General features: G+C 35.5%; 2 protein-coding genes and 1 long non-coding RNA gene across 3 annotated transcripts; all 3 read left to right on the top strand.

Annotated features, from left to right (window-relative positions):
* Positions 1-23,533: 23,533 nt before the first annotated feature.
* On the top strand, positions 23,534-126,473 carry LOC116165843 (metabotropic glutamate receptor 8-like). The gene is made up of 4 exons (XM_031480537.1): positions 23,534-23,639; positions 78,603-78,734; positions 99,934-100,113; positions 126,300-126,473. Exons 2-4 carry the CDS (start codon positions 78,606-78,608, stop codon positions 126,471-126,473), a joined length of 483 nt encoding a protein of 160 aa, XP_031336397.1. The 5' UTR covers positions 23,534-23,639; positions 78,603-78,605.
* LOC116165844 lies at positions 38,779-40,727 on the top strand. Its single transcript, XM_031480538.1, has 8 exons — positions 38,779-38,835; positions 38,885-38,986; positions 39,038-39,491; positions 39,742-39,918; positions 39,968-40,078; positions 40,128-40,418; positions 40,468-40,572; positions 40,622-40,727. Exons 1-8 carry the CDS (start codon positions 38,779-38,781, stop codon positions 40,723-40,725), a joined length of 1,401 nt encoding a protein of 466 aa, XP_031336398.1. The 3' UTR covers positions 40,726-40,727.
* Positions 110,163-110,861, top strand: LOC116166079. The gene is made up of 3 exons (XR_004144257.1): positions 110,163-110,384; positions 110,440-110,526; positions 110,583-110,861. It is a non-coding gene; the product is annotated as an uncharacterized LOC116166079 (long non-coding RNA).
* Positions 126,474-144,179: the final 17,706 nt, after the last annotated feature.

The raw sequence follows: 144,179 nt of genomic DNA, 5'->3' as shown, positions 1-144,179 counted from the left end.
ATTGGCGATAACTATCGAATTATTCTTAAGGCATTGGTCGATAAGTTTGATGATAAACGTTTAATCGCAAATTCATACATAGAGCAGTTACTTAATTTTAAACAGGCTCAAGGAGAAACTTTCGCGTCGCTGAACTTGTTTATAGAAACTTTTCATTCAGCAGTAACGGCATTGCGCAAATTAGAAATTGAGGACTTGGCTGATTACCTTTTGTCTTATCTCGCCTTTTCAAAATTAAATCCAGACACGCAAAGGTTATTTGAAAATACTCGCCGAAAATCTGAAATTCCGTCGTATGACGATATTGTAACATTCGTTAAAGAACAAGCAAAGATATGCGCCCGTACTAATGCTCCTTCAAAAATACCTTCCATGGCTGCTAGTTTTAAACATGCTTCTAGTCGAGATTGTAGTAGTATCAATAAAGCAAAAGCGCCTCATTCGTTCGTAGTTCAAGACAACACCACTGTAAAATGTGGAATTTGTAAATCTGCTGCACATGTAGCTTGCATGTGTCCCACCTTTTTAGAAGTTAGTCCGCAAGAGCGTTATCAATTAACCAAAACTAACAACTTGTGCCTGAATTGTTTGGCATTTCATAAGATCGCAAATTGTAAAAGTACGCAATCTTGTAAAGTGTGCAGATCACGACACCATACTTTGCTGCATTTTAGGTCTCCTGGTAAGAATGTATCCGATTCTGTACTGGAAAAAACGGCAGGCAAACCCGTCGAGAATCATAATCCTGCCGAAGCGAACACTAGTATTAGTACCACTTTAAATTATTGTATTGCAGACAATAGGCCTCTTCCACAAGCCATTGTGTTAGCCACCGCAAGGGTTTACGTTTTTAACGGAGACGATACTTATAGGGAGGTACGTGTTCTTATAGATAGTTGCAGCCAAGGGAATTTTTTGACCTTAGAAATGTGTCGCAAACTAAAATTAAAAATGTCTAAATATATTGGATTAGTACGTGGCATAGGATCTGTAAATAGCAACATCATTGGTTTAGCACAAGTGGTAATTGGATCTAGGTTTGATGCAACAAAACGTTATTCATTGGAGGTATTCATTGTAGATAATATTGCTAACACGTTGCCAAATTCGGAGATTAATATTGATTGTTTAGGATATTTAAAGTCATTACCATTAGCGGACGATAAGCTTCACATACCCGCCAAAGTTGACGGAATAATTGGAGCAGGACTATTTCCTTATTTGTTGACAGACACCCGAATTATAGGTCCACCTAATTTACCCATTGCCGTCGGAACCACTCTTGGATTTGTTGTGATGGGCACTGCCCCAGTCACCGCCCCAGCATTATCGCCGTCTAATTTTTGTGCTGTAGTTGAACATTCCCTTGATAATTTAGTTGAACGGTTTTGGGAATTTGAAGATATTCCAACGATATCGGTGGCTAAACCCGATGATTTAGCTTGCGAAAATATTTATCAATCTACTTATAGCCGTGATAGTAATGGTCGATTCACAGTGGCATTACCTTTTAAATATAACAGTAGTAATTTGGGCGAGTCACGTGCAACTGCGCTTCGCAGATTCCTCACATTAGAAAATAAAATGATAAGGAATGAAGAGTTTAGAAATAAATATTCGGACATTATACGAGACTATATAGCGCAAGGCCACATGTCAAAAGTTTCTCATAGCAATGGCGATAGTAACTACTTTATTCCTCATCACGCAGTACTGAAATCTTGCTCTACTAGTACACCCATTAGGATAGTATTCGATGCTAGTTGTAAAACAGAAAGCAATTATTCTCTTAATGATTTGTTATATACTGGAGAAAAATTACAATCGGATATACTGACAACCCTTTTAAATTTTCGTTTATTTCATGTAGCTTTTACAGCAGATTTGAAACAGATGTATAGGCAAATTATGGTACAAGAATCTGATAGAAATTTTCAAAAAATATTATGGCGATTTTCCCCAAATTCACCCATAGACGTTTACCAACTAAACACGGTTACTTTTGGAATTAAATCTTCCCCATTTTTAGCTCTTAGATGTATTCGACAACTAATTCATGATGAAAAGGAATCGCTGCCTATCGCTGCGGAGATTGTCCAGCGAGACATGTAGGTACGTGGATGACTTGGTATCCAATATTGATTCCGCTGAATTAGCTATACCCGTTTATCACCAATTAGTAGAGTTTTTTCGTAGAGGTGGTTTCCAGTTAACGAAGTGGGCCACCAATTCCCGTGACTTATTATCTGAAATTCCAACAGAACATTGCTCAACGCAAACAGTCGATTTCGATACAGAATTTTTAAAAGTTTTAGGACTGCAATGGCAACCTATTACAGATACGTTTTGTTTTTCATTTCAGTTAATAAATTCTACATGCACAAAGAGAAATATTTTATCAATGGTTGCTCGTTGTTACGACCCAATAGGTTTTCTCGCCCCAGTGACCCTTTTTGCAAAATTACTTATCAAGGAGCTGTGGATTCTTCAATTAGATTGGGATGAGACGCCTCCACCTACAATTGTAAATCGTTGGATACTATTTAAAAATACGTTACCATGTTTATCCCAGTTTAGCATCCCTCGTCACATCGGCACAAAGTTGAATGATAGTGTTGGATTAATTGGATTTTCAGACGCATGTGAAACTTCTTTTGGAGCGGTTATTTATATACGCATCGTAAATTCCGATGGAGTTGTACAAGTTAATCTTCTATGCGCCAAGAGTAAAGTTTCACCCCTCAAATTTGTATCGATTCCCCGCATAGAACTTTGCGCTGCGCATCTTTTAGCAAAACTCTTTAGTTACGTTCGTAATTGCTATCAATCTCGTTTGAAAATAACTCACTTATATGCTCTTTCGGACTCAACTGTAACTCTTAGTTGGATTAACACGCATCCCTCCAAATTAAAGACCTTCGTTAGTAACCGCGTGACGCAGATTCAAGCATTAGTCGGTTCAACTTGCTGGTTTCATGTCAGTGGAAAAGAAAATATTAGCGATGGATTGTCTAGGGGCATGACCCCGCCGCAGTTTATAGAACATAATATATGGAGAACGGGACCCAATTGGTTAAAATTGAATCCAGAGCAATGGCCAATTACAACCCCTTCTTTGGTTACAAATTCTCTAGAAACCCAAAATTTTTCCACGATTGTCGCTCCCATAGACGAAAATCCATTGTATCTTTTAATCAAGCGATTCTCTTCGTGGACTAAATTGTTACGTACCACTGCTATTGTTCTACGCTTCTTAAAACGCTTGCCGGGCAGAGGTCAACTAACCGCTGTAGACTTGGAAACCGCAGAAAATGTTTTATTACAAATAGTCCAAAAGAGACATTTTATAAACGACATTCGTTTACTAGAAAATACAGGCACTTGTTCAGCAGTACTTGTTAAATATAGACCGTTCCTAAGAGATGGCTTACTGAGAGTTGGCGGGCGATTGAAAATTCACAATTAAGTTTTGACAGTCAACATCCCATTCTGCTTCCCAAACGAGACCATTTGGTGAATTTGTTAATTGAATATTATCATCGTAAGCATTTTCATACGGGACCTAACTTATTGCTGTCCTTGCTACGCCAACATTACTGGATTTTAGCAGCTCGTGGCGTGGTTCGTAACATTATTAATAAATGTAATGTGTGTTTCAAGTTTAGACCAAAACCAGAATATCCTTTAATGGGGAATCTGCCTTTTTTGAAAACAGGTATAGATTACGCTGGACCATTTCGTATTGTTTTAAATCGGCATAGAGGTGTTCGTAGTCAAAAGGCATATATCTGTTTATTTGTATGCCTTGCAGTGAAAGCGATTCACATAGAATTGGTCTCCGATCTTTCCACATCTAATTTCATTCAAGCATTTAAAAGATTTTTAGCTCGACGCGGGTTATGTACCATGTTATACTCAGATAGAGGAAGTAATTTTGTGGGCGCTAAATCTCAATTAAAAGATTTATTTGAATTAATTAGGTCAGAAAACTTTAAAACTCAAATTGAAGCCGAGCTTACTATAAAGGGGATACAGTGGAATTTTATAGCTCCTGGAGCTCCACATATGGGTGGATTATGGGAGTCGAATATAAAAAGCGTCAAGTCGCATTTACTTAAAATTGTTGGTGATCAATTATTGACGTACGAAGAATTGAACACTCTCTTAATTCAAATTGAATGTCTCCTTAACTCCCGACCATTGTGCGTTCTCTCTTCAGATCCAGCTGAGCCCATTGCACTTACACCGGCTCATTTTCTGACTCTTACTCCTTTAGACAGATTGCCAGCAATTAATGTAATGGATGTTAACCTTAGTAGATTAAGTAGGTATCAACTAATTGATCACATGGTGCAACACTTTTGGCAACGCTGGCGCATTGAGTACTTACATACCATGCAAACACGTGAAAAGTGGAATACATTGAATAACCCGATCAAAATTGGTACAATTGTTCTCCTTCAGCAACCCAATCTTCCACCCTTACAATGGCCTTTAGGTCGTATCATGGAAGTCTTTCCAGGCAATTATGGAATTGTGCGAGTAATTGGGGTGAAAACAAAGAATGGAACTTATAGACGCCCTGTCACAAAGGTATGCCCTTTGCCGACTCAATAATCCAATAGTTTTGTTATTTAGAATTTTTTTTTGTTCTTAATATTATTTGATGGAAGTTTTTTTTTTTTTTTTCTCTCCTTTCTTTATATTACTCTATTAAATTTCATAGTAATTACATAATTAGTTCATTATATAGAATTTTACTGACGTTGTGTTTACTGTAGATTCTGAAGTATTCTTCAGGGTGGTGGGAAATGTTTGGTTTTAAAAGCATAATTCAATTTATTTTCCGGAGTTTCCCATACAATTCTAATCTGCCAGGGTTGAGTAGATAACTCAACTGGACACTCGCATTAAGTCCGTCGCGAGAGTTAGTTGATACAATTACTAAAAGATACAATTACTAAAAGCAATTAAAATTCGCTCTGTGAAATAAATAAAGGCCGATCAACGAACTAATAGTTTCGTGAAAATTCATCCTTGCATTTACCCTTTCCATTCCGTAATCTTGTCACTTGTCCTTATCCCTTGTGCGATATCTAATCAAGTTACATCTAAAGGGTAAGTGCAAAATTTTTGGAATACAGTCCATTTCATTATAAAACATTTTTATTTTAAATATCTTCTTTTTCTGTGTATAACCTACAAGAATTGGGCTTTTAATAAAAAAACTGAGAAAAAAATATCAAAAAGAACTTAAAAAATTCGCAAAAACGCGGTATCGGTAATGTTGCGCGCGTTGCGTTGTCGTCGTGCTTGAAGGTCCTTAGGTAATTACGCGCGTTGTTTTAAACACTGTGTAACCAATATTTGGCGTTCTATTTGTAAAATTATAAATTATTAATACTTATCTGCACTCAAAAAATTTGTCATAAAAATACCGGCATTTGGGGAAATATTTTTTTAGTTTTTTTCGCAATTTATTATTACTAACAATGGTGAGTAGACAAACTCACTTTAATCTATTTGTATGTACCACCCCCATACAAAAAAATACAAATTTTCTCTTTGCAATTAAAGAAATTAGTTAACCCAAGGTTCTACCGCCATTTTGACTGCCATCTTGATTTTTTTGGATATACACATTTTTTTATAAGATAGTAATAAATAGTAAAACGTATGTACAATGATAATACTTTTGTTGACAACAAGATCGGGAGTTTTAGTCGCCATTTTACTATATATTATGTGACTTTCCCAAAGCATATGTAATTACGGCAAATTATTAAATTTCGAAATTAACAGTGATTTGTCCTAAATTGTAGTTGATGCAAAAAATTCTAATATACCATGTATACGATATTGGGAAATTCTTTTCAATAGAAATGTGGGGATTTTCGCTTTAATTTATGCAAGGGCTTCGATTCTGGAATAATCTTTACGCGATTTTTTCAAGTTCGTTCGCGTAAATCTGATTGGGATAAATCTTATAGACCTTCACACAGCGCCTGAGGCAGATAAATGGCTTAGGTATATTAAATTTTCAATAAAGATCAGAAGCTTTTATTTTCATTAAAGTGCGTATGAGGCGTATTTAAAAGCATTACGTTTGAATTGGCGGTAACGTTACGAGTATAGCTGAGGCGGCCATACGGTAAAATTGGAATGACGGTAACGTGTAATTAGCGCATATGTAGAAGGTACTTCAGCGGTCATAACGAGCATAACTCTAGAAACACACCTTTAGAAAACGAAGAAAAACTAGCTGTATACCTACCTATGTCCACCCTGCGCATAAAAACACGACTAATTAAAACTCTTATTGTCTCTAGAAGATCCATTGATGCGGTAAACGAAATTAATTTCCAACATGATGCTGAGTTCATGTTTTCCATTGAAATTTTTCAGGTGCTTGGCTAATAATAGGCATCGATCGAGTTAGCTAATTTTTGGCGTGCCCGAGCGAGTTATAAATTTCACACCACTTTGAATTGTTCTAACGACGCAAATAGTAATTACGAGAAAGGCGCAAGAAAAGGTTTTTGTTACATTGTACTTCCAAGATAAGTAATTAGGCTCGTAATTAATGAAAATTTCTCGAAGACTGCACACCACGACGCGGCTTAAAAGAATTCGATGTGTTTATTGCACTTGCCAGCACATTTGTTTTAACAAAAATGTTTTACTCGCATTCGGAACCACTAAATTTGGTGAGACTTGACTGTGAAGTTAAAAAAAGGGGTGATTTGTTTAAGCTATAAGTATGTAGGTAGTAAGTATGTGACATATTAACACAAAAATATAACATCCACTCTGAGGTAAAGTAAATTACAGGTGATCGCTGATGTCAACGCGAATTTTCCACAGAATTAAAAACCACAATCGTAGGAAAAGTTCGTTCGTACTCTGAGAATTTTTGACAGAGTCGATCCATCAGAAAGAAAAAATTCTATTTAAAGCAGCAAAAAAATCGCAGCGCATGATCCATAATTTTTTAAGAACGGTCTAATAGAAAGGTCTACACCAGAAAAATGTTTGCAACCTTTGTAGCTACCTACGCCTTTTCCGAATCGATTGACGGAAATGGTTTTCTTTATATTTTGCTACACGAGGACGAAACTAGTTTTGATCTTGTTATAATAAATATATGAATCTCGTTCGGTAAAGAGTTGTTAATTTTTTTTATCTTTGCTAAAAGGAAACCAAAGCACAAGGAACATATTCACTTTATATATTCCAAGAAGGAAATTAATAGTTAGTTCGAATATGACATTCCGTATTTCCTTATGAAAACTTATTGCAGCTTTCATAAGAGATTAGTTTTACAAGAGAATAAATAAAAGTGAAGTGTAGATTGAAATATTCTGCATGCATTGGTGGGTTTTGTAATACTCTTTTTGTTGCCGATGGGGCTTTTGATTGTACGCGTACCTACATTATACATGAATAAGAAAACAGTCGATAATTGGATTACGTTGACAATTTACAATTAATGTACGTCTGTTACCCGTAAATTTTCTTGGGTTTACACGATTTTACTTTTATCGGCGAGGTTAAATGAAAGGAGACAACTTAATTAGAAAGTATTAATTAGAATTAGTTGTGGCGTGGTGTAAACAAGTATGCAAGCTACGACGTCGGTTTTTCCTGCTCATTTTCTCTTGAAACGGCCAACCAGAGTCAAGCTATTTCAAGAGAGCGATTCTAGGTAGCACAAAACTGCCATCGAAAGGGATACGAGCTGTCTCCAAGAATTTGCAACCTGTAGAGATGAAACCGCTTTTGCAATGACTAATTTAATGTCAGAATTAGCATACCTACGTCATAGGGGAATGGGATGAAGGCCAACAACATGGGTTTCTGTTTTTTGTGAATTATTGAGATTTGACTCTAAACAATGGATTTTCTGAATTAATTCACGAAAAATTGAATTGCCAACTCCTCTCCCATGGACCATCGGCATGGAAAGTCAAGGCATAGGGATACATTTTTACAGTCCATTTTTACTACTCCAACTTTTACCACAATGATGCTTTTTACTGCTATTCTGTTTTATCGCTAATAAATTTTATCACGTGTTGTTAGGTGAGGTTATGTTAGGTAGGTCAGGCTCGGTTGTTTGGTTTCCAATTCCCCTTTAGCATAAGACGAATAATTTTAATAATTTCACCTGATGGTAAAAAGAACTAGTGGTAAACATTTGGTATCTGGGTATGTACATTTTTTTATTTTAAAATGCATGTTATTTGCCAAATGTAAGTACCCCTTGAACACTAAGATGATGCGCTTTAAAGCAGCAAAATGTCGAAATCTATACATGACCTAGTGACTTAGTAATATCTCACTCAAAAATGGCAACTTTTCTGCTGATCTACACGAATCCCCGTATATTTTATCCCTGTTGAGCTAAGAACCTAAGTGGTAAACACTCCTTTTTAATCTATAAAAAGCTTCCAAATTTTTATATCACAAATGGATAACAATCCAAAACTGTAACGGATCTGAAGATAGGAAATAATGTGTTGGTGTTCCCGTGCTCTTAGTATCAAGCCCAGTTATCCTGATCTAATTATCGACTACTTGGAAACCCAAATTGACGATTATCCAGTACTTCCAAAAAAGAAATATTTATTTCAAAATGTGAAACAAAAAAGGGACATTACACTTGAATTTACAAGATTAATTGTTATTCATATTTATGTTATTGGTCATTTTCGATGAAATTCTCGTAATAGAAATCTTCATCTATTTTGGAATAATCTTCTTCGCGTGAAAATTGTGAAGGTTGATTCATTACTGCAACATTCCCAATGACTTACGAGGATTGGAAACAAGCGCTACTTACTGTCGGAAGCGGTTTTTGGCCAATCGATACCATCCCCTATAATTTGATTTGCAGGAATACGTAAATTAGTGATATTATCCACAACTTCTTCGGTATCATTGCGGTCAACTAAAATAAAATCACTTAAATAAGTTGTAGTGAAAAAGAATTCACTTACTTGTATCTGTTATTGGAGGGAGGGTTGTATATCCAACCTCAACTTGTTCATCTGATTGAGAAATTATAGACAAAGCAGGTGGTGTGATTTGTTCCGATTCCTTCTTATCTGGTAAACAATCGGCTGCTTGTGGGACGACTTTATCCATATATTTAACGTCATCTTCTGAAGTTATTGACAACTCATCATCGGATAAATAATGCGTTTCCACATTAAGGACACTAACCAGTGAACCAGAATCGCTTTCGGAATAATCTTCCTCGCTTGATAGTTGTGAAAGTTCATTAATCATTACTACAAAATTCCAAATTACTAATGACTTAATTAAACAAGGGTTACTTACCGTCGCAGCTGAAGTCGGAAGTTGTTTTTGGAAAATCGAGACCATCATCCATAACTTGATTTGCAGGAATACCTAATTCAGTGTCATTATCCACAACTTCTTCGATATTAACTAAAACAAAACCATTTAAATAAATTATAAAGAAAAAGAATGTACTTACCTGTGTCTGTTATTGGAGGGAGAGCTGTATCTCCAACCTCAACTTGTTCATCAGTTTGAGAAATTTTAGACAAAGTCGGTGCGAGTTGTTCCGATCCCTTAGTATCGGGTAAACAATTTGTCATTTGTGGTACAGCTTTGTCATCTTCATCTTCAGAAACTACTGATACAGTGGGGGAGATATATGAACACTCCCCAGTATTAGATAAGTCAAAGACCTGCATTCTCGCATCAAGGAGACTCGGCTGTGAACAAGAATCAGAAGGTTGTCGATGTTTACTTTCGCTGCGGCGTCTAGAGGGCAGGTCGGTTGGATTATAAAAGCGTGGAGGTCGATGTGTTAATTTCATAAGGTTCAAAAGGCAAGGTGCCCGATAATTAGGGAGTTTTGAAAAATCTATCGGAATACGTATACCTTGATGAGGTAGTTGGGTCTCTGCAAGTTGTAATTTAATTGCCAGAAAAATAGTGAAAAGGACTTACCAAAGGTTCTCCCTTTCTTTAAAATTGATTTTAGCGTAGTCTCTGTCAATTTGGGTGAGGAAGGTGGAGGAGATGCTGACCCTAAGGGATCCTTAAAGGAAACTCTTTTACGCGCAACATCTCCTGAGCATTTTCCAGTTCGGTCGTCTACCGCATTCGTTACCCTTCGGGTTCTCCTATCTTCCAGATTTGACATACTTCGGAATAAAACTTTATTCGCTGGTAATTTATTGCTTGGTGTGGGTTTTGCAGAAGGAACTCTGATTTTCTTTGTTAGCCCTTTATCGATAGCTTCACTTCGGATTTCTTTGGCTTGGTTGTCATGTGAGGTAGTTGGTTCACTGAATGTCACAGTTTCTGATTCATTGGCCGTACTTTCTGTAGTGCAACCATTTCCAACTGGCAGTACTTTTTTTGATTTCAAGATGGGATGTTTCTGCGGTGCTTTCAACTGGAAAATTAAAACTCAAGAAAGTTTTTCTTGCAGTAGCAGAATGCTTACCTCACAGTTTTCAATATTATCATGCAAAATCGTTTGAAGTTTTACCAATTCGGTAAACATCAATTTACAAGTGTTACAAATTGTGTCGGTGTACACGGTTTTCTGCAGTTTGTGATTGTAGACATTGTAAAGATCTAATTACTCTACTTACAAATTGGTGCTGACGTTTGAAACGTCTCAAAACCTTCTCCTCCAGTTCTTTATTCATTGTTTTAAACACTCGAGTATTGCGATCAACACCACAGAAGAAACATCCTCGTTTATGGGTCATACTATACAATCTTCTTGACTGACAGACCTCCATGATTTTCTCAGAACAACTACATGTTAAGTTCTTGCAAGATTCGCAGAGAAAGAAACCTTGCCTGGTGCAAAGTACCTAAATAAATGTAATTTTTATACATACATCGTCTTAAGCTATATAGGTACCTCATAAAGCATACACATCCTGGCGTCTTTGTATTCAGATCCATCAGGTGTAATGTAAAACAGGCCAGCAGACTCCTCTCCGCAGATTCCACACACTTTCGTTTTCACATCTAAAGATATTTCGAAAAATCGTTAGAAATCTTATTACAAATGAAGATATATACTAACTACGAGTGAAACTCAAGAAGATACTCACCACACACTTCAAGTTTCTCCATATTAAAAGGCTTTTCTTGGGACGATGTATAAAACGTGTATAAATTGATTACTGTCAAATATGACATTTGTCATAGATTGTTTCGCCTACTACTGGCGATGTGAAATTTGAGTGCCGGCAGGAAAGTACCCTAATATGGGATGTAACAATTTGCTCCTAACCAACGTCTAAAAAGAAAAAGGTCCCAGGCAATAGCGGCGCGACCTTGTATCTCAGAATGGGCGATTGCGCTCCTCCGGTACTGTCAAGAAACGTTGACAAATACTTTCGTTCTTCGGAAGCGTATTCAACGATGTGACCCCAAAACTCTAGAAGAGCCATCGCATGATCCCTATGACATCACCTTCCAAAGAAATCTTTGAAACATCTTCGCAACAAATCGTCTTGTAGGTGTATTGCCAGCTTCATCCATACTCCCTAACCAGCCTGATATTTTTTTAGGTTCTATTTCTCATACCCCAAATAGCATGGGGTGGGCACAATGTCAATACCCATCCCAAGGTCTGAAGTGGCAAGCAATGCATATGATTAGACCTCGAGGAAAAAAATAATCCCGCTCATTACAAAATCATTCTTTCTCTTTTTTCAAATTAATATCGAATCTATACGAAAGCTCTGAATTATATTCTCCCACTGTCTTGCTTGTTGCTTGGTCTTTGGTGTAGTCGAATAAACACACAATTAATTGATTGACAATGACACATTTTATTCGGAAACACATGAAAAGAGAATTACACAAAATTCTTGAAATATAGGGAAGCTTGCAAAGCTTGTATTTATATAGTACCCCGTAGCAGACGTTTAATAGTCAAAATTTATAAAAAAACTTTAAAATTTACTTACATTTTTCTATGTTTATACAAATAACCTGGTCATAACAAGGTTTGCGATAAAACAGGAGCACTTAAACTCCACACCCAAACGTTACCAACTTCGTTCTTAATTTGCACCTACTTGTTTGAAACTTAATATATACATATCGACCCTCAAATATCATCCATAAAGTTGATAAACTTGGTGGTCTTTCTAGAGGTGGCCGTTAAATCTTGTATTTATCAGTTGAACCTTAACCTACACCTGTCATCCCTTAAATATCGTCAATAAAATGATGGTTTTAATTTGTCATAATTAATTTAATTATTCCCCTTTTGTAAACAGTTAAAAAGCACTACTTCTAAGTTCTTTAAACGTATTTTCACACGAAAAGTAGTTCTCATTTTTAATGGATAGTGCTTTCGCACAGTAAATTATTCAATCAATGAAAAAAGAATTTAGGTACGTTTATTGCTAAATTTTACAAGGAATATTGTTGCACATTTTTAGAAACCAATTGTATTAGAAAATAAGCACGGTAAATTTAAAAAATAATAATAATCTGAAAATGTTCATTATCTCCACGTTGCGTTTAGATACATAATTTGCAGTGGAAGAACTTGCTCGTCAATTAACATTTGTAAGGGTGGGTCTAGGAAAGGTGAAACCAGGCATAGAAATGCAACCGCCGCTGCAAGAGAAGTGTTATTTTACATTATACATTAAACTAATTACCTACCCTTAAATATGTTTTGCGGATCTTCAAATAGCCATAGTATAAATAAACCAATTATCATCGTCCAGAAACTATCCATCCTTCAATAATTTAACCAATATGCAATTGTAATTGTACTAAAATAAATAACTTCTTTTAGAGCACAATATTTTGTGTGATGTTGACGTTAAATAGACATTTGTTACAGTGACAACTTCGATCCTTTTTTTGTTGTCTTTTGGCAGATATTCTCCTTCGGATTTGTCAAGGGACGTCCTGATAACACGTGGCCGTTTTCTTTTAGGTTGTACGCCTCTTTCGTAATTCTTGGTGCATGTCACAGTGAATGAAGGCCACACCAACTATACATATGGGATGGTCCTTGTATCTTCACATTGTATACTTCAATATTTGATGGTTGGTGGTAGTCACCGCTTCCTTCCGAACGCTTGCCTAGTGTCTACCACTTCTGCTCGTTATCTTCTCGGTTAATTAATAAATCAGTGGAGTCCACTCCATTGTCGGAAACGCAGAGTCTCTACTCCTCTGGTTCACAGCCGTCGAGAAGAGTTTTTCGCTCTCTGCTAGCAGTGGGTTACCAATTTGATCACCTCTTCAGTAGGAGGTGGATCCTGTTGGTCGGAGGGTAAGTGTGCGAATCTTCCTTCTCTCATCCTTCTTTTGCTATCACCAAGTTCTCCTCAAACCTATAAATTTTACTTAGGCAAAAGCTTCCTCTGCACATATCACCCCCTGCCTTCGCAAGTCCCTCAAAATAGGCGTTTGTTTCAGTGATGACCTCTTCATTCTACCCAAATTTCTTATCGGCCAGCCATTTCTTCAGGTTTAAAAATAAGAAATAGTCGGACAGGGCTAAGTATGGAAATACTTACTTCTGTATATCTTCATTCGAGTGTGTTTTCAAATCCTTCATTCCCGAGATATTGGCATTTGGATTTTATCATACTAAAACTTCTCTGATTCTTAAACGGAGAGGTATTGGTGCGGCCCAAGGAAAAAAAACACTTGTAATATCTGTGAATAATTAATTTTAAATAGGTATGGTTAAAGCATGGCGGTTTGGATAATCTTGTCCTACCTCAAAGGCAAAGTTCAAAGAGAAGTGCTGTTCCCCGCTCACTTATAATCTATCGAGAGTTATAAATTGAAAATCTTTTCGGTGTTCTCTTGAAATCAGTTTTCAATTCGAAACGAGGCACATTCGTTCATTTTCGAACCGAGCTTCTTGGGAATGAGGGTCGGTGAGATTAGCAACAGTGCTCTGAAATGTTTTCGTAATGGAAGAGATCTTTTAGGATGATTTTTGTGCTTCCACTACTGAAATTTGTACTAAGGAGAAGAAAGGAAAATGACATTCAGAAGGGTATGATGGTGGACGGCATACTTTTAATAATACATTTCTTCGGGCGAAGTTGTTAAAAGTACGTAGTTTTGATACTTGGAAATTCAAATTAATCTCCAAAGAATAACCACATTCTGTTATAATGAGGCCGAGATCGCGTTGTGCCGCAGGTTAGAATGTTATACCTTAAGCTTCTCAAGTTAGAAGTTTTAAAACATTTTACAGCTCAGCAGAATATGTTCATTTACACGTCCTGTCTGTAGATCCGAGCGTCGCTCCTAATAACGGATCCTGCTTACACTTGCTATCATTCTCCTAATCAAAAATGAATAACTACATCACCAGAAATGTAATGTTTAATCTTTTCGTAAGTTAACCTACACGCTCATTAGCATACTAGAAAAGTTAATTATTGTTGGCAGTAGGTATCTTTCCACAAAGGATTTCATCCTCCCGAAGTTCGTGTAAATGCCTACTTCACGTTCGCCACAATTATTTTGTAAGATCCGAAATCCTTTGAGAATGTCTTGTTGATACAAAGATATATTAAACCAAATTATTTTCCACCTTCAAAGAACCTTGTTGATCGAAAATAAGAAAATCATTATAGCTCTATTTGAAAATAATAAGCCAAAGTGGTCAATTATCGTATTTTTCATATTTATGTGGTTGAATAAGTTCTAATATGCGAAACACTATACGTCGTAAGTAATATAGGTATATGGTATAATGCGACATTGACGAAAACAAGTGATCCATTAAAATTAGTCGCGACGTGAAATCTATACGAATTACTTAAGTGCTTCATATTTGTGTTTTTATTCACTTCTTAACAGTAGAGGGCGATTGTAATTTGTGTTTGTATCTGTTTTTGAACAAAAATCTAGGAAAAAACTAAATTGGAATCTGTTCACGACGCAGACGATGATTACCACGTGCTAAATTTGTTACAAAACAAGAAGACAATCAAACGGTTTTTTAACGACTGTCGAGTCATAAGCGAAATTACTTTTGATGGAGCAAGAGTTTCTATAGCGAATTAGTCCAAATATCTATAAAAAATTACCTCTTTTGGTAGATTTTTCCTACCTGAAATTTTACTACAAATCTTTGATTTCTTTACTGCATGCTAGCAAAAGAAAACACTAAATATGCACTGTCCTTGTACATGACATTTTACGAATAGACTTGCTTGAACCAAAAACTAGATTTGATATCCAATCCAAATTTAATAGCTTTTGAAATTTACGATAACATTTTATGTCAAAAATATCAATTTAAGTTCTACTTTTCTAGGAAAAGCGTATGATCCAGTCAGTAAATTTGGCAGATTAAAAAAACAGATAAAAACAAACCGCGTAAGACGAATGTTCAAATCAACATTTCTGGTTTTGCTGTAATTGGAAAAATAGGTTGCTTTAAGGCTGGACAGTACACCCGTTCCGTTGCCCGAAAACGCGTGATTTCGTTCCACGATATCTTAATTCTGAGTGAAGTTGAAGAAGGGGTCGAATATTCCTGTGAAAGGTGAATGCTTTAGCTAGACAATAACGCCGGGGTTTACTAAAATGTTTTAAAATAATCTTTTTTTTATCTTTATCTTTATCTTTATTTTGGAAAAGAAAAAAGGAAATAAATTTTCCTGGCGTTATTGCCTAGATATTAAGTTTACGAACGTATCTTAATTTTGGAAATTGTTCCAACTTCATTTATAGATAAGTTATCTTGGAAAAACAACTTAAAAGTTTTTCTAAAAAGCGCGAAAAGATCGCTTCCGCCGCGGGGCTGGTTTTATACAGATAGAAAATGTGCATTATAATTGGACTAAGTTTATGTTTTTACCATCGAAGTCGAACACAAATTAATATTATAAATAACCAAATTTGGGGATTGAGAATAGGCAACTTTACATACTCCGTTCTGTATGTACTGTCCAGCCTTAAGGGTACGGATATCTACAAATCTTTAACTTGTACGATTTATAATACATAAACTTCGGGAATATTTGCATTGAAGTTGTAGTGTACTTAACTCCCAGGCATTGAATTTATAACTATCAGAAGCGCAGATCCCATATAACAGTTTGTGACCATGTGTCAACTGGCCGCCGCTAGGAGCAGTTCGATCGTTTGAAAGTCCGTGGGCGATCGAAAGNTCAATTTCGTTTAAAATTCTTCCATAAATAAAAAAGTTGGCACTGCGCATGCGCAAAACCAAATTTTGAAATTGGCGTTGATTTTCCTTTATTCGAAGTGCTTATGTATCAAATTTCGTTTAAATTCTTCCATAAATAAAAAAGTTGGCACTGCGCATGCGCAAAACCAAATTTTGAAATTGGTGTTTGATTTTCCTTTATTTCAAGTGCCTATGTATCAAATTTCATTCAAATACTTTTATAAGTAAAAAAGTTTGCAATTCGGTTTATAAATGGTCGAGATTCGAAAAGGGCACTGTGAATTTTGAATCGATTCGATCCAACTTTTGGCATTGCGTATTATATGGCTAAATCTATGCCCATATTGAATTTCATGCAATTCAATTCATAACTAACGGAGATGTAAAAGCGATCGAACATTTCTAAACAAAGTTATCGTTCACACGGACAGATAGATGGACAGACAGACAAAGGAACAGACGGACAGACCAACCAGCAGGCGACAGATAGCAATGCAAAATTATAAACGATCTCTAGGATCGTTAATAAACGGCAAAAGTGTAAAATTATGGAACATGTAAAAACGGTTTTTTGTTTTTTTTTTCAATAACTTTTTTTTAAGCGGTACAGAAAAATTCCTTCCTTGGTACAAGACTCGACACCATAACGAACCAATAGCGAAAAAAGTAGAACAATAGCTCTTAAGATAAAGAACTAGTAGCGTCGCAAAACGAGCGGACGGACGGACGGACGGACAGCCGGACGGACAGCCGGACGGACGGACGGACGGACGGACAAAGTGGCCACAATAGCGCATTTTTTTTTATTTTTGTGGAAATGCGCTAAAAATCAAGTTATACTTTGTATGGGGTTAGCTCTTTTTATATTTCTATTGTTATATACAAATTTAAGGGGAGTAGAAGCGTATTATTATTATACTATTATCATTGTATTTATACCTTATATAAATACAATGCTATTATATAGGAGGTACCTACCAGGACCTTTCTTATACCAGTTGTATCCTTAAGAATACGTGTACCAGTTTTCAAAGCGTCGTGCACATGATACGTACGCCTTTCTGAAATTAATCCTAGCGATTTTGGAACAGATTCATTTTTGACCATCCGTTTGTCCGTGTGCATGATAGTTTGTTGACAATGGAAACTTTCCCTAAACATTTCTAAATTGTTCTCAAATATTTGAATAATATGTCTGAGATCGACCGGCATTTTCTTATAGAATGTGGCCTGTAGAATCCATAATTTCAAACAGTTTAAAGCTTGGGCTACTACTTCAAAAGTGACAGCCCTTTGAATTTTCTTTCGAAATTGGTTTCTTGTCTATAACCTTTGATTGAGAAGTCTGATTGAAAAAGTACGAATTGTTTTGGATTCTACGCACCAAAATTAATAAGAAAAAGTGTTTTCCCGAGAAATTTTGGTGTAGTCGATTTTTGGTGAAAAAGGAAGGTTATACACTGCCTTTTTTTGAGCCCCGAAAAAAAAATTGTCTCAGATCGACCCGGAAAAAAAATTTTCTTATAGAATGTGGCCTGTAGAATCCATAATTACAAACAGTTCCAAGATTGGGCTACTAGTTCAAAAGTTACAGCCCTTTGAATTTTCTTTCGAAATTGGTTTCTAGTCTATAACTTTTGATTGAGAGTCTGATCGAAAAAGTACGAATTGTTTTGGATTCTACGCACCAAAATTAATAAGAAAAAGTGTTTTCCCGAGAAATTTTGGTGCAGTCGATTTTTGGAAAAAAGGAAGGTTATACACTGCCTTTTTTTTGCCCTGAAAAAAAATTGTCTCAGATCGTCCCGGAAAAAAGTTTTCTTATAGAACGTGGCCTGTAAAATCCATAATTTCAAACAGTTCCAAGATTGGGCTACTAGTTGAAAAGTTACAGCCCTTTGAATTTTCTTTCGAAATTGGTTTCTAGTCTATAACTTTTGATTGAGAAGTCTGATCGAAAAAGTACGAATTGGTTTGGATTCTACGCACCAAAATTAATAAGAAAAAGTGTTTTCCCGAGAAATTTTGGTGTAGTCGATTTTTGGTAAAAAAGGAAGGTTAATCACTGCCTTTTTTTGAGCCACGAAAAAAAAATTGTCTCAGATCGACCCGAAAAAAAATTTTCTTATAGAATGTGGCCTGTAGAATCCATAATTTCAAACAGTTCCAAGATTGGGCTACTAGTTCAAAAGTTACAGCCCGTTGAATTTTCTTTCGAAATTGGTTTCTAGTCTATAACTTTTGATTGAGANCTGCTCATGAGTGAGCAGTTTTTCGCGATTTTCTCAAGATTATTCCGATGCAAGGGTATTAATATTTTACATGGTTGAAAAGGGAAAGAAACACTTTAATTTGTCCTTAAAAAATGTTTATTTCTGTTACGCTTTTGTTTTAAAAAAATAAAAAAATTCCATGTGATGGAATACAATACAAAATAAGTTTTACTGGAAACATTTTTTGATATTCCATACTTTTTGGACACCCTGTAACAGAGATCATTATCAAAGAGTACTAATGTCTGTGGCCGCATACTGGCTATAAAACAAGCATAATCAGCTGCATATGCATAGTCGATTTTTGGTAAAAAAGGAAGGTTATAGCCTGCCTTTTTTTTCGGGCCTCAAAAAAAATTGTCTCAGATCGACTAGTGCAAAAGTTACAGCCCTTTGAATTTTCTTTCGAAATTGGTTTGTTGTCTATAACTTTTGATTGAGAAGTCTGATCGAGAAAGTACGAATTGTTTTGGATTCTACGCACCAAAATTAATTAGAAAAAGTGTTTTCCCAAGAAATTTTGGTGCTGTCGATTTTTGGTAAAAAAGGAAGCCTTTATTTCGGGCCTCAAAAAAAATTGTCTCAGATCGACCCGGAAAAAAATTTTCTTATAGAACGTGGCCTGTAAAATCCATAATTTCAAACAGTTCCAAGATTGGGCTACTAGTTCAAAAGTTACAGCCCTTTGAATTTTCTTTCGAAATTGGTTTCCAGTCTATAACTTTTGATTGAGAAGTCTGATCGAAAAAGTACGAATTGTTTTGGATTCTACGCACCAAAATTAATAAGAAAAAGTGTTTTCCCGAGAAATTTTGGTGCAGTCGATTTTTGGAAAAAAGGAAGGTTATACACTGCCTTTTTTTTGCCCCGAAAAAAAAATTGTCAGATCGTCCCGGAAAAAAATTTTTCTTATAGAACGTGGCCTGTAGAAACCATCATTTCAAGCAGTTCCAAGATTGGGCTACTAGTTCAAAAGTTACAGCCCTTTGAATTTTCTTTCGAAATTGGTTTCTAGTCTATAACTTTTGATTGAGAAGCCTGATCGAAAAAGTACGAATTGTTTTGGATTCTACGCACCAAAATTAATAAGAAAAAGTGTTTTCCCGAGAAATTTTGGTGCAGTCGATTTTTGGTAAAAAAAGAAGGTTATACACTGCCTTTTTTTGAGCCCCGAAAAAAAAAATGGTCTCAGATCGACCCGGAAAAAAAATTTTCTTATAGAATGTGGCCTGTAGAATCCATAATTTCAAACAGTTCCAAGATTGGGCTACTACTTCAAAAGTTACAGCCCGTTGAATTTTCCGTCGAAATTGTTTTCTAGTCCATAACTTTTGATTGAGAGTCCAATCGAAAAAGTATGAATTGTTTTGGATTCTACGCACCAAAATTAATAAGAAAATGTGTTAAATTTTCTTATAGAATGTGGCTTGTAGAATCCATAATTTGAAACAGTTCCAAGATTGGGCTACTAGTTCAAAAGCTACAGCCCTTTGAATTTTCTTTCGAAATTGGTTTCTAGTCTATAACTTTTGATGGAGAAGTCTGATCGAAAAAGTACGAATTGTTTTGGATTCTACGCACCAAAATTAATAAGAAAAAGTGTTTCCCCAGAAATTTTTGTGCAGTCGATTTTTGGTAAAAAAGGAAGGTTATACACTGACTTTTTATGAGGCCCGAATAAAAAATTGTCTCAGATCGACCCGGAAAAAAATTTTTCTTATAGAATGTGGCCTGTAGAATCCATAATTTCAAACAGTTTAAAGATTGGGATACTACTTCAAAAGTTACAGCCCGTTGAATTTTCCTTCGAAATTGTTTTCTAGTCCATAACTTTTAATTGAGAGGTCCAATCGAAAAAGTACGAATTGTTTTGAGTTCTAGGCACCAAAATTAATAGGAAAAAGTGTTTTCCTGAGAAATTTTGGTGCAGTCGATTTTTGGTAAAAACAAGTACTTTGCGAAGTATTCGAATACTAAATATTTGTGAAAGTATTTGAGTTACAAATACAAATACTTCTTCCATAAAAGTATTTAATTACAAAGTATTTGAATACTTTAAAGGATTTGAATACTAAAAACTATTTACAAAATCGAATACTGCCCAGCTCTGCTTGTTGGTTGTAATAATTAAAATGTATAGACCATGAACTGAACGTTGAAACTTTATAGCATCGTGCATTTTTTAGAGCCAAAGTCGAGTCAAGTAATATTAAAAATTACGAAGCGTTTGATGGAGGACTGATGATGACGCCATTTCAATGTAATTAAGGGTGCAGATGAAGTAATATTATATTCAGTGGCTGTCTATATCGATCGTTATAAAAATGGTGTCAGTGTACAATACTAAAAGAGCACCAAAATCCCTCTGGTCAAATACAACGTCAAATTTTCTGACATTCATTCACAAGTACTATACAGGCTGATTCAAATTCGAGGGCAGTAGTTGGAATGTATGTTATAGGCTATCTATTAGAAAAAACTTCTAGGATTCTAGGACAATTTGGACTGCTGATTTTAGTGCTACTGCGAGAAAGGTTTTGGAAACGGGTGCGTTTTTTCGTTTACAGCTACTGCAGCGGAAAGTTCACATTACATGGTAATTTTACTGGTGGGAATGTCAACAAACATGACGTCTCCGAAACTACCGCCTTCTCCTGCTAGAAATTTAGATTAAGTCATTAAGTCCTTAAGTGTGGACCAGCAATCTCTCAATTCGCCCTACGACGTAAAAACCATCTCCCTCCATTATTTAGGCTCGTGAACATATTCTCACGAGGCAGCTGACAATAACATCCAGTCCCCATTGCAGCCGGGCTGGTATTATGCCGTCCAATCCTGGTGATTTGTATGCTGAGAACCATTGATCAACCTCGCAACATCCACATCTGGATATCTGTGGGAACGAAGGGTGCTACCTCAGGACAGTTGGGCTATGGCGCGGTGGTGACTCCGAGAAAGTGAGCGTCTCTCAGTGTCTCGTCTGCCGCCGAAAGGTTGTTCGTGTAAGAACCATCCTTTCATCTCAGGCTAGCTGGGCTATAAAATAAACTTTTCGTTTAGATTGTATTTAGACGGGATGCAGAGGAGGTGGAGCTACTCTTCCATGCCCCCCCCCCTCTGACTCCAGGATCTTGTCTAAAAGTTTCGATACAATGAGCCTCGCGTTGCAATATCGCCGTTTAATGCCTGCCCTGTTGTCTCGTAATTTTGGTTGGAGATACTGGATTAATCTGGCCGCCTCCCCTTCCACGTGGCTCTTCAGGTAGTGCATCCTTTCCGTATTCGACAGCGACATTCGAGTGGATCAATTTGAGAAACAAATCGTGGAATAGCGTCCAATTTTCATACACCGTTCTAAAAATGGGAATTTGTATTGTTGGTAATTTTACCTTTTTCGGGCTGGCGTGTGCTTCCACATCGATCAGTCCCCGAATCCTCTCATAGCGTTCTTGGAACTCCCCGTGTTTCCAGTCCGTGAAATACGCGTAGGAGAATTTTCCTTCATATGCCTGGAATTCTATCTTCTCTTTACGTCCTACTTTCTTTCGGCTCGGCCAATCATCCTTACGGCTTTCTTCATATTTTGGGGTGACACCAATTGTTCTTCTATCTGTGTTAAAAGCGTATCAAATTGTTTCTTAATCCGAATAAGCTGTTCGGAACCTTTTTCATCAACCTTCTCCTCCATGCCCAGATCGCGTTCCCAGTTGTCAAGGAGCTCGACAGCCTGATTGTACACCTGGTAGATTTGCTCCATGTAGTTATCCTGGTGGTATTGGTGGTCTTTAATATTTAATTCGCTTTTCTTGTGCGTCTGCTGGACTTTTTTTGGTATATACGTCCAGCTGCTCCCGTTTTGATGTGATATATCTTGTGATCTTCCTGTTTGTGGGGTCCTTTTTTCATCACCGCATTACACGAGCCCACACGGGGAGACTTGATGGCGCCAAATCTAAAATATTGTGTTAAGGTGCCTAGAAGTTGTGCGCAAAGTGGTATATACTAATCATTAAGTGCAAGGTTCTGACATTTGAAATAGTAACTTTCGTTTTAAATGTTTCTGTGTTTAGAAATAAACTTACTTACAAAAATTGTTTTTTTAAACACTTCTCATCCTTACTATTTTTACTAACTGTAAAAAAAGCAAAAAATAATAATTATAATTTTGTTTAATAATTTCAGTGTGCCGCCAGACAAAAAAGTTTGAGAAACACTGGCCTAAGGCAACAGCAGCCGCCCTACAGTGTTCCTGGCACAACTTTTGGCAGCCAAAACACCTCAAAATGTTCGGACTTTTTTCAGTTTTTCGCTTAAAACTCGAAAACGGTCCATATTTTATGAATCGGACGTCTTTAGTAAATTAAAGAAAACACAATCCTGCGTCGATCAAAAGATTAACAAACAAAATCGGTTCAATAGAAAAATGTTTACAAGCGATCAAAGAAATCCCGTAAGCTCCCCGTCAATTCCTGGAGATCCACGGAAATGCCTGAAATCGGAGAAAATTCCTTATAAATCCCCAGAAATCCTTTCGAAATCTTCTTAAATTCCTCCCCATACTTGCTTTTGACACTCCATTCAAATACTTTACTACCGCCGCTTTCATATAGAAAAACCTACGCTTCGTCACGCACCTTCTCAAAGGTATTATAAATTAATAACAATATTTGCGATTGTTAATTTCAAATACTGCGTGGCAATATTGAGTAAAACAAATAGAAGCTAAAGTTTATTTTTGAAAGATCAAAAGAAAGCTATTTCAGTGACAAAATGCAATTGGAAGGTAGACAAGGAAAGTCAGATTTTGACTTTTTCCATGTGAGAATGAAAATTAATTTAGAACACAATCTCATTGTTCACATGTCATATTTATCAGGAACGACTTCATTCGGTACCGAAAAACAATATTATTGAAAGGTAAAAGTGACCGCACGTGCAGATAAGCGCATCAGGCGATTAATCTCTACCTACTTACGTTACCGCCCCTCCATATCAAAAATATACCTTATGACCAAATCATTCGATCGTGTTAACGCGAAGTGCAGTGCATATTGTGCGGAATGGTTTCCAAAATTTTCAAATGGTTCGAAGGAGAGTTCCTAGTACCGAAAACAAGAAAGCTAAGGGTGAATTTTAACAAGCACAGATTAGGTACCGCGTAAAATGCAGTAAGTAATTTGTATTTTTACATTTAAACATTGGGCATACAATGCAAAATGATTTTGGACAATAGGTAAAGTGTGACTAAATATTGTGTATGGAAATTTATCTCCACACATGTAACTGCCGTTAGTTTTAATCAATCATTCTCCTAATTAAAATTTATACACGACAAATACAATCATCTTATCTATTCAAGTTAATTAGAAACACATGTGTAGTCCATTGCGTCGGCCGCGTCGGTATTTTAAACAGGTGTTTAGAAATCTGTTGATAATTTCATTCTTAACAAAAACCACATTACCTTTAATAGCTTTAATAATAATTATTGTCGCAGAGTTTACTAATTTTGAATTAATTTGATATGAGTGAACTAGATATCTTTCCAAAATGAAATCTTGAAATCGAAACACATGCGAATCAAGATTGTTGTGTCACCTCATGCCTAAAACTGTACGAAAAGGGTGAGTAGGAATTTCATTCTTTTTCTCTGTATTAATCTTAAAATCCGGGTCCTTAATAGAGGCATTTAATTGGTCCAAAAATTCATTCAATATATCAACGTATTCACAAACTTCTTTAGGGTTCAAGAATCGAAAAGTGGATTTCCATTTTTCGCATTTTCAGATCAGATAATTTTGTCTTGAACTTGTATTATTACCTCTTGCATGAGTGTTTAATGGTATTTGCAACCATGACAAATGGAACGATTGAACTTACGGCTATACCCAGGTTTCGGGCATGCCTTTCTGATCTGTAAAACTCCTACCTCAAATGACGTCCCAGGGATGTGGTAAAACTCGTTAGAAATTCTGTAGAAAATTCAAATTCTTTAGCCCATTGCGTAAAAACGTGGTTTGGGTAAGTGTAACGGTTTTAGAGATGTTTTAAATTTCGGGTACTATTTATCCAACCAAGTTCATTAAATTTGATATGAAAATTAACTAAAAATACTGTAGTTGAAGCGTGTTAGTTAAGGAAATTATTATGGTGGCAACGCAACCACAAACGATGTCATTTGGGAATACAAGTTTTGGTGTGTTTTTTTAAAGATAGAAATAACTTGAAATAATGTAGAAGGTCGAAAATGTCCAAAATCATTAGTAACTTGAACAAAAGACGCGGTTTTGGTAAGCATTACACCCAAAACAATGTTCTTAGGGACTTTACAAGTTTGGGGTTGCTGTTACAATTTATATGAAAATGAAATACACTTTCGCTTGCCAATTATTAGATGAGGGGCAAGGCGAACTGGCCTTTACGGCTTAAACGTCACAAATGCCGCTGCTTAGTAGCATGAGGGCATCAGTTGCAGTGAAAGGGTGGTGTTGGGAGCGCCATTCAAGCAATTTGAATGAGTCTTGTTCATTCCGGCTCATTCAATAATTTCCAACAAATTTCAAAAATTGATCCAATTTTAAATTTTTAGTAGTTTTTGAGCTCGGATGTCCTACAATCTTTAGGAAAGGGGTAGTGAATTTTATCGTTCCTTTAGGAGCCACAACGCATTAAAAAAAAGGTTAACTCAGTTTTTTAGAAAAGTTTTTAACAATTATTTATTGGACCGATGTTGTTTGTTCATCCTTTGATCGACGCAGGATTTTGTTTTCTTTTTTATTAAAGAAGTGTTATTCATACCGTTTTCGGGTTTTAAGCGAAAAACTGAAAAAAGTCCAAACATTTTCAGGTTTTTTGGCTGCCAAAAGTTGTGCCGGGAAAAAATTGGTGTGCTCTGTTCAAATTCAGTTATTTGAACCCAACTGGACCATTTAAAATAATAAAATCTTTCACACCACCTTTTGCAGGTCAAAATTATCTGCATACTGAACTATATCTCAATCTTGAATGAAAGTGACCGTTAAAATGATGCTAGTTCATTTTATTTTTGGGGTAGTTTATTATTTATTAACGTGCGAAAGCGAAACATTGTTTTCCAATCAAATCAAAAAAGTAATACCCTTTTACGCTAATCCATTGCCGAGGAAAGTACGTAGATAAGCTTCCCCTTTATATATTATGGCTTTATATAGACAATCCTGCTGCTCAGGGTAGAAATTGATACGTCTCCAAATGGTAGTAGCGGAATTTTTCAACCTAAAAATATGAAAACAGTTCGGAAATAATAACACTTTCAATTATATGTGTAATTGTCTTGCTTATTAATACATCCGGATCGTAATGTAGAGGATATAATTAAGTTTCGGTGGAGAAGGTATCGATTTTGTGCCTTTTCAATATTCTCTTTGAAAGTCTTCTTCCTTTATATTAGTTGACGTACCTATATAATCAAGCCATACACTTAGATTGATAGAATTTTCATGTTAAAAATGTTCATAGTCTGGTAATAGAGAACAACATTATAATGTCGCCGAGCAACGTTCCTACTCTTAGAAATAGCTCTTTATTGGCGGCTCAAATGGTAATTGTACTTCATTACGAATGCAAATTATATATTACAGTACAGCTTCAGATACAATGAGCGGTTACACAACAACATGACAAAGGGTAGATTCCAAACAATTAATTAAACTTTTCTCAACTAGAGTTAGAAATATGTAAATTAAATCAGTTTTTGATTCCTCCACGGTTTCTGCACAGTAGGCTGATATTTTTGAAGTCAAATTATATCATAAATTTTCGTATTCAAAAAATTCTTAAAATTACAAAAAATTATCGGAAGTAGGTACTGATGATTGTACTTCACAATGTTGGAACAAATGACATAATTTTTTAGAAATGTCTCTCCTATTTTTCCCCACTTTTCCTGGATTGTAACTTTTGTGGTCATCATCAAATACTTTTTTTTTGAAGAAAAACCGACCAAGCAGAACTTCTACTGTTCGGGTGACAAAGACCTAATTTTGTTTGAAATATTATTTACGCAATTTTTTTAAAGAGAACCGACCATTAAATGCTTTATAGAAATCAAGAAAATTGTTACATTAGCTCATAAATAGCATTGTTTGGAAACGATGATTTTCGTTTTTGGAGAAAAACGTGCGCTCAAGAGTTGTATCGGTGGTATCTCACACGGTCTGAACAGGTCCAGAAACGGCAGTTCGTATGTTAAGTCATTGGGGAGCAAGAAGGGCTATAGTTTTCGTTGTTTTACCCATGAGGTAGATAAGAAATCTTTTCAATTTTATACTGTGGCATCATGAAAACGTACACGCACTCTGAAAACAGCAAAAATGGTGAATATGATCCAGTTTTATTTATAATATTGATACCCTTATCATTTATTTATGTTACATAAATATTTAAACCGCTTCCAAAGGTATCGGATCTCAGATATTTTTAATGCGCTCTATTTTTGGTGAGCTTTAAATACGAATTGCCGTCAGAGTGACCCTTCATCTTCAATTTCGATCAGGAATCGAAATGTTGCCTGCTCTAATTGTTCTTACAGGTAGGGTATGATACTGCACTCGGTAAATGTGTCCCTTTTTACTAAAATGTTGGGAGACTATGTAAATAAATGAAGGGGCTCGGGTGTACACTCAGGGGGAACATCGCGAGATTCCACTGTGATTTCATTTTCTAATTTGTCTCTGCGCTTACCATTGCAGCAGTTAATCAATACTGCCAATGGGAATCGTTCCTCTGTGACAGGTGTGCTTATTAATTAGACGTAATATAATAACATTAATTCCAGAAAATGTGGGAATTTCCGTCGCAAGTTTTTCATTAAAAATCGTTAAAATAGCCAAGATTAGCAGAACCGGTAATTTATAGATCGAACCTTAAGAAAATGGAAATGTAATAGGCAATATGCAGTGGCGGGTTTAAATTTTTTGCGCCCCTAGGCACACCGAAACATGTGCGCCCCAAAATAATCTTTAAATTGTAATAAATTTTGAGATGCTAATAAAAATCATATTGTAACTTGAAACTTTTAAAACTAATATGAAAAGAAATACAGTATACCTAAGATTCAGTTTTCACACACGTCAAAACTTGCATTGTCGATTATTATTCTTACAGTTACAGTTTGTATAAACTATCTACCAATTCCAATTTATTTCATAATTTTAATTAAAAATTTTTGTCATTTGTAACTTGTTAGGGGACTTATTTTAAAACTTAATATGTTACCTATAGGGCAAAAAATGCCGCCTCTAGGGACGTGCCTAGTGTGTCTACATGTAAATCCACCACTGGCAATATGAATAAAGGTACGTAAACTGAAAAAAAAGTTTTTACCAAAACAGTTGCTTGGGGAAATAACAATTTCACTCTCCCGTTTGAAGCGTTTTAGCTCTTATGGTAAATTTGATCAGTGCCACATCGTGTCTTCTACAATACTGCAACTACAACTTATTATTCCTTGAAGAATACCGTCATACAAAGGCTATTTGTTAAGTTGATGATTTATACTTCTTTTGTATGTAGTTTTGATGTGACTTCCGCTCTAATGTAAAGGATATCAAACTTTCGATATATCTTTTACGCTATTTATAACAATTCAGGTTCTTGAACCGGATTTTTTGAAATGACAGGTTCTAATTTAAGCGAAAGAATTGGAAAATTCCAGAGTCATCACGCTTAAATTGTTTAAATTATTTATCTAAGCGTCTTTACATGATAGGGCATGGTTGTATCGTTTTGAGGTAAATTTATTTTCATACGTTTCTTTTTATGTTACGCCATACGTTGTAATTTAATTACTTATCTTTCTTTTACCTATATTGCAAACCGAAATCCATTTATTAATGGGTTACGTAAGTTTGCATTAATTGGAATTTGGTGTTCTTGAGGTTCGCAGATATCACTATAGGAAATTTTATACGTGTACCGCTTCATACTGAAAGAGAACGAAATTAAAATGCTATAGAATGAAAAGAGCGTGCAAGCAGAAAGACTCAGAACGCCGGTTCTAAAGATCGTCCAGCTCGAGTCCGTTTCGGTTTTTTGACTCGATGACTATATTAAAAAAGACTGTGTTAGGAGAGATTCTTCGCTGAACCTTCAAGGCGATCCTAGGCTTTTCTTTTTTTAAAGTCTTCATGAAACCTGACCGTAGTACCATAGGCAATTTAAACAAAAAACCTAGCTTGGTATCCTCCTGAAAAATGTCAAGTTCCAGTAACTTTAAAAATTCTGATACCCTTTTTATACAATATTTACTCCGCCCCTGGTAGCGACAATGATCGTGTGCGCTCAAATCTAAATTTTCCGCTTGCGTACGTGAACCGATTTTGTCTTTTATTTCGACGTTTGCAGAGAGTTAATTGGAGCACCCCGTTGGGCGCCACTTGTAACGGGCTAGTTACATTTACAGGGGCTAGAACCGCGTCTTGTTGAAAATGAATTTTATTCTTTACGGCACTGGTACAAATTTTACTGTTTTTATAGTGCAATAATAAATACCACGGCTAGCTCAGCAATGAGTAAAAGTTCAATGACCTTTGCCATGCTGAATGTTGGCTCTTTATTTCCGCTTATAATCTGTAAATTAAAACCTAATGGTCTGGTTTGATCATTCTCAAATAAGTAATCAAGTAAATTGAATTGATTCAATATATTGTTCAAAATAATCTCGTATTTTCTTTACACTTGTAATTTACAAGATGAATCTACTTAATGTAATTAATGCAAAATAAAGTCTAAATCCGGTCGCGATCACGTACAAATTGAAATAATCACCTAGATCTTTATAATATTCGTAAATAATTAAATACCTGGTACAAAATTCTACGCAAGTAAGTTTACACGCCTCTGGAGGCCAAAATTAACCCACACGAAGAAATGGTACTATTGACCTTAAGATCCACTCTCACAATTAATATCTTTGGTTTGGGTTGCCTATCATTAACAAAGAAATACAGAAATTCATTCACGGGATAAATCCCCGTAAATCGACCTCTTCAGGAATGTTAGAATGTCTTCTTTTAAGTGCAAATTTCTTATGCAAAATCCTCAAAAACGGTTGATTCCTACTTGGATACATTAAAAAATATTCAATTAACATAAATTATCGATGAGTTAAAATATTCATCCATTGACAACTGATCTCCTTTGGAAGCCAGCCGTTATTTTAAAAATTTACTGATGGAACGCCTTCAACTGGTTACCTGTAGAATGTAAATATTGCAAAATTATTGACGAATTTGAAATCGGCCCAGGTTCCTCACAGTTTATTAGTTCTAATTTGGTTTATTTATGGAAAAAGATGTTCAAAATTATCTTGACTGCTTAGGGTTTTGAGAACCAACGAAGCACGAATTAACTGCCTTTAACTTTTTTTTACCGGTTGCCGTTCTTTTTATAATGTTATGACTTATGAGCATCGTATAATTAAATTGAATGTACAACATTGATTAATAAACTGGTTTTTCAACTCCACATAATAACCCGACGCAATATACTCGTATTTGAATACGAATACCTAGCTTGATCCAATAATTTACCGAAACGAAAAATATTGACTCACGTATTAATACTTTATATATTTAATCGAAAATATTTATAACGGCTCCGGTCCGGTTTCGGGCTTCGGTTCTAATAAATAACGGTTCGGTACTGCGCATTTTTTTCGGTCTATAACGGTTTTTTTCGGTTCTAGTCTTTTAGAAAGTATGTCATTCAAAAAATTCATTATAACAACTTGATTTTTTAATTAATAACTGTGAAAAGGAAGTTAATTGTCATGAATACCACAACGTAACATATCGTCAGTGTATCTAATTTACAACGCCAAGGGGAGGCAGAGGGAAATATGTATTTAAACTTAATTTATTAGTAAAAGACCCTCGCCCCTACTTTATTTACATTTATAGTAGTGGCTAAACAGTTAAAACTATGGAGGGAAATTTTGGCAATGAAATGTGCCTGCTAGGAGTTGGGCTCGTGTCCCTACATAGGTACTTGACAGGAAGACTATAAATACATCTCACTGATCGAGAAAACAGCTAAGCATCTCACTGAAAATACGAATAAGCGCTTCAAATAGAAATAGAAATCAGAATCTAACTTAAAGAGATTGTTGCTTCTAAGATACCTATTATTCAATTTATCGCACCAGCTTAGAAAAGAAACGCTGGACCTTCCATCCGCAATTCTGTTTTCAAAGGAATCCAACACATTTACGCAACCTAATTTTTGCCTCTCGATAAATCTTATCTCCCATATCAAGGAGTTTGCCACACATGCATTTCATGGCAGCCTCTAAGTATTCCTAGATAACTGGAACACGGTTCCTTTTCAAAGCCCCAACAAAAGTGTAATCTTTCTACATTTGTTCACCGAACGTGGTCATTTCGCGTTCTTTGTCGTCATTGATAAGAGGATCGAAACCTTTTGAAGTTTACGTGCATGGCTCCAAATTAAGAATTGAAAAAAAACTGCACAACCGCATTCCCTTAAATTTTCATCCAGCCAGAGTGCAGTGGGGAATAGAATAATATGATACGCATATTACTTAAGCGCGAGCTTTTTCTGAAAACTGAATTCCTTCCGCCTTTGAGACGATTTTTTATGAATTAACGTTTACGTTACTAAATGGTAGCGTTATACAAGAAATTAACTCTTTACCTTCATTATCGCGTTAGAATTTCAGTAATTGGAATAAACCAAACTTTGTTAAGTGTTGTATCGTGTTTCCGAGCTTTTTACACGGTTTGTTGTAGACACCATCGATCAAATTTTGTTAATGTTGTCATTAACTTACTAATAAGGCTACTCATGTCAAATATAGGTAGATATTTTGACGCTATAAAATGGATGACGTTACACTTTTACTTTGCGGCATATTTTTTGAAAGCAAATTTGCATACAAATAAGTTGCGATAATAAAATAAAGGGCTTCAATCGATACTGAAAAGGGTTGCTTACCGTAAAGAGATTGTGGGGAATGGTTGATCCGGGGCTGCCTGGAAATTAATGGACATGCTTACAAAGTATAACTCGAGGATCGTGTGCGACAAAAATAATGAAGTCATCATAGATAACGATGAAAAATTGAATTTATGGCAGATTATTCAATATAAGTGTGGAAGATGAGGATTGAAATTGCATTTTATTGGAAGATTTCCCTCATATAATAATAAATCGGTTAAGGAGACTTGTTTTCAATGCTAGTTGAGAACTGCCAAACTTTGCATAACGCAGTAAATTTATTTTCAGTTCATATCGTGACCACGCATTTTATGCTAGAAAGTTCCAGTAAATCGTTAGTGCACCATCCACCTTTAATTAATGTTCAGATTTTAAGTGTCGCAACCGTATTCAATTGAAGTATACCTATTTAAGAACATTCTTTACACCTTAATGAAGATCATACTTGAAAGAAACTTTTTCAATTTACTTAAAAAGCGTTATGCCAGAACTGGATGGGCATTAAAAACGAAATGCGCCAAGAGGGTTGATCTCCATAAGTTGAAGCTTTGAAGTGATCATAAACTCAAACGTTTATCAACGAGTATAAACTAGTCTCATACGTTTCTTCGCGAACCTTTCAATTCCGTTATACGTTACATTTTAACGCGTAATAGATTCTTTCAACAAAGTTTCCTTTTCAATTTTGTCGTTTCCCTTACGGTGACCCTAATGGGAAACCTTCCTAATTAGTTTGAGACAAAAGTATATTATCTAAGATACTGATGCTATGTGCAATGACAGTAAATCACCCACGAAAACCTCTCCAGGTAGCTCAACACAGGTACTCACAAAATCTTTTATAAGACATCATTATAAATTTTATAGGGCACGGTCAGCATTCTACGAAAAATCTCGATAAGACTTTAATTTTATTAAATTTGAGAAAACTCGGCATCCTTTACAATTCCAAGGAGTTATATTAAACATTTTTAATTAAACACCTAGAATAATTCTGGCTCGATTAAACACAACATAAAACATTTACAGATGAAACAAATAAAATTAGCTGAAAGAAAAGTAGGCAGTCGAGGCCAGAATACACATACCAAGCCACAAGTTATCGATTGAAACAATTTAATTACCTTAAAGTGTTAATTATCCAAAATATCCGGTTGTAAATGCAATTTTCTGGGTTCGTTGTAACTACTGATGTACAATTGGCTCTATGATGATAGAAAACTCCCTTTAATGGGTGCTGAGAAAGGATAAGCGGTAAACTTACAAAATCGCTTTTATCGCAATGACCGTAGATAAGATGAGACAAATATTACATAATATTTTATATTACATAATCAAATTTAAGAGAAAACTCAAATGAAGGACAGTGGTTGTGTCAATTAGTTATTGTTTAGTTATGTGAAAGCAATTTATTGTATCAAATATCATTAAACAAATTGAAGCCAATCTATGGTATTCCCGTGCTCACAGTAACATGCCCAGTTATCCGGATCCAATTTTCGGGTACTTGGAAACCTAAAGGCTCACATTGATGATTATCAAGTATTTCCAAAAAAGTAATATTTATTTCAAAATGTGATACAAAAAAATCACAAATTGGGACAATACAGTTGAATTTACAAGATTAATTGTTATTCAAATTCTTGTTGTTCGATGAAATTCTCGTAATACAAATCTTCATCTATTTTAGAATAATCTTCCTCGGTTGATATTTGTGAAGGTTGATTAATCATTACTACAACATTCAAAATTACTAATGTCGTATGGAAACAAGCGTTGCTTACTGTCACAGTCGGAAGCGGTTTTTGGCAAATCGATACCATTGTCCATAACTTGATTTGCCGGAATAAGTAAATCAGCAACATTATCCACAACTTCATTGCTGTCAACTAAAACAAAATCACTTAAATAAGTTATAAAGAAAAAGAATTCACTTACTTGTATCTGTTAGTGGAGTTGTATATCCAACCTCAACTTGCTCATCTGATTGAGAAATTATAGACAAAGCAGGTGGTGTGATTTGTTCCGATTCCTTATTATCTGGTAAACAATCTGCTGCTTGTGGGACGACTTTGTCCATATATTTAACATCTTCAGAAGTTACTGACAACTCATCATCGGATAAATAATGCGTTCCCATATTAAGGACACTAATCAGTGAACCAGAATAGCTTTCGGAATAAGCTTCCTCGCTTGATAGTTCTGAAAGTTCATTAATTATTACTACAAAATTCCAAATTACTAATGACGTAATTAAACAAGGGTTACTTACCGTCGCAGCTGAAGTCGGAAGTTGTTTTTGGAAAATCGAGACCATCGTCCATAACTTGATTTGCAGGAATACCTAAATCAGTGACATTATCCACAACTTCTTCGATATTACCTAAAACAAAATCATTTACCTAAATAAATTATAAAGGAAAAGAATTTACTTACATGGGTGTGTCATTAGCGGGAGAGTTGTGCCTTCAACTTGTTCATCTTCAGAAGATACTGATAGAGTGGGGGATATATTCGAACACTCCCCAGTATCAGATAAGTCAAAGATCTGCGTTCCCGCATGAAGGAGACTCGGCTGTGAACTAGAATCATTTTCACATACATTCATACGAACTGTAAATAATCGGTCAGTTATTAAGGCAAGGTTTTCGACGTTTACTTTCGCTGCTGCATCTAGGGGGCAGGTCGATTGGAGTATAGAAGCGTGGAGGTCGATGTGTTGTTTTCATAAGGTTCAAGAGGCAAGGTGCCCGATAATTAGGGAGTTTTGAAAAATCTATCGGAATACGTACACCTTGACAAGAGAGGCGGGTCTCTGCAAGTCTTTGTAATTTAATTCGGCGAAATGGTGCAAGGTACTTACCAAAGGTACTTCCTTTTTTCAAAATCGACTTTAGCGTAGTCTCTGTCAGTTTGAGGGAGGAAGGTGGAGGAGATGCTAACACTAAGGGATCATTAAAGGAAACTCTTTTACGCGCAACATCTCCTGAGCATTTTCCAGTTCGGTCATCTACAGTATTGGATATCCTTCGGGTTCTCCCATCTTCCAGATTTGATATGCTTCGGAATAAAACTTTACTTGCTGGTAATTTAGAACTTGGTGTCGATTTCGCAGAAGGAACTCTGATTTTCTTTGTTATCCCCTTATCGATAGCTTCACCTTGAATTTCTTTGACTTGGTTGTCGTCATGTGACGTAGTTTGTTCACTGAATGTCACAGTTTCTGTTTCGGTGGCCGTACTTTCTGTAGTGCAACCATTTCCAGCTGGCCGTACTTTTTTTGATTTCAAGATTGGATGTTTCTTCGGTGCTTTCAACTGGAAAATTAAAACTCAAGCAAGTTTTTCTTGCAGTAGCAGAATGCTTACCTCACAGTTTTCAATATATTCATGCAAAATCGTTTGAAGCTTTATCAATTCGGTAAACATCAATTTACAATTGTTACAAATTGTGTCGGTGTACACGGTTTTCTGCAGTTTGAGATTTTAGACATTGTAAAGATATAATTACTCTACTTACAAATTGATGCTGACGTTTGAAACGTTTCAAAACCTTCTCTTCCAATTCCTTATTCATTGTTTTAAACACTCGAGTATTACGATCAACACCACAGAAGAAACAGCCTCGTTTATGGGTCACATTATATAATCTTCTTGACTGACAGACCTCCATGATTTTCTTAGAACAGCTCGATGTTAAGTTCTTGCAAGATTCGCAGAGAAAGAATCCTTGTCTGGTGCAAAGTACCTGGAATGCAATTTTTTATACATGCATAGTCTTAAACTAGATCGGTACCTCATAGAGCATACACGTTTTCGTGTCTTTGTATTCAGAGCCATCGGGTGTAATGTAAAACAGGCCAGCAGACTCCTCTCCGCAGATTCCACACACTTTCGTTTTCACATCTAAAGATATTTCGAAAAATCGTTAGAAATCTTATTACAAATGAAGATATACTAACTACGAGTGAAACTCAACAAGATACTCACCACACACTTCAAGTTTCTCCATATTAAAAGCCTTTTCTTGGGACGATGTATAAAACGTGTATAAATTGATTACTGTCAAACATGACATTTGTCATAAATTGTTTCGCCTACTGCTGCTGATTTGAAATTTGATTAAAACCCGCTAGAAGCGATCAAATTATAATCCTTTGACGCACTCAATCGTGCGTTGAAATTGTTGCCTATAGTGTGATATTAAGAAACGTTACGCGTGGGAGTGACGCCATCCAAGACACCCACGAAGACATCATGGTAATCAGCGAAGTACCTGTTACGTTAGCGACCCAATACGAAGTAGCAAGAGATGCAGTTCAGTAAATCGTGGCGGAGCTCTGCGAGAAGCACTCACGAGAAGAAGTGGCTACGAAACTCTTCGTCTCCAGCGAATATAGAGTCCGCAATTACTACGAGGCATGGACCGGCTTCCATGACCTGTTCCACAAAGTGGTGCACTCCAACAAGAGGTTATCCCACGTGGAAAAAATGCAACATTTGAAAACAAATCTAAAAGGCGAGGCCAGCAAACTACTACAGCACCTGCCGGTATGTAGCCATCTACAACGACGCGTGGATGCTGCTAACGCACCGCTACCAGAATAAGCGTCTACTGCTATCCAAGCAACTCAACAACATCTTCAACCTACCAAAAATGAGCCCACACGCGCCAGAGGGACATCCATGACACAATTGCCGATAGCCTCTGCGCAATTACAACATGGGTGTACTAACGGAGTCCTGGGGACCCATGGTGATGCACATCGTATTCGACAAGGTGGATGCGGCAACATTGGCCGCTTTTGAGAACACCCTACAAGCACCAAAAGAGGTATCTTCATTCAAAAACTTCTTGAACTTCCTAAAAGCACGGTTCCAATCTTTGGAACTTACCAAGGGCAATAAAGGCGCAAAAAGATAGACTCTTGTAGAAATTTCAACCGGCAACACCACAGGATGTCGGAAGCCCTACTGAAAACCGCCAATGAATGGAGGTAGCTGGTATCTTCTCCACTAGCATAGAGGATGCAACTGAAATATTGCTGGCCACAGCCCTCATTACAGTCAAGAATCAACAAGGTGAATGGGAGTGTCTTAGAGCACTGCTGGACAGGGGATCCTAGATGTCCTTCGTCACCGAAGAGGCCGCTGAACGCTTGGGTCTTCGCAGAAAAGGGGTTTTCGTGGAGGTCTCCGGCGTAGGCCTAACGGGCGCAGGCACCGTACGAGGAAAGGTCGAGGTCGAAATCAAACCAAGATTCCCCAGTAACTTCAAAGTCAAAAGCCATCTACTGATTATGAAGCAACCCACTGCATCGTTACCAGTTCTTCCAGCCCGAGACGTCGCATCCTAGCTTCGTCAAAAGGGACTTCTAGCCGACCCGCACTACAACGTTCCGATGATAATTGGGTCTGATGTACTTCCGTATCTGGTTTGAGCCCTTGCTTGACCAGATACGGAAGTACATCTGACCCAATTATCATCGGAATGTTGTAGTGCGGGTCAGCTAGGAGTCCCCTTTTGACGTAACTGGATGCGACGTCTCGGGATGGATGAACTGGTAACGATCAGTGGGTTGCTTCATAATCAGTAGATGGCTTTTGACTTTGAAGTTACTGGGGAATCTTGGTTTGATTTCGACCTCGATCTTTCCTCATACAGTGCCTGCGCCCGTTAGGCCTACGCCGGAGACCTCCCCGGAAACCCATTTTCTGCGAAGACCCAAGCGTTCAGCGGCCTCTTCGGTGACGAAGGACATCTAGGATCCCCTGTCCAGCAGTGCTCTAAGACACTCCCATTCACCTTGTTGATTCTTGACTGTAATGAGGGCTGTGGCCAGCAATATTTCAGTTGCATCCTCTATGCTAGTGGAGAAGATACCAGCTACCTCCATTCATTGGCGGTTTTCAGTAGGGCTTCCGACATCCTGTGGTGTTGCCGGTTGAAATTTCTACAAGAGTCTATCTTTTTGCGCCTTTATTGCCCTTGGTAAGTTCCAAAGATTGGAACCGTGCTTTTAGGAAGTTCAAGAAGTTTTTGAATGAAGATACCTCTTTTGGTGCTTGTAGGGTGTTCTCAAAAGCGGCCAATGTTGCCGCATCCACCTTGTCGAATACGATGTGCATCACCATGGGTCCCCAGGACTCCGTTAGTACACCCATGTTGTAATTGCGCAGAGGCTATCGGCAATTGTGTCATGGATGTCCCTCTGGCGCGTTGGGCTCATTTTTGGTAGGTTGAAGATGTTGTTGAGTTGCTTGGATAGCAGTAGACGCTTATTCTGGTAGCGGTGCGTTAGCAGCATCCACGCGTCGTTGTAGATGGCTACATACCGGCAGGTGCTGTAGTAGTTTGCTGGCCTCGCCTTTTAGATTTGTTTTCAAATGTTGCATTTTTTCCACGTGGGATAACCTCTTGTTGGAGTGCACCACTTTGTGGAACAGGTCATGGAAGCCGGTCCATGCCTCGTAGTAATTGCGGACTCTATATTCGCTGGAGACGAAGAGTTTCGTAGCCCCTTCTTCTCGTGAGTGCTTCTCGCAGAGCTCCGCCACGATTTACTGAACTGCATCTCTTGCTACTTCGTATTGGGTCGCTAACGTAACAGGTACTTCGCTGATTACCATGATGTTTTCGTGGGTGTCTTGGATGGCGTCACTCCCACGCGTAACGCTTCTTAATATCACACTATAGGCAACAATTTCAACGCACGATTGAGTGCGTCAAAGGATTATAATTTGATCGCTTCTAGCGGGTTTTAATCAAATTTCAAATCAGCAGCAGTAGGCGAAACAATTTATGACAAATGTCATGTTTGACAGTAATCACTTTATACACGTTTTATACATCGTCCCAAAAAAAGGCTTTTAATATGGAGAAACTTGAAGTGTGTGGTGAGTATCTTCTTGAGTTTCACTCGTAGTTAGTATATCTTCATTTGTAATAAGATTTCTAACGATTTTTCGAAATATCTTTAGATGTGAAAACGAAAGTGTGTGGAATCTGCGGAGAGGAGTCTGCTGGCCTGTTTTACATTACACCTGATGGATCTGAATACAAAGACGCCAGAATGTGTATGCTTTATGAGGTACCTATATAATTTAAGACGATGTCTGCAAAAAAATTACGTTTATTTAGGTACTTTGCACCAGACAAGGCTTCTTTCTCTGCGAATCTTGCAAGAACTTAATATCAAGCTGTTCTCAGAAAATCACGGAGGTCTCTCAGTGAAGAAGATTATATAATGTGACCCATAAACGAGGCTGTTTCTTCTGTGGTGTTGATCGTAATACTCGAGTGTTTAAAACAATGAATAAGGAATTGGAAGAGAAGGTTTTGAAACGTTTCAAACGTCAGCATCAATTTGTAAGTAGAGTAATTAGATCTTTACAATGTCTACAATCACAAACTGCAGAAAACCGTGTACACCGACACAATTTGTAACAATTGTAAATTGATGTTTACCGAATTGGTAAAGCTTCAAACGATTTTGCATGATAATATTGAAAACTGTGAGGTAAGCATTCTGCTACTGCAAGAAAAACTTGCTTGAGTTTTAATTTTCCAGTTGAAAGCACCGAAGAAACATCCCATCTTGAAATCAAAAAAAGTACAGCCAGCTGGAAATGGTTGCAATACAGAAAGTACGGCCACCAAAACAGAAACTGTGACATTCAGTGAACAAACTACGTCACATGACGACAACCAAGCCAAAGAAATTCAAGGTGAAGCTATCGATAAGGGGCTAACAAAGAAAATCAGAGTTCCTTCTGCAAAATCGACACCAAGTCCTAAATTACCAGCAAGTAAAGTTTTATTTCGAAGTATATCAAATCTGGAAGATGGGAGAACCCGAAGGATATCCAATACGGTAGACGACCGAACTGGAAAATGCTCAGGAGATGTTGCGCGTAAAAGAGTTTCCTTTAATGATCCCTTAATGTTAGCATCTCCTCCACCTTCCTCCCCCAAACTGACAGAGACTACGCTAAAGTCGATTTTGAAAAAAGGAAGTACCTTTGGTAAGTACTTTGCACCATTTCGCGGAATTAAATTACAAAAACTTGCAGAGACCCACCTCCCTTGTAAAGGTGTACGTATTCCGATAGATTTTTCAAAACTCCCTAATTATCGGGCACCTTGCCTCTTGAACCTTATGAAAATAACACGTCGACCTCCACGCTTCTATACTCCAATCGACCTGCCCCCTAGATGCAGCAGCGAAAGTAAATGTCGAAAACCTTGCCTTAATAACTGACCGATTATTTACAGTTCGTATGAATGTATGTGAAAATGATTCTAGTTCACAGCCGAGTCTCCTTCATGCGGGAACGCAGGTCTTTGACTTATCTGATACTGGGGAGTGTTCGTATATCTCCCCCACTCTATCAGTATCTTCCGAAGATGAACAAGTTGAAGGCACAACTCTCCCGCTAATGACAAACCCATGTAAGTAAATTCCTTTCCTTTACAATTTATTTAAATGATTTTGTTTTAGTTAATATCGAAGAAGTTGTGGATAATGTCACTGATTTAGGTATTCCTGCAAATCAAGTTATGGAAGATGGTCTCGATTTTCCAAAAACAACTTCCGACTTCAGCTGCGACGGTAAGTAACCCTTGTTTAATTACGTCATTAGTAATTTGGAATTTTGTAGTAATAATTAATGAACTTTCACAACTATCAAGCGAGGAAGATTATTCCGAAAGCGATTCTGGTTCACTGGTTAGTGTCCTTAATATGGGAACGCATTATTTATCCGATGATGAGTTGTCAGTAACTTCTGAAGATGTTAAATATATGGACAAAGTCGTCCCACAAGCAGCAGATTGTTTACCAGATAATAAGGAATCGGAACAAATCACACCACCTGCTTTGTCTCTACGTTCTCAATCAGATGGTCAAGTTGAGGTTGGATATACAACCCTTCCTCCACTAACAGATACAAGTAAGTGAATTCTTTTTCTTTACAACTTATTTAAATGATTATGTTTTAGTTGACAGCAATGAAGTTATGGATAATGTCGCTGATTTGCTTAATCCTGCAAATCAAGTTATAGACGATGGTATCGATTTGCCAAAAACCGCTTCCGACTGTGACAGTAAGTAACGCTTGTTTCCATACCTCATTAGTAATTTTGAATGTTGCAGTAATGATTAATCAACCTTCACAAATATCAACCGAGGAAGATTATTCTAAAATAGATGAAGATTTGTATTACGAGAATTTGATCGAACAACAAGAATTTGAATAACAATTAATCTTGTAAATTCAACTGTAATGTCCCAATTTGTGATTTTTTTGTATCACATTTTGAAATAAATATTACTTTTTTGGAAATACTTGATAATGATCAATGTGAGCCTTTAGGTTTCCAAGTACCCGAAAATTGGATCCGGATAACTGGGCATGCTACTGTGAGCACGGGAATACCATAGATTGGCTTCAATTTGTTTAATGATATTTGATACAATAAATTGCCTTCACATAATAACTAATTGACACAACCACTGCCCTTCATTTGAGTTTTCTCTTAAATTTGATTATGTAATATAAAATATTATGTAATATTTGTCTCATCTTATCTACGGTCATTGCGATAAAAGCGATTTTGTAAGTTTACCGCTTATCCTTTCTCAGCACCCATTAAAGAGAGTTTTCCATCATCATAGAACCAATTGTACATCAGTAATTACAACGAACCCAGTGTCGTCTAAAGTGAGAGTCAAATGCAGTCAAAAAAGTTGCAGAAGCAATATCAATTGGTTTTTTATGTTTGTGTGTGCATTTTGTTTATTGAAAATTGCATTTGCGACCGCCAATGAATGGAGGTAGCTGGTATCTTCTCCACTAGCATAGAGGATGCAACTGAAATATTGCTGGACACAGCCCTTATTACAGTCAAGAATCAACAAGGTGAATGGGAGTGTCTTAGAGCACTGCTGGACAGGGGATCCCAGATGTCCTTCGTCACCGAAGAGGCCGCTGAACGCTTGGGTCTTCGCAGAAAATGGGTTTCCGGGGAGGTCTCCGGCGTAGGCCTAACGGGCGCAGGTACCGTACGAGGAAAGATCGAGGTCGAAATCAAACCAAGGTTCCCCAGTAACTTCAAAGTCATAAGCCATCTGCTGATTATGAAGCAACTCACTGCATCGTTACCAGTTCGTCCATCCCGAGACGTCGCATCCAGTTACGTCAAAAGGGGACTGCTAGCTGACCCGCACTACAACGTTCCGATGATAATTGGGTCAGGTGTACTTCCGTATCTGGTCAAGCAAGGGCTTAAACCACGAGAGTAGGTTGGATTGTTTCGGGGAAGACAAAGATCACCAGAGAAGAAAGCGTACCTGTACAAAACATGACGAGGCCGCGTTAATCAAATTCTGGGAAATTGAAGAAGTCCAACCCCAAGGGTAGTAATATCGCAAGAAGATGAACAATGCGAGGAAGGTATTAAGAGACAACAACGCGGAGTGTAGACAAAAGCTATATCGTAAGCGTGCCGCTGAAATAAGAAACTGATGGGGCGGGAGACACAAAAACGAAAGCAACCGCCCGCTTGTTACAAATGGAGAAGAGGTTTTCTTACGATCGAGACTTCGAAGCCAAGTACAAGGCCTTCAAGCGAGAATGTGAAAGTCTGGGACCTATGGTAGTGCGACAGGCGAGGTGGTGTTTGACGCCTCAGCCACCTCCAGTTCGGGGAAAAGCCTGAACGAGATGATGCTCCCAGACTACAAGAAGACTTATCACAATTGCTATTCAGATAGAGAAAATATGCTGTAGTAATCCAATTCCGCCGATATCGAGAAAATGTACAGACAAATCAGAGTACGAGAAGAAGATCAACTGTACCAGACTATTTTTGCAAATTATGCTGGTGGTTTAAAATTTAGCAGAATACATAGCCCAGTATGTATACATTCCTCTCTCTATACTTTATTTTTGCCACTTTAAAAATCTGCTATTTTTATAGTTTTAAGTAAATATGCTGCGTCGTTGAAGTACAGCATTGCAAATTAGAAAATTAGATACAACGCGTGATGGTAAAAATAAAAATAAAACAAAAATGAGCGTAACTTAAACGTAAGTATAAACACAGAATCTAAATATACGTGGTATAAATAGCTCGGTCTAAATGTAAATCGAAGAGAATATTGTGAATCGGTTTTTATTGTAGCAGGAAATACCAGTTGATTTATATAATGCATTAGGTCTACTATTCTGCTGCGACGAGCCTATCGTCTATTTTGTTCTGTATCGATTTCAGCGACGCATTCCACATGAAAGGCTGTAAGTCATAATGCATTGAAAAGACGTCACAAAAGAAGGTCTTTCGTTCAGTTCTACTTGAATATCACCACAATATCAAATAAGAAAAACTGACTTAGCTGTCACAATTCCACGAATGATGTTTAATTAATCACTGCTGAAATTTATGGAAATATGGAAAATCTGTGCATAGATTAACCTGATTTCGTGTTAATTTCAGGCTGTTTATGACATAATTAATAATTAGCTATTAAACTTGTGGATTTGCTATCTGCTTTTAACGGTGGAGGTTTAATTTTCGAGTTTAACAAGAATTAAAATTTAAAATTGAACACATAAATTTCCCCCTAATACCTAGGAGTTTAGTTTGGATTGCACTAAGCCCGATATTGTATTGTTTGCATGGAAATTATTGGGCTGTTTTTTTGCTCTATAAGTTAGAAATTTGAAATGGAGTTAAAAGATTTACACATATTTTATGGTCCCCAATTTAATTACTGTAAAGCTCAACGTTTATAGTGATAAACCTAATGTTTCCTTTCCAAAGGGATAAAATTCATTTCCCAAAATTGTTCGCTTCTATTTCATTATACATGTCTTATCTGCGCATTGTGTTAACATTACACGGTTAAATTTACATTCAAGCTTGTTTGTCGAAATTTGTGTGGCGTAGACTGGAAGTTGACTATGAACCAATTATATTCTGATAAGGAAACGCACATTCGCAAATGTGGGGCCGGACAGATTTAGCGAAAATTCTACAAATGACACCCTCCCAATCATCTTTTAACGCTTCCAGACGAATCCGCTTCGACCAAAGCAATTTCTCCCTCTAATCATTCGAATAGAGAAAATGAAATACCTTTTCAAAGTCCGTGCAGCAGTGAGACAAAATGGGACAAGTTTCGAGCATTAAAATTAAACAGCTGAGCATTACACACTACTGCATACTGGCCACGATTTTCTAATCAACGCTGGAAAAAGGGTTACTTACATTTTAAGAGTTCGCACTTGCCAGGTCCTTGGAAGATTTTAAGCTCGGGACATTTTTCCAAAGCAAATTGCGTTCTTGCAAAATTCGTTGGAAAATTAAGATTCGGAAGAACCGACACACGAGCCGAAAGCTCGCCGACCTCGATCTCTGAGTGCGCCGGAAGCAATCACGCTGCCTCTTCGAGGTCGATACTGCGGGGTTGAGCCCTCTCCGTCGCAGCGGAACCAGGTCCCGCTGCCTCGGTGGAGCTCTATTCCTTACCTGGCGCAGCCGAAGCACCCGCTTTCGTCAGACCCCCCCGTGCGCCTGAAAGTTCTGCCGGTGGAGTGCCTGATAGGACGTCTCATCGACACCAAATGCGAGGAGAATCCCACCAGGCTCCTCCCTGCGGAAGAACGTCCTCCATAGACTCGTCCTGAAAACAGGATTTTGCCTCTGGAGGCGCTTCAAAACGGTGGCCGTGTCATCCGGGAGCCCGTACAACACATCCATCACCTTGGTTACCCTCCGGACGTGCCTCTGAATTTTCAGCGACGCGCCATCCCAGAGCCTAATAAAAGAACCCTCGTTCTTATATAGCCTTAGGTTTACCTTATAGGTCTTCCAATCGTTTATAGCTTTCCTCTTCTTTGCCTTATTGAACAGTTTACCCAACTGATTTTTGTGCTTTTCGAGCGCCCTGTACCACCAAGGATGGTCATAGGGCGTCTTGGCAGTCCTCAGAAGACATGCCTGTTCAAATGACTTCACAATAGGGTTGGTAAGAAGATCTACTGTGCCCTGTATTTCGTCAGGACCCGAGAGGCGTTCCCCGAAAGGGTGCTTTCTAAGTTTTTCTCAAAGGAGATGTTTGTAAAAGGGAATGTCCGGTACCTTGGGGTAGCGATAACCCTTTTGGACGGCTCCTTTGCAGTAATTAAAAAAAAATGATCTGATATAATCGCTTCTGGGGTGACTTTCCAGTTCGTTATGTAGTCAGAGATACTCGATGATCCACACTAGTATACAACGCGTTGCTCAAAATTGAGTTGGGGGAGACAGCGGAATAAAAGGTGGAGGGGGAGGGAGAGGAATCCAATTCCCTCGTCCATGGTAGTTTGATAAAAGGTCTCTCGTCAAGGTGAAAACCGGTCAAATCTTTGAGAGAAACTGAATCACAAAGTAAGTGCACACCTGGCACGCGCAACTCCGTTTTTTAATATCTGCACTCAATTTGCTTCTACAATAATACTACTAAAGGTTTTACCCTTATAGGGAGTAACTTTAGCGTTTTTTCCATGACTTGATCTACTGATTCCCGATTGTACAAATTATAAACATTCTTATAAATAAGAAACTTGGCATTGTGAACACTTGATGTTTAAAATATGCGATATGTTTACCTTTACTAGAAGAATCTTTGCTTAAAATTATGAGAAATGCTTATCATTAGACAGGTGGTTCGTCTATGATTATTTAAATTAAATCCAAGTCATTATTACATAAAAATGCGAAATTATGGCTTCTATTAACACTGATAAAATTAGCAGATTTTTTTCTTTGTGCACAATTTCGTTATCTTATTTGTTAGGCATTATTGTAACTGATCTCAGTTTCTTGAAATCTTTGAGTAGATACTGCAGACAGACAAAGAAAAATCTTCGCTATCACCAACCCGATATTTTAGTGTAGCAATTTTTTTCACTCCAGCTCACGTTAAATCACGGTGACTTGCCATTTATGACATTCAATTTTCATGTTTACATTCATATTACCGCTTAAGAATAATGAGCAACGTTTAAGCACTGTTTTGCTGTTGAACAAATGTTTATTGTACCATTTGGGTGAATTTACTCTCATAATTAATTTAGGATATTTATGCATGTGTAACTAAACGCTAACCTCATTAATAACATACATACCGCGACACTGGTTCTGCTATAAATGCATTAGCATAACACACCTCGCTGAACTTAAAATTTTCTTCAGCCGATCTGGTTAATAATATTACAATAATTAACACCACTATTTAAATGATTCAATTTGTGGTGGATTATGCACCGCGCATTTATGACGAGGGTGGAATCATAATGCATCGTTTAATTACCGCATTTATTACGTTGCGTACAAATGACAAGTATGCAAGTCAATCAACCCTTAGTATTATAAACCTATTTGACTTTTTAGGATGTCCAATTAGATATCTACCTTAAATTTTTATTAATAATAATAAACGCACAGACCATCTGCATGGCAGAAAATTATAGAAAACGCATAGGTACCATTAATGGTAATGGAAATATAACGATAATATAATCGTATTAGCACACACTTCGCTTAACTTGAAATTTCTTTCGGTCCATCTGGTTAATAATATTACAATAATTAACAGCACTATGCTCAAATAATTCCATTGTGGTGGATTATGCACCGCGTATTGATGCCGAGGGTGGAATAATGCATTATTCAATTACCGTACGATACGTAGTTTGATCTACCGACCCATTTTTTAGAAAAATTTGCTGATACTAATATATTACAAAGTAGAAAAGTCATTATAAGCCCTCGTGACTTTTAGGATGTCCTGTAATGTTCTCCCTGGTGGAGAGGACATTTAGGGAAAATAACCACTCTTGAAGATGACTTAAAAACTTTATTCACCTACCTATATCTACTACATTTCGATTAATACTGACTGCACGCAACGCTTTACTTAATCAGTCAATTATTTAATATTCTTATTCCATTACACCTCCTCATTTTCCAAAAAAAACCTTTTTGTTTTCTAATTAAATGAAAAAATTTTGTTGGCTATTAAAATAAACGCATATTTATTCCTAATAATAATACAATTTACCTTATCGTTAACCTAATTACCTACATTACAAAAGTCATGAACTTATTACATTACATAATTCTATTTGTGCTCTTACTGACATTACTTTTATTTCCGTACCGCTATTACACTTACGTTTTCCCGAATGCATTCGATTGTCACGCTAATTTAATCACTAAAAAATGGTTTCATTTGGTTTTTGTCAGGGTTTTTGTGCACTTTAACTAGCTTTTTATTTATTTTTAATGTCACATTTGGCGCATCCTCTTCGATCACCTTATATGGACCGCCGTAAATTGCGTCGAGTTTGCTACCAGTTTTATTCTTTACCAACACCTTGTTATTAAATTTGTACTTAAGACCCTATCGTTTCTCTTAACATTAGATTCAAGCAGATTACTCCTTGCATCGTTGTAAGCGGATTGCAAACGAAATTTAAGCTCGTGTGCGTAATTGTCAAAATTGTATAATGGCTATACACCTCCTAGCAAATCATGAGGAAGATTACACGCTTTCCCAAAAACTAATTCATAAGGATTATATTTTGTTTCCGTGTGTACGGTGGTATTGAAAGCAATGCTCCAAAAATCAATCGACTTGTCCAAGTATTCCGAAATTTTGCTATTTGAATACGTAAATAATTATTTAAACTTTGGTGTGTTTTTCTAAGCACCGACAAATTTAAGCGTCTCAATAATCGTTGCCATGGATGTTAAGCTACGCTTAAGCTAAGCTCCACTTAAATTTGTCGGTGCAAACGACCACTAATGTCTCATGGTGATACGCTGTTGAAGTAATTTGTTTTATACCCAAAATGTTGCTGACATGTTTGAATATTTTAGCCAAAAATTCCGTTCCTTCATCGGTCACGATTTCGCGCGGAATTTCACACCTCAAAATAAAATTATTTGCGAATTCTTTAGCCACTGCTTCTGCCTCTTTGTTTTCAATCGGGTACCCCTCGACAAATTTAGTTAGTTCGCACTGTATTGTTAGAATGTACCTGATATTTTCGTTATCTTGGTTTAAGCGGGCCTACTAAATCCAAATATACCTTTTGAAAAGCTTGAGACGCGGTTGTGGTAATATATTTAATGGTTCTCTATGGGGATTTGAATGTTTATACCGCTGACACATACTACATTTTTGTATAAATTTGGCATTTTGGCATACATACGGTTAATTCCCGCGTGACCTCCCGTCGGAAGTACATGGTAATTGTTAATTGTCGTGTTTCTTTACAATCTCAATTCGCTGTGCTTTGGTTATGACACATATTTTCAACTTAAATTGTGCAAGTAACTTAACATTTTTTCTTAAATGACTCAGAAGCGCTTCATTTTCTATATATTTAAAAATACAAATTGTGGAATTCCATATTATTTACATAATTGTTGCAAATGTCTCCACTCTGCGTGTAGAGCATGAGCTGATAGACAACGTTGCTGTATATACCTACCTACACTATTTGTGTTTTTGTGTCATAAAATAAATTTCCTACTTGCCTTACACATTTTGTTAAAATTATATTTTCATCTTTGGTATTTAATGCTCTTAATTCTACCGAATTCTGGGGTCGTTTTAATAATTCAACAATGTCCGCTTGATCAATCCGTTCATTAGTTTCGTTATTAAAATTCGCCCACGACTCCGATTTTGTTAACAGATTTCTGGCTTGGGACCTAGTCACTGCAAAAATATCATGTGATAGACTTTTTAGATCTATGGACCTAATTTAATCATTGATAAGGCATCTTATGAGGTATTTTCGCTACCTTTTCCATAATTAATAGTGCAATCGTATTCTTCAACTGTTAGAGGAAACTTAGTTAATCTATAGAGGAAGGATTCTTGCTTCCAAATATACGAGTGGCCTGTGATCTGTAAAAATTTGAAATTTCCAACCAAATAAGTATGGTCTAAAATGATTCCTTCCCGGACAATTGCCCGAAACAGTTGCCCGAATGGACAATTTCCCGAAACACAATTGATCGAATGGACAATTGCCCGACGAATAATTGCCCAAAAGGAGAATTGACCGAAAATTGTATTTTATCACAACATTATAAATGTAATAAGCACATCCCATTAGTCTCAATTAGCGTTAATACGTAAAAAATCTAAAAAAAATGACAAATTGGATGTTTTATTCTAGTTCTAAACATGCCAGCGGTACGCTGCCAGTTCTAAGCCTGGGTAAAATGTGTGTCCATCATCTATCGAATATATACTAATAGTATACCTACAGGCTGTTTCACGCAAACCGTTACCTAAAAGTATTCAGACTGTCATTGATCTTGACCTCAACCAAAAGGAAGTGACACAAAATTTACACCCTACTCGAGAAATAAAATTGTTTGGTCCCATTTCTTTCAAAATTTGTGAATAAAGAAAGATCTTGCTTTACCAACTTAATCTTGACTTCAACCAAAAATGGATGGCATAAAATTCAGACACCTACTTGGAGACGTTCACTAATTAGGACACTATTAAGACTAATGGCATATACCTACTTATTAAATTTATTAAGTTGTGATAAAATACAATTTTCGATTAATTCTCCTTTCGAGCAATTGTCCATTCGATCAATTGTGTTTCGGGAAATTGTCCATTCGGGCAACTGTTTTCGGTGAATTGTCTTTCGGGAAATTGATTTCGGGCAATTGTCTTAGACCTAGGCTCTAATTCTACCTGATACAACCCTTGCGTGAGATCTACATGTGAAGTAGCACCTCCTAGTGCATGTCTGTAATATTCGGAACTTGTCATCTTCAATATTTTTGTTTAATTGACGTTAATATACGGCTATCCGATATTTTTGCACTTCATTATTACCTGAATTTTTGGGAACTATTAGAGTGGGTGATGACCAAGCCGATTTATTTTCTTCAATGATCCCATCCTTAAGCAATTGGTCGTTTTGTTTGTTAACTTCGTATTTTTGAGAGTTTGGTAATCGGTAGGGAATGCAATACCGGGATCGTGGGATCCCGGGACCCCGCAGCATTTTTGCGGGATTAATCCCGCACATAAATGGAGCGGGATTTGCGGGACTGTCGACCAAATGGACGACTCTGTTTACTTTGTTAATGAAACGCATAACGGAGAAGTTATTTTTTATATAATTGTTAAACTTTTTTCGTTAAAAGTTCACGTTTTTGTGCTTTACAGGTGAGGTTTTTTTGAGTTCTAAGTTAGGCCGAAGGTACTTTTTTTTGTTAAATATTGTGATAATTAGCGACTTATTTTAATGCATAAGTTAACCGCACGAATTGCTTAGTTGCCAATTTATTTAAAGTTTTGCGGGATCCCGCAAATGCCGGGGTCCCGCGGGATTAACATCTAGCAATCCCGTAAATACCGGGATTGAGATTTTGCTGCGGGATTGCATTCCCTAGTAATCGGTATGGTTTAAGTTTAATGTAAATTGGACGTGCCTAAGTTTTTAAGTTAATTTCAGCTTTAGCCACATTAAAATAAACACGTCGGCGTATTTCGGGCATATTTTCTGAATTGAATCGGATTCTTCCCTATTTAATTTGTCAAAAATAATTAATCCTAATAATTTGTCGACTCGATCAACGCATATATCGTTAGTGTCAAAGTTATATAAGTTAAACTTTGATAATTTAATCACATCTGGAATTTTTACCTCCCTATCGCTTGTATTTAAAAATCGTACGGGTACCATATGATTATTTGGTTTAACTATTATTCCGGCAGTGAAAATATCTTTGGAAATTTCCTTTGGAAGTATAACGCACCCTTTTCAGTTTCAAACTTTCAACCCATCAAAAATGTTTAATAATTTCGCACCTCGCTGGAATGTAACTGATTGTATTATAATTCGATTCTAAGGGTAGGTATTGTGATTGCATGAGTTTTATTAGAAAGGGATATTGTAAAATTTTCATAATTAATTATAGCGTTGTAGGCAGTAAGAAAATCTACCCCTAAAATACCATCAAAGTTTTTTACTTTCGTTAAGAATAAAGTTTTTCTATTTCGGTGTCACAATGATGATTTTGTACAACTGTTTTCGGCCGAAAACAGTTGTACAAAGACAGTGATTATAGTCGTTTTTTTTTAGTAACTCATCTGCATCTCTTAAGTTGGCAGTTACTAGTTAGTACAAGTAGGTACAATACTTCCATGTTTGAACTTCAAAATGTCCGTCTTACTACGCTGCCAACCTAAAACTTAACGGCATAAAAAGTGTTCCCAACATAAAACATGTTAGTTCTAATGTTCCCTATAGTTTCTGATAATGATTTTTTTTATTAAATTAAAGCACCGAAATAGAAAAAATAGTATGAAAAACGCGTGTTACAATGCTTTATTGTAATACTCCTATCTTGCGGACACTCGTGGCTACGCTTCGCGTCGCCACTCGTGCCACAAGATAGTCGTATTACAATAGGTCGCATTGTAACACTTGTCTTTCAATATACTATTGTAAGCGATATTGAAATTCTCCACTTGTAATGGAAGATAAACTGATCCATCTGTTTTGATGTAACCGGCAATTCCGTTGACTTGGACATTATCATTTACTGGTACAAGTTCATCTTTATTTTAGGATTTTGAAAAAAATATTAAATTTCTGTGACCATAGGGAATTTGTAAATAATTTAAAGGAATGTTACTAGTGTCTATGTGAACTAATTGTTCTTTATAGGAACCAAAAAATGTTTTCCTATTTGGCTTAGGTACTATTTTCTGTTGATTCAGTACTGAAGGCATTGACTTTTTCGCTATTTCCTGCAGAAGTATTATTTGTGGAATTATTGTTGGACAGTATTGAAATTTCTATAATGAGGGTTATTAGCACGCGTGTAATTTTTATGCGTATATTCCTCTGATTGCATTGTACCTTTTGTCATCTGTTCTATTTTGTGCAAATTGCGATGTTTGATTGGACCACCTATTTTGATAGTGATTTTGACCGGATTTGTTACCTTTCCAATTATTTCTGCTAAAATGGAAAACGTTTGAATTTGACGGTTTATTTACCTCCTCATCCTTCGCAACTGTTATTGCATCTTTTAGTTTCACACAATTTCGCGCTTTGACAATAGTTCGTAACTCGTGATTTCCTAATCCGTTACAAAATGAATTGATTGCAATTTTTTCGATAACGGTAATTAATGACTTTAAAAGATCGTCGTCGGTTCCAGCCCGGGCTAAAATTTTCACTAATGTCGGCAACAAAGGACTCTAAGTCTCCGTAAGGCCTATTCAGCCTAACTTTCGCCTGCTCAGATAAACGTGTTAAGAATGTATTCTATTAAAATTTTTTGATCTTCCGCTTTCAACAATTTGGCATATAATTTGCTCGAATCTATGAGTTGTCGAGTGGTACTCTCTTTCCCGTCCATACAGGGCAAGAGAATGGAAGCAGTTTTCAAACAAAATGCCTCGTCCATTTTGGATTTTTTTGCTAATTGTAACCTGTGTCGTCCACTAATAGTTGCGATTCGTTTAAGATATCACCTATTAACCCTATACCTTTCGACCTCAACTTTTGAAACGTTTTTCTGTTCCTCATAAATGTTAAATTCTAATACAAGTACTGCTAGCTCTTCTAATTTCCTATTATTAAACCCTAAATCTTGTCGCTTCTCATTATTGTTTTTTTCCCTATTACTTCTAAAAGCACTAACTTTTTCCAAAAATTTTGAACTTAGCATAACTATTAAACGGCATTGATTTTACCTAATGTTCAGGGCTGATTCGGACCTTAAATTTCCTGACTGGAACGTATTTCCCTTCGGATGCGATTTTCCAAACTTCTTTGCACGCAACGCTTTACTTAATCAGTCAATTAATTGTTAACGTCATGCGCAAATCAAGCATTTAATATTCTTATTCCATTACAGTCCAATTAGATACTTCAAAATTCAAATTTATTGCACAGGAACAGAGAAAAAAGATGCAAACAAAGCCATTTCATATTGTATCGATTAGCGATGCAAATTCGAATGTATAGCTAGGTACATAGTATCGCATTTTTAGACTTGGGGTGTGAACCGTCATATGCCTTCAACGATGTGTACTTGTATGATAAATCTTTTCCTTGAAAGTGACTGGTCCTTTTAAGCGCTATTTTGAAAGCTAAAAGTTTGCTTTACAGTACATTAGTTGCTTACTCTACTAAAAAGATTACCTATTATGGTGAATAGCCAATTAAATGTCATGTTTACAACTGCGAATTACTGCAACAGAGCGCCGTCTCACTTTTAATACATGCTTCCGGGGTTAATCAGATTTTTGCTATTGCGATTACAGCAATTAGGTACTAAATTAGGGGGTATTTTTAGTAAATATAATTAACAATCATTTATACTCCTGTGTCTTCAAATAGGCAACTTGTTACCATAACAAGCAGGCATTTATTTAGTAAATAAAGTTTCTCTCTTTAAACAGCGACCTCTTACCAAACTTAGTTTCAGAAACGCTGGGTTCAATTGGAGAATCTATTAATTGATTTTACAATATAATCTGTCGCAAAATAAAATGTTATACCACCGAATTTAGACCTCTACATATCTTAAATTCATTGGTCAAACTGCACTCCCATTCCACAAAACAGCAATGTCCCGTATCTACAATATTGCGAAAAGTATACGACGATTTGCAGAGTAAATTTAAAGAGTGCCCGTTTGACCTACACAATTTCTTAATCAATATCTAAACCTGTTATCACTTCGTTCTCATTTTAACTTTTTAATATTATTCTCGTCACCGCACATTCTACTTTATTTATACCTTCATAGATAATAATGTACTCTCGATGCAATTACTGGAGAGAAACCTGTATGGAAAACTATAAAAGCTCAACTTCAAGCCAAGTATGGGCCTCGTTTGATAGTTTCTGAAGGTTCGATGTTCCAGTGCTGTCTTTTATGGATACCGACAAAGAAATCCTAAACGATGCTTTGAAGAAAAAAAGAACAAGAAAGGTGACGAAAGGCTCAGGATTATGCCAAGAGCCGCTGAAATCATTCTGTATGATATCCAGAGTAAAGGACAAGGACAAGAATCACCCAAACCCCAACCGATGACTTCTTTAAAGATGCAGAAGATCTCCAAAAATCCTTGCTCACTTTTCTCGAAAACTCGATGATGAACAAAACGAAGAGAATCCAAGAAACCAAGAGGAAATGCGGTTCACGATTATTAATTGATCTTGTATCAAACATGGAGTTTTGGCAAGGCTTGCAAAACCTACATTGCTTTAACATTTGAAGAAAAATAGATCGGCATTTATTTTTTGGGTGCATCGTTAAAGAGTTATCCGGTTAAAAAGAGCAAAAAATTAGAGGCAAAAATGTTTTTTTTACAAAACACGGATATCTTGAAAACTATACACGATATCGAAAACTTGTGCGAATAAAACTTGCAGCAAATTTAATCAACTTTCATTTTGTATAGAATGGCCATTGCTCTAGGACGCATAGTTTCCGAGATATTCGTTGAAAGAAAGTTGTTCTAAGCGGAATAAATAAATCAAAACGTAGCAGATGATTCCAAAGTGAAATGACTCCTCTTACTTTCTCTCTTTAAAAACTAGAATTAGGGTGCAATTTGAGCCAAAAAAAACGCCCTGTCGATTGTTACTTTACAGTAAAAATCCCGAAAACCAAAAAATGGCAAGCACTTGTAAGCCCTTATGAGAGTCGGAAAAATCCGAGTGAACGCGAGAATCAAAGAAATTGAATCTGAGTAATTGGAAAGAATGTAAAATGTCTGAAGAATCTTAAGTTGAGGAATTAAAGGAGACGAATTCGAAGAAAAGGAAGGATCAGGAAGATTAGGGTAAGGTGAGGAATCTGGTGTTTTCCAAAATATCAAATTTTTTGTTGGGACATTGGGAAATTTGGTTTCGTTTTGTAATTAATTAGAGCATTAACCTAAAGCATCCTGGACTAGTAAGTACGTAACACATTCACACCAAATCGTAAAAAGAAAGTCCTTAATAGAACTAAATAAATAAATAAACCCGTTTGAAGCGATGTTGGCCTTTTATCTTTAAAATGTATTTTTTAAATAGATTAATTAATTAATCAAATTAATTAATGCAGGAGTTGTCACGGGAGACATCGAACAATCAATTTTAATTACTTATTTTTTATTTTTTCAGGTTCTCATTTAGAAAATGGCGATATCCCATAATATAACAACCTATACACATTGACTTTTAGAAAGTTTATAAACCAATTCATTTACCCCACAATATTAATTACAGAATTTCAATATCCGATTCGATTGCCCAAAAAGCATACTCTAAGTAGCCCAGTTGTAACATCACAGAATTTTGCATTGTAAAGCGGAATTCCTGTATTTCTAAATAAAACACAAACAAATTGTAAACCCTTTTTCGCCCCCAAAGATAGGTCTGATAATATCGCTCTCGCTATAATATATTGCAGGCGAGATTGTAAAGAGGGGTTATGTGTTTTTCGTGTGAGAAAAAGTTTGGCGTTGTAATAAAACGAATTATAGTTATTTTGGTCAGGGGATGAAAACACAGTGAAATTATGAAGTGAAATTAGACAGTAAGCCTCACGTTCCCTACATTGCGGGCGAAATTAACTATATCTTGGCTTTTGCCTTATTTAATTGGCGCAGCTAGTTTCAGTAGGGGAATTGTGTGTTCTGTCCTGAAATTTGATGCAATGCAGATTGCCACACACACGCATAAGTAATTTGAGTAATTGGTTAAGCTAGCATGTTGAATATTTGGAGGGTAGAGAGCGTTTAAATAGTTCTATGATACGTTGTTTTTTCTATAATACAGTTAGGGGTTAATGGGTTATTACATAAGAAAGGGTTCCTTTCGTTTTGAACATCTGAACTGAAACTATAACCGTTTATACAAAAAAAAATGAACTATTTTCCGTCGGCTAACCCTAATCTACCCTACATTTTTACCTTTTTATAGTTTTTCTCACTGCAGATATCTCCCCTTTGCTTTCCTAAATTACTACAAAATTATCCAACTCTTTTCCACCAGCAAAAAGAGCAATATTAAATGGCCGTATAACCGTATATTGAAAGTAATTCAAAACTTGTCCACTTGCGCTTTCCTTTAGTACCTTTGTCTTTGTCAAATTGTTGTATTGAAATTGTGGATTGAACAAAATTCCTAAAGCAAAGTTTAATTCTAAATATAAACAGATCTAAAACTTAGACCAACCAAACAGAAACAAAATCAATGAATGAAAGAAAAGCTCACAAAGCTTGTGTGGGCATATTACCCCGCACGCAGAAACAAAATGAGAAACTTTAAAATTACTTACAGCCTTTTTTGTTTAATAATCAAAATAATCTGGTCGTACAAAGTTTGCGATATTAGGTGCAGTTGCCTCACATAGAACTACTCGCTGACAGCTTTACGAAACTTACCCTTGATAATACTGAATTTGATGACAAAATCTGGCTTGTTGGATAAGATAACAAATTTTCGGTGGTTCTTTAGTTTAACCTTCAAAAATCCGAGAGTTTTACTTTTATTTGAGGTGCTTACATACGAAATTTAATTTAAATATCTTAACAAATAGAGCAATTGACACTGCGCAAATACAAAGGGTGGAATACGCATGCGCAATATTTTTCTGTATCTGTCTGTAGTTTAAGGAATATTTACTAACACAAAAAACTGGACATGCATATGTCATTATAAAAAAAAACCCTTTTTGAAGGTTTGGGCAGTAACCTTTTGGCCCGTTGGTCTACTTAGCTCAAAAACAATCGCGACCTTTCCTATATCTTGAAGAACATGTTTTTCTATTTTCAAAGCGATCGAACGCTTCTACATAAAGTTATCGTGCACATAGACAGATAGACGGACAGACAGGCAGCAGTACAAAAGTATAAACGATCTCTCGTTAATAAGAAGAGAATCTTAACAAAAGGCCTCACTGTATTACCTTTTTCAACTCGGCAAAGCTTTTTCCGTAATCGGACAATACACGTTACATATATTACACCAATTTAGTTAACTTGCTTCTGCACAAATTTATTATAAAAATGCCGAACTGCGTCTTTAACAAAACAAATAAGACTAATCTGCCCTTAAAGGGATGTACACGCTTTTGAACCGTCGCGAAACCAGCAGCCAGCTCTAGTAGCCTGGTTTCTCGCTCCTCTCTCCAGTTTTTAAGGAAACACCACTTTCACCATGAAATAAACTCTTCCTTCGAATTTTTAGATAAAAACCGCCAATCACAATTAGATTTCATAATACCAGCTTCGAAGAAACGCGTCCTCACTTATGCCAGATGAAACGTGCAATTCTTCTTAACACCTTCTTTCGTAACATCGGAAAAACACGTGCGTTGATTAAATTTTCGTTTGATAAATCCCCTTATGAACACCGTAGCTAAATTAAATAGTAAATTACAGAAACGATAGCTTTAGCATTGCCAGAGTCAAGGATATAACAACTTAAGACCTTCTGCAGGGTCATGTCTAAAAAGCACTATGCGGGTGACTAAGTAATTGGGCGCAAGCCTGTTGAGGACCCAGAACAAGAGAGGGACAATAAATAAATAAATTCCTGATGAAAAAATAATAGCACCTCTAGCATATTGCACACGACGCGTCAGTCCAACTTATTCAAGATCATTCCAACCTTTGGAATTGTTTGTACTCGTAGTTGTCGTTTCAAATGCTGTAGCGATATCCATGGCTATTCTTTCAAATGGACTACCCTCCTTTCCCACTGGCCTGTCACTTGTGGCACATTTTCTGTACCATTCCTTCACATCCTGTTTGCAATTTACCTAGTAGAATCGTTCCCGCACCTTAACCAAGCTTTATCGTCACTCCGAACCCAAAACCTGTTTAAAGGGAAATCGAAATTGAAGTTTCTATGATTGTTTCCGGTGGTCTTGCGAATTCTTTTTTTTAACTTATTGAGAATTATCGAACTATTTCGTTGCAAAAAAGTATATATAAGAAAAGAGTGTCATTTTACAAATGAGCCAAAAATTTCAATATTTTCAGCTACAGTTAAAATAGTAAACAATTTCTTTGTAACATGCACATCATTCTGTAAATAAATTACTTTGAATATTGGTGTACTTAGTAACCATAAATGGTGGAATTTCTATGTACAACTTAATACGAATAAAAATTCTGTATGCGCCATGTTAAAGTTCTTCCACAAATTCAGTAAACGTTTTAGATTCTTTGCGGAAAGTTTTCTCTTTAACTTGGTTCATTAGTTACGTATTCCCAGGAAACATGTGAAAGACGTGTGGCAAAGGGTTTGTAAATTTACTTTACGCTCTACTTATATAATTACAGCTAAGTGCAGCGTAGGTACGTAAAAATAAAATTTAACCCCAATTCCGCGCGTGCCGGGTAGCATCAATCGTAGTTAAGATATATTGGTTTAAACGTCGACATTCTATTACCTCATCGAAAATGAATTTTCCTAATTTATTTAGGGTTTAATTGTGCAGCATGCTGAATGGAAATTTATCTCCCCAACTAAAGTTCTCATTCCTCAGATTTATGCTAATCTAAACGTTATGACAAAATTCTCGAATTAATGCATCCAATTGCGTTGGATGATTATCATACACTAATTGTCGAGTTTGACGCGTAATAGGAAATTAGATTTCGAGTAATGAAGGCTATAAATTGGAAAAGTTTCTCGGCAATCGTTCCAAATAAACAAATTGTCCGTGAAAGCGAAATGATTTTTGAAATTGTGTTTCCGAATCATTTTCATTTAGCTTTTAAATATATCCTCTTGAGTGAGTTCAATTATGATCACGTTGAACTACTTTTTCTCTCCGAAAATTCACTGTAAACAGCTGAAACTCACAACAAACGAAAATACGTGCGTAATGAAATGAAAACATTTCAACAGTGTGTTAATTCCACTCGTTCCGTTCAGAAGTTTTTTGTAACGTCTGTCTCAATTTCTACATCCCTGTTTCCTTTTTACTCACATTTTCCACATACGGTATTTGGACGGAATTTTTTTATTGCTTAATCGTTCCAAATATAGCTTTAAAGTTTAGACAGTACGTTTGTTCTGCACCTTCTGCACAGATGAAGACAAACGTTGAATCCATGACAGTGAATTAAAATCTACCCTCGTCTCTTCCTATATTTTCAAAATTAGAAAAGCGAGAATAAGATCTTGCATCATTCTCTTCCATTTATTCCATACGATCACATGGAATGCATAGTGTGTATAAGCATTTTAAATTTATGCCAAACGAGTTTGTTAATCCTCCCAAGAAAGAACTCGTGTGTAGATAAAGCGCATTTTTTAGCTTAGTAAATGGTTGGGTTATAAATATCGATGCTAACTTTCTTGGTAGATGATTAATTGGGAGGAGGCCCTATACACATAACCATTTAAAGGTCGTCTGGCATACATTGAAAATCCTCCGACACTCCATTCTGCAGATCTGCACTGAAAGCTTTGAAATCAACAATAAATATGTCTCGTCCCGACGTTCCACTTGCCCCTTCCGACACTTTGTTGTCGTTGTATTTGCTTTGAGACCAATAAATATGTCTCGTCCGGTCGATTCATTTTGCCTTTGAGAGTACTTTCCTCCGACAAACCGTTTTGGAGATATTCTCTCTTAAACTGTTGATCACCAATGGATATATTTCTTCTAGACGTCCCAACCGCTGATAAGGAGTTGAGGTTGAGGACTATAGTACCATGAAGGATAAATTAAGTTCCAGCCCCCCACCCCCCCTTTTAATAATAATAATATTAAATAAATGTCCAACGATCGTAATGCAATGAAATTTTCGTATCTTCCATAGAATTTTCGAAGTCTTCATCGCTTTTCCAAGGCCCTTAGTTTCTTAAAAATGGCGAGGGAGGGGGGGGACACACGTTCTACCCTTCATGGTATTCTAATGAAAGGTCTCACCGGAATTGTATAAACTATCAGGTACCCGGAGAGGGATGTGGAGGGGTAGAAATTAATTTTATCATTTATGGTATTCCAGTTAAAGGTCTCATCAAAAGGAACTGGGATAATTGTGGCATCTGGAGAAAGAATACTTGTGGCACATTCCATGGAACGCGTTTTTTTAAACACTCATCCCCTTTCCAAGGTTGGGATATGACGCTCATGGGCATTAAAAGCATATGCCCATTACATCACAGGCGTAATTGCTTCCACGAAATGTTTAATTTTATGTCGAGTCATAGCTGTAAAGGTAATTACACACGAAATGCAAACGTGGTATTTTATACAGCAAATTAAATATGAATCGAATATTGCTTTATTACGTGTTTAATATTTATTATAGACTATTTGCCATCATGAACGCAACGTTACATGTAAATGTTTACATTTCTACGATTAAATCGCGGAATATAGAATTAACCTCGGCAAAAGTAGGGATGCGGTCAGCCGTATTATTTAATGTGTTTAATTGATTTGGCTTATTATTTTAGTTGAATCGAACAAATTCACTGTTTTGTGTCAAAACAAACGCTTGAGTTAATTCGACTAAATTGAGGCGTGAACAGAACCTATGCTCATAAAAGTTCGAACAACCAAATGAATCGTAACATCTGTTTTATAAGACAACCTAATCGTGGTCCAATCTTAACATCTAAGCATCAATCTTACAGTGACAGATTTTGACAGTTTGCTGACAGTTTAAAATGTTACTTTCGCAGGCGTTTTGTACCTAAATAGGAGTAAACCAAATGCAGTAACATCTTTAACTTGCCAAACAAATAACATCCCTAATTTAACTTATTTAATTGAGCAAAATAAAACTTATTGAAACATAACAAAACAAATTACAGTACCTTTTAGTCTTTTACCTTAATTCGATGTTGGATCGACTTCCATAGAGTTCGCCGGTTTGAAAATTTTCCAGGATAGACCTCGGATGGGTTGGTATATGAAGTTTTTCGCTTTTGAGCGAGGATCGCGATTAATTGACAATGTTACTTTATGCCCGTAATTGTCTATTTTACGTAACGCACTGGTACCAACATTTCGAGTATACCCAAAAGCAATATAAAATACATCTGCGATAAAAAACGGTTAATTCTTCTTCGCAGAATTATCACGGATTTCTTTTGCTTATGAAAACAACCCTTACTTTGTCGCGATATAATCTTTTATAGACGACATTTACAATGGAGCTGCTGTTCTTCTTTTTCTTTTTATCAAAATAATTTACATTAAATTTAATTCGATATCCTTTCGTGCTTAAGTTTTTTGAATTTCTAAGAACGTTTAATGAATCGTTCAACAATTCTTTTATACTCTTTAGAGATTTGTCATTAGGAAAAAAGCTCTTCCCAACATTTTTCGGAGATTTTTAACGAAACTAACGGGAATTTTTTAATTTGGAGCGTCAGACTGTCCAGATTTTTTTCTATTATGTTGGTATACATGCCCCTGAAAATTTGATCTGTGTTCATTGTTTAAGGTTAGACGTGTTTTTGAGCTCGGCGATTTTCGTTTGTTAAAATAATCAGAATCTGACGTCATTGACGCTATCCGGAGGTTGTAAAATGGGCTTCAAGGGCGGAGGAGTCTATCAAGACCAACCACATCAGGATGGGGAAAGCAGCGGGAGACCACCACGTTAGAGACCTTAGGGGCATTTCCCGATTCCTCGAATGCTAAGTATTTCTGGAGAAATACTTTCCCATTCGGATCTCCGGGGGGAGACAGTATTTGGGGAATTTTACAAAAAGTGCCAAAAGCAGACTTGGAGGGGAAATTGAACGTGAGATCTCCAATAGGAGCAGAAAAATTATTATTGGAGTAAGCGAAGTAAGGTGGGACTGGGATGAAAGTGGACTGATACAAGGAGACGGAATTATGTTTTACTACAGCGAAAAATGGAGTGGGCATTTCGGTTAATGAAAAAGTAGGGAAAGTATGGAGAAAGCATTTTGTGAAGGAGATTAAGTACTACTTTTGTTGTATAAGTGAACCCGCCAACTAGTGATTATGAAGATAGAGAAATAGAGGAATTATATGAGAAAATAGAATGTCTAATGGAAAAATAAGGGAGATGTTACTGCAAAACAGTAATGGGGGACTGGAACGCTAGTATTGGAGAAGGTGGAGTGGACAGAGTCGTTGGATATTATGGATTGGGAGCAACGAATGAAAGGGGTGTACGTCTAAATAAATTCGAACATCATAAAAGGAAACTACACCAGAGAGAGACAGATATCGAAAGCAGAGTGATTTCATTGTAATTGAAGAGAGACCCAGAAATGAATTAAAAAAAACCGTGTGGATTGCCAGGTGCAGGTATTAATAGTGTTCCTTTGTTGGGGGAGTTGGAAATAAATTTTAAAACGTCGCAAACAGAGTAAAGGAATAGGATCTGGTAAAATTAAGGGTTAAAGGTTTCTGTTTCCCGAGTGTTTTCGCTGCTGCTTCTTTGAGGGTTTCAGCGATCCTGTCCCAAGATGGTACTCCTTCCCCCTTTTTGCTTCTGATCTCTTCCTGCTCCTTTCTGTACTCCTCCCGCCATTCGGTTCTCTCGTTTTGCCCCTTATCCTTTCCTTCCTCGCCTCGCCCCCCCCCTTACCATTTTGTGTGTTTTTGCCCATATTCCTACTGTGTTCGTGATGCTTATCTCTTTGATTTCGCCCTTATTATGTGGTCAATCTGCAATTCAGAGTTTCCCCTCCTCCATGTTGTCAGTACCGTTTTGGACTTGCTGAATGTGTTTTCCACCCTCAGTCCATGTTCCTCAGCTCGTTGCCGTTCCCATTGTCATGCTCGTGCTTGATAGCTTTGCCTATACTGTATTCCTCCTCTTCACTTCCGTCCAGTCTGCCTATGATACCCGAGTTCTTTCCGCATTTTTGTTCTATTGTTTCACTTAGCTTTCCGAGTTCCGCTTACCCTCTTTTGTCCGAGGAGATGTGGCATCCTATAATTGTTAGTCTTCCTATGTTCGTCTTGATTTGGGCCATTGACCCTACGTACCGCATTACAATATAATATGATGTCATGATTACAATATAATATGAAACCATGGTAATCGAATAAACAATTATGAAACGTTAATGGAGGAGATAGCAACCAATTATAAATGTTGAAGTTTATGTGTTTTCTAAATTTTTTGTCCTGTACTCAGAGCTGGGCAGAATACTTTCAAAAAGTATTTGAATACTAAATACTTTTACGTCCAGCACAAGCGAATACTAGATACAGATACATTGAAAAGTATTCAAATACTTTAAAAAATAAGTATTCAAATACTTTAGAATGTATTCGAATACTTTCAAAAGTATTCGAATACTTTGAAAAGTATTTCATTAACTTACTTTGAAAAGTATTCGAATACTTGTCACTCAAATAAATTAAAAATTTAAAATACTATACTAGATAAAAGTCTTAATATTACTTAAAAAATCAAGTTATATATGGGGTTAGCTTTTTTTATATTTCTATTTAATTGTTATATACAAATTTAAGGGGAGTAAAAGCGTAATATTATTATTATATTATTATATAGGAGGTATCGGATTTATGGCTCAGTGGTAAGAGCATTGGGTTATAAATCGGGTCGGGTGTTCGAACCTGGGTGGAGGTGAATTTTTCATCTGTGGCGGAGATGGAAATTACCTTAGGCCAGTTCCGAGCATTCTACCGGCTACTCCGAATTAGGTTTTCCTGCAGTTTTCCTAATTCGTAAGGTAAATACCGGAGTAGTATAGACCATCTTAAGACCTTCTGCAGAGGCACCTCTAAATAGCATTATGCGGGTCACTCTGTAATTGGGCGCATGCCTGTTGAGGGCCCAAAACAAGAGAGGTATTATAAAATAAAATAAAAAGTATCTACCAGGACATTTCTTATACCAGTTATATCCTTAAGAATACGTGTACCAGTTTTCAAAACGTCGTGCACATGATACGGACGCCTTTCTGAAATTAATCCTAGCGATTTAGGAACAGATCCATTTTTTACCATCCGTTTGTCCGTGTGCATGATAGTTTGTTTAGAAACGTGCGATCGCTTTGAAAATTGGTACACATAGTCTTAAGAATATAAGAAAGGTCCCTATTGTTTTTAAGTTACGTAGCCAGTCAAAAAGTTTCACTCCAGGATCGTTCGGTATTCAGTTGTATAGGATTTTTATATATGATTTTGTGACAATGGAAACTTTCCCTAAACATTTCTAAATTGTTCTTAAATATTTGAATAACTTAAAAGTACTGCCTTTTTTTGAGGCCGGAAAACAAAATTGTCTTAGATCGAAAAACATTTTCTTATAGAATGTGGCCTGTAGAATCCATAATTTCAAACAGTTCCAGGATTGGGCGACTAGTTCAAAAGTTACAGCCCTTTGAATTTTTTTTCGAAATTTGTTTTTTGTCCATAACTTTATATTGAGAGGTCTAATCGAAAAAGTACGAATTGTTTTGGATTCTACGCACCAAAATTAATAAGAAAAAGTGTTTTCCCGAGAAATTTTGGTGTAGTCGATTTTTGGTAAAAAAGGAAGGTTATACACTGCCTTTTTTGAGGCCCGAAAAAAAAATTGTCTCAGATCGACCCGGAAAAAAAATTTTCTTATAGAATGTGGCCTGTAGAATCCATAATTTCAAACAGTTCCAAGATTGGGCTACTAGTTCAAAAGTTACAGCCCTTTGAATTTTTTTTCGAAATTGGTTTCTAGTCTATAACTTTTGATTGAGAAGTCTGATCGAAAAAGTACGAATTGATTTGGATTCTACGCACCCAAATTAATACGAAAAAGTGTTTTCCCGAAAAATTTTGGTGTAGTCAATTTTTGGTAAAAAAGGAAGGTTAATCACTGCCTTTTTTGAGCCCCGAAAAAAAAGTTGTCTCAGATCGACCCGGAAAAAACATTTTCTTATTGAATGTAGCCTGTAGAATCCATAATTTCGAACAGTTCCAAGATTGGGCTACTAGTTCAAAAGTTACAGCCCTTTGAATTTTTTCAAATTTCTCCACCTCAATGCCTCGGTGCTTCTTGATTACAATTGCCGCACTCCTGCTGGTCCTCTCTTTCTTCCCTCCACCTATCCAGCAGTCGTAGTTCCTTGTCGCAGCTATCCCACTTGCCAGTTTGGTCTCTTGTAGACTGGCTACATCTATTCCTTGTTTTCTTAATTCATCGTCAATTAGAAATTAAAATTCTAAAATGTCCTATGAAGAATTTCTAGAGGGTTTCTTATGTACGAAGCGTCTAGATTCGACGAACCTTTAAAGAACCCCGGAGAATGTTTTGTAGTATCATTGAATAATAAATCTTCAGATTTATTATTCAATGGTAGTATAGAGAAATAGTTTGTGAAGAACACTTCCAATATTTACGGTCACAGGCTAGACGCGCGTGCAAGATGAGAAGAGAACACGAAAACATAAAGCTATGCTATGTGTGAATTGTTATTTCAACGGAAAACGTACTGAATAGAGCGCGCCTCCAGCGTGAATTAAATCACAATGGTATTTCTTATTATTAAAATCGAAATAAGAATACCTTTTTCATTAAGGACACAGAAGATCACTCTCAGCACAGGTTTCGCTTTGAATTTTAATAACTTTCCTCTGTACACAACCAAAGGAGCTCATATTTATATTCTGCAAAATTTCTGGGTTTTATGAGAGTGTTTTTATTTGGTGCACCAGTAAGCGCACCGTAAACACTTTAATGGTTACTTTGACACGTTCAGTAATGCCATCACTCTAAAATAAACCTAAAAATTGGTTCAGGTTGTCTAATGGATCGTTCATTGATACACGTGTTTGTATGGCAACAGAAAACGAATCTCGCTTGCTCTCTTCTTTCGAATACGTGAAAGTTCTCTGAATGCTTGCGACACATTTTCTACTTTCCGTAGAATAGCTTACTTTGTCCATATTGTCCATCTAATCAAGCAGATCTCTACTATACTTACCAAGAAGTCGTAAATGAAAACAAATGTGTAAATGGATTATCTAATTTCCGTCAGCGAACCAGTCGCCGAAATCAGATATACGTTACCTTCTGCCCTTCTAATACTGTATAACGGAATTACTTTCGTATAAAGGCCAATAACTGTATACAAGGTGTTTACTACGAATTATGTCCATTATTCGTATAGCTCGGGTAATGATTTAATCTAAGTTACCAATATTAATATGGGTTCCAATACTGACGCCTTTCTTAGAAAGGAGACGTTATTGTTTGTTATAATTTGGTCAGTTGTAGATTGGCTTCAGTGCTTTTGTTAACATATTTAGGTAGTAAATTGGAACATTGTAAGTTAACCAAAATCTGGACACGGACCCTGGAAACTAAAAAAGTACAATCGCATGACAGCGTTACAAAGGTACATCCCCTTGAAGAAATAAGAGTACATTAATTAAAGACTATCAGAAGCAGAATTAAAGTAAATAAACGAACTATATAAATTGCGTCAGGAAATATGATTTCGTAAAGTGGAAGGAAAATTAATTTAAGCGAATTTCCAAACAAATTGATTTCATTAACTTTCCACCGATTTTCAATTTCATTAGAGCAATCGGGCGTTTAAACAGTCATTAATGACTGGCCCATAACGCTTTCTTTTCCATTTTACGTTACATTCATTAATAACGAGAAATTCTGGACGATATGGAAAACACGTCACGTTTAGGACGTGGTTGGAAAGCCTAGAAGCCAAAATGTAACATTTACGTACAGTGTATCGAAAGCTCACGTTCAAACATTTTTAAAAGCTATTGTGCACGTATATAGTCCTTGTATGCCTTAATCAACAGAACTGCTTGCCTTTTATGCACTTCGACGTGAATTACAAACCGTCTAACTCGCATTTTGCTGAAACCTATTAAGTGCTTCATGATTACGGGCGGTTAGGGTATTTAAATTATAAATGTACCATAGTTGACGCCTTTACATAACTGACAGGCTTGTAATATTGAAATAATTTACATTTTTGCGCAACGATCGAACACGACCTAATTTTCCAATTTGTCAATTTTTGCTACAACGGATAGACTGTGTACTTAAACTTGTGTGTAGGAACAAATACATTTAAATTGACAGTAAAAATTACCCGTGTCTCTTCTCTAGTTACCTACGTGGAGTTCCAAGCTAAAAATCATTAAGAGAAGTTATCCTCTCCTCTGTGGATTGATCTGGACCAGAGTGGTTTTGCATAATATATCAAATCCGCTTTCGCTTAAGCATTGGTTTAGGGTTTCTCTTTTTATTGGTTTATACTTAGATATCAGAATAACGTAACGTAATGTGCCCTCAGTAAAAAGCTGCTTTTCTCTGTTAACGTAAACCACAGTCATTTACCATTTAATAAACATTTGCGCGTTATAGTATGTATATTTCTTTTGTTGTTTGCGCCAATTTTTGGAGAAGAAATTAATACGTTTTCTTGATTTCATTGGCTTTTTGTTCTAATCACTTCAAATAATTCAGTACACAAGTGCCTATTTATCTCGTTATGAGATCGAGAAGATTTGGGGTAGAATGGTAGGCGACAGACCGTTACTTCTGCCAAGTTGAAGACGAACCCTGGCACCCCAAGTAGTAAACGCATTAGCTAAATACTAATGGTGCTGTCTTTAGTCTGCATTCTCACTTGGGGCCCTCATGCGCCATCACTAGACCAGCGTATTTTTGATAGCAAGCTAACCAATGGATCGATGATTAGGACAAAATAAAGGTGGTTACTAAAAAGGCATTCTTGGGCATTGGTATGTTTGGGCGTTTTCTCAACGGGGACGTTTCAACGAAGCGATGCCAGAATAATAATACGAATCTAATGCCGAAAACCCGAAAGCTCTACGACGGCCCGTTGCTGAGGTCTTGAGCAATTTATAAATGGCACCTGACCGCCCAATTAACTCACATTTTAATACGATATATCTATTTAAATGGGTTTAACGGTTTAATTCATTATAAGGCCCCCAACTCGAGTGCGGAAATTTTTTGCGACAACAATAAATGTAATTAGTGTCGTTCTAAAGGATACGTAAAACACGATCGGAAGAATTAATCCGAAATTCCTAAAATGTCTCGACGTTTTTCATGCGATATTAAAAAAATTATTCAGGGCGGCTTTGCGCAGCTTGATTGATGTCATGGGATTTCGCTTTATAGGGGATAATTTGTCGGGGTTATTTTAACGCGAGTTATTTTGTGGTCGAGTTATTTTGTAGGGGCTATCATATCGAACCGTTTTTGTTTCGGGCTGCTTTACATTATATTATTTTCCACGGCCGATCATCCCCATTCGTAAGACAGTTCTGATTTTCTCTGATGGAAACGAGACGTCTGTATACCTATAATTATTTTTAAAAATATTGACGTAACGGTTAGAATAAAAATGTTTGTTTAGCTCGCAGTTTATCGATTCTACATAGAGTTGAAATGGGGTTTGAAAATGTATATCTCCGCGAAATGTAAAGCGATTTTGTGTGTCTATGCTTCGAATTTTTTCGTATATATTTGTATACGTCAGATTTAAATAATTTTTACTTTTGACGGAATGAAAGATTCTTGTTCACGAATGGGTTGAAAATGTATGTACATATTTAAAATGCTCTTTTGCAAGGTTTTCTTTTAGTCATTACGAATTGATAATCATGTTTTACGGTGTGGAGGGGTGCGTGAAGATAGCACGGTAATGGAAGCACAAACGAAATGTTTTGTGCCAATCGTTTGTCCTTCGCTAGTGCTTGATTATGCTGTTATAAGCAAAACCCCAAAATGAAATTCACGAACTCCAACTTTCTGGATATTTTGAAATTTGAATCCTTAAATAATTTCCTAAGCTTTTATTACAATTTTCAAGTGAACCTAAAGTTTGATTATGATAAGCGGTTGAATTTAATTTATTAATTTTAAAAATTTTGCAAATGTTTGTGAATATTGAAGTTAAAAATTCTGTTCCATGATCCGTAGATAATAATTTCTCCTGGAATCTCATACCTTAAAGCGAGGGGTAAACCGCTAGCAAAAATTTGTACACCAAATACCTTTTCCTGAAAAATTCCCTTTATTTCCTTTTAATTCCTTAATTCCTCCTAATTTTTTATTTCCTATTAATACCTTAATTATTACCATGAACTCCTCAAAAAATTTTTATTTCCTATTAATACCTTAATAATGCTCTCAATTCTCCACATTTTTTTTAATTTCCTATTAATACCTACCTACATTATTGCTCTGAATTCCCCACAATTCTTACAACAGCTCTATTCTCTATAATTGGGCTACAAAGCCGGAGGACGGGTGTTCGAACCTGGGCTGAGGTAAGAATTTTTGCATTTGTATCAGAGATAGGAATTTCCTTAGATCAGTTTTGAGCATTCTGCCGTTCGTAAGGTAAATATACAGGAGTAGTATAGAACAACTTTAAAGCATTATGCGGGTCACCCTGTAATTGTGCGCAAGCCTGTTGAGGGCCCGGAACAATAGAGGGGCAATAAATAAACAAAATAGATAAAAAATAGACTAATACCTACCTTTATAACTTTACTAAAATTATTTATTGAACTTATTGATTTCTCCGTACTAACATAAACCATTGAATATAAAATTATATTCAAAGCATAAACGTTTTAAAATATAAATTTATTTTTGGTTCATATTGAAGCGAGTGGTGAAGTTTAAAAAATATGAATTCCATAAAAAATATTATTTTATTCAGTACATAATGTTATTACCAAAACAAACAAAAAATACTTAATCCAAGACAGAGTAATAAAAAAATGTAAATACAAACAAGCATCTTTAATAAAATCTTATACCAAATATTATACCGGCACGTCACAGTTTACAGCTAGTATGCACCGAGGTATGCACTATACGAGTCACTGACGTAAAACGATGCGTCATTTTAATTCTGATGTATATTAGCGCATGCGCAAACTTATTTATTTCCTCCTTTTCTTTTCAATTCCTTTTAATTCCCTACTAATACCTCATAATCCCTTTAATTTCCTCGGTAATTCTTAAAATACCTATTAATTTCTTTTAATACCTTCGAAATACCCTAATTCCCTCTTAATTCCCCCAACTTGTACACTATTTCCTCCAGCGGTTTATCCCTCGCCTTAAAGTAAATTGTTCTACAAATGTTCTGGCTACTGTCTCGGCTTCTTTGTTTGGTACTGCATAACATTCTATGTTTATATTTTTGACATTCGTCTTTTTTTATTCTTCTTTATATTATTATACCTACGATTAATACCCGTATGCCCTCCTGTGGGCAATAAATGAAAACCATTTAAAATTATTTTCTGTGTTTCTAAATTAACTATTTTTTGAACATTCGATATCACTGATATTTTAATACCTGACTCCTTAAATTCATTAGGGTTTTTGAGTACCTACTTCTTGTAATAATGTAGTGGCACCTTTTTCATTCTTTATATTTATTAGGTAATTCAGGGATTTCATATTCAGATCCCTCAACGTGTCACGTAGTGAATGCATTGATCGAGGATTCTGTTTTACATAAATTGTTTGCAAACTTAAATTACATATTCTCCTATCGGTGGCGTACTTGTGTGCCATTTGTACTAAAATCCTCCTTTTCGCCTACTAATTGTAATTCGAATTAATCCTGCGTTCGGTTCAACACTTCAACAAGTCCCGGTTGACCAATCCAGTTCTCTTGAATTGTCTACTGTTAGCAGTCTCGTTCTGAACCCCATGTTTCGCTTGTGCTCGTGTCGTTACATAGACAGTACATACCTATTAGTTACAACATTTATTCATATTTTTAAGTTCGTCTAAAGAAATTTTTATCCGAGACAATCTGCTATTACATTATCCTGTCTTTTGATATATTTTATAGTAAAAATTATACTCTTCAAGTACTAATCAAAACTTTGTCAATCTACTAGATGGATTTGTCATACTAAATAAATATACTGTAACGGAAACGCTCCAGACATGACGTCGCCTTTGGCGCTCTGGAATTTTCTACGCGCGCGATAGTGGGATTTGTATAGGAATATTCCAGACTTATCCGGTAATTACGCGAGTGTTCTTGACTTACATTGCTTGCGTGTATAAATGATTGCGGACCGAACATCGCAGGCAGTTTTACTACCGAACGAGATCGAGTACGTATGAAACATCGAGCGCGGAAATATAAATTGCGAAGTGTGTGATATAAATAGTCGATATAAATTGTACGGTTTTTATAGTGTTTTAGTTTGTTTAATAAATATTGATATAAATCGAACCCGGATTTATAAATAACGTTACAATACTAATGGTTTATGGTCTGTATAAATCATAAACTTTCGTCCGTATAAATATGGTCTAAAATGTTTCACTCCAAAATCAAGAGCTAATAAATAACTCCTTTTCTATGTCGCAGCAATTCTTTTCGGAAAAATTTGGATATTATAAAATTGGTGGGTGTATTAAAGCAGATTTTAATTTGTTAAATGAATTTTGACATTCGGTGTTCCAAACAAATGGTCCACCTTGGCTCTGTAATGCGTTCAAAGGTGATGCTATATGAGCAAAATTTGGAGTGTAACGTCTATCTCTATAATAATTCGCAAAAGCTACAAACCGTCTAGTTTCGTTTGCATCTTTTGGAACTGGATAGTTTTGAATTGTATTATTCTTTTTATATATAATGCATTGTACTAATTTAATATTTACTATATTTTCTGACGTGTCAAAACCTATTTATGGTATACGGACAAATAAAGATTGATTGATTGATTGATTGCTTCAATCTTTTTTGGATCGGGTGACGCCCCGTTTTCTGAAATAATATGTCTTACCCTTTCTCAAAAATTCGCATTTGTGTGGACTTAACTATAAATTAATATCTTGTAATCTGTGTAATACTTTTGCAAGATTTTGATTATACGTAATTAAATTATTCCCAAAAACAATTAAATCGTCTAGATAAATAAAACAATTTTCGTAATTTAGTCCAGCCCAGGGTCCAGCCATAGCAATTGTCATTGGTAAAAGCACTAGGGCTAATTTTCAATCCCATAGGCAAACGTGTCATTTGATATTGTCCTCTGTCCGTCGTTAAAGCTGTTTTGTGCCAATCGTTTGTGCTTAGTTTGCGCTTGATTGTGCACAAAAAAGTAAACCAGCACGTCCACCCCTTTTGGAGCTACAGGGTACCCGTTTTCCGTGTCAACTTCACACACAAATCATTCTTTTTGCACTTTATTGTGAAAAGCATCCAAAATTTATAACTTTCTTATTTCAGTGAAAAGATGTTATATACAATGGCAAATTGGCTATTATACATTATAGAAAACTAAACTTTATTACATCTTAAAAGAACAAAAAAAAACATTAAGTAAAATTAAGTTAATTGCGGGTCCAAGTTAATTCAAAACAGCCTCGAGCTCTAAAGCAAAAAGCCTTTCAGGTAGGATAGGATTATATTTGCAAGTCTCAAAAACGGCACTTAAAAATTAGTAGAATTTTACTTAAAAACCTGGTCCCCACTGTTAACAAACCGTACCCATTTCTAAATTACATCAGCGCCTCTAGTGTTAATTTTAACCGCGAATAGCTAAATATTGAAATTCGTCATTTTGAAAATGGGTTCTGTGGTTCTGTTTCTATACTTTAATTATTGAATTCCTTAAACATGTTTTCCCAATTTCAGTGATATAAGAAAAATGAAAAATTCGAATTTTAGTCGCCATCTTAGATTTTATCTGATTTCCTGGGTGTCGGGATTAATAGGGATTTTGAATATGTCAAAATAGACACATAGAATGATTTCTGTTGGAATTTGACCAGATTGTAATTAATTTTTACTGCACTATACCTATTCGTTTGTATGCTTCCATTACCGTGCTAACTTCACGTATCTGCTGTGGAGCATGCCAGAATGTTCAATGCCGTTTGTTTATCCCTTACAGTAGCCTAGCTGTAGCGTGCAAATATACATTGCAGAGATTCACTTACACAAGAAACAATAAATTAATTTAAAAGGAAGGCATATCGTATACAGTACACGCGGGCTTCCTAACCACAAAAAAATCAATGTTAAGCAAATTAATTCTCTTGTTTGGGCATTTCTTTTGTCTAATTTAAAAAACAAATTTTCTTCAATTTATATACTGCAAGGGCATTTAAATTGTAAAGCAACATTGGCCGTTAATGTTGTTACTAGGGGAAAAAATACGTTCGAATTGGGAAAGCTACATTTAAAGGATATTCATCACAGTTTCCGAAATCGTGTAAAATCCATAGATTAAAAAGGATGTACCTATTCGAATTGCTGTACTAAAATTAATACAGTAGCCCAAATTATGCGTGAAAGGCGTTTGTTTGCGCCCTTAAGAACTCTAAATGAGAGGATTACGTTGAGCGATTGTAAAAAATTGTCTTTTATTCGTGGAGAAACGTAAATGAGTGTTATTGGGAATTATTCTGATGGAAATGAGTTTAATCTTTCTGCATTGGTAATCGGGGGATTCTGGAGGTATAAAAATATTGTCAGGATATCAAGTGGTAGCGAGGAGTAACATTGCGGTCGGATCGATTCTTATTTTTCTCAAGTCAGAGGGGCTATTTTCACATATTGGAAGCTGAGGAAGAAGGTTATTTTATCTACTTCAATAAACTTTGGGTTAATAGTTGTAGAAATCTACACATTTACAACAGTTAAACTGAATGATCGTTTTATGTAGGTTTTAGTGCATTACGTTTAGTTAACAGGAACTAAATTAAGTTAGGTGATAATTTTTACATTTTGTTAGTAGTTTTCTAAAAAGATCAGTGGGAAGTACGATAATGCGTACGAAATATAACCCTTTCTATTGCAGTTTAAAGTAATATTTCACTTGGCGCTTTAAAGCACGCCTTCCATTATAAAATTTAGCAATTAAGAGAATCGATTAAATTCATGCACAATTTTCAGGAAGTGTGAAAATGTATGTTAGAGCGGCAATTTGCGAAGTTGCGCGTTAATATACCATTCAATAGCTTCCCCTTCGTAGTCGGACCGTGCGTGAACAGTTTTTGGCACAGACCAGCTGTTAGCAATATTCAACTTTATCAGAATTTTTGGCCGTGTTTGATTTACGACAAATGTAGATAAGAACTTTTATTACCGGCATATTTTCTGTTTTTAGTAGTAGATTGATAAAATCTAGATCTAATGCCCTTTTTATATCCCATGAACTATGCCATTTTAAATTCTGTACATTTACGACTCACTCTGGCTATACAATTTGCAACGATAAAAAAACCTACAATGTAATCCATTCCTTTAACGTGCAATTAACATTGGCGGAACATATCTCGAGACCAGGTCCATTGGCCAGTGCTACGTTTCCGCCGTAAAGAGTTCAGCTCAAAGGCAAATACTGGTTTGGTAGATCATATTTCTTAACCCCACTGGATCTAGCCCCCCCCCCCCCATTGTGGATCAATTTAAGAATTGAGTCCAATGTAAACAAGTTCAGTTGAAAATATCCGTTGTTCAATGTGCAAACTTTGAGGGCGAATATCTCGAGAACTGTTTGTCGGAGGAAATAACTCTGAAAGGCAAAATGAATCGACTGGACGAGATATATCTATTGGCGAAGTTGAAGCAAATATCTTGAAAATGAAGGGTACTCTCAAAGGGCGAAAACATCATCTACATATTTACTGGCGATGTATTGGAGAAAGGAAAATACAATTGTTCTTGTATTAATAGCGTAGATTTTAAATATATATATATATGTCGTAGTCTTTTAGTGAAATCCGTCATTTCACGAAACGCCTAGTCCGAGGCCTAGTCATTTAGTGAAACGCTGAAAATTTGTACGTGTGGGATAATTTCCCTTCCCCTTCTAGATCGATAAGGATACCATTTATCGATTTCCAATGGGGACGGAATCCAATCGCTTGGCCCTGGAAAGTACACTGTGCCACAGTTTCATATAAATGACTAGGCGTTTCGTGAAATGACGGATTTCACTAAAAGACTACGACATACAGTGAGTTTTTTTTAAATGCGAACATAGGAGTTTGCATGCAATGTAATTTCCCTATGTTCGATTTTAAAAAAAACAAATCAATCTATGAGATGTGCGCGGTTCACATCCCCAAAACGCGCAATTTGTGTGACTATGAACAGCAACTCATAGTCTTTATGATGAAGAGTACTCGGTAAGATTCTTTTAATTAAGCCATGTGAGGCCATAGCAACTTTATGATAAATTTTTCTTTAACTTACGATAACTTGACTTCTCATGGCACGCGCTGACATCACAATTCATTGTGAACCAACCTTCAATTATTTGTAGGTCATGTGCACCTGATATTCTACTAATTTGATTTATTCAATACATAAATAAAGAAAATAAATAACGAAAACAATCACAATAAATGTTCGAAGTGTCCTTCTTGACATTCTAAGCAATAACCTAACCGATTTCGTAATTAAATTGGACGGCGGCATTTTAAAAAATGTGACAGCTGCCAATTGTATCTACTACTCATTTGAACTACTCAATAGATTGATGTGTTTTTTTTAATCGAACATAGGGAAATTACATTGCATACAAACTCCTATGTTCGCATTTAAAAAAAATTCACTGTATATACAATTTATACTTGTTTTGTATTATCTTGTTGATTTGCAAGACGCTAAACTGAACTGAATTCCTTAAATCCTTATAGTTGTAGGTATACACTTCCTTTTTTACCAAAAATCGACTACACCAAAATTCAAAGGGCTGTAACTTTTGAACTAGAAGCCCAATCTTGGAACTGTTTGAAATTATGGATTCTACAGGCCACATTCTATAAGAAATTTTTTTTTTCGGGTCGATCTGACACAATTTTTTTTCGGGCCTCAAAAAAAGGCAGTGTTTAACCTTCCTTTTTTACCAAAAATCGACTACACCAAAATTTCTGGGAAAAGCACTTATTCTTATTAATTTTGGTGCGTAGAATCCAAAACAATTCGTACTTTTTTGATCAGACTTCTCAAAAAAAAGTTATAGACTAGAAACCAATTTCGAAAGAAAATTCAAAGGGTTGTAACTTTTGAACTAGTAGCCCAATCTTGGAACTGTTTGAAATTATGGATTCTACAGGCCATGTTCCATAAGAAAATTTTTTTTGATCTGAGACAATTTTTCTTTTGGGACTCAAAAAAAGGCAGTGTATAACACTTCCTTTTTTAACAAAAATCGACTACACCAGAATTTCTCGGAAAAACACAATCCTATTAATTTTGGTGCGTAGAATCCAAAACAATTCGTACTTTTTCGATCAGACTTCTCAAAAAAAGTTATAGACTAGAAACCAATTTCGAAAGAAAATGCAAAGGGCTGTAACTTTTGAACTAGTAGCCCAATCTTGGAACTGTTTGAAATTATCGATTCTGCAGGCCAGATTCTATAAGAAAAAATTTTTTTCGGGTCGATCTGAGACAATTTTTTTTCGGGCCTCAAAAAAAGGCAGTGTACCTAATCGATAGAGTTTGTTGTTAATCGCGTTCTCCCGGCTCTACCGCCGATTAGTGGATGATTTGAACACACCACATAATAAATCTCCACAGAGCCCTTCAAAGAAATGATTAGTGCTCCGTTTAGCAACTTATGTATGTTACGTTTTTACCTTCAAAAATTATAGTATCGACACTAAAAGATAAATTTAGCATCACATTGACATATTTCAGGTTTGCGCAGAAAATTTATTTACAAACAAACTTGGAACAATACACGATCAAGTCCCAGAAGGCATTCGTCAGAACTTTTAATGAAGTTAAAGATGTTGGTAAGTGGCTCGCCTTCCCCTAACAAGGTTAGGTGCCTTTTTCTATGGAGACATCACACGTTTCTGTTCCACTTACAATTACACAGGGAACGAACAGTTAATTTGATGATTAACTGTACTTAAAACTATGTTCTACATCTGACGTTAGTTCATTGCCATTCAGGCGGATGGAATCATTGGCAAGTTGCGTAAAATGGAAATACTAATTCGTTTTCGCAAATTTGTTGCTTGGTTTAAAAGGGGAGACTGTATAACAAGGTTTGCGGTTTCAAAGGGATGTGTAAATATATTTCATTCATTTTAGACGTAAATAGGTTGCACCCTTAATACTGCAAGTTTACGTAATAACTTTCACGCTTAAATTTTGTATGGAAAGTTAAAATTTGGTAAGTGGAATTCTTTACAAGTTTCCTCGCAATATGAACTGAAATGAAGCCCAAATGCTGCTATAATCAATCGCTACTTTACCCGTAACTACAACTTAGGAAACGAGTAAAATTTGGAATTGGCGTACGAATCGCAACAACATTCCAATCGAGGTTCCGCTAAAAAGTTAATAGGAAAACTTTTGACAGATCCCAAGGCAGTATTCAGAAGTTGAAATGTTGGTTACTGAAGAAATCTCTTATTTTATCATGCGGCCGATGAACAAATGCAAATTGATTTTAAGACATTGAATCAACCCGTCCACTAATCCAATTTCCCCCTTTTCTAATGAAATGTAAAGCAAATTGAAGAGACTGCTTCAAATGCAGTTACGTACTCGATCTAAGTTTAATAAATTACAAAATTTCATACTCAATCATTCTTATATGTCCATCAACTTCGAAAAACTAGATGGTGACTATACTAGCGTTTTGTCGCTTTTTTGCCGTTAATTAGTTGTGGAAATAAAAATTTTGCCGCTTTCATACTTTTCTCGAAAACTTAACGAGACACCACTGGAAAAAATAAATATATTGGAAAAGTAAATGATGCTTAATTTGCCACTTTTTGCCGTTAATGTATAAGTGCGATGGGTCAAACTACTTTATAAAAAATTGTTGTGGTTAGCACAGATACCACCCGCTCACCAGCGATTCTGCCATTTTATGTGTAAGAATATGTGTACCAAATTTGGTTCCAATCGGTTTAGCCGGAAATGAGAGTTTGACACTAGCGCATGCGCGATTCTCCCCAAAAGCTTTTCAGAATAAGAAAATAAGAAAATCAAATTTGCTTTACATCGGGTCAACGACATACCCACAGACCGACAGACATCATCGAGATTTTCTTTGATTCGGATTCCTAGTGCTCAAAGCGCGTATTTCCGTAAAAAAGTTGTGGGGCGGGGGTCATTTTTTACCCCGATTGCATACCTCCCTTACTAACGTGCGGGTTGTAAAAATGTGAAGAACTGTCTGGCTATCGACTTCGGTTTTTTGCCTCAATAATAGATATGTGGCATTTGAACCAATCTTGCATGCCCCAGTGTATCAAATACAGATCGGTAACGCAAAATTGCGTTCCGCTTTTGTGAAAAAACGCAATTTAATCCCATTTGCACAAAACAATAAAGCCGTTTATAGACAATAGTCAAATTGGGAAATGTTAACTAAAACAATAATAGTTCGAGAAATGTCAACCATTGTTTCGTTTCATCGAAATCGAACGGCCCTTTATTGTTGAAATTAATATAACCGCCTTGGAAGCGTAGGTTAATTTTTTGATATTATCTGCTATTCTCTCTGTAATTCCCCATCTATACCCAAAAGCGTATACCGTTACGGGTGTTTACCATATCTGAGAAACGCATCTGCATATAGGTAGGCATTAACTGTAATTCATGTTTTTGTAACTTACTTATGCAGAAAGGGTTGATTTTAATAAGCACGTGCAGCCAACATTTAAAAATCCAGGATGTATAAGCGAATGATTTCCGAAGACTCAGTTTAATTTAAAAATGAAGCTGAAAATCTCGGATTTTCCGTATGCTTAATTTGGTTTTATTTATAAAGGTGGGAAATAAAATGAGATTTATGAAATATGCATGCACATTTTTCGCTGCCTGTGCTTAAGTTACGGTTTCTGCTAATATCCATTCAATGGTAATTCGGTCTCGGTCTGCAGTTTTCTTTTCAACTATCGAATTTTCGATTACGAATAAATCGATTATAACCTAAATAAATCATTTCAGTAGCTTGATAATGTCGTAATAGGATTAAAGTCATCAGGATTAAACATATGTCGGATTAATAACTTTTGCGCAACTGACCATTAGCAGCTGTACTAATTGCTATAAAAAGAATTTTAAACTACCTTTTTTTTTCAGGATATGTCTGAATATAAATGCGATTCCGGGAAGCCACCAGTTTATGTTCCTCATAAACCCGTGTCAGCTGTGATTGGGGCATCTTTCAGCGTAGTATCCATTATGGTTGCAAATATCCTCCGCCTTTTTAAGGTAAGCCGTGTATTTAGTACAAAAATTCCTTAATTTGAAAGTAAAATTTTCACTGAAATTTAAATCCCCTGTACATAACCTACTCACTTGCCACGGAAAATGTGAATTTAGAAATATCTGTTCCAGATTGATGGCTTTATTGAGAATATATAAAAGTCGGTTGTCGGATTTCTTTTGAAATCCAATCACGAAGTTATCTCAAAGTGAGTTTATCGGTCATTCTGGATAGGACATTGGAAGGATATGTTTTATGAAACTACTTATTAAGCTTCCGTCAAAAACTGAATCACTTACCTTATATTCATTACATTCTAGAACGTTATTCGGTTAAAAAGATATGCTTCCAGAAGCAATCAACTTCTTCCTCATCTTTTGGATGCTATAAGTATATTAAGACGGGATGGCAAAATTTTTAGCGATACAAGGTAATACAATAAACGCCATTTTAACTTTTCACCCTCCTGTGCCCCCTTTCACATTGTTCCAGTCAGGGCACGGGTACAGGGACCCCCATCATGTAGTCGGTGCCTATGATTCGGATAGCAACCAACATAAGCTTTCACTTAACGGTGTGAAAAGAGGGGCCAAAATTTCCGAATTTGCCCAAAGCAAAAATAGACCTTACCACGCATTTTTTGCATTTATTTTTCCACTAGGTACTGAAACAATTCTACTTACAATTAAATAGAAAACCCTCTCATCAAGCAGAAATGCGAGTCAATAAGGGTTGAACAATATCATCTCTCATCATGATATTTCCCAACAGATAAATGCTTCTAGATTACTATCACCTTCCTTAATCGATTTTTTTTTATAAATTTCAGAATTGCAAAGTGCCGAATATTGGAACGTAAATTTAAGTACGTAATTTATTTGTTTTTTTTATTTTTTTTCGACATTGGTTTCTAGGCCATAACTTTTGATTGAGAAGTCTGATCGAAAAAGTACGAATTGTTTTGGATTCTACGCACCAAAATTAATAAGAAAAAGTGTTTTCCCGAGAAATTTTGGAGTAGTCGATTTTTGGTAAAAAAGGAAGGTTAAGTATTCAAATACTATGCGAAGTATTCGAATACTTCTCAAAGTAGCCAAATACTTTGCGAAGTATTCGAATACTAAATATTTGTGAAAGTATTGGGTTACAAATTCAAATACTGCTTCCATAAAAGTATTTAATTACAAAGTATTTGAATACTTTAAAGGATTTGAATACTAAAAAGTATTTACAAAATCGAATACTGCCCAGCTCTGCTTCAGCGTTGAAATTGGAACTGACCGAAACGCAATTCGATTCGTCGCTCCCGAGTATTCTAGAATGTTCTCACGTTCAAACACGTCGTATTTCCTCGGAAAGGTTGCGTCACAACTGTCTTCGCTCTTTATCGCCGATTCTTTATTTTTCATGGCGCCTCGGGATTTCTGGAATATTCGCTACAATTTTTCTTGATATAAATTCTACTGGTAATCGCATCTAGAACAGTTTTGACTACCACAAACGGCATTTTTAGAGAAATCATCTACATTTTGTTTTTTAACTGCGTCGTGCGGAAGCAATGCGGTGAACGGGTTTTTCCAAGAAATCCCAATTGTGAGTTGCCTCCGGCCCATCATTATGGGTGTGAGTATGGTAACTGTCAAGTTAACGGTTTCTGAGCAGCTTGAGGTTTCTGGCAAACTGCTTTTCTGGAGATGTTGGAAGAGGGCCGTGGTCATTATATACGGGTAGCTTGTGCGAAATGTTAAGTGAATCACCCGAAGTTAGTACTGGGTGAATATTTGTTAGTGAAAGAAACTGCCATTAGGACGTGTGAAAAAAATTGCCATGGGACAACTCGCTGCAAGCTGCGAAAAAAACATAAAGAAAGAAAGAACGAAAGAAAATTAGACAATAATTTTTGGAAAGGGGTTTTAGGGCTGAACGTTTTGATGGCAAATGTATCACCTGCCTGTGGCTTACGGAATACGCCCCAGGAACAAAGGAAAAATTCAATGTTCACTTCTCTACCATGATCATGAAAATCTTCGGTTACTAGGGGGTATCCAGACCCCACGGTTTTACATTTTTCCCAAAACCTCTTTCCAAAAATAATTGTGCAAGAGCTAAGGGGTCTAAACGTTTTGTGCAAAATGTAGAACCGAGAGGCCTGGGGGTACATAATACTCCCTAATAAAGGAAGATCTATATGATCGTTGTAGATGTAGAACCGGTGGCCTGTGGGGTGTTCCATACCCCCCCAGAACAAGAACATAAACTATTTTCTTATTGCCCTCCCCAAGAATATTAAACTGGAATAATGAATCAAAAAACAACAACCAAAGGTTTGAATACAGAATATACTGTATAATCAAAAATCAAAAGTATTCGATTTTGGGTGCCGTGAATCTGGCGGCATCCATTTTGCATATCGCGTTCGCATACCAGGGGCCCTAAACCGCAAACGTCGGAAATGACTAAAAACGCGATTCGCATTAAAAAAAGTTGAAGTATTTTACTGTGGGTGCCGCTCCCGTGAAGATGGTGGCACCAATTTTACATATCGAGTTATCAAACAAACGTAAACAAGCGATAAACAAACGATTTGCATATACAAATATTAGCATATTTGGAGGTGGATGCCGTCACTTCACAGCCATCATATTTATCAATTTTCTGAAATCTATTCGGGTTAGTTTTCCAAACTTAGTCCTTCGCTGGTTACCCTGGACAAAGAAATCTTGGAATGGGGTAGACACTTAATGTCGTTATTTTTTGGCCCACATGTGTATATTTTGTGTTGCTCTGAAAACTAAAAAAATCAATCGTTAGTCCGCCCTATATCAGTTTATTAAAGTTATTCAAGTAGGTAACTTAAATCATTTTCTATATTGGATTATTTGCACGAATCCTAAGAAGATGAGCTTTTTGGGCGTTAATAAGTTTCAATTAGCACAAACTAGCTAAATACAAAGTACCAATCTGATTTAAAATTAATCACGACGCAAACATACAAATGAATAATTTCTACGTTCTCATTAAATTACACGTTGTTGAGTCTGTAAATAAATTTTGCTGGGAAACTACTAAACGACCCACATGTAATTGGAGATTTATAAATACAGTGGCACACATTGTTATTTGACATATTTCACGTTTAGAATAAAAAGGTCCTATTTAATTTATTACAATCCTCCAGAGTCCGCACTGTGAACGAATTCATTTCAAATTAAACTGAATTCAACTTCTAGTCATTCATGAAGCATTCTCAACGGCAGCAAAGTGCATTATGAACTCACAAATTTCTCTGTTCAATTCAGATTGAAATCTTTCACGAGGCAGACTTTATTTTGCAGGAAATGACAATAAAGCATTAAAATGGTTCCGTAGTAAATTGGTAGCCTTATCTCAGTTGACTTGTTGCATAATGTAAAGGAAAATCTTAAAGGGCTGCATTAATTTTTAGCGTTTACCCATTTTAAATGCCCTCTAAGCTGATCTCGGGGGTTTAAGTTTTAATTACACAACTAGAAATTCAATTATACCGTTGAAATGAGATTCTATCTAAAATTGGATGGCTTTTAATACACTATCTATATGATGCAGGACCGTCAGGTATGGCAAAATTAAGTTTTTTTCAATTGCACGGTACCTTTTCAATTGAACAATTCCTTTCACATTTAATAAATACCAATTAGTGAATTGGCATAATATACAAAACTCCCTATATTAGTTAAACATACAGCAGAATATTTGCGTAACGTGCTTCGCGTTTTTTTCAATCTTGAAAGGCATAAATTAAACCATGTTGATACGCAAATATTTGTTTTCGTAATTAAAGAATTTTCCTACTCGTTTATAGGCTATTCGAAAATCAAACTTGTAGCGAAAGGCTTTAGATTATGCAACTTAGAGGCGATTCGCTGAAACTTCGTAAACTTCTGACAAATTCTTGAAGGATATGTTGAGATGAGAAGTACTGGAATCTTATTAATTGCCGCCCTTTGAAATACGTTCTGGCAATTTTAGTTCCCCAGTTCTAAACTTAGTAAGTGTTATCTTAATTAGTTACCTCGTTAGAATCGGTAATTAATTTTTACTCGTGCGAATAAGATCAATTTCTAGCTCATTGATATTGTTCACACAAACTCCCTTTGATTTCAACGAGTGTGTTTTTTTCAATTTATTTATTTTGCTGTTGTTTTTGCATATGCAAGACTAATGACCAACGTAAACCGAATTGCTTATAGACCGTGTGCTTCAATTAATATGCTGAAAATGGGAGAACTACCCTCTGGAGCAAAAAACAGTTTTTTTGAAGGCAATTTTCATTACTTCCAACAGAATTGTTGAATTCTTATCGATTCTGTAAAGAGACCATCTAAATAGCGTTTAAATTTTTCGAATTTTCATAGAGATAGGTAAAGTTGGACATTTTGAGGTTAGAGTATGCAGGGTGTCATAATTAGAGGTTGGTGGGTGATGACTAAGGTTAGCGAGCTGTATATACGCAGTGAACGTTCAATGGCTTTAGAAAATCGATGGTTCCAGCAAAAAATGTTTTTTTACTTTGCGATAGATTATAAAACTCCTTTATTTGACGCATTCTTTCTCGACCAGACACTAATAGTTTATGTAACTACAAACGTTATTGAGTTTTAATCCCTTTTCCGACGTTAGAATGCGTATCCGATTAGTTCTGTTTGGGTATTTGAAAGGTTTCACTTCTAATAAAAAAATTTCCGCAATTTCCGAAAGTCGTAACGTTTGGTTTAAGGAATCGTTATGGTTAAAAAATTCAAAAAATCTTCACAAATAACATTTTGTGCTTTTAACTAACACTGGGTTATCGATGACAATATTAACCAAAAAAATATATTAGCTTCCTCCTGGTAGTGGGACTAATCGCCGCTTAATTACGGAGTGAAATTTTGAACGTCCACAAATGGCGATTTATTTTCAAAATGGCGATGTCTGAATGTTCATTGGTTGCTGTCTCTCTTACTACCAATCTCAGATGGTTCTAAATTTCGTCAATCATTCCCATCTTTCCCAATATCAGTTGACTCGAGGATTTTCACGGTACGAGGTTATATCATGCTTACTAAAAAATGTAACCCTATATTCTAATTAAAACGGATGCAAATTAGAGCCAATTAAAAACGAAGACGCAGACAATTCCGCTTTACTTATTTCTGTCCAAAATTTAAATGCTCCCATTACAAAAATTAGCTTACGGTTGTTACAACGTTTTTCTTTTGTAGTTTTGCCGCTGTTATATTAATGTATTCTGGGATCAGAGAGTATAAGTATTTATCGCTTTTCTTGGAGAGAAAGGACGTAATTCTTCCTTTATTCGGGATCAGGATTCGGAGAACCAGGTGTGCTTTCGGTACACAGATTTGCAGTCTTTTATTGAAAATTTAAAGATATGTTGCTAATGTACTGAATACTTTTTCACTGAATTAACAACTTCTCGTGAGAAAGTGAATTAAAGCTTTCATAACCCACGCTATCAAATCTAAAAAGTTTTGGTCCCTCAAATTATAAGTTTTGGTAATGGGGCTAAAAAAGTCTACGTTCTATGCTCACTTATTGTTTTCAAAATTTGCTTCGTTGTGGCATTGAACAAGCAAAAGTTAGGTATTCACATTGTTGGGATTGACTTTCATCATTGAATAAAAATAGTGTTTTTATTCAATGATAGTGTTTTTATTCAATGCTTTCATCTAATTCAGAAACAATTTACACAATACCGCAAGGACAAATGCTTTGTAATTACGCACAAGTGTAAACAAGAGCATTAATATTAATTTTAGATGACGTGGAATGGAATGATTTTGACATATTCTATTAGGTTATACTGTAATCCTTTTGATCAACCCAGTAAGATGTACGACTTATGTAAATAATGTGTGCCGTACCCAAAAGCGACGAGATATATTAGGTCGTTGGCATCTTGCGTCTAGTAACAATTTAGCGTGATACTTGCAAGATGTGCACCCTAGGAAACATTGATCATCTAGTGTGCAACATAATCAGTTTGGCACAGTTTTCAACAAGATAAGGGATTAACTGCATGTTTTTCAGAATAAAATTTAATCATGGGAGTAGGAAGTAGAGCGCCGGTATTGATTTCTAATTGTCATACGTGGAGAATAAAATTACACCTCCTAGTTTCTTTGGTAAGTATCGAGTTTCGACATCAAGCGTTTTGTCAATATTCTGTCCAGTAGTAGTAACGCTGAAACAAATATTGCGGCGTATGGCCAGCACAGCTGCAAGGAAATTAGTATGCCAGACTTGCAATGCAGCTTAAAGTTTCTATTGGCAATTCACTTAGTTACGTTATTGATTTTTAACGGGGTGAAATGTTCATCAGTTACACCACTGACACTACAAACGTTCTTTGAAGTTGTACTCAAGTGGTCATTAGACTATATACATCGTAACCGTTGTAACGATTTTACATTATTACCTACGTCCTTTTCTGTATGAATACGAGGGTAGGGATTATCTAAGAAGCAATAATACTAATCTCCGTCGCGTCTGTCAGCAAAATTCTTGAGGTACTCAATAAAATGTTACGTAGCCGTTGTGTATCTTCCAGAACAGATAAAGTAGACAGTTAATTATGAGATCAAATATCCACCATTTGTTCAGAAAGGGTGAAAAGGAGGAGTGAAATATAAAAATTTCTATTGATACTTGATACTTTAACATAATATGCATGGCGTCGCCTATCAGGGGCGTTTCACCACTACTTTTCTTGTCATCGCGCTGGGCCGCGACATATGCCAAACAATGTGGTGGATTTTATGGATGGGGGGGGGGGTTTGGGGGGGGCGGCTGACTGAGTTTTATCCGACCCGAGCGGGTACGGCCACAGCTTCGTTTTTGTTTTCCAAATGCAAAGTCTATAATGTTTTTTAAGAACAATTAATTTACTGTTGAATATCTATATGGTTGATGTACAGTAAAATGAAGAAATTCGTGATTTTAGAATTTAGAAAACTTATGAAATCTAGCATACCGTGTGCTGTCAAGAACCGTGGTGTCTGTTATGTTACACGGAGAAATCGTATCGAGCGAAAATTGAACATTGAATCACGAATTTTTTCATTTTTTTTTTTAATATCAACCGTACGCATATTTTATGTTGCCGTACAGCAAAATTGATTGCTCTTTTCAAAGACCTTAAAAAGCACATGCATTGCATTTGCATAGTTTTTGAATCTGTAGTATTAGTACTTGAAAATGAGTGAACACACATCTTGAAACAAATACGGAGTGCTAAAGTGGAGAGACCTATAGAATAGATATTTAGTCCTGTGATGTATCAGAAACGTGAAACTTAACGTGCAGGTTATCTGCTAAAAAACGTGATTTTGTGTTATTTATGGGTATGGACAAAATAACGTTTTCCACAGATAACCTGCACGTTAAGTTTAACGTTAGTGATACCTACATCACAGGGACATGAAACACAGTGCATTTATTAAGAGAAGCAGCTGCAAGTTGAATATGAAGGTTGGAACGAAATTACCTCTAAGAGGTGCTGTGTTCTTCAACAGGCTAACGATAGACGTTAACTGTCAAATAAAGTTTGCAAATTTGGGTGTTAATGGTCGTAATATCCACCAGCTAGAATTATAAGATAGTGACGGTTAAGAATTAATTTACAGTTCAATTTGTATCGAAGGAAATTGCATTATTTATGCCTATTTACGTTTAGGTGTAAAAGCATAAGTCGATCCGATTATTATTCCCAAGGGAGTGTGCATACCTACATGGTTTACAAGCATATCAATTAGACAAACCGATCACTCTAAAGCTCCATCGTTTCGAACGTAGGTACTAGAGATGTGAATAGTGAAATGGCGGCTTAATGTCCCTTATTAAACCGCTGATGCATAATTCCGTTTATTGTTTCGATTTATTACCTATAATTATCTCATCCCTGTCCTAAATTACTTCATGCCCATGCCGATTTCGCTTGTCGAATTGTGTTAAAATAATCATTCATCGCCATGTATTACTCACTGCACAGCAGGTTACTTCATAAGGCATATTCAAAAGATAAAGTGTGGAAAAAGTGTTAATTGACAGTTTCCGTAAAACATCTAATTAGTCCAGCATGCGGAGCAGTCAGAAGGACCGATTCCTGCAAAAGGTGGTGTAAATGATTTTATCATTTTAAATGGTCCATTTGGGTCCAAATAACATTTGAAGAGTGCACACCAATTTTTTCCCGGCTCAACTTTTGACTCAAAATGTTCGGACTTCAGTTTTTCGCTTAAAACTCGAAAACGGTCCATATTTTATGAATAGCACTTCTTTAGTAAATTAAAGCAAACACAATCCTGCGTCGATCAAAAGATTAACAAACAAAATCGGTCCAATGGAAAAATTTTTACAAGCGATCAAAGAAATCCCGTAGCTCCCCGTCAATTCCTGGAGATCCACGAAAATCCCTGAAATCGGATAAAATTCCTTATAAATCCTCGGAAATCCTTTCGAAATCTTAAATTCTTCCCCATACTTGCTTTTGACACTCCATTCCCAATACTTTACTACCGCCGCTTTCATACAGAAAAACCTACGCTTCGTCACGCACATTCTCACAGGTATTATAAATTAATAACAAAATTTGCGATTGTTATATTTCAAATACTGCGTGGCAAAATTGAGCAAAACAATTAGAAGCTAAAGTTTAGTTTTGAACGAGCCAAAGAAAGCTATTTCAGTGACAAAATACAATTGGAAGGTAGACAAGGAAAGTCAGATTTTGACTTTTTCCATGTGAGAATGAAAATTAATTTAGAACACAATGTCATTGTTCACATGTCATACTTTATCAGGAACGACTTCATTCGATACCGAAAAACAATTATTGAAAGGTAAAAGTGACCGCACGTGCAGATAAGCGCATCAGGCGATTAATCTCTACCTACTTACGTTACCGCCCCTCCATATCAAAAATATAACTTATGACCAAATCATTCGATCGTGTTAACGGGAAGTGCAGTGCGTATTGTGCGGAATGGTCTCCAAAATTTTCAAATGGTTCGAAAGAGAGTGCCTAATACCGAAAACAAGAAAGCTAAGGGTGAATTTGGACAAGCACATATTAGGTACCGCGTAAAATGCAGTAAGTAATTTGTATCTTTACATTTAAACATTGGGCATACAACGCAATATGATTTTGGAGTTGGACAATAGGTGAAGTGTGATTAAATATTGTGTATGGAAATTTACCTCCACACATGTACCTGCCGTTAGTTTCCATCAATCATTTACCAAATCAAAAATTTATACACGACAATTAAGTACAATCATCTTATCTATCCAAGTCTAAAATTGGAAACACCTGTGTAGTCCATTGCGTCGGCGGCGTCGGCATTTTAAACAGGTGTTTAGAAGTCTGTTGATAATTTCATTCTTAACAAAAACCGCACTTGCCTTTTTATTAGATTTAATAATAATTGTCGCAGAGTTTACTAATTTTGAATTAATTTGATACGAGTGAACCAAATACCTTCGCAAAATGGAATTTCTTCAAATCGAAATATGCAACTCAAGATTATTGTGTTACCTCATGCCCAAAAACTGTACGAAAAGGGTGACTATCAATTTCATTCTTTCTCTCTGTATTCATGTTAAATCCGGGTCCTTATTAGAGTCATTTAATTGGTCCAAAAATTCATTCAATATATCAACGTATTCACAAACTTCTTTATCAGACCAGATAATTTTGTCTTGAACTTATATTATTACCTCTTGCATGCGTGTTTAATGGTATTTGTCTCAGCAACCATGACAAATGGAACGATTGAACTTGCCGCTATACCCAGGTTTCGGGCATGACTTTCTGATCTGTAAAATTCCTACCCAAGGAGGTGCTTTTTTGATTCCCAAACGACGCCCCTAAGGTTGTGGTAAAGCTCATTAGAAATGCTGTACAAAATTCAAATTCATTAGCCCTTTGCGTAAAGACGTGGTTTGGTTAAGTGTAACATCTAAAACGACGGTTTTAGAGATGTTTTAAATTTCGGGTGCTATTTATCAAACCAAGCTCATTAAATTTTATATGAAAATTAACTAAAAATACTGTAGTTGAAGCGCATTAAGAAATTTCGGAAATGAAATTATTATGGTGGTAACGCAACCACAAACGATGTCATTTGGGAATAGAAGTTTTGGTGTGTTTTTTAACGACAAGTACAAGTACCTTACCATTTAGAAATAACTTGAAATAATGTAGAAGGTCGAAAATGTCCAAAATCATTAGTAACTTGAACAAAAGACGTGAGATTGACAAGCATTACACCCAAAACAATGTTCTTAGGGACTTTACAAGTTTGGGGTTGCGGTTTTCATGACGCAGCACCTTACAATTTATATGAAATTGAAATTACACTTTCGCTTGCCAGTTATTAGATAAGGGGTAACGGGTAAGGCGGACTGACCTTTACGGCTTAAACGTCATAAATGCCGCTGCATCAGTTGCAGTGAAAGGGTGGTGTTGGGAGAGCCATTCAAGCAATTGGAATGAGCCTTGTTCATTTCGGTTCATTAAATAATTTCCAACAAATTTCAAAAATTGATCCAATTTTAAATTTTTGACACTTTTTGCACTCGGATGTCCTACCATCTTTAGGAAGGGGGTAGTGAATTTTATCGTTCCTTTAGGAGCCACAACGTATTAAAAACAAGTTAAAAAGTAATCGTAAACGATTTACATAAAGCGCATTTCCACTTGCATTCATTTCCCATTTGTAAGATCCAACTTCTGCTATTTCAATTTCAGTTTATAAGAAGAATTTCATTTCAATGCTTTTCTAAATAAGAAAGTTGGAATTGCGCATGCGCAAACCTAAATTTTGAAACTAATGTTAGATTTTCCTTTGTTCCAAGCGCCAAAGTATCAAATTTCATTTAAATGCTTCCATAAATAAAAAAGTTGACACTGCGCATGCGCAAAACCAAATTTTGAAACTGGCGTTAGATTTTCCTTTATTCCAAGTGCCTATGTATCACATTTCATTTAAATTCTTCCATAAATAAAAAAGTTGGCACTGCGCATGCGCAAAACCAAATTTTGAAACTGGCGTTTGATTTTCCTTTATTCCAAGTGCCTATGTATCAAATTTCATTCAAATACTTTTATAAGAAAAAAAGTTTGCAATTCGGTTTATAAATGGTCGAGATGCGAAAAGGGCACTGTGAATTTTGAATCGATTCGACTCAACTTTTGGCATTGCGTATTATATGGCTAAGGCTATGCCCATATTGAATTTCATGCAATTCACTTCATAACTAACGGAGATGTAAAAGCGATCGGACATTTCTAAAACACGGACAGATAGAGGGACAGACAGGCAAAGGAACAGACGGATAGACCAACAGACAAACGACAGGCAACAATACAAAATTATAAATGTTCTCTAGGATGGTTAATAAACGGCAAAAGTGTAAAATTATGGAACATGTAAAAAACGGTTTGTTGGTTTTTTTACAATAACTTTTTTAGCAATAAACGCAGAAAACATTCCTTCCTTGGTGCAAGCCTCGATACCATAACGAACCAAATAGCGAAAAAAGTAGAACAATAACTCTTAAGATAAAGAACTAGTAGCGTCGCAAAACGAGCGGACGGACGGACGGACGGACGGACAAAGTGGCCACAATAGCGCATTTTTTTTTATTTTTGTGGAAATGCGCTAAAAAGGTTAATTCAGTTTAGTTCTATTGGACCGATTTTGTTTGTTCATCCTTTGATCGACGCAGGCTTTTGTTTTCTTTTTTTACTAAAGAAGTGTTATTCATAAAATATGGGCCGTTTTCGAGTTTTAAGCGAAAAACTGAAAAAAGTCCAAACATTTTGAGGTTTTTTGGCTGCCAAAAGTTGTGCCGGGAAAAAATTGGTATGCACTCTTCAAATCCATGTTATTTGGACCCAAATGGACCATTTAAAATAATAAAATCTTTTACACCACCTTTTGCTGGTCAAAATTTATCTATTTTATTTTATTAATCTTCTCAAACCAACAGTACTGAATTTGAATGAATCTTTTCTTTATTATCTTTAGTTTTACAGTAAACTACTCCTACCGAAGTATTTGCGTATTTGCACACAAGATCTAAGATAATAGAGAAACTAAAATTAAACCCGAGGCTACTAGCCTGTTTGGGTTTTACACATATACTTTTTCATGCTCACTATTTCAGGGTAAGGGGACGGACCGGTCAATATTTTCTCTTTAACTAGTGTGTGTGATTTTAATTACAAAATTATAAGACGCCGCAATTGTTACTTGATATAATGGGTTTAATTTATATTATAGTTGATTAGAAGAAAATTATTACTCAATTATTGTGTAAAAAAAGTCGGTAGTATCCAAGTTAAATAAGTATTTTTTTATGGTTCTTAAGAAAATAGTTTTTGTTTTTATTTCCTTGATATGTAAAGGTAAACAGTTGTAAAACTTTGGTGCTAAGTAGGTGTAAAATTTTCTGAAGTGATTAATGCTTGGTCGAGGGACGTTTACATTTGATTTGTATCTTGTCGTACCATTTTTTTTCCGGATATCAGCACGTTCTTTGGTACTTCTGTTATAAAATATTTTTAACACTTTGTATATATATAAGCTTCCTACTGGCAAAATTTTAAGTTTTTTAAACAGGGGAGTTGTATGCTCTCTTCTTCCCATATTGCAGATTATCCTGATGTAACACTTTTGTATCGTAATTAGTGGTTTAATTGTCGTAGAGTAAGTTCCTCCCCACACTGATAGCCCATACTCTAATTTTGAGTTGGCAAACGCATAGTATACTGTTTTAAGGAAAGCAGGAGAACATAAATCCTTTAATAAATAACATATTCTCATGTACTGGAGTAATTTGTTTTTTACTTGTGCTATATGTGGTTTCCAGCTGAGTTTCGAATCCACCACAATCCCCAAGTATTTCATTTGGTCTACCATCTCTATTTCTAGACATCTACAGTTCGTAGTGCAATTTACTTCATGATATTTTAATGGTGACTCCAAACTGAAACGTCTTCTTAAATAAAAAGTCATATATTTGGTTTTGGGACTCAGTACCATGTAGTTGTTGGTAAACCAGAGTCTTAGGAGAAGCAGGTCGTGTTCCATACTTAGTTTAAGATTCTCAGTGGTACCTGATCTGTAAACAAGTGCTGTATCGTCCGCGAAAGCAGACAATTGTCCTCTGAAACAGCCGTTGCATAGCTCATTTACGTAAATAAGGAATAGGGGTCCTGATAAAACTGAACCTTGTGGTATTCCGGTTTTTACATATTCTGTTTCACTGAGCTTCCCACAAACTCTCGTTTGTTGTGATCGACCAATTAAGAACGTACGGAACCATTTATAAGCAACCCCTCTGATTCCAGCATTCCATAATCGATTTAGTAGAAGTGTATAATCAACTGTGTCAAAGGCCTTCATTATATCTATAAATAATCCTGAACAATACTCGCCTTTGTTTAGTCCATTATATATTTCCTCAATGAAATTTAGGAGTGCATCTTCAGTGTTCGAGTTTTTTTTAAATCCAAATTGCTGTTTGCTAAAATAATCGAAACTATTTAGAAATTTCAGTAAACGATTTTTCATTGCCTTTTCAAATAGTTTTGAAAATACTGATAGGAGCGTGATAGGCCTATAATTATCTGTATTTTCTTTGTCTCCTTTCTTATAAAGAGGGATAACAATTCCTCTTTTCAAGTCCTCTGGAAATTCTCCAACAGTGAAACTAAAATTTATTAAGTAGACTATTACATCTAATATATGATCACTGATGTTCTTTATTAGCTGCGGTGAAATGTCATCAAATCCTGGAGATTTACGTGTTGATAACGAATTTATCAATGCCCGTATTTCTTCTTTCGTTGCAGGGTATAAAAAGATTGAGTGTAGGATACACTGTTTTTTGAAATTGATTTCATAAACATGACTAAAATTGGAGATTCTTATGTCAATTTGGTCTTTGGATACGGTGTTTCTAAGACTATCGGCTACTGTGACAAAGAACCGATTAAAAACATCAGCTACCGCCTTTTGGCAAGTTATCCTAACATTTTGACTATCTTTAAGAAATATTTCCGTACCTTTCTTGCTATCCTCTCCTAAGATTTCTTTTACAGTAGCCCACTGTTTTCTCGGGTCGTTACTTTCTGTAAATTTATGCTTGTAATAGTGGTTTTTTGTCAGTTTTATATCAGTAACAAGTTCATTTTTTATTTTTCTATAAGCTTGTTGTTGTTGCTCATTGTTCGGCTGTTGCTTACATTTTTTGTACAATGCATTTTTTTCTTTTACCTTTTTTAATATTGTTTTATTCATCCAGGGTTTTAATTTTGATGGCTGCCGTTTTTGATTAATTTTTGACTGCCGACAGTTGGCAATATTTTGTTTAAGTGTTTGAAAAAAAATTTGATATGCTTGTGTAACAGTATGTGCTGCATAAACTGCATCCCATTTTGTGTTTTTGAGTAATTTTTTTAGCTTACATAAATCTAATTTTAACTTACCATTATTTTCATTGCTCATTTTAATATTTTTATTTCGTTCACATTTTATACAAAGGGCTGTCATACAATGATCAGTAATTTGGGAATCAATTACCATACTACTACATATGATAAGTTTTCCGTTACACCTAACAAAAAGATGGTCAATTAACGTATTGGAACTCGAATTTATTCTAGTTGGAACGTGTATGAGAGACTCTAACCCAAAGTTTGACATGTTAATTAAATAGTTATCTACATTACTCGATTTTTTTAATAAGTCTATATTGATATCTCCACTCAACACAAGATTTTTGTTTTTAATTACTGTCAATATATTACATAGTTCATCCACAAAACATTCTTCATGAAACGCTTGTAATCTATACATGCCTATCACATCTAAACAAATGCTTTCAGATATACTTATTTGCACATGTACTTTATCTGCTGTTTTCATTTCGGGGCTTACCATAACACGATTCTCTAACTCGTCGGTTACATAGATAATAACACCACCTGCTCTATAATTTTGATTACAGTTTGCATACATTGAAAATTTTGGGATGGTGTACATACTTAGTTCGTGGGATTTTACCCATATTTCGGTTAATATAATAACGTGAGGTAACGTAATTAAATTCTGTAATTTTAAGATAAACTCATCAAAATTTTTTCTTATACTTCTAATATTTTGCTGTACTATAATTACATCATTCTCATATAAATTAAAAGTATTGCTTTCTAAGACTACCATTTTACATAAAACAAAAATTGTATACTAATTTTAAAACGTTACTTGCCATTTAACATTGCTACTTGCTCCAGGTTTGTAAGAACGATGACCTTGTCGCCTTCATTTTTGCGTAAGAAGATTTTTCCGTTTTTCACCCAAACGAACTTATAGCCATGGTCACGCTTGACAGATCTTGCGGCAGCAAGCACTTTTCTTCGCACTGGGCTCAAACTTTCATTTATGTAGACAACATCGGCTGGGTAATTTGTACTTCCAATGTCGCTGGTGTTTAAGTTTCGTTTTATCTTCCTTTTTCTCAGGAACTCTTCTTTTGTTGCTCTCCTAACGAACTTCACGATGATCCCTCGGATTCTTCCTTCTTGTTTTGTTCCCAAACGATGACATGCATCAACATCTCCATCACTCACATTTATCTCTAGAGCAGTCCCGACGCTTTTAACGATATTTAACACGTCCTCATTTTTGGATTCTGGTATACCATTTATTTCCACACAGTTCACTCTCGAATACTGTTCCAATTCGTCGATTTTCTCTTCTTGGGATTTTACTTTTTCCTTCAGGTTAACGTTTTCCTGCCGCAACACTTCAAATTTTTTATCATACTCCCTTAAGAGTTTCGATTGCTCCTCGGTAATTTTGAGTAGCTCTGCGATTTGCTCGTGGCATCCTTCGACTGATTTTCCTAGATCACTTTCCAGCTTCTCCATTTGTGTTTTCGACTCTTCTCTCATTTCTCGCAGATAACTTAAAATTTCCTCAGATCCTGCCATCTTAGAAGAAGTATCCACACACAAGCTTTTCCTACGTATTGTTTGGCAATCACCACACCTCCATATTGCTTTTTCACCGATTAGGTGATCTATATCTTCCTGTGTTAGATTTAGACAATCTCCGTGGAAAATGCCATCACAATCATTGCAATGTATTTTCCCTTTTGTTGCCAACGAAACATTTTTATCACAGATTACACATTTGGTACTCATTTTAAGGTTGAACAAATTTAAGTTTTTGTAACTAACGGCTATCGAGTTAGACTTGAATACGATACGCGCTATCACGTTGGTGCAATAATAGATATTTGACCGGCCCGCAACACGTCCGTCCACAACGAGCTCTGATGCATTACTAATGCATTACTAATTCCATATTAAGGTTTGAGGACATATATGCAAATGTTAACAAACAACAAAAAATTATGAGTATCTATCATCAACTTAACTAATTACTTAACACAAACTTAAGTTAAATGTCGATAAAGACAGGCCAAACAGCTGCAGATTTTCATTTCGAGATCTTTGAAATTCATTGTAAGTAATCATCATGCGTACAACAGGGGAATTAATATGGGCAATTGAACGTACATGCGGGATTTTGAAAAAAATTAAATTTGCTCTTGTTCTAGGATCCGGGACGTTGAAACCTATTAAAGAAAGTAAATAACTCGAATCAATTTGATTATTTAATAATTTAAATATAAACAAATCCCTTCTACGATCACTAAGGTACTATATTGTTGTACAATTTCGCTAAATCACGATAATGTTCATAGCGAGGATACACTCCTGGTGAATCTAAAGTGAAGAAATCTAATAAATTTACTCTGGATCATTTCAATTGCTGATGTGTGTTTATTAGTATAAGGTGACCAAATAATAGCTGCATACTCCAGCTTGGACCGTACGAATGCATACCTAGTATAGTATCGTTGAGTGAAGGTTTCTTCACTCAACGATAGTATATTGTAAGATTTCAAGGTTTTAAAAAATATTGTGACGATCGTAACACAAATCTTAAACTGGAATATGCAGCTTTAATCACATTTTTAATGTGCAACTTAAATGTCAATTTATGATCAAACATAACCCCCAGGTCTTTATGATTGCTTACAACATCCAGTAATGTCCCATGTATATTGGATTCGAATACAATGTTTTGTGCTTTCCTAGAAAAACGCAAACATTTACATTTTGCCACATTAAGGGGTAGTTCATTATCGCTACTCCACTGAACTATAGAATCAAGGTCTCTCTGCAATTTTGTACAATCCAAGACGTTTCTGATTTCATAGCTTAATTTTAGATCATCTGCGAACAATAAGACATTCGCATGCTTTACTACATCAACCAAATCATTAATTATAATACAAATAACAAATTATCTGCATACTGGACTACATATGATTAACAATTGTTTAAAAAGATGTATGGCAAAAGTGCAATTATGCGGGATACCGTTATTTATCATACTTATGTAACGTTTGGCGAAAGAAGATAATTAGCGGTTCGTTTCGGTTTTTACGGTCCTTGATTCGAGTGAAAACTTTTTGTGGAAGATCGCAATTGAAGAATTAAACGAAAATCGTTTTGATATGTTTGGAAAACTTGAACATGAATTTCCGGGGATACTTTTTGCAGGAGTCAATTTGTTTGCTTAGAGTTGTGTTTTGTAATCCATTCTGCAGGAAACCTGAAGACATGTCACTGGAGGAAGAAGGTATTTCGTCAAGCGCCCCACTAACATGAATTTCAATACCGAATTTTAAACAAACTTCTGGACTGTATATCCATGTGAATTTTGTGTAATAAAAGGATGCCAATACAGTTCAGATTTTGTTAGCTTTTCCAGGTGGGAGACGGAGTGCCTCATTAGATTATGTTAAAGTGGTACTAGTTTAAGCGCAAAGTAATTTATTATTGATTTCCCAAAGGAAAGACCGAGCTGTTGGCACCTGTTCCAAGTCACACACAAATCGAAGATTTCGTTTTGCATACATTTAACTTTATTAGTGTCATATAAACTGAAACAATTTGCGTAAAGAAGTATAAAATATTGAAAACATTTTTTCGTTATTGCTTACTAAGTGATGGTCCAACAGATTCACCTTTATAAGAAGTAGCTGTAGTATCTTAGTAAATAGCAAACTTGGGACCTGCAAAGAAAATTGATGCCACATTCTTTTTTTGTTCTTATCAGCCACCCTTTGGAAACATATTAAATGAAATAAATAATCCACAGGCTCCTAACGAGCGAAAAATAAACCACATATATTGAGAATGAATTCCAATTTTAAAGCGCATTAAAATATTAGTTAGTTAATTAGTTATTATTATACTTTACATACTGGTAGTGAATTTTCTAGTGTGGTATCGGGATTAGTCACCGGCGATAAGGAATGAAAGCTTTCAGTTTGCTATATGAACAAATTGAATTGTGTCTAGTCTCAGTTTAATATCCACGCTCAAGCGAAATAATCAAATCCGCTCTGGTATTTTAAATTTATGTGTTATAAGTGTAAATAAGTGATAAATAATTAACTGTTATAAATTCACTAATAATAGATCTTATATTGGCATATGCAATGGTAAACGCTCATTAAACCGCCCATAAGCAACTGTCCAGCGAGCTGAATTAAACACAGATACTAACCAAGTCTTTTATAAGAAGTAATTTCAATTTTTCAGGGCACGTCCAGCATCCGCCACTACGAAAAATCTCGATAATACTTTAATTTTATCAAATTTGAGAAAACTCGACAGTCTTGATTAATTCCACAATTCGAAACAAATTAATAAACTTTCATAGCACTGGGTATCAACAGTATGAGAACTCTGATCTAGATCGTAATTTGGTATCGATTAAAGACAACATAGAACATCTACAGATAAAACAAATTTATTAGACAAAATCAACTAAGTTGAAAGAAAATAGGTCAGAATACACATACCACTCTACAAGCGATCGATTGAAATGGTTAGTTAAAGAGATCTCAATCACCTTAAATTGTGCTTTCTGTAACTAATGATGATATTGCTTCGAAACTTTACTTCTTTATTTTAATTATTGCACTTTAATCTTGATTTAGATGACCTTGGGTTGATTGTATTTACTAAAATTAAATTGGCCCTTACTCCCTCTAATAGGTACTGGGAAAAACGGCACATAAGACATAAGTGATAAACACTTCGAATAAACGCTTGGGCTCGAATTAAACTGCACATTTTAAATGACGGAATAAAATTCCTTTAAACAACTCACAGCTGCCTTGTAATCAAAAATACGTTCAATTACCGCTGACTGCGATCCACCAAAAACCGCCACCACCAAAAAAGCAACGATTAACGTCTGCCACTAGACGGTTCGCTTATTTAAAACACTCTTCTCTTTCTTATCCAATTTCCGAACCATCTCCCCCTTCTTATCAAAATTACTGCGTCGTCGAATAACTACCATCTGTGTTTGTGTCTTCGAAAAAACATCTCTTTATTTAAACTTCATGAGCTCAAGTAGCGATAACGCTCTTATCGCAAGGATAACACAAGACAAACTTTTACAGAACATTATACGCAAATCGATTTAAATAAAAAAGGCCATTATTAAAGGACCGTTCATTTATCCTTAATGAATAACCTTTTTTGTAATACATACATAATATCCCTTTTTTCTTACCTCAGTTAAGTTGGCACCGTTGCCGACTTGCGTAGCTCAGATGAATTTACGTTAGTTACGGCAACTTTGGCTACAAGGGTCCTGGGTTCGAATTCCACATAAGGCGTGGCTGTGTGTAATTCTATAGTGGTTCGAGTGGGGAGAGTAGGTAGCTATTAACTGACACTCATCCCACTAAAATAAAGGCAAAGAGTAACTTATTCTTTGATAAAGGCAATATGTGTATTATAATATTTGTTCGAATTTCGCACCCCGGTACACTAAAAATATTTAAAAAATCAATATATTGCGATTATCACATCTTCCTTCTTTCCACTATGATTCTGTCTTTTGCATGTCGTTTACGTAGAGATTAAATAAGGTTGAGCTAAGTGTACATCCTTGTCCTAGTCCTTTACATGCCCAAAGCACTTCAGACTCTTTTCCTAAAAAAAACCTGACAATTCTTGGGATCGAATAGAAAAATTTGACATGAAAACTCTATTTGGATCGCACTTTGGGTTCGATTAATCACACAGTTAAGTAATTAAAAATTTCTTCCGCATAACAAAAAAGAAATTAAAACAACAATGCTGGAAGAAGACATACCACGCATACAGGCGTTTGACAAACAATTAAATAAATAAATCTTAATTACATACAGTTTTACAATAGTCCAATAAATCCAATCCAATAAATATTTGTCCCGTATTTAAAAGATCCACTACTTCCACCAAAACATAATCTCCTTCTTTATGATGAATATTCACATAAGTTGCCAATCAGAACAAGACTTTCATAACATCAACTCTAATTACGCTACTTAAACACGGATGTTACATTAGGTATACCACAGGTAAGAAAAATATTCGCATGGAAAATATAGTTTGTGGTCAGTGTAATTATGCCACGAACAGTGAGGCTGTTTTAAAGCTTCACCGACGTAAGAGAATGTCTGCGAGTGTATACGAGTGCGTTGGAAATTGAATGATAGATTGGCCTCTTTATTTGTAATTAGAAAATTAAGTTAATCACAACTACACATGCCATTTGTAAATTACATCAGCGCCTCCATTGTTCATCTGAATCGCGAATAGGGAAAGGTTTAATTACTTCTCTGATCAGGATGTACCTACCGTAGATAAGCACTCGACACAAACAGTTCTGTTTTTAAAAGTTTATACAAAATGGGTTGTCAGAATAATTTTAATTGTAATTATTCCGGAGGGTATACAAACTGAAACGCGAATATTGAAAGTTGCCGCTCTAATGGTTTTGTAGCAAAAAAAGTTAAATTTGATGTAAACGCAAAAACGACCGGATAATGTGTTTATTGAAAGGTTAGTTGAATTACTTTTGTTCCGTCCGTAATACAGATAACCCCTTATTGACGTTTACATACTCATTTAGATAGAGGTCCTTTCAACCACATCCCCGAGTTAGGGATTTTGTATGTTAGCGGATTTAACCATAACTTCTTGACAGACAGTATTGTTTTTCATTTCAGATTCCGCAAGTCAGTTACGCTTCCACAAGCACAGAGCTGTCAGATAAATCAAGATTCGAATACTTCAGTCGAGTTGTGCCGCCTGATAATTTTCAAGCTCAAGCAATGGTGGAAATTATAAAAGAACTTGATTGGAAATACGTCTCCACGGTCGCGGTAGAAGGAGAGTATGGCGAAAAAGTAAGTGTTCATTATTATTCTCCTATACGATAAACCGGTCAAAAGTCTTGGGGTAAATTACATTAAGTGGGTACTTTAGAACTAACTCCAAAGGATATTAATAAATGCCTCTGGCTTAGTGTAGATTGAGAAACTAGTGCTCGCCGATAAGCAAAGTTTTAACCAAAGGGCGCCTAAGGGAAAATAGGAGAGAGACTTTTTAGTTGATTTAGTCTCCCTCTCGAAATTTACTACTCGCATAGATTAGATATTGAAAAGTTATATATTGTGTATCTTTACGGTTTTATCTAAAATATCAGTAATATTTGCTTCTCCGCGACGTTTTCAATAAATCGCTTTTCTGTAGTTCCTTAACCTATCCCTCGATTTGGCAGGAAGCAGACTTCTCTCAAATATTCCATTTCCTTTTCATATAAATCGGTTGCATATTTGTGTTGCTGCATTGATGTCAATACGACTCTGCTAGAAAAAAATTCCCAAGGAAGGTTACAATTATCCTTATCAGACCGGATCCTCTCAATTGGATGCCTTGTGAAAGTGACAAGCATATTCAGTTCGTTATGAAATCTACCTACCCTTGGAATATACTTATCACACGCGACTTTTTACTGGAAAATGTGTTATTTCACTTTCATTTTTGGTACAGTGTAAATTAATGTCGAAATTCATTACTGCGAGTGTACCGATATTGCAACCCATTTTGTGTTAATTTTGTTTTTTAACTATTTACCAATCAAATTCTAGTACCTTAAACCTTAACAACTCTATACCGTGGCCACATTTCCTTCTACCTGACCCTTAATTAAATTTCAATGAACACTAAGAAGAAACATAATTCTCGACTGGAATTAATTGAAATTACGTTAATTAAGATGAGAAATCAGCACTTCCACACTCAAAATTTTCTTTAATCTTTACCTGAATGAAAATTGTTTATTTTCACTTTCTTAATATTTGTTAGAAATTGTATTCACTTTCCCATTAGGTTAGTTACCTCTAAATTTTCTAAAATAATGAATTTATTCTTATTATGCGAATCCACACACAATCGACTTTCGATATGTTGTTAACTTCCAAATATTTGAATTATGAACGCAGCAGAAAAAAAATATTTCGAAATATGAGTGCTGTAAACTTTGACAAAAATAAATACCATCCAACTTGATAAATGGACATCTGTAAATAACAATGGTGGATTTCTCTTCGAAATCAATGCTCGCGAGACACAAAAAGTTGACAAATATTTCCATTTTATCAACTCTCCGTTGACCATCCTCGCCCTTTTTCATATGAAACTACATAAATTCGGATTGTACTTTTTGCAGTGTGGGTTTAGATGAAAACATAACTTATAAAGCACCACGAGCGGTTGAATAATCGAGTGCCTCAATTGTAATTAACAAGTACAAAATATAAAATTGAAAAAGGTTATTGAGGACTACTTTCCGGGAGTGCGTGATGGTTATTTATTATCCAACGTGAAAGCTGGGACACTACTTACACATCTGCGTAAAGTTTGGATCTGAGTGCATGGCACACAGTGTACGTGTAACGCCATTTGTCATGTGCCCGCTTATTTACCTTACGTTGTGATAACATTTATTCGAAAATTGTCTCATTTAATTAAACACCCTTCATTGTGTGCTGCGCAGAAACTTTATATTGCAAAGCGTACTATTAAAAAACTTGACATCTAGCGAGAAAAGTGGGCTACGTTTACTAGTAAACATCTTAGCCGAACTATTTTTAGTGAGATTAATTTTCAGAAGAGGATGCGAACTTGTGAGTTTGTAATCAGCGATATAAATTGCATCAACCGAGTTACCAGCCATTACCATTGTAAATCCTCATTATCGCACAATTAAATCTTCTCCACCTCTAGTAAGTTCTTCTATCTCTCTTAATACCCTGTTTATACCTATAATTTTGGTTTGTGTTTTATCTTTATAGGAAAGGCTGATCACGCCATAGGTTCGTTTGTTTAATTGTTGGACCAGTTAAATGTACGAAACTATTGATAAGATTTTCTGTTGATAAAATTTGCAGGTGTTTGTTTGTATTAAAAGTTAATGGTTTCGATAAGCAAACAAGTAATAATATTTTTTTTGCGTTCATAAACAGTGCGTCTTACCAAATGTGGAGGTAATGATAAGAAAAGAACGGATTTTCAGACATTCTCAGTTTTAACGGCGGGGGATAAGATTTTTGTAATTGTTATTTTAATGTTTTCTCTTGTGTGTTTGTGAACCTCGCAATTTTGAGTCTCTTGTTATTTTCGGCAAGCCGTGAAATATTTCAAGTGATTGCAAAAATAAAGCAATTACATTTTGCTTTAAAATGCACGTACTGTGACCCTCTCTCTCATCTATTTTGATCGTATTTTGTCGTGATCCTGTTCTCTGCGAGACATTTCAACATTTGGTAATTTTCTGGTCAACCCGTTACACAGGAATTATGCTTCGCACCCAATGTGGGATAGAATTTTTAGGTTTGTGTTTTTTACTTTTGTTCCAAAGGACTATTTGAGAGCTTAACGTCAATAAAAAACATAAAAAATAACGTGAATTAATTTGAATTTTTGGTCTACACCAAAAATGGTACTTGTTTCCCTGTAGGCACATATGCTCTTTGACCTTTCCGTGGCGCCCCGCAAACACGAACAAATGTTGATTGTTAATGTCTGGATCATTTGTTTTACACTCTACTATGTTCCGTTTATGTAATTTAATTACTTACCTTTGCGGCTAATTATGCAAGTTTGGAGATAAATCACTGAAAAAAATGAAATAATCAAATACAGGGTGGTGTTTTTAAGTGGATCATTAAAAGTTTCTCAGGAACGGTTTGAAATTTTAATTCGGAACTCATTACCTTTTTTGCATAATCGATCAAAAGGAATCATTTAAACACATTTTCATGATGGCCGCTTTTCCGGATGCCATTTTTTAATTCATGATAAAAATCAGTATGATCTTGTTAATATGATGCTATGTCTAACTGACATGGTTTCGAAGTTATTTGACATTTATGACATTTTTTCACAGTTTCAGAGGTTCAGAAAAATTAGTCACATCACTGTTGTCTGACAACTTAGCAAAATGTTTTTTTACGAACGGACAGCTAAAAATCCAAGCTGTTAAATGTTATTGTTTTGATTTTCAAATGTGTTTCGAAAATAATACAAATAATCGTTACAATTGGTTTTTGGTCAAAAACTTGAAATTTTCAAATGGAAACCATATCTTTATTATGCATTAATGGAAAGAGCATAAAAAACGGACAAAAAAATGTACGTGCAAAATTTTTCTAAAGTGGACAGTTTTTTTTAGTTTTTTTTTTAGAAAAAGTTTGCAGTACAATTTTTTATTCGTTTTTCCCAATGTAAAGTAATTATTGTAAGCAGCAGTTTTCTTAATACGTATTTTTTAGGGCTTTACCTACCTTCAAAGTTCCCTCAAACTTCTTTCTTAACTTCTTATTGTTTTCTCTTCTGGACTACTTTTCCGTTATTCTCTACCTGGATATCTACGATTCTTAATTACGTTATTTGTATCACTCTGAATAATTTGTCCATACTATCTTATTTACATTACAGTAAATTACATTGCTGTTATATAAAAATTTAATTATTTATGAATCGTAAAGTAGCTTTTTTTTGAGTTAACGTTCACGTGCATGCTTTTATACAGCTTTTGGGAGTGTAAAGTCATTATTATTGATCCTTTTGAGTATTAATTACGGTTATAGTATAGGATTTACCTGATTAGTGTCCGAAGTTAAACGTTCACAAAATGAGCACAAAATTACAGTAAAAGAAAATATCAGTGTTGTACTAAAGCGTGAAGTTGGAGTGTCATCAGAAAAAGTTGAATTACTCATTAACCGCCTGATGAGCACAAAATTATGTGCAATTTAAATACACGTGTTAATAAAGTAAGATTCCACTTGTATCTAGTAAACACGCAGTTTCCCAATCACAATAAATAGGTCATATAAATGGTAACATGCTCGGAATTGATTCAATTGTAACCCCCTCAACTACATTCTACAATGCGTTTTGATTGAATGATATATTGACTTTCTGTCTAAACATCTAGAATCCTAGCTATCAAACTGGTTAGAAGCGTCACTTTTAGTTGGTATTATTCAAATAAGAGCGATTTAATTTTCATTAAAAAACGGAATCTTCTACCTCCAGGTAAAAAACTACCCAATCCCACAAATTGCTCCGCATCGATCGTCCATTATGAGTAAATGTGTGGACGAGCTTTAACTTGTTTTGTGTTCCTGGAATTTCCTTAATTGTATGCGAATAACGAAAGCACGAGTTGAATATTTAAATTGCTTTTATTGGCATCGGAATGAAATCAGGATAACGTGATATAAATTGAATATCAGATTGTCAATTTGAAGAGAGGAAGAGGAGTTTATATTCCGCCTGTAGTACATAAGTAGCGTTATTGGAAAAAAATTCCGAGGTGTAAAAGAAACTAGTAATTCGATACCAGTACGGGGGTAGTGAATTCAAACCACTTCAAATGAAGTTGATCAAAATTATGGCCTCGGTGAGCGCAATTCTTTATATGGAATGAAATAAGCGAGTGCCTTTTTCCATTTGATTGTCTTCGGAGAACATTTGTAAGCTTTAAGAAGACTACACGTGTGATGGCGCGAACAGCTTTTCCTCGAGGGATAGCGCCGAGGGTATTTGACCGACCAAAGATCATGAAATGTGAAATTTATGTACACGTGTTACCTATGCCTTAAAGTAAACGCCTACATAAACAGTGATTTTGAAAACGTGTGCAAACTAAGCTACAAACTTTAGCGCTATATCCTCTAAACACCGAGAGATATTGCCATATAATTCATTGCAGAAATATTTTGCCTGCATAATCAAAGAATAATATTCAAATTACGATCTCCCGCGAGAGCGAAAGACTTAAAAAGTTGTAAGTGTAACGATCTTTGGGAAGTACAAATCGTTAGGGACCTAGCCATTTTATTTAACCCAAGGAATCAAATTCTATTAAGCGTTTACATTATTTATACATTAACTGTTTTAAGACTGTATGTTTTAAGCCAATTTTTTATTTGGCGGATTGAAGGACCATATGTTCGTCATCAACAAATAGGTTCATTTTTTGATTAGTTTGTGACTGTAAATCTTGTTTTATCTGTTTTTCACTCAATTAACTTTCGCAGTTTTGAAAAATATATCACATGGAGAGCCAGAGGTTTGGTCACCAGAGTTGGACGGGCTTGACCTAGTGACCCAGTTAGTCTACTGATCCAGCGACCCAACGCAATGCGTACAGTGATATTCATTTAGAAGTAGACAGGGATTTTCCTATGTCTAGTTTTAAATGACAAAAACCCTACTGAAGGACGCCTACTCTTATGCAACCAAGTTCTAAAACAAATGGAGATTTTGCTATCATATTAATTAATTGGAATATTATTGCTGGGCTTCCGTATTTTTTATTGTGAATTTGTATAGTGCCGGTAATAGTTTAAGGAGCGTAAGAGACTTATTTTCTGTGTTGATCATTTTAAAATGAGTGGTTATTGATCCACCCTCAATTTTAACGGAGGATTAAACTGAATGTTTTAATTTTTGTGGAAGAAAATCCCATAAGAAACTTAAAGGAAATGCCGGCCGAATTTAATATCTCTATTTACTGTCGTTTTTATTAAAATGTATAATGCCAATGCAAAATGCGTGCGCATGTTATTTCGGTTTTATAAAATTTCAGAAGGATTGTTTCGTTTAAAAATATACATAGGAAATCCCTATGTTTACTTCTAAATGAATCGCACTGTATATAGACAATAGAGATAGCTTTTTTCCAGCCACACAAATTACAGAATAATGTATATGGACATTAATACATTAAGGATCCAAGTATTATTTTGAGCAGTTTGATTTATTTCATAATCTCTACACTGACTCAAACTAGGTTATTGGATCAAACTGGGTAACTGGGTTAATCTGAGCAACTGAAGAGAGTATCAAGTGACTCAGTTTAACTCAATGATCCAGTTGACCCAGTGACCCTGTGATCTAGTCTAACTCTGTTGGTCACAGAAGGTACTTTTACCTGCTATTCTATTTCTCTTTTGTATGCTGAGATGCACTTGCGTGTTCCGTCCATGTGCCAGATCTATTTGTATGATTTGATTCCAATTAATGCGCCAAATAAACTCAGGTTGATACATTTCCCCGCCCACTAAAACAAATGTTTTATTGGAAAGGCTTATAAAATCCTTTTATTAGAGTACCATGAAGGACCATTTTCAAAAATAGACCTATTTCTTTTACAAACTGAAGCACTTCTGCTATGGGCATCACCTTTTTGCAAAAAAATGCGACTCTCTTAAATATATTACATATATTAAGTGAAATTGCTCATGATTGTTTTAGTGGACACTTCATGAATTCCTAAAAAATTGAGGGCAGTTACCACCCCTCTTTGACAAAACGTTTGAACCATAGAATCTAATTTTTCAACTAGAAACTTTATTACTTCCAAACGAAATACGCTTTCTAACTGAGTTAATACACAACGACCGAATCCTTAAGATGCTTTTTTTAATGTTTTATTTGTCAAGAAAACGATTTTTTTAAGAAAAAAAAACCCAATTCTCTCTTAAAAAGTCGGTTAGCTAGGTATAAGATGCAACCGAAATGTTCCTATAGATTTAAATTACCTGCATTGAACGGGTTACTTTCCTAGAATTATAGTCTCGCGATAAGGTAGCTGATTTTGATTGAGGTGTATCCTCTAAATAGATGAGCGGATAGATGATTGTAGGAATTTGTTCTTTTATACGATCGAAGGAGACTGAGAGTTGAATAAGTAATGCAAATTAATTAGGTCCTTCATGTAAATCTGTAGCTTACAGATTTGTTGGCAGTGCCGTCGGGTAATAGTCGTATTTCTTTGTTGTAGACGGAATAATTTCTTTGAAGTTATTTAAGTGCATCCTTCAATTCTCCGAAATAATGTGCTTATAGAGATAAAACAGAATTTTGTGCTTACTCACCCGTCACCGGTACAATATTGGCAACCCCTATTAATGTTACACTTTACATCTATGCGGAAAAGTATAATATTGATAAAAAGTCAAAAGTAGCGCAATATTAGGTATATCTGCGCCTTTTATAAACAATAGAGGGTAAACAGTAAAATTGCTCACATTGTAACACAACTTTCCAAATGGTTGAGCACGGCGGAAAAATTAGTACGGGAAAGTTATATGAAAATCTTTGATGTTGAGAAAAACAAAGTCATTTATCATCAAGCGGGATTTCAATTTATTTGCCCAAACAAGCAATAACGCAATTTTGAGTAATCACGATTTTTCGCAATAATTCATTTCATTTCTCAATCTGAATTAGAGCGCCCATCTACCGTTTACACATATTAGCAGCAATCTTCGCCAAAATCAAAAATTACCGCTTAATGGCAAAATGTGGACGCATACAAATTTCCTCAGAGTGGAACGTACACAGAAAGCTTCCCTTAATCGTAAAAAACGTGGGATCCAGCTAGTGATTAATGAACCATTTAATTAAACATTGGAGTGGTACTCCAATTACAGTCCAACGTTATTTTTGTTACGTAATTTTGCAAATGAATGAGCGATGCTTAAAAATGTATTCTTTCGTAAATTGATTGTGGCAATTCGGCAATACAATGAAAACGTCACGTTCGTGCCATCCAGACCGCTACCAAATGAATCTTTTAATTGAGTTGTCCAAAGCTTGCGTGACGCTAAACGCACATTTCATTTCGCGTATTTAATAACCGAATACTACCCCCAAGCAAAGAACGCTCGCCAGGTATCAATTTTTATTAAAATTTTATTGTAGCCTAAAAGAAATATAAAATAACGGTATTTACCATCGATTTTGAGCTTTAAGTGAGATACGTTCGCAGGTGGACGGTGATGTAGTAAAACGCGAAAGATTAAAATTTTACTACCCTGCTGAACACGAATTTAATGAATCACAACGGTAAAACTTATTGTCCTACCCTTCGACATCTCACCTTAACAGATCGTAATAGTCGCGAGGATAGGCTATCGATATATATGACGTATCGCGTAATAAATGTGTCAGTAGTTACATAGGCTTAGTTCACGGTAGTCATTTCAGGTAATATCAAATCGGCGTATTTTATTTATCGAGTTTCGCCAAGGCTGATCTATTAACCCAATCCACTATACATTTACAAACATAGATGCCCAAACTTGTTTACTTTCAAAAAGGAAAAACGAATTTAGATCACTCAGCAGCTGGGTTAACGAAACGTCTTTTTGGATCGGCCCATAATTTTATTAAAAAATTGCCCGATACAAATTTTATTCCGGTCATTTTCATGATTCAAGACCTCTCATTCTCTCGGTTACCCGCAACCTGAAACCGAATGCCTCTAATTCTACCGCCTGAATTAATCCCTACTCATCTTTTTAATTTACTAAACCACCCACAAAATGGTGCTAATTAAATCGGTCATCTTTAATCATGAACGAAACGGATTTGTTCAACCCCCCCAATCAAAAGCGCCCGAAACTCATTCATCAAATGCCCACGGTCGTTTAATTTTACAAATCCAGAGGTTCCCAAGGACATGCGTGCTACTAATTGGAATATTTTGGAAACGTAAACTCTATTATCTCTCTCTCTCTCTAGCTTCTTGATTTCATGTTAACTTCATGTTCCGACCATTATTGTTTGTTATCGATCGCCGATATATAATTTTGTATTGTCTGTCTGTCCGTCCGTCTGTCTGTCTGTCCGTGTGTACGATAACTTTGGGAAGAAACGTCGGATCGTTTTGAAAATGGATACGCATCTTCTCAAGGAAGGTCGCTATTGTTTTTCAGCTACGTAGACAAACCGGCCAAGAAATTACAGCCCAAAAACTGACCAAACCTCCAAAAAATGGGGTTCTGGTATCACTTTTGTTACGAAGAACATGAATGTCCGGGTTTTCTGTGTTAGTACATATTCCTTAAACCTCAAGCAACAACGCGGCCGAATTTATAAAATTTGCGCATGCGCAACCCAGCTTTGGCATTTGCGTAATCCAATTTTTTTGTTTATTAAGAGACTCAAATGAAATTTTTTGTAAATACGCAGTGCGGAACCCGAATAAAACTAAACCTGATACCAAATTAAAACATTTTTGTAATCGTTGTAAGGAAAATCTGTTTCGTAAACATTTTATTTGTAAACCCCTGTAAATCCCTACGTTAGATGTCGCCTGCTGCCATCCCATTCTTTATAAGTGAAACCCCTTCTGTTTGTGCTTCTCCCTGCCCCCTATAAAAGATTGAATTTGTATTTCTAGACCAGAGATCTGAATCATTTTTCCTTTCATTTTTTCCATTCATCAGTTAGATAAAACCCCCAACAGAAAATTTTGATTTTCTCCGAAACGAAAGACGCACAAAACTTGGATTGGCGCAAAAATGAATACAATATTTTGGAGATGTAGCAAATTGGGGTGCCGATTCAGGGGTGCTAACTTAAGACACCAACCATAGAATGAAGGAAAGCTTTTTCCCCTTTCATTCAAAAAATTAAGTGGTTGGTCGTTTTTTAACTTTCCGCTCATTAGTGGTGACGCCCCATAAATCCACCATCTGTTCCAGAAAATGGGCACATTGAAACTTGCCCTATTGTCAAAGAGAAATTCGAAACCTTATTGTATTCCAGTTGTGGGCCGTCACCAACATTTCTGAACTGCAGTCTCATTATTGGAAATTACAAACGATATCGAATTGTAATAAACAAATTCGTAATTGATAAACCGTTGGTACAATTCAATCACTTGAGCTATAGATAAAATACCACTGCGTATAAATATGTATACTGATTCATTTTTGTCTACATTATTGTTGCGAACAACACTTTTGATTACGAAGGAACGCATTGGCGTAGCATCGATTTTGCAAATTAATCGTTAAAGTAATAGTGACTTTCGCTGATATCTTGGTCAACAAGTAACTAAGATTATCGACAGTCTACGAATCTTACGTTTGGGCCGAGTTTCATATCATAAAGAAATATTTAGGAGACAGTGTTCTTGTTTTATAATTTGCTACGTCCATGGAAATCCATAGGTAGTGTACTCCGATCGCTTTTCTATCGGTTAAATTGGTTGCATTACTTTTCATTTGTTCCTTTGTGCGAAGTCGAACGTATTTGGTGTGACTGTAACCAAAAGTAAAAGAAATGGGTACGACGTCAAAAATATGTGGTGAGCGATCTATTGACTGATACATTAATTTACTAATTTCAAATCATCCCTGCAGTGGTGGTAATGCTTATGGTACTAATAGTAACGTCGCGAGTAGATGGTGCGGAAGACACCTACCACTTCCAAAAGTTCTACGATGAATGTAAGCATTTACTAGGATTTGTCCAACAAGTACCATGAACTTTTCTTTGATTCCAGATGAAGAGAGGTACATAGCTGCAAAAAAGGTTGTCGCGGTCGCCTACGTGATTTACGTGTTCCTTCTATGTAAAATTGGCATGGAACCGTAGACATGAAACCAAAATTTGTTCTTTTAAATTTTTTATGTGACACAATTATAGGTATAATTTAAATATTTTGGTTGGATTTGGAATTTGGTAGCAATTAGGTGCTGGTTAATTTAAGAAAGTAGAATTATTTGTAAACTGTAACCATATTTACTTCATAGTGAATTATAGTATTTTAGTCAGATCTCTACACCACGTTTTTTACAGTCAAAACTTTTTACGAGCTTTGGAAATGCTGCTATAGCACCGGATAATTAAATTGACAGTCGCTTTCTAAGTACCTACAATGTTTTACTTCCTTGTACGTTAAATTAGTGCTCGTTACTCTTTGCGAAATTAAAGTTCCCCGGACCGTCAAAATTCGTAACGCAAACATTGATTAACCGTACAACTAAATACATAATGGCACTGTAAGTGAAAGTTTGGATGCTGTGTGGTGTTTTAATAATACAATATGTGCTAACTGATTTTATTGGTAAGTAAAGTGTGTGCTGCGGCTTTATAACATTGGTACATTTTACTCTTTATCGTATGTCTTCATTGGAAGCAAAATATTCATTAATTAAATCTGAATCTGCCCTCCTTTCACAATTTAAACATTTATAAACGACGTTAAGAATTTCAATAGAAATGCTTGTAAGATTTATATTGGGCTTGTCGAAAATGGTTTTGCGTCCAATCCGGCATATCTTTGGAAATATGTCAGTGACAGACGTGAAAATTGTTGGTATAATTAAATCGATCCGAATACCTCAGTGGAACTGCGTTTTTTGTTTTTATATGTAAATCCGTAAACTATTTTTTTTTTGCAAAAGTGAAGAATTGAAGTTTGTAGCGGCGCGGCGGCGATACACGGAGAAAAATGTATGTTAAAGGTAATTAAAAATATAATAATAGCTATCAAAAAATATAATACGTATAGGGATAGCTATGAAGAATTATAAAAATTTTTTTACTATATATTGTTTTAACTCATACAAAAAAACTGTATGTAACGGCAACAATCTCATATGCATGCTTTTGTAATACGGGAGTAGTTGAATTAACATCTCCGCTTTGTATAATAAGTAACTTAGATTATTGCAACTAATTAATACACACACCCTGCCAAAAATCGACTGCACCAAAATTTCCCGGGAATTCTTATTAATTTTGGCGCGTAGAATCCAAAACAATTCGTACTTTTTCGATTAGACTTCTCAATCAAAAGTTATGGACTAGAAACCAATTTCGAAAGAAAGTTCAAAGGGCTGTAACTTTTGAACTAGTAGCCCAATCTTGGAACTGTTTGAAATTATGGATTCTACAGGCCACATTCTATAAGATAATTTTTTCCGGGTCGATCTGAGACAATTTTTTTTCGGAGCTCAAAAAAAGGCAGTGTATAACCTTCCTTTTTTACCAAAAATCGACTACACCAAAATTTCTCGGGAAAACACTTTTTCTTATTAATTTTGGTGCGTAGAATCCAAAACAATTCGTACTTTTTCGATCAGACTTCTCAATCAAAAGTTATAGACTAGAAACCAATTTCGAAAGAAAATTCAAAGGGCTGTAACTTTTGAACTAGTAGCCCAATCTTGGAACTGTTTGAAATTATGGATTCTACAGGCCACATTCTATAAGAAAATTTTTTTTCCGGGTCGATCTGAGACAATTTTTTTTTCGGGCTCAAAAAAAGGCAGTGTATAACCTTCCTTTTTTACCAAAAATCAGGATACACACATATTGGTTTCGAATATATAAAATTATAAGTTCAAAAATCATGATATATTTGCAACAATAAGGTATAATAATCAATATAATACAGTTTTGTTTTTATTGCCATATTGTATTGGCCCAACCCTCAAAATCTCTGGAACATCACTCATGATTATAAGTGGTATAGAATTCATCTATAAACTTCACCAAAATTGCGAGCCACATACACATACGCACTGAACTGACTGTCGACTGAACAAAAACCGCATACAATATACAATACAGAGCTTTTAATAATTTAATGCAACCTTTGCAACGGTTGTTCTCAAAATAAGCTTATGCTTATCTTGCAGATTCAGCATCATTACAATTACATCATATGTTAAAAATTATTATATGGGTTGTTAAACTAACAATCTTTCAACCGCAAGGTTTTCATTTAAGAATGCGTTATATACTAAACTGTATTATACACAAATAATAAACCCATTTCGTTAATAAACTATATTTTAATGTTTATTATCTATTTGCTCTTGGATATATTTAAATATCTAAGATCATATTTAATACAATATCATTTTTATAGTGAGAATAATTTTGATTAGACATATTCATATTGTACAGCGTGTGTCAAGGTTTGTTTGATTTAATTTAATTCTCGTACTGTCTACAATATAATTTTTACTATATGATTTTAACAATCCATTTTTCTCCGTGTACCGTGGTAAATAATAATACAATTATGAGCTCTTCAGAAGCCAGCTAGCGTTCGGCAGGCCTGGTCGTGGATAGTTCTGTGCAAAAAAACGATTAATCCGTCGATAATTATCGATTAATCGACGATGGATAAATTAACAAAAATGTATCGATTAATCGATAATTATCCGTAACTATATCGTTTAATCGATAATTAATTATTTGCAAAAAACTATTAATCGATAGCTTATCGATAATTATCGATTAATAGATGGTCGATAAATTAAAAAAATAGTCGACTAATCTATAATTTATCAAACATTATTGAAAGATTTATAGATTTTAAAGAATTTTCGTTGACAAATCGATAATCTACCGATCTTACATCAATTTATCGCAAAAGAGATAGGTAAGAACATTTCGGGGCTGGCAATGACACTGGTTGACGTGAATTAAATACTTAATTACCGTTGCTGTTAAAAACTAATAACTTTGAGGTTATTGAAGGACGTACCAAATTCATGAGGATTATCGTCCACTTGGTCACCTTCGATTTCAGAAGACTACGGAATGTTGAGAATATATTTATATCAATAAGTTTATGAAAAGGTATCCATATAGTTTTCTCTGGATAATTATCGTATTAGAAATCGACAATTTTTGACAGACGTCAATAATAATCGATTATTATCGACAGTTAACGATCATTATTGATTATTATCATAAGATTTCGATAATTATCGAATGCTATCGACAATTATCAAAAGTTATCCATAATTATCCAAAGTTATCAATAATTATCTAAAGTTATCGATTAACGATTAATCAATAATTATCGGACTAAACAGACTGATCAATAACAATTTCATTTATCGCCCAGCACTAGTCGTGAGTCGGGTTATTCTAATATGTATTTTTATTTTGTTGTGTAATCAAGTGGACAATTGATAATTGATTAAATTTTTTGGTCAATATGCCGGAAGTGATTTGATGTTAATTTTGTTTATTTGTTTGCATTATTGTGAAGTTGAGTTACGTGTGAAAAGATAAGGTTCTTCTTTATTATCATAAAGCTCGGCTTAGTTTTAAAAATTCGGTAGCTTTACCTCTAATGCATCAACACTTACATGGGAAGTTAAGTTGAATATAAATCTTGTCGGATACTTAAAAATTAACAGTGTAACCGTAGTATCTTAACGGGTTCCTTTCTTTTTTTAAAATGTAACGGATACAGAATGAGCTATTTAACAGTAAATTAACGGCGAATAGAAAACAATACAGACCAAACGTTTTACGCTAACCTTCTAAATATTCTTCTCCTGATACGCGCAGATATTAGTTTGAATTTGGTATGCCCTCAGAATGACATCATACAGGGAAAAGTACTTAGAAAGTGTTTTATGAAGGTGGAAAATGGTATGCGTGAGATAGTTTCCATTTAAAAATTTACACGACTTCAAAGTTACTAACGGCATAGAAAAGCAAAGGTGGAAAAATCTAAATCTTTACTGAACGATTCATCGTAAAAAAACGTTTCAGTTTATAAACTTGACTGAAATTGGTGTCAATAAATTTATATGTTCGCGTTGAATTATGTGATTCTAAAGGAAAACGAATTCGTTTACGGAGAGTAGCTGGAAAACAGAAATTTAACTTCGCGAAATGAAATTTTATGACGGAAGATTTGGCTCTCTTAGTGTGAATAATATTAGGATTTCCTGGCGGATTGTAAAGGGGAAAAGAAAAAGGTGTGCATGTATTAATAAATGTTGTTTACCGCTTTAACACAGCACATGAAACGGCTATTGACTAAGCAAACATGAGTAAGGTATGTCAAAGCGATGTCTTTTATTAATAAATTCAGAATAGGATGGAAGAGCTTTTGTAATCCCATTGCGATCATAACGTAGCGACGCTTTCTAGCTTTCTTGCATTACATAGATATCCTACGAATTGACCCTTGTAGAAACGACAAATTTAAAGAAGCGAAGCCGGCTTTCTGCATTGCTCTCGAATGATACCCGCCTGGGACAAAATGGGTACAAAGTCAACTCCTTCTGATTTATATATACACATTCTTTAAGGGAATATATATGACTTCATTGTTTAATAAAAGATCGTACAGCGAAATTTGGGTATTTGGTATATGTATATGGTTTGCTGGTGACATTTACTCCATTTTGAAATGTCTGCATCTATCAAGAGGCCCACCTTTCTATTTATTGATTATTGCTTCCTATTCTAGTTTTTCCAAATGTACAAATTTATAGACTTTTAATGAGTCTGCTTTTTTAATGGCTACAGATGATCGTGATTTTTTTGATTCTCTCATACGATATTCAATTGGAAATGAGCTATGCCTATGAGAATCACAACCCAAACTTTTACGTAATATCTGCAAGTACTTTACTAACTGCCCTATCCACCCTTCCAACAATCACTCTAGGTTGAATTTTTGATTTTAAGAGAAGAAAAGGACGGACAGACGACCAATGTCGTTAGCCCTTTGCGTCACACTCACCCCCACTTAAGGTTGCCGATGTCGGAGGAAACTGTTGACTGCCTGGGTGTCTTATTTGAATGCCGTAGTTCCTTACTATTTGTAAAGAAGGGTAATAATGATCAGGGGCGGACTGGGTAACTGCGGGCCAGGTGGAATTGCATAGGTTACGGGCCATTAAAGTATTAGTGTAGTAATGAAGGTGCCGGGGGGGTAGCTCTGAGGTGCACCACAAAAACATTTTAAAGTACTCCTTTCTCGAAAATCAATTACCATACAGTTTTTTTTTAAATTGCAGCTGATAATTAAAAGTAACAAAATATACAATCCACACGAGGTGCGTCGCCTATCATTGTATTTCAGCACTTTCAAAATACTACGACAAAAAATGATAAATTCATTGTAAAACACTTCAATTAAAACATAATTTTTTAACAACCTAACATCAACCCCAATTAGAGAAACGTGTTAATAATTTATGAATAGTGCAAGAAACTAAATACAGCACATACTTATAAATTTCCAACGGGCCATTATGATCTACAGGCCAGGTGGCAATCGCCACCCGCCCCCCCCCGTGCCAGTCCGCCCCTGATAATGATGGGTCCACTCTCCCATCTAGGATGTTTGTGCCCTTGTTGCCCTTTGCACGTAATAGAGATTCCGTTCTGTGCACCAGGATGACAGGATACAACCCATGTCCAGTGGGGGTGAGCCCTTTCTCTCATTCACACTCGGTGATCAAGAACGTTGTAGGACACTCCGCGCGAGAATAATTCGCTTCCTGAAAATTTCCTCTCCGTGCTTAGAAGGGCGCTTTCTGCCAATAATCTGTAGTCAGATAAAGCACAAAGAGAGCGGTATTGTAATGCCAGACAAATTAACGTTTGGCACTTCGGGTAACTCGAACACGACATAAAAATAAAATAACGTAGANTACGGGCCATTAAAGTGTTAGTGTAGTAATGAAGGAGGTGGAGGGGGGGGGGGTTAGCTCTGAGGTGCACCACAAAAACATTTTTACTCCTTTCTCAAAAATCAATGACCATACAGTTTTTTTTAATTGCAGCTGATAATTAAAAGTAAGAAAATGTACAATCCACACGAGGTGCGTCGCCTATCATTGTATTTCAGCACTTTCATGCTACGACAAAAAATGATAAATTCATTGTAAAACACTTCATTTAAAACAGATTTTTTTAACAACCTAACATCAACCCCAATTAGAGAAATGTGTTAATAATTTATTAATAGTGCAAGAAAATAAATACAGCACATACTTATAAATAAATTTCCAACGGGGCATTATGATCTACAGGCCAGGTGGCAATCGCCACCCCCCCCCCCCCCCCCCCCCCCCCCCCCCCCCGTGCCAGTCCGCCCCTGATAATGATGGGTCCACTCTCCCATCTAGGATGTTTGTGCCCTTGTTGCCCTTTGCACGTAATAGAGATTCCGTTCTGTGCACCAGGATGACAGGATACAACCCATGTCCAGTGGGGGTGAGCCCTTTCTCTCATTCACACTCGGTGATCAAGAACGTTGTAGGACACTCCGCGCGAGAATAATTCGCTTCCTGAAAATTTCCTCTCCGTGCTTAGAAGGGCGCTTTCTGCCAATAATCTGTAGTCAGATAAAGCACAAAGAGAGCGGTATTGTAATGCCAGACAAATTAACGTTTGGCACTTCGGGTAACTCGAACACGACATAAAAATAAAATAACGTAGATAAAGTCAGCAGTATCGGTGTCGAAATGGGTCTCGTAAGGTGTATCGAAGGAATTCACAATAGCATTATTCTCCCACATTCACTCAACCATCTCTAGACCCAGCTCAACTCTCACTCACTCACAACTGGGCACCACAAGAACTCCGGACTGCTCCAGAAAATCGTGTAATTACCCCTAACGAAATAATAAGCCAGAAACGAGAAACCAACACAGGCACAAAAACACATCACTTGATTTAACGCATAAAAAATCCCCGATCATCAAAAACAAGTGCAGTTTTCACTCTTTTCTCCCCCGCATCCTCGAAACAGTTCAACTACTTCAACTGAACTACTACATGCATTTCCCACCGGAAATATTGATTGCAACCCTTATTTTTGAATTCAGTACAGATCACTTGATGATATTCTAAACACTGGACTTGCAATGACGCTGCTTTCCAGTATTACACTGGATCTATTTGCAACATTTACCTTTATCGGTTTTACTTTATAAAAGATTCAAGGTCAAAAAAATGTAAAAAAATGTCATATTCGTTTCTTTAATCGAGGGTAAGCTAAATTGTTCAACAATCTCAAGAAGGAAAGCAGCTTATAAGAAATTGTTTTCGAATACCTCGTATCTAATATTAAACCAATTTTGTTATGTCACACACAATAATGCCTTCCCTGCTATACGTACTAAACAACAATTTAGTGCATCGATGCACAAAGTGGATGTAACGAAAAGTTTAATTGAAATATCCGCCTTGAGATATTATATAAACTTGGTACATTCTACTGGCGGCGCTTCGATCGAGTTTGTCAACTGCCGTACCCTGCGGATTTCACCTACTGTGAAATGAAATTAACTTACGTTCTTGTGATGTGTTACAATTAGACCAGAATATAACAAACGAACAGGAGATTAAAATAGGAATCACGCCCGGTAATTGCTTGTATTTTCCAATGCGAATCCACGCGAATTTCCTTTTTTGCGCTTCGACCAACGCTATTTAATAGATTTATACACGTAACAAAAAATAATGTTGATATTCATTTTCCCCAATTTATTAACTAGGTCTTGTTGCAGGCAAAATTCACCGATTAATTGTCTTCCAATTCCCTGCATACAAATTTGATTTATCACACGATGCGCTGGCTAATGACGTCACTCAACTTTCCACCAGCCATTACATTTGGTGATCTGAAGAAACTTCCTTGCTTGTCACGATAAGTTTTAATAATACTTTACTTGCGATTTGGTTTTATAAGCAATTCACCGACTCGAAAATGTTCCTTCGCATAAATTTTTACGCAGCCAAATAATGCGTTTCGATTTGCAGCGTATTGCTTTTCCTCTCTTGAGAGCAAAATGGTGTCGCTCCTTTCTACAGGGTTGATTTACATTGTAAGTAGTAACAACTTCATTAGTTCATCGTACAATTATGGGAGCAACTAGGTTTTGAAGTCAATTTTCCGATAAATAGAAAAGGGGGAATTTTCAGTAAGTACGTCAACGTTAAAATTTATGTTATGGTTGAACCAGACTTTTGCTAAAAAATTTGAAGTTGATTTCGAAAGTTCGAGATTTTATTCCAACGCAGGTAGGTCAATCCCGTTAATATGCATAATGACCCGCAACCGTGGGACTTAAAAGAAAGGTTCCATGTAAATCGATATTTAGATGAATTTCATTGTTCGCATAGCGTTCAGTACTACGAATAATACATTTCGCAAGTGACGATTACAGTCCACCTATAAAAAATGCCAAAATACACTTTTTGACCGAAAACATTTATCAATCAGTGTCATCCAGTAGAAATTTGTACCAGTTTTATTGAAAGGTAGTTTTCACAATTTTGGGATGTGCTACTGCCTCTTCTTATTGGATAACCTTAACCATTTACATTTGCTGAAATTCTACATTCCTTTCAATATCTCATCTTGCAAGAAGCGTTATTTAATTTTTTGTTTCCATTACCAAAATTAAACCATTCCATTTCTGTTACCGCTACATTTCACGTCTTATAAAAACAGAGTTTTTACCCCCGAGTCATGTATGCGACTTGTGAAAAATTTAAAGCGGCGATCTGCGTTTAAGTGATGTGATGAGGTTTAAATGGATTACGCTATAACAAAAGGCCAGAAATTAAAAATCTTTTTTTGTTGAAACCGTACTCTTATCCAACAGTCTACGACATAGATTAGAGTAAATGTCTGAAGGAATTATTTCTACTTCACTTACTTCTTAGATTTTATTCTATTCTATAGGAAGTTGATATCTTTTTAATTATTTTGTTGTACCTAAGCAAGATACACCAAAATTACATGATTTTCGAATTATTTGTTTGTAAAAATAAATGTTCAGAACTGTTCGGAGTGCAATTAAATTATACAGGGTAACGCATCATAGGGATTTCAATGTAAAATCCATAACATGCGATTATTGGCTCCCCATATTATTTTGGAGCAAAAATGTATTAAAGTTTTTTGTAGAAAAAATTTTTTTAGGCCAAACCACTGTATTAGTTTTCAACTTTTTTTCATATAAAGACGGAAAATTGAAAAAATAAAACCCGCATCTTTTTCAATAATCTGGGTAAAGAAAGTATTGGGTAAATCGGTCATGAAGAATCGCTGGAAAATATTTTCAAGTTCTAAAAATGACCACCAGAGGGCGTAACTGCTATCTTAAATTTTAAAATTGCATTTTCTTTAAATTTCGCATAATTAACTAGAAATTTTTTTTCACATTTTTAAAGAGAACCAGTTTATCTATTATTTTCGAAAACTTCAGTTTTAAACAGGGTTTTAAATAACTTAAATGCAGGGAAATCAATTGATTGTGACTAAATTAGTTAAAATTGAGCAACCGAGTGCGGAAATCATATGCCCTTCCAAGCTCACTTCACAAAAGGCCGCGACGTACTTATTTTTTTAAGTGTTCCGTCGGTACTAATAGCAAGTGTCTAATACAATTTTTTTTACAAGAAGCAAATGGCCGAATAACCTAGATAATGCCGTTTGGTCCATGTGGGTAATTTGGCTAAAAAATGATTAAAGAGTAGACGAATATGTGTGTTTTTTGGATCATCCGTTTAATTGGAAAAAAATGTATACGTTATACCCTGTTGTATAATTCTTTAATTGCATCAAACTTTAGTTCTGAAAATAAATGACTCTTCTATTTAATTTCAAATATAACAGAAAATGACGATTGTTCTTCTTTCATTTGATTGCATTATATTACTATAGGATTAAATGTAAGAGAACCTATTTATATAAACTTATATGAAGTGGCCACGATTTCAATATAACTGGGTAATATCAAGTTTATAGTCTCATTTGCTTTACAGTAGCAATTTAAATCTAAATGTGAATCTAAATCCTAATTTCATCCTTCCTCTAAACTTCATAATAACATTGTCATAAATTTCCTGAAAGGTCAAACATAATGACAGGCGTGAAAGTTTGGTCATATGACTGAACTTTGTGCATGTCATTGAATATTAAACATTTATGTTCTATTAAAAAAGAAAATCTTTTTCTCACATTAGTAAAAGGCTAATGAGTACTTCGGATAAAACGATATTTAAAATGCACTGAAACTGAAATCCGGTTGCGAAAACGAATAACCGTTCTTGAAGGGAAGCGTACTTACTTTGCCAAATTTGGCGCTAATTTACTCGCCACTTTTAAAGAAAAAATAAATTCGCTTTCTGCGGGTGTGAAAATAGCAAGCGAAAACAGGAAACACAGGAAAGCTTTCCATTATATTAACGTATGGCTCAATAAAAATAACCCAATTTTCTAGCAACAACACTTTTCTATCTAAATTATTAAAAATCCCGCCAGACTATACCAATAATTCATTGGAAAATTTAATTAACGAGTAACGAACTTTCAAGGTGATAATCCTCTGCAGGACAACTAAATACGGGAAATCCGTATCAACCTTATGAAAATAGTCGCTTATTGATTTCCATGCGCCCATAATCAATAAAAGTATAACTTTTCCAGCATTAGCGCGAGTTGACCGTTTCAACTGCTTCATTGGAAAGTTTTACGTTTTCATTTACATTTAAATGTGGACATGTCGGCTGTAATAAGTTGCATGGAAATTAAAGGCTTTTGTAAATTGCTCTCAAAAATTCAGAATAAACAAGTTAAATATTTAGTGAAAATTATTTATGACGAGGAAAATGGGAATTCGTTTTCGCACTTCGCGTGTCAGTTTACAAGCAACCACTTTTGATGCTCTTCGTGTAGCAGCACCTCTAACTTTACAACTCTCTTTTACTGTCAGATATATGTAAATATCTGATCCTTGCGGTATAGTAATTTAATTATCGTCTTGGTGTCCTAAGGTTTCCTTAAGTTTTCGTAAGGTCTTTTGACAACATTTCTATGTTGATTATATAAACTTACTCACCACCAACGTAACCTACACTGTGGAATTTGATTTAGTTAAACGCGTTTATTCTACTTCGTTCAAACGATGCTTTAAACCACAAACCAGAAGCTACTTTCTCCTTATACTGGTTGGACCACACTTCATTTCGCGCAAAAATATGGGAGTGGAAATCGATTCCATTACACCTTTATTTAAAAATAAGAAATTAACACTTAACATGGAAGTCCCATGTGATTCCATTTAGTACAATAATAAAAGATTTAATCCCACCTCTGAGGAATGAAGGCCAATGAAACATTTAAAAAGTAAAAACAAAGATATTGCCATTAGATGGTAACAAATAGTATTGGAAAGCTCTTATCGCCACTGAAATTAAATACAAATTTTCCAATAAATGAAACAAAATAATCAACACGCAATGCAAATCTGTTTCGTACTAGTAATCCTCAGAAGTCGATTCCGTTAGGAATATTAAAATTACTTCCTTACACCAATACCTAAAAGTAACCGGCCACTATTTTATACAAATCAAAAAAACAGTTATTGATGTGGGTAATATTCTCTTTGGGTAACAAATTGTTCTTATCTTTCTTTGGAAAATGCCGCTTCCTTTAGAAATATGGAGACAAATCGCTTCGATGGTATAGTTGACTTGTTGCACCACCCTGGCAACGTTCTCTACGTGATGAATCTAAGGTTTAGTGGAAAAAAAATTTGCATGAATCCAATCGAACCTGCTTTAATTTCGCGAAGGTAACACTCGAGATCGTAATTATTTTAGTTTTTTGACCTAAAGGCATCTGAATATCTACACTTTTTGCAACCTTGAGCAATAAATTTCCACACATATAGAAAAGTTTCATTTTCAGTAAAGTCGAAATGACGGTGTGAGTCAGGGCCACGAAAAAAAAACAAGACGTGGTTTCCGGATAACCGGGTGTCGGTAATTTGTATCGAATACAATCATGTATAGGCAATCCAATAAAATGATACCGACTTTTTCACGCCATTCTACAAAAGACGCACACATAGCCGTATATTGCAATATTTTTCCTTGCTTTATTCCACCTCTCATCTGCCATTGACAACGAATTTCTCGATTGAGAGCACAAACCAATATAATATTTCTGGAAGTTCCCGGAATTAGTTATTTATGCCTTCAAATTCAATATACAATTGAACTTCCGAATGCAACCCTTTATCGCAAATTCGAATGCTATAATAATAAATAAAACGGCAGAAATTGACTTCTAGTAAGGGAGGCGTGATCAATTCTATCAACCAATCTATACAATGCCGTGTTTTATTCGGTTTGATGACATAATTAACTTCTAGGGAACTAGAGCTAATAGTCTATACAGTTTTAATACCCAACCCAAACACGAGACGTGCAGTGAGCAAGTCTGGCTAATATTAACCCTTTGGATAATTTCATATACGGGATAAATTCCTTCGTCAGAAACTAATGCCAATTTTTTTGCCCGTTTTAAGGTTGCCGCACATTTGTCCGTTTCGTTCCGTCACGTCGACGGCGGGCGTTGTCAAATGGCCGGCGACGGTTCGCGCTAACAGACACTTATGAGTCGTCCCTTCAATATTCTTTACTACCCTGTCGCAGCCTCCAATATGAAATAACCCAATTTACATGAGTATTTATTTGAGAGTGATCGAACCAGAGCATCAGCTTTTAATTTTCAGGTTAAAAGTGGAGATAAAGAACTAGGCTCCCCCAAGGTGAGAATCATTAAAAGCTTATTCATTACTGAACTAGTCGTGGTACGAATTACTTAATTGCATGAAATTAATTGTTACAGCAGAAATTAAAATTCAATTTCTACAAGTGGGGTTTTAACCCCTGTAAATGTAACTAAATCCTGTCCTATAATTTTAAAATTCTAAGACAACGAATTAGAGCTAAAATGTAAACTAATGAGGTGTATACACCTGAAAAAGAATGTATGAACTCGGAGAAGATAAAATGGCTGTGCCGATACGGAACATTAGAATGCTTTAATATAATTTGTCTCTGTTCCGTTTTAATGTATTCTCGTTATTCGTATTGGCAAAACAGTATTCTAATATTAAATTAATTTAATTTTCATTTCGAGTTGCTTTCCGGTCGTGTTTTCTATGTCGATTTCTACATTTTTAAACGACATGCCCCCGCATAAGCTCGTGTAAGGGCAAATATTGATAAATTGCGTTTGCCATAAATCGTTATTGATGTATTACCTGAATTACCGCTATTCCAATTTTTCTTTTGTATGTGCGTATAACAGATAATCAATTCTTAAAGGGAAAGTGATGAAATAGATGTGCAGACGATCGTATACACATGTTTAGTTAGCTAACAGGGTCGGATATAGGGGAAAAGGGCTGCTAAAAGGCCTAAAACAATAGCAAAGGTTTGCAAAAGAATATTAATAACCCAGAAATTGTTGAAGTTGCTTGCGTTTTCCACGATCCTTCTATTTTAGCTGGTATCGTTTCACTTTTATTTTCCCAGAAGCATTTTGGCAATTGCAATAGATTAGAATGGTTTATGAGGCATTATTATAATGTTATGGTGAACTTAGTCGTGTAATGTCAGTCTAGACTATTGGTATAATAACAGCAGTAGCGTTTCACCGATATAGAACAAACAATGCATAATGAGGTTGTAGCAGGCAGGATCATTTATTATAATAATAGCGACCGAAAATTAGAATAAACAAATCCATCACCGGGGTCCCTGTTTTCGCTAATTGGAATTAGATTACGACGTGTTCTCAATGAACGTTTAAATTGACGTTGGCTTCGGTTGGCACAGTGTCGATTTCCCATAATCCCCGGATTCTTTTGTTCTGTAAGGTAAATGGTTGTCACATTTCATTTTGACCGCGATCCCTAATCTTCGGCGATATCCTAATGATCGTAGCGGTAAAAACTGAGATACCAGTTGATGGTTTTCCCGAACTTTGTGGTAAAATTCATATTAGAATGTTATTGTGAAAATAGTGCATGACACGAATAACACGAGAGAAATCCGAAATGTAAAGTTTTGTTGAAATAAAAAAAAGCGCAACGATGCCGATGGTTGTTGTCAATTTTACCCTTGTATACTTGCGATTTTAGCCGCTAACATAAACACTAATTAATCGTCTTTACACTTTTTACCGGTTCCCGTTTAAGTCTAATCATCACTCTGTATAAATAAGAGAGATGCAGAAATTTGGGTAGTAAACTTGACTTTATCATAACTAACTCGTATTATCCCGCACTTACATTCAAATTCCGATTTTAAAGTCGGAATTCCACCCGGAATTCCGACTGTGAGTTCGGAATTTCGACTTAAAACTCAGAATTATACAATAAAATACTTATGGCCCTTCAAGCACGCCTTCGTAGATTCGTGAATTAAATTAACTATTCTCTCTCTGACGGCTAGCTCAATCTATCTCGCGATTTCGACCGAACTTTAAGGGTTCGTGTAACTCATAATCATCTTGGTCAAGTTCGTGAATCAGCCAATTTCGCGATATTGGAACACCATGGCGAAAAGAAATCTACCTACACCTGATCGGCCGTGCCGAAAGAGATTTTTAATTTGCCTTCGTCTTGGGAAACTTTAGTGGATTTCATTTTTAGTAAACGTTTTTCTTATGGTGTGAGCTATTTCACTCAGTGTAAAAGTGAATTCGCAGCAAAAATGCATTAATTTTGAAACCAGCCGATTATGACACAAATCTGGAACAAAACAATGCCCGTGTCGTGTTCACTTTACGTACCACAATTTACTGGGAGTTTACCTTTTTCGTGTATTTTTTCATTGATTTCGCCAACTCCGCTTCCAATTTATAACGTTTGTAGTGACCCGTCTCCCCTTCGATTGGTGCAACCTTATAAATACTAAAGTCTAAATGCGAAAAAAAAGATTTACCTGTATTATTCGTTATCGATTACCCTTCCACTCCAGATTGCGTTCTCTAATTTAAGCAAAACCGAATTGCGAAATTATTTATCTTATTTCCTTTGTGGGCAGATGCATTCAATTTTTCAGCTCGCGGTCGTTTAGCTTTCCGAAAGGAGTATACGAAGAAAAAGAGACAATTAATATCGGTAGTATACAAAAATAAAACCGATCCATCATCTTTTGATACAAATATTAACTTGTATACAAAAAAAGGTGAAATTGGGGTTATTGAAAGGATATTAGCGGCCTAAAAATAAATGTTTCAGTTGTTTAGATTTCCGCAAACAATATTTAGGGTCGTAACACGCGTCGATATATACAAAAATTGATTTTACTTCCAAATGAGGAGCTTAATTTTTGCAAATTTATGGACCATTAATACTCACATGATGGATATACAACGATTTGTAATTAAATCGAGTTTAAACGTGGATCTGCAAACGCAAATTGGCTACACTCAATTGCTTTATGTATACAAACGTATATGACAAATAGGTACCTACAATTTACATCGGTCAATTTTCGGATTTACGTTTTGCAAGTCTGTAAGAGATTAAAACGCAAACATCGGAAAACTACGCTTTTCCAAACTTGGTATTCAGTTAATATGATATTATATCTGAAAAGAGTTTATCGTAATGTTTTTATTTCGCAGGGCATTGCATCGTTCATATCGTATTCAGCGGATGTGGGAATTTGTATAGCTACGTCTGAAAAGGTATTGAGGAATTCTCGCGTGGAAGACTTCGACCGAATTATTGAAAAGCTGATCCAAAAACCCCAAGCACGCACCGTCGTTTTATTTGTAGATGAAGATAATACCAGGTGAGATAATTGGATTTATAAAATAAGGTTATTGTTACCGAAGCGACCATTTTTGTTTTTCGCGAGAACTGAAACTTCCACCTTCCTTTATGTTTCCCTTGTAGTAGGTTACCTGTTGCGTGTATAAATTTGACAAGCTCCGGAATTACATTCAAATTTTTAAACAGGGCACAATCACACTGTTAGCAATAAATTACACACTCCATTTCGTTCGCTTAACTGTTTTTATAATTAGATTGAATGTTTCCAAGCTAAATTTCATTTCGACACTCAATTTGCCTTTGTTTCAACATTCCCTTCAACAGGTAGGATGGATAAAATACGCGAAGTTCCATAGTAAACTTTCCCATTTTTGCGTGTTACGAGATTACTAATAACGGGGAACCAGGCTGAGGTTAAGTAGCAAATATAACGGTGTAAAATAAAATAATGCGGTTTACAGTGCCTTTGTTCGATTTGAATTCCCGTTTCCCTTAAGTGCTTTAGACAACTAGAAGTCACATAGGGCGAATTAGAACTGTCAAGAGAATAGAATAGCACGCCCTGTCTTAATTGAACAGCAGCTTGCTTTGCATCTAATTTCAGCTTAAAAGGTTTTTTCAAGGTACATATACTCTCGTGCCCTTTAACTTCTTTCAGTAAAAGTTTATATAGGTTACCTACACGCTTATGACTTGACTGAATGTAACGAAAGGGTTAATCGATAGTTATATTCAATTATAGAAAACACTTTGGGAATTTTAACGACAACGAACTCGATTAGAGCCAACTTTGAAGGTTTCACACTCGGCGGCAATTACGTAATAGGTCTTGCATTTAAATGTTAGTACACCTAATCGAAATTAGGATGAGTTTTACATGATACTTCCATTAGATCGCTTTAGAGCTCTCTGCTCTGTAATCCAATGCGTTTGCTCGGGTCTATTATTCAGAATAGCCTTGCAAATTCTATTCGTCGAACCGTAAGAATTTGATGAAATCTGATGACCTTTCTTTACCTCAGATTGCCAACGACGCTCTTTGTAGGAGGTAATCCTTGACATTAAGTTCGCCAGGTGTACTTTCTTTGATTTTTTGTGGTCTTTACATTTATCAGCAAGTTCACTGATCGCTCCTGCAGTTCTGGAGTACACCATGGGCATAGGTCGGAGCTTCTAGTCCAGGGAGTTTATCCTCGGTCATCTTTGCGTGTTTATCGTAGATTTTACATCCCGATCTAAGTGCGGCACACGTTTGACTATCCAAGTCTAACTATATCTACTTCGATTTTTCGTTTGCACACCCCAGCAGTGCCAGATTACGGGCCGATCGGCTCCATTAGGGGTGCTAAACTTAGATTGCATGTGACCTTTTCGGGTAAAAACAGAAATTCAACACGAAATTGACGTTCTCAGTTTTTCGCAAAAAGGGGCCATTTTTTCCCCCATTTACCTATACAGTGTATCTATCACGGTTACGGAGGTCCCAATGGTGAGCCACGAATTAGGGGGAAACAAGTAAAATTTTTGGTGTACATCAAAAATTCAAATTCAAATCAATTCACGTTAATTCAAACTAATTCACGTTAATTCACGTTCATTCAAATTAATTCACATTAATTCACATTTATTCACGTTAATTCAAATTAATTCAAAGCGGTGTACTAAAAATTCAAAGTTATTTCCTCCTAGCAGAGCTGGGCAGAATACTTTCAAAAAGTATTTGAATACTAAATAGTAAATACTTTACACAAATCAAAGGTATTTGAATACTAAATACTTTTACGTCCAGCACAAGCGAATACTAGATACAGATACATTGAAAAGTATTCAAATACTTAAAAAAATTAGTACTCAAATACTTTAGAATGTATTCGAATACTATAAAAAGTATTTCATTATCTTACTTTGAAAAGTATTCGAATACTTGTCACTCAAATACATTAAAAATTTAAAATAATATACTAGATAAAAGGCTTAATACTACTTAAAAAAATCAAGTTATACTTTGTATGGGGTTAGCTTTTTTTATATTTCTATTGTTATATACAAATTTAAGGGGAGTAAAAGCGTATTATTATTATTATATTATTATATAGGTACCAATTTTCAAAGCGATCGTACGTCGTGCACATGATAAGTACGCCTTTCTGAAATTAATCCTAGCGATTTTGGAACAGATCCATTTTTGACCATCCGTTTGTCCGTGTGCATGATAACGTGCGATCGCTTTGAAAATTGGTACATATGGTTATATATGGATATAAGAAAGGTCCCTATTGTTTTTAAGTTACGTAGACTATCGAGTTCGGTATTCAGATGTATCGGATTTTTATATTTGATTTTGTGACAATGGAAACTTTCCCTAAACATTTCTAAATTGTTGTCAAATATTTGAATAACTTAACAGTACTGCCTTTTTCTGAAGCCGGAAAAAAAATTGTCTGAGATCGACCCGGAAAAAACATTTTCTTATAGAATGTGGCCTGTAGAATCCATAATTTCAAACAGTTCCAAGATTGGGCTACTAGTTCAAAAGTTACCGCCCTTTGAATTTTCTTTCGAAATTGGTTTCTAGTCTCTAACTTTTGATTGAGAAGTCTGATCGAAAAAGTACGAATTGTTTTGGATTCTACGCACCAAAATTAATAAGAAATAGTATATTGTTTTATAAGGAGTAAAAGTGTAACTTTTTGTGGCAAGTCTGAACGTTTGACGGCCGAACGTAGTGAGGCCGACAATTTCAGACGCGCCACAAAAAGTGCTTTTGCTCCGAATAAAACATAAAATTTTTTCCGCAAACGCTGTTCAAACGATAGAATTAAGGGAGTATTCCCAAAAAGATTGCAGCGCATCAGCTGTTAAATGTTGAAAAATTTAAAACTAGATTGCTGTGGGTTGCGGTTGTTATGGTGAAAGAAAATTTTGACAATTCAACAAATTAATTATCAGGAACATTCAAAGCCAATTTGAACTGTGCGTTTTTGGTAAGTACCCGAGTATCGAGTAAAGTAGTAAAAGATATTGACCAATTTTTCTTGCACGTTACATATTATGTCGGATTCCGAACTTAACTGTACGCCGTCAGACGTTCTTGCAATTGCCAAGACAGCTACGAACGATTTAATTCCAACGAAGTCAAGTAGAGATTATAATCATGCTTATGAAAGATTTCTCACATGGTGCAATGAGAAAAACATTACAAACTATTCTGGAAATGTGCTACTAGCTTAATCTTAATTCCAAATTCTTCGTCATTGGGCCTGAATGCAGCTTCTGATGAGCCAAATTCGGTGGACGTTGATTTAACAGATGTTGAAACGAGTAAGAAGTCAAAGGAAATGTTATTGGCTAACTCATTCAACTCTACACAAAATGGTATTGAATTAGAAGTCAATAAATCAGGAAGTGTGTTAAATTTGTGCGGTGCAAGTTTAAATAATTGTAATATCACAATTAATATGTAATTATCGCTAATAAATTTCCAAAATTCAACTACCTGATGATGTTTACTTTCTGTCATGTCACTTTTTTCTCCGGCCGTGAGCGTAGAAAAAAGTACTTTTTTGTACGCTCACGGCCGGAGAAAAAAGTGAAGTCTGTGAAATCAAACTTCAACATTAAGAACTGACGTTAATAAAGTCGTCATTTTTTTACGTTTGCGGAAAAAAAAAATTTGTCTCAGATCGACCCGGAAAAAAATTTTTCTTGTAGAATGTCTGTAGAATCCTTGAAACATGCAAGATTGGGTATCATTGTAGGTACTCTATTTTTTGATATGGATAAAAAGAAGTTGTTTTCAAATCTAGTGTTATATCATATGGGTGGTCATCGGAATTTCGTGAAAATTGAAATTTATTTCTGAAAATGAAACACAGACACTCTAGCACATATAGAGCATAAATGGTTTTAATATTGTGTCTTTCAAAAAATCACTTGCACGGATCTCGTTTTTGTAATGAATGAATCATTCTCGTTCAGTGGATTTCGAGCTAGCTCCCCTACTATAATATATTATATTGTTTCCCAAGCACGAAACGTAAGTTTTCACTCGTCCATAGTAAACAGTAATTTTTAGCGTAACACAACGAAGTTGAGGTAAAGCTTATGTGCTCGTGTTTCCGTCCGTCCGTCCGTCCGTCCGTCCGTCCGTCCGTCCGTCCGTTCCATCGAGATCTCGGCCCCTGGGCCACCTAGAGACTTCGGGTTTTCGCTAATTGATAGCTGTTATGGTCTATATTTGCCCATTTCGATCAGTTTCATTTAACTCCATATTTTGCGCAATGCCAACTTTCATATTTATGGAGATATTTCTTTGAAATTTTAACCACAGATGCTTCTAGTAAAGGCAAACATTTCGCATATGGTAAAAATTATGTGGGCATGCGCAGTGACTGCGCAATTCCAACATTCTTATTTATGGAGATATTTCTTTGAAATTTTAACCACAGATGCTTCTAGTAAAGGCAAACATTTCGCATATGGTAAAAATTATGTGGGCATGCGCAGTGACTGCGCAATGCCAACATTCTTATTTATGGAGATATTTCTTTGAAATTTTAACCACAGATGCTTCTAGTAAAGGCAATCATCTCGCACATGGTAAAAATTATGTGGACATGCGCAGGGACTGCACAGACTGCTCATAGCCAACTTTCTTATGTGTGGTAAGTTCTTTGAAACTTTATTTTACTTATTTAACCCCTCTCTTTCTCTGGACGTGGACGTACTTCAATATGCAGATTCGACATTTTGTGTGCTTTCGATGACGATGCATCGTTTCAATACTTTGTGTTACGCGGCAATACCCACGAGTGGGTTTTGGAACATTTTTTATTAGTATGATGGTATTGTTGTAGGTATATAAACGGCTAGTCACCACAAATACAGAAATCAAAGCAGACAGAGAAGCGGAAAAGAGGCAGAGAAGTTAACATTTGGTCCGAAATTTATGCGAAGATAATAAAAAGAAAGTCGATAGTCGCGTTACACTTGTATAAAAAACACATTTACCACTATGATCAGTAATTTTACTTTCTTGGGTGGTTACTTCACGCCGTACGAAGTCAAATTTCAGTTAAAAATCTCACATAATTGTTATTTTATGGTCATACAATTATCTTTGATGCTACCATTGTATGGTGTACATACAATGATACTACGTTACAGGTACAATTTAAATATAAAAAAAAAGTAATTACTCGCAATTAAATTTTTTGAAAAATGTCTTCACTATTGTATCCCAATAGACGTGATCCATTTTTTTATAAACTTAGTTGCTGTGTTTTTAGTTTCTGAGTCGTTAATACCCTAATTATAAAGTATACACTTACCCTTATCGGTTTTGGCTCGATCTCCCATTGCAGCACGAACGAAACGGTACGCACTGACGAAACGCAAAACCTGAAATAAACGGATTTGATTAGATAGTAGAATACCTGTTACATATAGGCGATAATGCTTAAGGTCAAAAGATCAACTTTGCGCTTCTTATATCATATTTGCTATGCGAAAGTTGCCAATCATACCGTAGTCAGTGGCGGGTACCTTTAAAGGGTTCACTTTCAATTCTTTCCGTTTTGAAGTTGTACAATTTTTGAAGAATGTATTATTGCCGCGGTATTTATTTGTTGTTTCTATGACTACTTGAACCTGATTTGAATATGCTAACACTAGAAGATGCACGAGTTCAGCCACCCTGACGATATATAATCAAAAGTGACAAAGCGATGACACTACATTTGATATGATACCGGTTCATAACGAACGGAGATCTAAAAATGGCTTTCTTTATTTTTAGCTTATTTTGGAAAAAAATGCATTTGCTATGGTTGGCTGGCTGGCTGTCCGGCTGAAACCTCAGCAATTACAATAACTAGAGACTTCAAATTTTCACTAAATGCGTTCTGCTATATAGTGTAGGTGTGCAGGTTCTAATCTATGTTGAGTTAGATAACTCGTGAGATCGATAATTTACGAAAATATGGAGACGTAAACAAATACTGTGAAGACTGTCACGGGAAAACTAACGTTTCTAATGAAATACTGATCTGTACATTGCCAATTCACAAACTCCGATCTACAAATTTGATAAAGCCGGCAAAATTTCATCGTTATCGGTCCAATTGCTCTCTTTTAAATCGATGGACATAAAGCTATCGAGCGAGCGAATGAGCGAGCTTAACAACTCGACGCTAAAAATTTTAAACTATTGTAGTAAGCACGGACGAATTTAATTTTTTTAGATAGTAGCCAAAAGGATGGGTTGAAGTTGGAGGAGGGGGTAAACAGTAGGTACTAAAATGCGGTAGTGGTAGTACCTACTATTAATGAAGTGGCAACATATTTTGGATAGTGGCAACAAAAACGTAACTACCAAACAATGTATTCGAAAATGATCAGAATGGGAGCAAAATTTAGTGTAGAACAACTCATTGTTTCAAATACGAGTGGTCACAACGAAGCCTCGTACCGAGAAATCGAGCTTAGTATTCTTGGAGTCTGGTGCATAGTAAGATCGAGCGATGAAGAAGGAGAAACGAATGGTCTGTCATAGTCTAAACCGCCCATTTCTCAAGTAGGTATACTCGTTTTTTTTTTAATACAGAATTATTAAAACGCATAATTTAGTTCTTTATAATTATTGTAACTGAAAGAGTTATCTTATCCCACAAGTGGTTTCAATTATTGAGTCGGATTTAAATTTAACTTTACCCCAATTTGACCAACATTAGTTTTCAACATAAGAAATCCCATCGTCAGGCGCTACAAATGACCACCCTGCATATTGATCTACCATCTATCTCTATCGCAACTTTTAGATCCAGCAAACATAACAGCTAGAAAAATTTGCGTAACATTTTTAAGCGACCTTTAATCATGAAAGGTAATAGAGGTAATAGAGAGTTACAGCAAGTGAGGACGTGTAACCAATATTTCTTCATTTTGCGTGGAAGCGACGGTTACAAAACGGTTTTCCGGCGTACCGACGTATTTTACGCAGTCTCTCTAATGGAAACTCAAATGTTCAACGCAAAGTCCGGGGCAAAAGTCAAACGTCAAAAAGCAACTAAGTGACAAAACTACCAACACGAATTGGCGCAATTTGACTATTATCACCGACGCAAAAAATGATTTCTATACTCCTACTTCTATTTTTGCCTCAAGTACTCTTAACAGTAGCAGTTTATAATTGAAATTTAAAATAAACCCGATAACCACAAAGGTTATCGGCTAGGTTTCCAACCACTGTTTTTAACTCCCAGCACCCGATTTCATTCTGCCAAGAAAACATCCAGATTTTCAAGGATATATGAATCATGAATCAATCAAACGAAGAGAAGGGCTATGATACACAATGAGCAAACAGGATTAGAAATCTGTAACATCTCTCTAATTAAAAATTCATCAATACCGCCAAATGTATTACGTACGTTGAACAGGGATTCTTCTATAAGCTAAAAAGAAGGAACCCCATTTGGCTGAACTGACCTATGTCGGTATTTCTCTGTCGAACTGTCATGTAAAAGCTTGATTTTCCTTCGAAATATAATAAAGTAAAATTGTGCCTATTCCAAAGTTAGAACACTGCAATTTTGGTTTTAATTAAACAGCACCCATTGAAAATAGTTCACAAACTTGAACTTCTTCATGCGTTGGAAGCTATATGAGTTTTTGGTACTTATATCTAATAAATGAATTTAGCGAAGCAAACATGTTATGCCGTTCTCGTTCAATTCAAGTTATAAAGGTAAAGACTCGTGTTAGTTATTGCAATACAGAAGTTTCCTAATAACATGAATCATCGCCAATGTTCAATCACTTCTTTACAAAGAACATAAATTTTATAAACAATTTGACGTTATACGAAATCTTAAAACACAACTTGTATTAATCAATCATTTGAAATGGTAGAAGGAAGTATATAATGTATTATGTAAGTGTATACTCATCTTTCACGTTTTCAAAAGTTCGCTCTAAATTTCCAAGAGTATTACGTTAAAACTGCAGTTTACAAGTATCAAATATTTGCGAGGAGAGTTATTATCCGCTCCGAATAAAAAAAAAATGAAAACAATAAAAGAAAAAGAAGGGGTGTTTACAACTCGTTCCGTCAATAAACAATAGATATATTCCGGCAATTCAATTTGCATCTCAACCGATACATTTCCAGCTCTCTAAGTTTAAGACCCAAATTGAGGACCGATCTGGTAAAATATTGCCCTACGCAGTCATATATCTCCTAAAGTTATCTTGTAAATTGGTTAACAATACTGCGGTCAGAGTTTCGAACACATATAATTTAGATGCAACTGGAAATTTGTATGTGTATTGTGTAAGTAATGCTGGACGAGATTGTGCATGGATTATTTACGTAAAGACATTGAAGTTTTCAACGGTGAAAGCCATCTACTGAACGGTTATTTGTTCTTATTAAATTTTTCGGGTAAATGTAGTATAATTGATTTACTCATTAGCATTACAGCAAAGTTGGTAGGTATAGTAAATTAGTTGATTGCGTTTACTCACATGCATCATGGATGTGGAGTGAGGTTGTGAGTCACTCGGGTCCGCATGGGTCACAACTTGTAGCGGAAAAGTGGGCCTACTTGTCAGTACTTCTGACTTGAGGACTCGGCTTGATCCATTGGCTCAATTTGACCTGCGCCCCGGCTTGCAGATCGGGTCGGGTCAGCAGTCTACTCGTGTTTGCTGGTCAGAAGTACTGATCCGCTGACCTACTGCTCTTAGAAGAGGCTTTGTACATGAAGTGGGTTAACTTTGTATAATCAAGGGGCAAGTAGCAAGTAATCGATTCCACCGATATTTTGGGTGCCTCCCCAGTTACCAAACTCATTATAGATCGTATAGATGGGACGCTATCGTCAGATGCAAAAATCTCGAAGCGGTGAGGTAAGGATTTTAGTTTATTAACGCATATAGCCGAAAATGTCCCCCTTTGTTGCTACGTAACTACATTCTCTGGGCTTGTGACGATTTGACGAAATCGCCTATCACTAACCAAAGGCGAGAAAGTTGAATAGAATTTAGCTTGTATAGTTTTTACTTTCTAGCTGAAAAGTAATCAGTGTTAAAAGATTTTATTCTTTGAATAGTAAGAAAATACATGCAGGAAATGCAAACGTCAATTGACAGTTCCAGTAGCAAGCTCCAAAATGGCGGACAAGTTAGCTGTTCTATATAGGTATTAGCGATTTACAAATTGTGACGCAATGGTTTTTATAATTTTTGTCCGAATTTTCTTTACTACCCGTATTAATCCACAATACATGGTTAAATATGCGCATATATATGCAGAATATTAGTGAAAAATATGAAACAGTTTTGATGTATATGCATACATATGCAAAATTATATATGTTGCATAATTTCTAATAAAAAAAGGAAGTACGATAAACATAAGATGTTTCACTAAGTTTTCTGCACGAACTGATTGCTTCCTGTTGCTAAGAATTAATTTATAAGCACTAAGCAGAAAAACTTCTCTCTACATATACAAAAATTTAAATACATCTTAAAATATGCAAAAATAAATTCGGTTTAATCGCAAATGTTGCAAATCGAAAGTACACTGAAAAAAATTATAGGAATTTTCCAATCGTTGTGCTGTAAAAATTGCAGTTTAAATTAGGGAATTAAATAACTATTGTAACATAGTATGTAAAATGAAAATGCATATTAGTATTACATGGCATAATACATAAAACTATATTACTTGGTAAATTTACAGTGGAAATATGAAAAACCGCATAAGTGAATATTAAAATTACATTGCGGAATACGTAGAAAGAATAATTACAATGTAAGTGTGAAAAACGTCAAACATATACTGTAAGATTTTGTCCTGAAAATGCGCATGTGTAATATTAATGTCTATTGTCTAGATACTTAAAAACGAAGGCAGTGCCATTATTACTTTGCTGGTGTGTAGTTTTGGCTGAGGCGCTGATGTCATTTATCCCGTATGGGTCTATAAGTTACAATAGTGTGAGTTAATCTAGTGCAACTTATCTGCAATTCTGAAGGTACTAAGTACGTATTTTAATTATGTTTATCTGTAACAATTGTAAATTTAAGGGCAGAGCGGGCCTGCAAGATAAATACCTTGATAGCAAACTTTGGTTCTGTTTGCACCTTTGAAACACTGCTGCACTATAGTTATCATGCATTTTTTTCGATGTTGGTGCTTCCATAAAGAAAACAGAATTATGTCTAGTGTTCATGAAGTTGAGACTTTCTTTTCCTTTACTTTTAAGTATAATCGAGAGTATAATGTTTTTTTTATATTACAGAGGTTATGTAATATGTTTACATTTTAATAAAAAAAATTTACAATTTCACTATTTTTCCTTTTATTTTTTTGCGTGCAAGGTGTCTAATGAGGATTCCAATAGTAATATGGTCTTGAAAACCTATCCAAAGGATTTTTGGAAGTGGTTTGACAATTCTGTTATATATGTTACGTTTTTTGCATCAATTTGTAGACATATCATATTCCATAATATCATACGTAACATATTCTAGCGGAAATACTGTAATAAAGCATAATAGGAACATGAAACCTACCCAAAAAAGATATGGATTGTTTTGTGATATCCTCTAGAAAATTAAATAGTGAATTTCCCATATTACGGAAAAATACAGTGTGAAGTATTGCTTTTTTCAAGTTGAAAAATGGAAAATCAAGTTATTTTATAAGCTCCTCGGAATATGCAATAATAAAAATTAGAACTTTCCTAAATCAATCATGAATTAATCTGTGAATATTCATGGTAAATTACGTTACGTATTACAGTAAAATTAATTTACAGATCGTTAGGTATTTTCGCAGAACTGTACGTTGGTTATAAATAGAAAACGTAAAGTTATGGAATATTACACAAACGTTTTTTAACGTGTACACAAAATCTCATAAGAGTACAACCAAAAATAAACGATATTCATTTTGCATATAAGTATTCACAGCTTTAGCTGATCAACAAATTGAATTAAAATTAAAATAAAATAAGTGCTTCCAAACATCAAGAAGATGGTGAAAATATGCAAAAATATATGTATCATATGTGGAGAGATTTCACCTTTTAGTAAATTGCACTCTCCAAAATACAGGTAATCTTAGGCAGTGTTATACAACGTTGCATTACAAGAATTTTCACCGTCTTACTAAACTAGGACACACATCGGATAAACTGTTGTACACTGTGAAATAGAAGTAAGTAAGTAAGACTTTGCAGGCTTCTTCTGATAGTGAAAGGCCAATCTCATAACAACCAATCCAGAAGCGCTTGAAACGAAAAAAATCAGACCTACGAATTCAATATAAATATAAGAAGGAAAGCCGATCTATGGAACCATTACTTCAGGTTCTTCACCTTAACACTAATAAGAAACTTCGTGAAATTACTATAGAAAAACGAAATACAAAAATTATTGTAGTTACGGCTACAGATATATTGTAGCTGAAGAGGCATGTTAAGACCAGATCAAACACCAAATGATGATGAAATTAGTATGTGCGGATTATGTTTCTATAACTCCACTTCTCTACTTTAATTGGACTTGGATCTCGATTCGGACGACACTGGATTCGTTGTAATTACAGATGTCAAATTGGCTCTTTAATGGTGAAAAAACTCCCTTTATCAAGTACATAAGCGACGCCGATAAACACAGCACTTCGATTAACATCTTCGTAAAACGTGAAACACGCTTCCGCTTAACTGTAAACAAGAACTTTACAACGGACAAGACAGACTGTCTAACAATAAATACGATCAAATACAGCTTTTAGCTATAACGTAAGCAATGAGTTTGTTAATATTTATAGAAAGGTGTACATTAACAACTACCATTATGTGATGCTAATAACTTAAAGTGTACCTACAAGCGCATGCAAACTGCCAACTTGTGAAAACGCTGTTATTTTTAAAAAACTTCAACGAATAAAACTATATGGGGAAGGTTTAGAGATTTTTGATAACATAATATTGTGAAAACGTCACTGAAGAAGAGGAAGAAGTAGCAGATTTAAGTGTATATGAAACTTTTGAAAGTAACGAAGGGGTTGATTTAGTTTTCATTAAATGTTAAGAGTTAAACAAATTTCTGTTCGTTTACGTACTTCATGAATTAATTACTTAATCGTTGATTTTATCGAAAAAGTAGTTACACTATGACAATATTGTAGCACACACAAAAGCTTTCATTTAAGAAAATGATGAAGTCGAACCAGTTCTAAAGATATAGTTGGTTTTATAAAACTCAACATGCGCCATCTTGGATTGGCCGCCATTTCTATTAGCGACCACTTTGAGATGGCAATCATAGTTTTTTTTACATCCTAATATAAGTGTCTAACCGTGGTAAAAAGGAAAATTGGTACCCCCAAATTATACCATTTCCATAAACTTAGCCAGTTGGCCCTTAGAGACGCACAATAAACCTTTGTTTCTATTGGCTATTTCTTAATGATCTAGTGATAGTGAACGATTGATCACAGGGGAACAAAAAAAATAAAAATGTCTGCGGCACTAATTTTATTAATGAATTTTATAAACACTGGTATTTGATATACACTATATGCATTTAGTTTTTTTGGATTGATTCTGGTTCTTGGGATAAACGAAACGTAATAAATCAATGCAAAATTTTAAACTACCCTTCTAAAGTTGTATTTATTTGAATATTTCCAACTAAGTTTGGTTATCTATTTATGGATTTAGTAGTAAACATTTCACTGATCAGCTATTAGACCGAAATTATCAGTTCGTCTTATTTGCATTGGAGTAAAAAGGATTGGCCTTTGCGCGAAAAAGGTAGGAAAATCATATGTGATTCATGAACCACTGCTAAACCGAAAAAATATCCTTTTTCCACCACTTCACATCAAGCTCGGGCTAATGAAACAGTTCATCAAAGCCCTTGATAAGACGGGTGACTGTTTTAAGTATGTGTGTAAAAAATTTCCAGCGCTAAGTATGGAAAAGTTGAAAGCGGGCATCTTCGATGGACCTCAAATCCGAACACTTATAAAAGACACTGAATTCGTGAACTATATGACACAAATTGAATCTGAGGCATGGTTAAGCTTTGTTTTAGTAATCAAAAATTTCTTAGGGAATCATAAAGCTCCAGACTATGCAAAACTAGTCACTAAAATGCTTCAAAATTTTAACAAATTAGGAGCTAATATGAGCATTAAAGTGCACTTTTTGCATTGTCATTTAGATAGATTCCCTGATAATGTGGGCGATTACAGCGAGGAACAAGGAGAACGGTTCCACCAGGACATTAGGGTCATGGAAGAAAGATACCAAGGTCGATGGGACCGCCACATGATGGCAGACTACTGCTGGACCTTAGTAAGGGATTGTCTTGAGCAGAACCATGGCAGAAAATTAAATTTCGTCAGTGAACTGCATAGATATATTTGTTTTTGTTTCATTCCTAAAGATCAACTTAATAAAAGTATTTTTTCAGTGCAAATTGGTATTTTTACTAAAATTTTTGATTTAAATAGTTAATAGTTTTTATCTCAAAAACTGGAGCCAATTTTACAAATCTGATATTTTTCCAGTATTCAGCACACTAGTCTGATACAGAATTGACTTCAATCTGCCATGCCGCAAAATTACTGTTCCCCAGTGATAATCGATCCTCTGATGTATCAGAAACGTCAACTTAGAGTGCAGGTTATCGGACAAAAAACGTTATTTTGCTTTATTTAGTATAGGCAGATAACCTGCACGTTAAATTTAACGTTACTGCTACATCACAGGGCTGAATGATTGTATAAATCCACCATAATATTGATGCAAGTGTAAATGAAGGATTCCCACAACTTGATAGTAACATTGAACGGTGCTTGCGCTCTAAAAATTACTCACCTCTTTAAAACGTACCTAGCAGTTAACAAATCTCTAATAGACGCGGGCTATCCACAAAAAATTACATTTTCACCATCACCCTACACTCTGTTTAATTCAAATCGAATTGTGAATAGGTTTTCTTTTATATAAAAATGTTTAGGAAGCTGTTGAGTAAACATCATCTGGTTACTTTCCAGATATTGTGGAGTGTAAAGTGAGTGAGAAAAGTTTGATTTTGTCATTCATGTACCTACTGGTTCAAATTGTGACCAAGTAGCTTTCGAACTTTAACAACCATGTACAATTTAAACCGAGAGCTGGTTAGAATGAAAACTTTAAAATTCGTTCAATCTGAGACTAGGAAATACTCAAAACACTCGTAATTACCAAAAACATTGGATGTGTCTCGACGAATTAGTAAATCCACGTATTCAAAAAGACTCATCGCGTGCATTTCAAACTGTCTGAAGTATTTGGAAATTATTCCATAATCTCTTACATCCCGTTTGGTTATTAATCATAGTACGTTTGTGATACACAATAGATGTGTACGTCTCTTTGTATAATAGAGATTCAGGATTTAAATCTCAGATGCGAGTTATAATTATTTCCGTTCTTAATGGCAGAGTTTAATGCTGTTACAATAGAAACCGATCTGCGATGTTCAGTATTTGAAATGTAATAGCTGCGATATTTGCATTTTACATTGTGTTGTTGCCGAGTAAGCCCTTTGGTGCAATTCAAAGGAAAAATTTTGCGACTGAGCATGTACCTACTTCTGATTTAAGCAACCTGCTTGCAATTACCAACCGAGATTTAGTAGAAAGGGGTATCGTAAAATCGAACTGAATAAATGAAAGATAAGTTTCTACGTGTGACTCTAGTCTTTATTTATGTATCTTTGTTTTGCTCTTTTGGGTTTAAATTGAGATTTATTAACACTACCAACACTCGAGCTTTGGAAAACCTTTTTCGGTGAGTCACACCCACTTCTAGGTACTGACCTATTCTTTAATTCCTTTTCTTACGATTCCGTTATAAAATTGAAGCTATGCAAAATGGCAGAAAGACACGTTAAAATGCAATCAAATGTTCTCTGTCAGTGGAGATTTGCTTGCATTATCAGTGAACATAGTAAAAATCTCAATTCATTCATTCATTCATCTGCTATATTTTAATTGTAAGAGTCTACACTTATGTTACTGGCCGCAAAGTCGACTGTGGTTGTTATTTGTAAATGGAAAGCGAAAAGATTGGCAGAAATCCGATCTGCTTAAGAGCAAATAGCAATTGAATCTTTGTTTACCATTACTTTAGTTTTTAACACCTACTTTACTAACCTTCTTATTAGCAAAATTAAACACCAAAGCTATGAATATATTGACAAAATAACCAATCCGGTAATAGATCCAATTTACATTCCCCTTCTTCTATTTACCTCTTTCACTAGGAATTTCAACCTAAATAGATTAATTTTGTGGCCACGATTTTGTTAACTACCCTTAGTTGAATATCAAACCTAATAAATGTATACGGTAAATTTTAATACAAAATACATCTTATCTAACCATCAGATTGAACTGGGTTTAACGAGTACCTATATTAACAGTTAATGTAATAAAAGTAGTATAATAGGTATAATAAAGTATAAAAAATAAAATTTTAGGTTTACTTCGACTTATACACAAATTAAAGCGACACTTCCATGTGGATACACGTTAATAAAACTACTTTTCACACAGTCTAAACTTGAGAGGGTTACATTTTGCCTTTCCCGTATCGACCACATCACCCACCCGAGAGAGCATTTGTCGCATCGACCGCCTTTTACACGGAAAGAAGAAGAGGCACCACCTCGCACATTCCATCGACCGCCTTTTTCGTATCGACTGCCTTTTACGATTTAAAAGGTGCCTGTGTTATGATTTCAATTGGTAAATATGTTAGTTACGGTAGAAAGCGGATTTATAAATTTAAAAAAAAAGCGCTTAGAAAAGCACAACAAAATTTAAAAGTTTTGTTTTTATGCAAAAAAAGCATAATGATTCATGAGTAACATATTTCAATCCTATTCCTTAAAACAGTAAATAACCATCACAGTTAAATTTAAATTAATCATTCTGTCTTGAGGAGGATGCAAATTTCATATTCCTACAGTTTTTACACATGCTCTGTAAAATTCTACCGTTGTCGATTTTTAACTCTGGAAATCCTTGTATCCAATCATTGACCAATCATCGGTTGTAGATTTTGATTTCGGCATATTAAATGAAGTAGACACACAAATACGACACACTATAAACTAGCATTCAGCATTTAAAATGCAATAATAAATACTACTGAAAAAATAGATCGAATATCTGAGACAGTCAGATAGGGATATGCTATTTAGAAGTATGTATGTACATGTCAGCTATTGTATCTGTAGCTTAAAATAATATTGCATAAAGTGCATTCTGCTTAATCGTTAATTAATGGGGAAAAAACCATATTACGTTGTGAATTGGATAAAAAGCTTTAAAAGCATATAAACATTAATAAGCACAAATTGCCAAAAAACGCAAAATAAGCATAACAAACTTTTACTATACGTTTTCAAATATCAAAACTAGATGATTACTTTGAACAATTCTGACATGCTTACAGTATGCACAAAAAGCATAAAGCCTAGAAATCTGCTCTCTATGAAGCAGGGATAAAATCCTGGCAATCTGTAAATAATTTACACATGAGTTATGTAAGACATGTAGAGAACTTGCTATGATGCTACGATCACAAACACATGCATGGTTTTAACAAAGAGTACCACTTTGGTTTTACAAAAAAAATTAGCCAAAACCAGGGCCAAAACGTTTAGCTTATTCACGAGTGAATTAAAGTAAGGGTGGCTTTAAATACATTCAGATATCTAAAATGAAACAGTTCTCATACAAATTGTGTTTCTTCATCTGTAATTGAATTTGGAAAAAGTAAGTTTATTTTGTACAACGGGGTCCATTACATGTATATTTATACAGCATCGGATAGACTGGCGGAAATAAAAGGCCAAAGAGCTATCGTGGGATCCAACAAAAGGTGGGGACAGCGGGGTTTAGTAAAGTCCATTGGCGATTTTTGCATAATGTATAATAATGTGCGCACAGTATCTCACACCGTCGTATGGATTCTGTTAGTTTGCTATATTTAACAGTTAAATTCATTTCTTTTATATTTTTTAAACACTGCAGTATATTCTTTCTTGGTGGTTCTGGGAAATCAACGCCCATTAGTGGTGTAGATCTGAATTTCGTTTAGGTTTCGCTGTTCTTTGTATTGGGTGGGAAGGTATACAGTCCTCCATTCCCAAAATTTTCCCAAATTTTAGTAAATCCAGACCTTTAAAAGTCCATAGGTTTTTTACCATATTATTAATAAAAAAAATTAGGGTGAGTTATTCAGTTCATTTCCGCTCTAGAAAGTGAATGTGTTCAGAGCAATTTAAATCAGTGGTAGTTGGAAACTGGAAAATAGGAGGAGTAATTAATCGCATTAGGGGTGGAAATATGTTTAGCAGCAGATAAAATCAATTACCTAAAACCCGAAGTCTCTCGGCGGTCCAGGGACCGAGATCTCGATGGAACAGAGAGATAGACAGACAGAGAGACAGAAAGACAGACATACGACGGAAAATGGAGCACATAAGCGTGTAAATCATAAACAATAATGGTCCTAAGATAGAGCCTTGATGAACTCCATTCTTCGTATAAATTAAATCGGATTGACCGCCATTTACCAAAACACATCGTTTTCTATTATTAAGATACATAAACATTACAAAACATAATCAAAAGCTTTCGATAGGTC

The sequence above is a fragment of the Photinus pyralis genome, unplaced genomic scaffold, assembly GCF_008802855.1.
Source record: "Photinus pyralis isolate 1611_PpyrPB1 unplaced genomic scaffold, Ppyr1.3 Ppyr1.4_LG3a, whole genome shotgun sequence".
NCBI lineage: Eukaryota > Metazoa > Arthropoda > Insecta > Coleoptera > Lampyridae > Photinus > Photinus pyralis.
This window is presented reverse-complemented; position numbering and strand designations above follow the sequence as displayed.

Bases quoted from the DNA above. Each gene is read 5' to 3' on its own strand.
- LOC116165844 (XM_031480538.1), top strand. From the start codon at position 38,779: ATGAATAAGGAATTGGAAGAGAAGGTTTTGAAACGTTTCAAACGTCAG. The intron at 39,492-39,741 runs GTAAGTACTTTG...GATTATTTACAG, and splicing joins GAAAAAAGGAAGTACCTTTG to TTCGTATGAATGTATGTGAA. The intron at 40,079-40,127 runs GTAAGTAACCCT...GGAATTTTGTAG, and splicing joins TTCCGACTTCAGCTGCGACG to TAATAATTAATGAACTTTCA.
- LOC116165843 (XM_031480537.1), top strand. From the start codon at position 78,606: ATGTCTGAATATAAATGCGATTCCGGGAAGCCACCAGTTTATGTTCCT. The intron at 78,735-99,933 runs GTAAGCCGTGTA...TTTTCATTTCAG, and splicing joins ATATCCTCCGCCTTTTTAAG to ATTCCGCAAGTCAGTTACGC. The intron at 100,114-126,299 runs GTAAGTGTTCAT...TTTATTTCGCAG, and splicing joins AAGGAGAGTATGGCGAAAAA to GGCATTGCATCGTTCATATC.